Source organism: Notechis scutatus, chromosome 15, assembly GCF_049901735.1.
Source record: "Notechis scutatus isolate UNSWTSFEM ecotype Mainland chromosome 15, rNotScu1.2, whole genome shotgun sequence".
NCBI lineage: Eukaryota > Metazoa > Chordata > Lepidosauria > Squamata > Elapidae > Notechis > Notechis scutatus.
In genome coordinates, this window is record NC_142023.1 from 8,512,880 (window position 1) to 8,657,058 (window position 144,179).

Below are 144,179 nucleotides of genomic sequence, written 5' to 3' on the forward strand. Positions count from 1 at the left end.
TAATTCAGGTATATTCATGTCTCAGAGTTAAGGGCTTGGTTGCTTCTGAACAAAAACCAGGCATTGTCCTGCCTCCCCATGGCTTTGTAATTGACACAATTGCAGAGGAATTGACAGAAAAGTGAGCAAGAAGTTCCCAATATTACACATTCAGCCAAGAGTCAAAATCAAAGTGTTTTCCCCCCACACTTTTCTGTTAACTTTGTAATCCAGTAGATCTCTGCTTTGCTTTCCTTAGGTCCAGACTGAAGAACAGATTGGCAGCTGGGTTCAAGGGTTCCAGATTAAGATTAGAAGAGATAGATGGAATTACACGTCCAGCTTTAAGCTGTTCTCTACTTCTCCCAAGCGGCCTGCCTGTTGCATTCTGAAGAAAACCTGATCAAACTTGATCTAGCAGATTATTACAGGTTCTGACCAGCTTTTATTCTCTGCTGTTTTAGATCTAGATGCTTCTCAACTCTGCTTGAAAGCTTCAGAGCTTAAACTTCTTCAGATGGGGCCTCCAAGATATCTTTGGACAGAAGATAGCTTCCGTTTCTGAGCTTTAGGTTCTCCTTCCAAGACAGGCGGGATTCCGTTTCTTGAGGTTTAAAACCAAAGCTTCCAAAAAGCTTCAAGAACTTAGGAAACGACTCTAGGGACAGTGGGGTCCTGGAGCCATTTTTGTTGCTGTCTACCATTCTGTTGAAAGGTGTGTAGCTGTGGCCCTTGAGATGCTCCCTGCTTCGAGTTGTGAGTCCTTTTTGGCAGCTACAAAGCCAACTCATGAGTTCTGAGTCATCATGAGAAAAGCGAGCGCCGTTCTTTTAGCACTGAGCTAGTTCCAGGGAAGGGGGTGAGAAGAGGAGATATTGGGGAGGGGGGAGGATATGCTTGATATTTTCTATTGCCAAAGACTGAATGAATGCCATCCGGTTGAGCAAAAAGGAAGAAGAGAGAAAAGAAATAAGGTCATCCGCCATGGCAGACAAAAGCCCTTTCTTTGTCCTTTTATAGCCAGCGACAAAAGACCGCTTGGAAAGCTACAGCTGGGATCAGGCCCTGAGGCTGTTCCCCCCTCCCAATCTTTCCCCCTCCCCTCCTGATACCCCGTCCCTTCTCCCTTCAGCTCAGCTGGGCTTGTGTGTCCCGAACAATAGAAGAACAAGCTACGGTCACAATAGAGGTTGATTTTGGTTGACCTTCTTGGTTGGGGTGTCACTCCTGGATATCAATGAAGAGAATGGGGAGGTGGATCTCTTAAGGGTTTCATGCTCCCACCCTTGCAAAGCTATAAGGGGCACGTGTGTGTGTGTGTGTGTGTGTGTGTGTGTGTGTGTGTGTGTGTGTGTGATGCCTGGGCCCATTGACAAGAGGGGCCTGCAACCAGACCTTAAATCCTCACCCTCAAAACCGCCATCAAAATGGACCCAATTTGTACGGCAAAGCCAACAGAAAGCCATCGATTTGTGTGATGTTTTGTCTTTGGTCTGCATAAAGTGGACCTTCGAAGGACCTTCTAGAGCTCAGGACGAAATGCTTATTCCTCCACGGCATCTGGTGTCAACTCTTTTGGTTGCAGGAACCTACTTTGGGTGGGAAGCCAAAGGGGCTTTCTCCAAAGGCAACCAGACTTGTATGTTTTAGTTTTTTTTCCGCCTTGAAGACGTTGTGCTTCTCACCCAAGAACCTTCTTCAGTCCATGAAGTAGACTTGGATGAGACGTGACAACCTTTGGACAACCATGACCTGGAGAATCTCCACAGACATCTACTTTGGGTGGGAGGAGGAAGAATTTGGGGTTACCCGAAGAATGCAAGATCATCTTCATCAACAACATCACTCGGCCAGTTATTGTGGTTCAGTAAAATGCCTTCACTGTCCCCTGATATTCTCCTAGTATACCTGGGGTGAAAGTATCTATCCACGGAACGCTTATATTTCCTTACTTTAACTCTGCATTTTCACGAGGCTGTAACTTTGAATGGTCACTCCACACAAGCAAAGTACCAGCAAAGGAGGGGAAAAAACTCCAGAGATGTTCCTGAAATAGGAAGTCTAGTCCTGCCAAGAATGTAATAAGGGTTAACGGAGAGGCAGTTTCTGTAAGCAACACCAGAATGTTTCCTTCCTGCCTTCCTTACAGGATTAGACCACTAATTTCTTCTAACAACCGGTTCTCCGAACTGCTTAGAATGTTAACAACCAGTTCTAGCGAATAGGTGCGAACTGGTAGAAACCCACCCCTACTTTAAACCCTTCAATTACATGTTTTCCATGCCTATAACATGCCGAGAATTTTGAGTGTGGACAAGAATTAACGGATGGAAACTTACCAAAGAGAGATCCAACCTAGAAGTAAGGAGAAATTTCCTGACCGTGAGAATAATAATTCTGTAATGTATGTGCAGAGAGCAAAGAGAGTTTCCTGCTTGAGTAGGGGGTTGGACTAGGTGACCTACAAGGTCCCTTCCAACTCTATCTGTTAATCTAATCTATTCAACCAGGAGTTTGCTGCTGCTGCTGCTCATGATTTTTTTTCAAATGACAAAGGGAGCCTTTGAGACCAATTTTCTCTCCCTTCTCCCCCACCCCCACTACACAGAAGAGTTTGAACAAATACCCTTCTGGCCTGTGGAAATTTAAGAAGAAAGAAAAATATTTTTGCCACAGGAGTGAAAATTTGTCTCAGGGGTTGGAGTTCCTAGTGACCTCACTTACGTACCACCTAGGAGAAAGTTTTCCTTTGGCCTATTAAAGCAAACATTATAGTTGCAGAGGCCCTGGGCTGGCATTGTCTTGGCCAGTTCCTAGTCTCTCCACGTGGTTTCCATTTGAAGCATGGATCCTGAGCTCTTTTTGCTCCAGAAATGAATACTTTGGTGGCAAACCTCATCTCGAAAACAAGTCTGGGAAGATTATTTTGGAAAGCCAAGCTTCCAGGACTAAAGCAATCGCAAGTACCACCCATGCTTTCGCTCGTCGTTTCTAAGTGTTGTTTTAAATTCAACTCTCGTCTTTTTTTTCTCCAGAAGTGCTAAGCGGATTAGTGGGAGAATTCCGTAAACGTGCAGGAACCACAGGTCAAAGGGGTTGGGAAGCATTAACTGACAAGTTCACCTAGTTTGGCAGGTTTCAGATCCAAATGTTGCCAGTTGGGCAGTGACCTGGCATGACTGTTGGTTTGCTTATTAATTAAATTAAATTTATATCCCACCTATCTCATCATTTGAGAAAAACCCTGAGTGCTTAAGAGGAAGACATGGAAAAGAAGCAGAAATCAGAGACCAGACTAGCCCTGGAGATGTTGTCTAGTATGGTAATGAAACGTTTGCAAGAAAGAAACCAAGCTCAGAGAGTACCAAAGACCACACAGTTGTCCTCCTCCTCCTCCTCTTCCACTCCACCCCCTTCTAGTACTGACAATGCGACCTAGTTTGGTAACACAATGTCTGCAATTAAAGCATCCTCGGCCTTTTTTTTTTTTTTTTAAGCCATTTGTCTCTTATTTCAGCATTTTACTGGAAAACAAACAAATCCACAAACAAGCAATTGGAAGATCTCGTCTGGCTTCAAAACCGCCTTTCCATGCCAACCATTTAGTACAATGATACTCCTGGAGACCAACGTGATCTTCGGCGTATTGACTGACGAGCGTTTTCGAGGAGGACTCCCATAACTTCATCTTTTTAATCCCTTTCGTCGTGGTATGATGATTATTCTGTCATTTCTCCAAAACGTGCGCCGGATGTGCCGATTTCTGCCAGGCGGCCCAGCCATATGGAACTGGCTCGACACCTCCCCCATTATCTTCTCAAAGAAAGGGAAAACAAGCATCCAGTTTCTTTCTTTCTTTCTTGTTGTTGTCTCGGTGACAAAAGCCTTGCCTGTAATTACACAACCTCCAGGCTCAAATCTTCTCGGGGTGTGTGTGTGTGTGTGTGTGTGGAGTGGCATCCCCTGTCACGGGGGAGGAGTGGGTTGGTGAAGACGCTTTCTTAAAAAAAGGTGTTCTCGCCGTGTTCTCGGGATGTCTTGCAGCGAGTCAATCAAGGGTGATTAAATGCAGAGACACAAGACCACAAGATGTGGTGATAAGACAGAGAGGGAGAGAGAGAGAGAAAGAAAAGGAAGATTGAGCACATGACGAAGGAGCTAAAATGCTTAGCGTTGTGGAAAAAGCATGTTCAACTGGAGCCTTTTGAGTTATAATCAGCAGTCCACGTTGACAAGAACGTACCGGCTGACGCCTTAGGAACTTTTCAGCTTTGGGCCAAAATGGCTCCCAGGGTGTGGCCTTGTCAAGAAGCCAGATCTCACTCAGCAAAGGGGGTCAGGTCATTTGCTAAGGGTATGTAGCCTGCACTCCTTTTATTGAACTGGGTTGAACTAGAACTGCATATATCTAATCTAATGAAGAGAAGGACCAGGGGTGACAAGATGCCAGTCTTCCAATATTTGAGGGGTGCTGCCACAAAGAAGAGGAAGGGGTCCACTTATTCTGCAAAGCCCCTGAAGGCAGGACAAGGAGCAATGGGTGGAAGATCATTAAGGAGAGACCCAACCTGGAACTAAGAAGGAATTTCCTGACAGTGAGAAACAAATAAACCAGCCCTTTGACCAGGATGGGATAAAGTCTCCTGGAACAGTGGGTTGGACTAGAAGACCTCCAAGGTCCCTTCCAGCCGCAGGATTCTATATTTTCTACAAATGGACATTTTGGGAGGGAATAGTCCCGCGGACAGGCAGGAATTCCTTCTACCGAAGAGAGGGCGTTGCAACCCGACCCAACCTGGGTTTGAATTCTCCCTTCGTTGCTCCCCTGTAGATCCCTTGGGTAGAAAAGGGAGATCCTGAACCACGATCGACGGATGAGCAAGTGGCTTGGGCTTTGCTTGCTTCCGAACAACCCCACCTGGGCATTATTCCTGCCAGCCTCTGCAAACACCTGCCAGGACTCCCGTTGGGGAAGGACGGAGCGAATCTGGCTTCTCCACAGCCATCCGGCCTCTTCTTCCTTCTCGATCCGAAACCTTCAAGATCGCGCTGGGTGCTTCTCTCCCCTCCCTTCCTCAATATATATAGTGCAAATCCTCCTTCTGTGCTCTGTAAAGATATTGCTGACAGATGAGGATTAAGGAGAAACTTCCCTCCTGGGTGTATTTATTTATCATTATCCCCGTAATTGTCAATTACAGGGTTTTCTTAAAAACCGCCTTTGCTGAACCAGGTGTGGAGCTTCGGTGTGGATACCAGGTGCTCGATGCTCTGGAGTGCAGAATCTTTTTAGAGGCGGGAAAGGAAAGGAGCAGGGCACCCCTGAAGTCACCCATTTCTGCCTTCTTCTCAGCTTCTCCCACTTGCTACAATGAGTATCGAGAGGTGCCCGTGGCCTGTTCCTTCCTCGCTTTTGCAGCAAAGAGAAATCCTGGCCACCCTTTTCAGCGTTCCCTCTGATCCATTAGCATGGAAGTCTTTAGCTCGCACTCACAACAAATATCAGCGATTTGCTTTTGACCCTTAGTAATCCAGATTCTTTTTAGTATATGTTTTATTTTTATTCACACACGTTTTGAACACAGTGCATTGTCAGGGCACATCATTTACGAAAAAAAACAAAGGAAAAACGAACAGAAGTGTCAATATATATATTAACTAGCTGGATACCCGTGCTTCACTACAAAACTATGTGGTCAGTCTTAGTTTTTGGGGAGGAAAATAAGGGGAATTTTTCTTTCTTTTTTGCCTCTGCCTACCAGCATCCATCGTTATTCATCTTGTGAGCGTCCTGTCAGGGTGTGAGAGAGTTGAGGGCTGTTTGGGAACTGAAACTGTATTTGCTGTGTGAGCAAGAAGGAGACAGCAAGGAGCCTGGGCGGGGCTTAGCTCAACTGTTCTGTACTAAAACTGCTTGGTGCTCTAAAACTGAAACTAAAACTGAAACTCCTCTGCTTGTGTTTTGCCTTTGGAACAGATTTCTTTCCAGGTGGGGAGGGGGAGCAGAACTCCTTAGCATCAGATAATAATAATAATAATAATAATAATAATAATAATAATAATAATAATAATAATAATAATAATAATTAACCAGTGAAACTTCTTGCCACCAGAAGTTGGGTCTGCTCCATCACTGAAGGTTTTCGAGAAGAGATTGGACATCCATTTGTCTGGAATGCTATAGGCTCTCCTGCTTGAACAGGGGTTGGACTAGAAGACCTCCAAGACCCCTTCCAACTCTGTTATTCTGGTATCTATGTGAGGATGAGCCGTTTTCTGTAATGGTGCATGGGAATAGGAGAAAGAGGGAAGCGCTGAAAGCAAGAGAACAGTTGGATAAGAGGCACCTCTGTCCAGAAAAGCAAAGTAGTGCAGGAAGTATTTCAGAACTTTGACTTGCCCTGTCAAAGTAACATAAACCTACACAGTTTGTCGACCCCCAAATTTTGATCAAACGATTGTGGGGATGCTGTAACAATTGTAAATGCAAAGGCTGCCAGATGTCCCCTTTGTCAGTGCCCTGGTAGCTTTGAACCACACAGCAAATCACTGTAAGTCAAGGAGGATCTGTACTGTCAAGAAATGTGCAAAAAGGCTGTTTGAAAACTGACGTAGATCTGCCACGTTCAAATCCTCAGTCAGGCTGCGCCAGAATGGATTTGGTTCCTCTGAATGCACTTGGGGAAAAACAAGAAGCCAAGGAAGCAGATTTGAATAGATTTTCAGGATATAGAAATTTAGATCTCCTCTCTCCGCCCCCCTCGCCCCCTCTGAAGCAGATGTTATGACTGACTTGCTCGCTCTCTTGCTTCTCTTTTATCAAAAGGAGGCTGACGGTTTCAAAACAGCAGCTCTGGTAGCAAGCTTTGCTTAAGACGAGATGTCAAACAAAAATGGGAACAGGCAAAGATCATTAAACAAGTTTTCAGAATTTGACAGCCGGCTCTTGAAAGCTCCCCCAAAATTTCCTGAATGCCAGTACCCAGATCCAGACCTCACACAACCACCACTGGACTAGCTGTCAAAAAGGAGTGTTTACACCACTGTTCCCATGGGCTAAGATCATGTACCTCCTTGGAATATTTTCCATCCATGCGGCTTGCAAGTCTCCACTTACCAGCTTTATAAAGGGAAGATCTCCAGATGGATCTAAGACAATTCCTCATGGCCAACTCAGCATGGCTAACTCGCCATGGCCAACTTGCCACAAACAAGTCGCCGCAGCTCCAGAGTTACACTAATATGAAAGAAATGGTGGAGCAGAGTAATTAAAGACCAGGTGCAAAAGGAGGGACAAAAATTAGTTTACTTTACTTTAGTGTCACTGCACCTTGTACAACAAAATTAAATACCATCTTCAGTGTCCATTATGACCCTGAAAATAAACACAAACCCACATCCTTCACATTCTATGCAATTGAATTGAAAACCCCTGATACTGCATTATTACACTATATAGTAGAATTCAATATAGTTACTGAATTAGTAAATGAAATGCAAATGACAAAAACAAAAGTCATTTTTAAAATTTATTTTAAGTAATTAAATTGAATGGTTAAATTGTCCTGCCCTGAGTTGCCCTGCAGCGAGTTGGCCATGGCGAATTGAACCGCAGTGAATTGGTCCTGGGGAGTTGGCCATGGCTAGTTGGCCATTCCACTCAAGATGGCATTATGTCAAATGGTTAGTAAGAGTAATCAGCACCCTGGACAGATCAGGGGGGGGGGAGGAAGGCCTTCTGTGGAGGGTGTTTGAGTCTTGCTATAGTTTAAGTACCTCTTTGGTCTCTACCTGGACAATGGAGCTCTTTAAGATGCATAGTTAGGCCTCCATCGCTTCTTCATATCAGCCAAGAAACAGGTAGTTTGTATAATTCAGCTTGCAGTATGCAACCGCCATAAGTCACACCTTCCCTATCTTATGAAATAACCATACGATCTACCATTGTCAAAGAAGAAAGTTGAATAAACTAGTTGACTTTATTCACGAGGGGCTTCTCTGGAGAATCAGGTGCTAATTTTCCTCTGCTAGAGATATCAGACTCCCATAAAGGAGAATATTTACAGCTCAGGGATGAAATGAAGGGTCCTCGGTGCTCTCTGAGCTCGGTGGTTTTCTTGCAGACGTTTCATGACCCAACTAGGGAACATCATCAGTGCTACAAGGGAGCAGAGTTTGTGGAGAGGAGGAGGAGGACCGTGGGATCCTTGGTGGTTTTCTTGCAGACGTTTCATGACCCAAGCTAGGGAACATCATCGGTGCCACTGCTATCACCCCTTTCCATGGAACTACATCTCCCAGCACCCCTTGTGAAGAGAACTCATCTTGTGTAAGCCAGTTAATGTGCCTGATGGATCAGTCCTCAACATTCCACCAGCTGGTTTTCCCAAAACATGCATGTTGGCTAATCCTAACTGGAGCCATTCCAAAGATGCATATTGAGATAGCTATTCCATGCCAAGTCTTTCTCACATGTCGGCTTCCCAACGTGGGTGCCAACGCTCTTTCAAACCTGCCATGTATAGCGTTGTCTTCTTTTAGACGGGTGGTTTATCTGAGCATATTTCAGAGTCTTTGTCTAACTCAGCCAAGGAAACAGTAGAAAGGGGAGCTGTGCCAGAAGGTCGCGGTGTTCCTTTGAGAAACATGGAGGAAGGAACAAGGGCCTGCCTGGGATGTTTCAAACAAACACTTGGAAAGCCTCGCAAGAACCGGGTGTGGAGGATTGGCCTGGAACAGTTTTGCTTCTGCAGGCGGTTGCCAAACGTTTCATTTGGCAACGTAACAAAAAGTTTGTTTTCTGGAGGAAGGGATGCGCACATTTGGAGTCTTAATTGAGAGCTCTTTTCTCGCTCGCCCAATTCAAAGGGCACCTGAGATGGAAGTTGGAGCACAGAAATGATTTTTAAAAAACAACAACTATTGAATCATTCTTTGGAAAGGAAAGTGAGAGGTTTCTTCTGGAACGTGGTGGGCCTCTTCCAAAGGAAATGCTGTAGTTGGAAGAGGTTGGAAGAAATTAGGCTTGATTTCCACACACACACACACACACACACACACACACACACACACAATGGGGCATTGAAAATAGTCAGATCCAGCAAGGTCCTTCATATGTTGACCAGGTCTATAATTTTATTTTCACTCTTTCATTTGAATTCCAACAATGCAAATTTTGTCATGGATTTTATTTGCCCAGAATTAATTTATTTTCTTTCTTTCTTTCTTTCTTTCTTTCTTTCTTTCTTTCTTTCTTTCTTTCTTTCTTTCTTTCTTTCTTTCTTTCTTTCTTTCTTTCTTTCTTTCTTTCTTTCTTTCTTCTTTCTTTCTTTCTTTCTTTTTTCTTTCTTTCTTTTTTCTTCCTTCCTTCTTCCTTCCTTCCCCATCTTCTCTTTCCCATCTCCCTTCTTCCTTTCCCCTTCCTTCCCTTCCCTTCCTTCCTTCCTTCCTTTCCTTTCCTTTCCTTTCCTTTCCTTTCCTTCCTTCCCTTCCTTCCTTCCTTCCTTCCTTCCTTCCTTCCTTCCTTCCTTCCTTCCTTCCTTCCTTCCTTCCTTCCTTCCTTCCTTCCTTCCTTCCTTCCTTCCCTTCCCTTCCCTTCCCTTCCCTTCTTCCTTCCTTCCTTTCCTTTCCTTTCCTTTCCTTTCCTTTCCTTTCCTTTCCTTTCCTTTCCTTTCCTTTCCTTTCCTTTCCTGTTCTTCACTTCCCTTCCCTTCCCTTCTCTTCCTTCCTCTTCCTTCCCTTCCCTTTCCTGCAAATGCAAAGATACATTTAGAGTTGCTATAAATTTATCAATTGAACAAGCCACCCGGAACACCGATTTATTCTTCCTGAGTAATTAGAATGTTCATCAAATTTACAAATGGGCCTAAGCCTGAGAACTCCGACTAAAATCTAATAAAAATGGTGTTGCTGAATTAAATTACCAACCAAAGCTGAAGCAGTGGGAGGAAAGAAGAACACTGGAAACCTATAAGGACTTATATTCAACCCTGTACCTTTGGTTCAGTGTTTCAAGATCAATATCCAGAAGAAATCTATGCATGTTGCAGGATTTGGGTTTGGCTAGTCTAGAGAAAAGAAGGACTCGGGGTGACATGATAGCAGTCTTCCAGTATCTGAGAGGCTGCCCCAAAGAAGAGGCAGTCAAGCTATTCTCCAAAGCAACAGAAGGAGAGACTTCCTAACAGTGAGGCCAATTAACCAGTGGAACAGCTTGCCACCAGAAGTTGTGGGCGCTCCATCACTGGAGGTCTTCAAGAGGAGTGGACAGTCACTTGTCTGAAATGGCATAGGGTCTCTGGCTTGAGCAGGGGGGCTGGGCTAGAAGACCTCCAAGGTTCCTTCCAGCTCTATTCTAATTAAAAGATTTACATTCCAAAAGCTTTTTTTTTTTTTAAAAAAAGGCTCTGCAACTGTTTTCAAAAGTCTGGCAAATGGATTAACTTCAGAGAGGGGTTGTGTACTCTTAATTTTTGTAGAACACGAAGAATTTCTCGTGGACGGGTAATAATGCAAAGAATATTTCCTCCTGGCAATTTGTAAACAAGCACTTTCATGCTGCCTAACGAGTTATTTAAAACAAAAAAACAAAACACAAATCAACAACCCTGTTAATTGTACACTCCAAATTTCACGGGTATTCTAGATACCCCTGAAAACGTTTTTTAGGGCCTCGGGATGGCTTGGAGCGTCTTCTACTGTGGGAGACTCCCTACAACTATTTACCCATTAGGAATTTTTGCATGTGAAATGTAGGGAAGGCAGGTTCTTGGCCTAATTACTTATGAGAGACTCTACTTGCTCCAATATCAAGAAGAAATCTGTGTATTTCCAACGTAAGGAAGAGGCTGTGGCATTGCCAAGAGGAGACCGACACACGACACCAAAGCTGAAGAAGCTTCTTGGAGGAGAAGTGAAATGCCTTCAAAGAAAAACCAGGAAGTCTCTGGAAAAGGGCATCTTGGGGACAACATCAAAGAGAAAACCAGGACTTGCCACCCCCCACCCCCCAGTGAAGCAAAGTAGATCCATGCATGCCTCAGAAGTGGTGGGAGATTCATCCCTGGAGGGATGAGACTGGACCGCCATTTGTCAGAAATGGCGAAGGGTCTCCTGCTTGGGTGGGGGGTTGGACTAGATGACCCGCAAGGTCCCTTCCAACTCTGTGAATCTGTATCTGTATGCTGAGACAGACAGGAGCATCTCCTGAACCAGCTATGCAAATGGAAAGACTTTGCTGAGTTTTGAAGCAGTGGGTGGAAGCTAATCAAGGAGAGAAGCAACTTGGAGCTAAAGGAGAAATTTCTTGACAAGTGAGAACAATTAACCAGTGGAACAACTTGCCTCCAGAGGTCGTGGATGCTCCAACACCGAAAGTTATTAAGAAGAGACTGGACAGCCATTTGTATGGAATGGTATAGGGTCTCCTGCTTGAACCAGGGGGTTGGACTAGAAGACCTCCAAGATCCCTTCCAACTCTGTTATTCTGTACAAATGTCTTCACATTCTCAAGCATCTCTTTACAAGCCTTTTGCGCTAGTGGGCAAACAAAGGTCTACGGTTTGTTGCCGGTGCACACAGCTATTTGAAAGAGAGTGTGCCTGCCCAAACAACCTGTGTCCTTCCATACGGGGTGGGTTCTCACAGCAACCTACATCTGAGTTCAGATAACACCGTTGCTGCAATGTCAGGTTTCCCAGAAGAGCATGGATCGCGCAAAACGTGAAGGTCACGGCTGGGTTCACGCAATCTGTTTGTGCGATGGGTCTTGCAAACCTTGCCGTGCAGAGAGGAGGAGTAAAGAATTGTACAAAACGATCCCTGGTGCACAGCTCAGATTGAAGAAACAGCACACCAAAGGAGACCCCACCACGGAACAGCTGGGCCAGGACATCACACCAGGGTACATGGAAAGGCTGTCCACCACCAGCACGAGAACTTCCCAGAGACGTGCCAGAAAAAGGAGAACAGCACTGATTGGTCAATACTGATAATTGATCCCAAAGGGTAACTGGAAGCCCACGGGGCCCTTGGTGCTTTCTTGAGTTTGGTGGTTCTATTGAAGAACTATCATTACACTGATGACGTTACCTACTTTGGTCATGAAACATCTGGAAGAAAACCATCCAGCTCAGAGAGCACCAAGACCTCACCTCACTTCCATCTGTTCACTAAAGACGTTACCTAGTTGGGTCATGAAATATCCGCAAGAAAATAACCAAACCCAGACAGCACCAAGGACCCATTTCAGCCATGAGCTAGGAATATCTCCTTTTATTGGAAATGTATATAATTTTATGGTCGCCTCTGCCTATATGAGTCAGCCTTTATTTGCACTCTTCACCTATCGAGGAAGAGGTTTTCTTGGTGCTGGAAATGGCTGAAAAGATCTTGAGAAATCCCCATGCCTTTTCCGGATTCCAAGATGCAATTCTGGAGTCCGAGATGCAATTCCACCTCCATCTATTTCACTTCTAGGCCAAAGACCAACCCTCTGCCTTCCCTGGGCGCAATGTCCGAGGAGAATGCATCATTCTATGATTTTTAAACAGTGCGAAGAGCCTATCCAAGGAAGCAACTGGAGAAAGCTCCTTCAGGGTGAATCCAGGGCAGAATGTGAAAATCACAAGACGGGGCCGGAGGTTTCTTAGATGCGGATTGTCTCAAGGGCGGGAAGTTAGAACAGGTGGGAGACAACAGGAACCCATCCTTTCTGTAATTAGTGAAAAGAGTAGTCATTAGCCTTTGCACCCAATTATAGGTTTTTCCATCTCTGTTGCCTTTTCAAGGAGGGGGGAGGGGAGAGAAGGGGGGGGGGAGACACTTGGCCAATCTAATTGTCCCTGGTAATTGAGCAAAATAATTCCTAGGCAAATAGAGGAAAATGAAGAGGTGGGTTGCCAGGCAGGACAGGCAGCAACTACTTCATTATGAGAAAATAGGTCTAAACGTATCATTTTTCGACTGCTTGTAACCTAGCATTCTTCAGTGGGTTGGGACTGCAATTCCCAGAATACCTTTGGCTGCATGGACAGGAAATTCTGGGTGTTCAGGTCCCGGTGGACTGCAGAACACCAGGTTGGAAGAAGGTGGAGGAAACGAAAGGGCATCCTTGACGCAGACAAGAATCACCCATGTGAAACATTCAACTCCATGGGTTTCTTTGCAATACAGAATGGGTCCCATTGGCAGCAGATAGATTTGGCTTGGCCTCCCTGTAAAGTGATGAAGGAAAGGATGGAGCTATTTCCAGCTTCGGGGACAAGCTACTACCCAGCATTGTCGTAAGGATAAATGAGGGGGAAATCTTTACTCAATGACCCTATTCAAGTGAGATTTAAATCCCCCTCCCCCATTAGTCAAGAAGGCACCCATTTAGAAAAGAATATTTGTGGCTCGGGGGGTCCTTGGTGCTCTCTGAGCTGGGTGGTTTTCTTGCAGATGCTTCATTACCAAACTAGGTAACATCATCAGTGCTAGGAGGTTTGCAGGGAGGAGGAGGAGGAGGAGGAGGAGGAGGAGGAGGAGGAGGAGGAGGAGGAGGAGGAGGAGGAGGAGGAGGAGGAGGAGAACTATGGGGTCCTTGGTGCTTTCTGAGCTTGGTGGTTTTCTTGGAGACATTGCATTACCAAACTAGGTAACATCATCAGTGCTAGGAGGTTTGCAGGGAGGAGGAGGAGGAGGGAGGAGGAGGAGGAGGAGGAGGAGGGAGGAGGAGGAGGAGGAGGAGGAGGAGGAGGAGGAGGAGGAGGAGGAGGAGGAGAACTATGGGGTCCTTGGTGCTTTCTGAGCTTGGTGGTTTTCTTGGAGACATTGCATTACCAAACTAGGTAACATCATCAGTGCTAGGAGGAGAGAGTGGGGTTTGAAGGAGGAGGAGGACTATGGGTTTCTTGGTGCTCTCCAAGCTTTGGTGGAAAGGCAAGAGTGTTCTATGCACTTTGGTGGAGAGTCATGCCAGCCACAGGACCATGGAAACATCTTCGGACAACGCTGTTGGTCGGGAAATGGAAATGAGCACTGCCCCCCCTGGACTCGAACACAACTGGACAGGGGAATCCTTTGCCTTTCACTATTCATGGAATCTACCAAGAGACTTTTGGCTTTTGGGCAACGTGGAAATCCTTCACTATAAAATTAACCAATGCATAAAAGCTGGAGATCTTGTGCAAGAAACTCAGCCTTTGCAATTCAGCCGTCAGCCTCTTCAGAGCTCTCCGCCTCCTCTGTCCTTCCCATGATTGTTAGGTTGGCTTATATGATTACAGTGTGTAATATCTTGATTTAAGCTGGGGAGGGGTCCGCCGGCAGGGCAACTGGGAGTGGGGTCCAATTCCCTGCTGTTGCCGAACGCCTGCGTTTCAGTTTAGAACAAGGGGAGATGTTGTCCTCGTGGGGAATGATTCATGACCTGCAGTCTGCGAGGCCTTGATTGCTGCCTTTGCAGATAGAGATCTCTCAGGGCAGGTGAGAAGAAATGTGCACATGCGGCATGTCTCAAAAAGGCTAATCAGATCAGCCATAACTCATTCCGGGGTGACAGGTTGGACAGTTCCTTCGGTGGCGGCGAAAGAAGCCCGGCTAATTGAGCTCCTCGCTGGTGGAATGCCGTAGACGTGCGTGGAGAGGCAACCAGATTTTGGCTGGTCTGCAGTGTGTGTGGGAAGAATAATCATTATCTGGCATGTTCAGGCGCATCTTTTGCAGGAATAGGAGGGGGGGAGGAAGGCAGCACAGAGGGTGGATGCAAAAGGAGAATGCTTTTGATGCTCATGTTCTCGCACTCCTGGTGGTAATTATCCAGAGCTGGGAACCTCTTGCTATGGAAAACAACCCTCTTGGACAAGACCATGGGCCAGGTGTGCCTCTGCCTCGGAGCAGGATGAAAACCAGGTCAGGGGCTGGTGCACTGGTGGGAGCATGTAGCAACAGTGCGCTGCAGCTTCTGGCAGGTTTGTTATCCTGGCAAGGCTGCCCGCATGGAGGAGAAACGATGGGAGGGTGGAAATGAAATTCTTGGCGTGCCACCGGAACTGAGACCAGTGGGGTCCAAGCAGCTTTCTCCTTTTAGCGTTGGGCATGAAGGTTTCCCCTGCACTTCATGCTACTAGTTCACATTGACTTTGATGAAGGAAAGGCTAACAACTTATGGCCAGGGAGAGAAGAACTTCCAAGAAATGGGTAGAGCATGCCATTCCATCCTATGCCCAATTTCACCTGATCCGAAAAGCGGACCCTGCACCTGTGGGAATACGCTAGGAAGAAGAAGAAAGAAGAAAGGAAGAAGGAAGAAGAAAGAAAAAAAAAGAGGAGGAAGAGGAGGAGGAGGAGGAGACTTGGTTAGAAGAGACCTGCAGTTGCTCTCTTCCTTAGGCCCAACCAGTGTCTACTAGGCAGGGAGGGAGGGCAACCAGCTAATGTGTCTCCAATGAGACGCTTCTTGGCAACAAGGTGTTGCCACTGTCTTCTTCCAAGGTGCTTTTTCAAAATTTCTCAAACAGTGGGGGATTTCCTGATCTCCTTTCATCAAACTCCAACCCTTAATCTTTGTCAAAATCAGCAAACTTTCGCTTGAGTTGACGACTGGGCATTTGTAGACCTCATGGACACCTTCACGCCATTTGGAAGAAATGGTTGAAGGGGAAGGGAGAGCCATCATACTGAGTTGGTCTTGATGGGTCTCCCGTATGCTTGTGTTATGTCAGATGTTGTGCCAGGATATGTTCTGGAGGGCAATACTTGTGTACATAGAACCCCCAGCTTCTCTCCCTTTCAATGCGATGAAGAACCGAAACAGGCCACTTTCTGCAGAATTCTTAATTCACCTTCTGGTCCAACCAGGTGGATTTTTTTCACAGTTCTTTAAAACAATGGCCGTTTCCCTTTAGCTCTCCCCCTTGACATCAGTGGCTCAATTGATCAGAATCACAGCATAACAGAATAACAAAGTTGGAAGGGACTTCCGAGGTCTTCTTGAACCCTATGACTATTATTAAGTGTTGGACCTGATGATACTTGACTCTTGATGGATGTATCTTTTCTTTTTATGTACACTGAGAGCATTTGCACCAAAGGCAAATTCCTTGGGTGTCCAACCACTCTTGGCCAACAAAGAATTCAATTCTATTCTATTCTAGTTCAGCCTCCTGCTTAAGCCGGAGATCCTATACCATTCTGGCCAAATGTCTATTTTTGAAAACTTGCAGTGATGGAGCACCCACAACTTCTGGAGCCCAGCCGTTCCACTGGTTAATTGTTTTAGCAATCAGAAACCAAAGTGATGGCAAATAGGGGAAGAATCTCCTCGGAATTTAGATTTATGCCCTAGACCGATTAAGAAATCTGAATGATTAAACTATCCGTCCTCACTGACAATCTGATTTATAGTTGCTCAGAGGTGTGTGTTTGTGTGTAGGATGGAAGAACAATGCTTCAGGTGCCTTCAGGAATTCTTTTTTCACCACCACCCCGATCGCCATTATATTTGTTTTTCCCCCTTCTGCATTTTATGTTCATTTGCCTTCTGTTTAGTACAGCTATAAGGCGTAAATCAGTCTTGATTTGCTACTCGGTGACACCAGAAACAGAAGCCAGAAGAGAACAACATGAAATAAGGTACAAGATGCTCCTGATTAATCATCCTTGGGCTTGGTTTGGTGTCTTGGCGGTAAGGATGACAAGTTCTTTTGTCTCTATCATTAGTGGTGTCTCCTAACCTGAACAAAATCCACCCGGTTTGTTGTTGTGCTTAGCAAAGCTATTCCCAGCTGGGAAATTAACCACTTAGGATCCTGAGCAAAAGATTTTTTTCCCCCTACCTGTTCTTACAGAATAACAGGTCTTCTAGTCCAAGCTGGAGACTCTGTACCATCCTGGACTAATGGCGATCCAGTCTCTTCTTGAAAACCTCCATTGTTGGAGCAGCTAGTGAAAAAGAACTACTTAGAACCTAGACTCATGGGTTGGAAGGAATCACAGCCAGTCAATGATATTTGTGATGAATTTTTGAATGTTCAATTGACTGAGTTTCATGTTTAATGAATAAAGATAATAAAGATAATAATAATAATAATAATAATAATAATAATAATAATAATAATAATAATAATAATAATAATAATAATAATAATAATAATAATAATAATAATATATTAAGACCTAGGCAAGCACTTAAAAACAATTGGCGCTGACAAGATCACCATTGGTCAGCTGCAGAAGGCCACCTTACTGGGATCTGCTTGCATACTCCGCCAATACATCACGCAGTCCTAAACACTTGGGAAGGGTTCGACTAGTGATTTGTGATATGAAACCCAGCATGGTTATCTCGTTTGCCGTGTATACTGTCATAATAATAATATATAGATACTTGGTTGATACCTAGGATGATGGCAGCAACTCATATCAACCATCGGTGCCAGTCAATGATTATTTGTGATACATTTCTAAATGTTCGGTTGACTGAGTTTCATGTTTAATGAATAAAATAATAATAATAATAATCCATTTCATTTACAGGTTGCTTTTATTTACAAATATACTGAAGTATAACCTTCCACTCATTCAGTCCCGTGTGCACGCCCACACACTCCCACGTAAGGAAAAACAAATACGTGAAGTTTGAGAATCACATTGCTTGAGCTGTCCGAGAAGAAACCAAAACGGGTCCAACACCATCAGCTGTGGCCACGTGGACATGAAAAGAACAAAACCCCAACAACACAACTAATAAATAATTTAAGAAATGGCAAGTCATTAAATTAAGAAGGCAGAAAAACAAGGCTAGGGGCCGGTGGCAAAAAACCCCCAACAAATAAAAATTTAAAAAAAAGGCCAGGGAGCGTCAGAATGAGATATTAAGGATGATTTTTATCGTCATCATTGTCATCGGTATTTTTACAAGTTAAACAAACCAGGAACAGCTACAAAATACTACATTTTGCTAACATAAATATAGAATATATAAATATACAGAGGATACAACTGGATGTGGTGAAACAGAAACAGGGGAAGGGAAGGGAGGAAAGTGACTTGGGGAGGAACATAAAATAAAAAATAAAAATAAAGAATACCCAATAGGGAATCTTTTGGGGAGTGAGCCACTTGGACAGAAATCCAACGGAAGCATTCACTGAGGATGAGATCGGGCGGGGCAGTTTAGCAAAGGGTTTGATTTCTCCTTGCTTCTCTTGCAGCTTAAAATTTGGGGCGGGGGCCCCTGAAGTTGAAAACCTGGAAGTGACCTATCTTGCTGGCCAGCTGGTGGAAGAATCAAGAAAGCGAAGGAGAATCAACAAATGGAGCGTTTTGTCAGCACTCCCTGGTGCCTTGTAGCCACACAGATCAACGTCGGGTGGTGCCCCCAGGAACCAAATCTCTCCCCCCCCACAACTACCACCTCGTTCCCTAATCTAGTCCCCTGGGGTAACTACTCCTGGTTGAACAAAGCTAATTCTAGAATTTCTGGTGCGATTTTCTGCCAGTGCTGGTTTTCCCCTTCCTTGAACGCCCAAGAGACAAATTCAACCTGGTGGAAAAGACGACGGTGGAAGAGAACAGTCGCTAAAGAGGAAGATCGCCAAGAAAAGGGGGTTCGGTATAGAAATGAATCAAAATCGATTCAAGAGGACATGAAAAACACCCCAAGGGGCATTTCGAAAGGGAGTGCTCCAATACTGTATAACTGCTTGTTGGGTGAAGTAAAAAAAACACAACACATTTGTGTAGGCAATCATACACACACAACACTCCCCCCCAACACACCATAAATCAAATGACTTTTGTGCAGTGTCTCATCCACTTGCCCTGGGTCACCATGGTAAGGAATACAGGTAGTCCTCAAGTTATGACCGCAACTAAGCCCCAAATTTTCATTGTTAAGTGAGAGATCGGTTAGGTGCGTTTTGCCCGGTTTTACGACCTTTATTCCCCAGTTGTTAAGCGAATCACCACCGTTGTTAAGCTAATCACACGGTTGTTAAGTGAATCTGGCTTCCCCATTGAGTTTGCTGGTCAGACGGGGACACTGCAACTGTCATAAGTACATGCCGGTTGCCAAGCTTCTGAATTTTGATCACGTGACTCCAGGGATGCTTCAAAGGTCGCAACTGTGAAATATGGTCCTAAGTCGCTTTTTTTCCGGTGCCGTTGTAACTCTGAATGGTCACTAAATGAACTATTGCAAGTGGAGGACTACCTGTACAAGGAGAGGCTGAGTAAATCAGATATAAAAAGAGAAAACATTTTGATCAGAGTGGATCAAAATGGGTTTCCTGGAACGATTTATTGAAGGGGTCGCACTCAGTTGAGATCACTTTGCGGGCCAATTAACTCTCCCATTATTGTAGTGTTTTTATCAACGTAGGCAATATATCAATAACTTCTTGGCGGTGGTTATTTTTCGTTCAGCTGAAATTTGGTGGGATGCAAGATAGCTCCGGTCTCCAAGTGGGAGAAAAATGGCTTATCCATCTTTTAAGATTTTGGCAAGTTTTCCCCCCCCAAGATTTGTTGAATGCAGACTTCTGAGGTGTCTACTAGCAATCTCCTAAGTAGGTAGATCTGTGAGGTATACAGGCAACCCTCAGCTAACAACCACCATCAAGCCCAAGCTCAAGAATTGATGTTGCTAAGTGAGACATGTACTGAGTTTTGTCCCGTTTTATGACTTTTCTTGCCACGGTTGTTAAGTGAATCTGGCTTCCCTACTGACTTTGCAGTGGCCACGGAGAATATCCAAGTGGCGTAAATATTACATTAATACCGTGTTTCCCTGAAAATACGACCTACCCTGAAAGTAAGTCCCCAAAATAAGCCCTAATTAAGATCCTGCCCACTCCAGGGTGCACGGGTAAAAATTAAGCTAGGGTGGGGATGGTGGGGGGTGGAGCTGCCCTACTACTTACCTTTGGGCAGGTGTAGCCGGGCCTCGCACACCCCAAAACCTCCCTTGCTGGGCCATTTTATTCCGGATCGATCTGGAGCTCTGTTATCAGAAGGCAGAAGCCTTCAGGAAAACCTTGCCGGCCACAGAAGAAGAAGTTCCTGAAGGTCTCTAAACGTGACAAGGAGGCTGGGTGGTGGTGGGGCGACACGTGCAAGTGAGGTGAGTCAGAGGATGACATTCCTTGAAAATAAGACCCGGTGCAGGGTCTTATTTTCAGGGAAGCACGGCAGCGTTACTGAATAGATTAACCACGTCTTTGGAAATAGCAAAATTCCTCATCGTCTCAACATCCCCTCTGAAATAAGCGAGGTACGTTCATTTTAGAAGATGTTCTAAGGACAATTCCTTCCTTCCACCTCCCTTTATCAACTCCACTATAGGCACAGCAGCCTAATAAATCATACTTTTTTCATATTATTGTAAATACGCCTCATTACCATTTTCAGCTCGTTCTTTGCTTATTGGATCTAACGCGATTTAAATACGGGAAAGATGTGGATCTGTGTGCCTGTGTTTTGTAGGGAGAGAAAAGCAGTGCACAAACAAATGGCTTGCAATGGCCACCTGACATCCCACACAGGTTGTCATTCCACGTACTTCAACCCAAATTTGTCCACGAAGGTTTTATGCAGACATGCCCACCTGTTTGGCTCTCTTGTCTGCTTGACTTATCCAATGGCATTCTCTCCCGAGAATGCAAGAGTAAGCCTCAAGTCAAGAGGAGGTCAAGAGCCTGATTTCAACCCTTTGACCCTGAAGTCCCAGGTTAAAACCACACAACCAGCAGATTCCTGAGAGCAATCATCCATGCCACAAATAAGAGTGACATTTATCTCAGCCAGGGTACCAGGGGAAAGGAAAAACAAGTTTGAATAGCTTTGCTAGTGTCAACTTGGCCTTTGAATCTGCTGTTATTCTTGGAGGAATGGGACAAGTTACCATGACCAACTCACTTCAGGACAATTTAACAATCCAATTTAATTGTTTAAAATAAATTTAAAAACATATTTCAATTTTTGTCATTTGTATTTCATTTCATCCCTCCTTTTTCATCCTTTCTTGAGTGAGTCTATTCCACCATTTCTTTCGTATTAGTGTAACTCTTGTCCTGCAGTGAGTTGGCCGCACCAAGTTGGCCATGGTTGAGTTGGCCATGGCAGATTTTACTGATGTTGGATGGGAAGGATTACTGTTGGTCACAATTTGGAGGACAACTATCTCTATGGAAAAGCCAGAAGGTCTTTCCTAAGTTCTCCACCTTCTCACATTTGTGGAGGTCCAGAAGATGGAACTTGGAACATCTGCAACAAGGGGAATGGCATCCATGTGAGATCAAGACATTCATGCCATGAAGGTGGTCGAACAACTAGTGTGTTGCAAGCTAAGGTGGGCAAGTTATGTAACCACTCAGCTGCCAGGGGATTTGGTTTCAAAAGGATGTGGTATTTCTTTTGTCAAAGAGGGTCTTGCTTTGGGATTTTATTTCATTTTTAAAAACAACAACAGCCGCCAATCTCTTACCTGAAGTCATTTAAGAAGGCAGTTGATGTAGGCAGCAATTTCAAGACACTGGAAAAAGATGTACATTTTCACACATTGTTAACTTCTGGAATGCATTAATACGATCGTGGGGGGGGCGAGAGACTAATTTAGATGCTTATAGGGAGAGGTGCCTGTGGGTGACAGCCTTACCATGGATCACTGGATCTGACAGGCGATAATAAGGATCCGATCAGATCTAATAGGAGTTGGAATCCAGTAGGGACAACTGGTCCTTCTACCCAAAGTTGCTTTGTGCTTGGCCTTCAAATTATGAGAAATAAATATTGAAAAGACCTAAAGGAACTTAACTCAGATAGTCTTCAACTTCTGACCAAAATTGGGACAGGAGCTTCCCTTGTTAAGTGAGGCGATCGATAAGTGAGTCAGGCCCAATTTTACCATCTATTTTGTCGTGGCCGTTAAGCAAATTGTCTGGTTGTTCAGCTAATCTGGCTTCCGCCACTCATTTTGCTTTCTGGAAGCTGCCTGGGAAAGTCACAAATGACAATCACGTGAGTCCAGGACACCGCAACAGTCATAAGTATATGCCAGTTGCCAGCACCCAAATTTTGCTCATGGGATTGTCAGGATGCTGGGATGGTCGTAAGTGCAAGGGCCTGTTGTCACTTTCCCCAGCCCTGTTATAGCTTTGAACAGTCATTAAACAAAAGGTGGTTAAGTCAAGAACTACCTGTAAATCTTATTCCTGGAATTCTTCTGCTTTCAAAAACGTGTGGCTAGCATCAATCTAACATGACCCTAAAAGAAGAGACAATCAGTAAGAGGATCATGGCTTATATAGATCTCCTCTAACTTGAGCACTGAACTTGCCAACAAATACTCAACCTAAGTCTCTAAGTCAGTTTTCCCCAACTTTGAGATTTCCGGGTCTTGATTCCCAAAATTTTCAGCAATGGCTATGAAATTTCAGCAATAAAACTCAGTTTTACCTTAATTCAGCCTTTCTCAAATCTGGATACTATTAAGGTTTCTGGAATCCAACACTCAACAATGGCTGCTCTAATTGGAGTATCCTAAGGAATTAAACTCCACACATCTCGACAGCCTCCAGATTGACAAAGTCTGATCAACTCGAGAGGTGTGTACCTTGGTGAAGCGAACCCTTACTTTGACAACTTGTTTTATGAACATAGAAAACATTTTATCAAAGTTCTGCAGAACTTGGGGGCCATCTAGTCTACCCCCAATACATTCCCAGGGTAGCTCAGCAGATGCTTCTAGAAGTCCGTAAGCAGGAGATGAGGTCAAGAGTTGTCTCCAATATATGTTTCCCCAAAATGGATAATGAAAAATGTAATAAAAACCAACCATGAAATTTGAGGGCAATCATACCTGATGGGAGCTTGGCTGAACTACCTGAGGTTGATGGGATATGTAGACCAAAACATCTGGAACTCAGTAACGGAAAGAAAGGACTCAGAGCAGGAGTCCAACATCCTTCTCAAGGGCCCCATGTTGGCTTACCCTCTGACCTAACTAGTCACCAAACGTGGAATCCCCGTGGCATTTCTGAGTGGCAAGCATCATAAAAAAAGTGTTTCACATCTTTGCATCTGCCAAGGTTTAATTTCGACTAGCAGCTGGGGAATAACAGCGCTGCTTTGGAATAAGTGCCCATCATGAGTAAAGCTAGACAGAATGCCATCACGGCTTGCCTTTTGCAATTACACGATGGATAAGTGGAGGTGGGGGAGGAAAGGGGTTTCTTCTAACCCCATCGAGGGGGGAAAAGATCCAAACCATAGTCGGCTCTAATTAACGTGTCCCGAAGCAAGGATCTGTAGGGTATCGCTGTCAAATCGGCATAAACAAATGGGAATCACCAACAGATGACTGCCAATCAAAGCTAAGAGAGCTAGAGGTTATGTGGAGACATGAAATTTGGCACTGAATTCCTTCACCATTTTTTTTTTAAGTTTTAATACACTCAGAATGGCGAACAACCTGAAATAAAATTGGGTGCTCCAGAATATCTCTGGCCCTACCTTTTATAAAAAATTGCTTTTCCAGGTAAAGGTTGTCATTACAGCCCATCTAACTTTGCCTCCCCGTTCAGCATCTTTTTTTGACTCTTTCTCTTCCCCTCCAAGAAATGTCATAATTATGACGACGTGGCTCGATTTCTCTTATTATTTTCCGGGTTGTTGTTTTTTCCCCACCTCCTCTCTCCTCCATTCCCACTCCCCTTATTTCCAGGCAGTGCAGCGACTATAACTTAATGGCCCCAGAGGCGGCCATATTTTTTTTTTTTTGGCGGGGTGAAGAGGGGTTCCCATTTGGTTTGATGGAGAGTAAAAGAAAGGAAAAGAAAACCCGAGGGGAAATAAGGAATGTCGCTTTAGGAATCGCAGCTCTGTCTAAAGCATTTCCGTGGCCCCGAGGGTTTTCAGTCTGTTGTAGAAGAGGAAACATGCAGAACAAAATTGGGACAGTCCTCTCCAATTTTTTTTCTTCAGCTTGGACCAACTTTGCATCGGGGGCAGCCTGCAGAAAACACTGTTGAAAGGGACCCCCAAAGCAAGGCAGGTGGGAAGGGTCTGCCTCCATCATGATGGGGTTCGAGAAGAAACTAACCACAGGAGCATCGGCATTTCCTTGGTCCAACCCTTGGCAACCTCGGTTTCTTTTTGAGAGCGATGCGTGGTCCTTTTTAGTCGTTCTGACTGAGGATTCCTTTGCCTGTCTGTTTCTCGGGGCCTTAATGCTCCTTGTCATCCCAGGTGACCAATATCAGAGTGGAGGAAAAGAAGAAAAATATGGCTGTGTGAGGTTTATTTTCTTGTTTTCAGCTGGAAAACGGGAAGGAGCTCCTCACGACATCGGTCCAGGAGAAGAAGTTCGGAAGAGCGGGGCTGGTTTCCCACCCCTGCCCAGTTCCTTTTCATGAGGCAAAGTAGGAACTCTGCATAGAATACAGCCTATCAATGGGGTTTCCTATCCTGGCTTGCATGGAGTTTACTTCCGAGGAAGCCAAGAAACAGTCACTCAAGCTCGTTAAAGACGTGTCGCTGTCGATGTCATGAAAAATGGAGTCATTTCCTGATGGAGAGAGAGAGAGAAAAAAAAAAAACAGAATATAGACCTGTTAATAGGCTGGGTTGACTGACACAGGGTGCTATAAACGTCTGAGACGATGATCCATGTATATCCCAACACTGCTTTTTCTTTTCCAAAGGCAAACAGACTTTGCTTTTTCCTTTGTGCTTCTCACCCAAGAAGTTCTGAAGAAGCTTCTTGGAGGAGGAGAAGCGAAAAGCAACTTTGGGAAAACCATGACCTGGACGACCAAGAATCTCCATAGAAATCACTCCTTATCACCCATCCCCTCCCACTTATGACAGTATGACTGAAACTTTGTCACTTGTATCCTTAAGATTTATATTGACTGTTTTCTAGTATGATTCGCTCGCCTATTTGTATCCTATGACTATTATTAAGTGTTGGACTTGATGATTCTTGACTCTTGACGGATGTATCTTTTCTTTTATGGACACTGAGAGCATTTGCACCAAAGACAAATTCCTTGTGTGTCCAATTGCACTTGGCCAATAAAGAATATTTTATTCTATATGATCCACATATGATTTCACCCATGCAAGGAATTCACACAAGCACACCCATTTCCATCAGCTTTAAACCCTTCCTGTGCAACAGAGATCTATCATGATATGGTTCTCTTTAGAAGGTTGAAGATGTCCACCATGTAAAACTTGGAATTGTGCCACCCAAGAAATGTTGGCCTTGAAGGGCAGTACAGGAGAACCCTTTCGCAATGCGCAGCAGTCTGATTGCTCGTGGGGAAACAGGCTACCAAGAATATGTCTTGAAGTCTCCTGTTCTCAGATGGACAGGAATGTGTCCTGTTTAATGAAAAGAAGGGCTAGATGTCCCAATTATGTTGGAGGTACCATTTTTTTAAAGGCTCTTCCAGGTTGAAAGGGTAGCAGTGTTCCAATGCTTGAAGGCCTACCACAAGAAGACAGGGTCAACCTACTCTCCAAAGCACCTGGAAGCAGAACAAGACGCAACGGATGGAAACTAATCAAGGAGTGAATCAACCCAGGACCTAAGGAAGGATTTCTGCGGGAGCAATCAATCAATGGAACAGCAAAAATTATGGGCACTCCATCATTGAGGGTTTTAAGAAGAGATTGGACGAGCGTTTGTCTGAAATGGTATAGAATCTCCTGCTTGTGCAGCGGGTGGACTAGAAGATCTCCAAGGTCCCTTCCAACACTGATATTCTGTTACATCTGGGAGAAGGCTGATGAGACCAATTCTTCTTGTTGTACTAACTTTACTGCTTCTCTGTCTCCATCTCTGAATTTGCATCTACACTAAACTTGAAAATGACATACTCTAGGCAAACTCAATTCATGGGATTTTGGTAACGTCAGAAATCTAGCAATATCTGGGGAGCTGGAAATACCCCTGCTTCAATTTTTGCATCACTGCAAACCTGGATTGACGTGGCCAACTTTTGGTTAAGGCCTTTACTAGCTGCAATGTAGAATTGTGGACCCAGGAGGAATTTCTGCACATGATTCCCACATCTGGATATACTTCTCTTCCAAAAAATGACCGCGAATAGCAAACTAAAGCATTGGAGAATTTTTTTTAAGAAGCCTATCTTAAATCTCCAGGGTGTTTGGTTTCTGGGAATAATAAGGACAACAATAACAATAATACTACTCAGATGCCCTGGGTGCATTTTGAGCTGTCATAATCTTTTGGAAGGCTGTGCTGTATTGATTTTCTCTGCTGAAAAAAAAAATCAGAATAATTTGCACTTGAAGAATCAGATGAAGAGGAAAAAAACAGGCCTGGCTCTTTGGTGGAGATTTTAATGGTACTAAAATAGCATCATTGGGCGGGATGTAAAAAATGGTTGGGCTCTCTGCCAGTAAATTGTTTGCTTTGCAGTCTATAACATTTCAAAACAGTTTGAAATGAGGGGGGGAGAGAGAGAGAGAAACAGAAAGAGAAAGAGAGAAAGAAAAAGAGAAGGAAAGAGACAGAAAGAGAGTGGGGGGAAAGAGAAACAGGGAGAAAGAGGGAGAACAGAGGAAGAGAAGAAGAGAGAGAAAAAGAGAGAAGAAGAGAGAGAAAGAGAAAGAGAGGAAAGAAAAAGAAAGAGAAAAAGAGAAAGAAACAGGGAGAAACAGAGGGAGAGAGAGAGAGAAAGAGAGAGAGAGGAGGAGGACCAGGAAAGATCCTTTTTTTAATCTGACACAAGCAAATAATCTGTGACAAGCCAGCTGGCAAAAGAGAAATGATCTTGCATTCCATCAGAGGAAACTGTGGCTTTGAGGAATGCCAGGATCAAAACTTGTCAGTGCCAATAAAAGTTGCCACTGGAAGGAAAATGGGGAGGGGTTGCAAGAGGGGAAACCCCCGTGTTGAGAGAGAGAGAGAGAGAGAGAGAGAGAGAAGGCCCCCCCTCCATTTTTCACCCCTTCCCCCAACGCAAACTTGGCTAGAATGCCAGGAGCGTGGCATTCTGTTGATCACCAAGGAAGAGGGTGATCTAAAACAGGCGAGGAAGTTTCCCAAAGCGAAAGAGACACAGTTGATGTCTCTCTGCCACTTGAGACAAGAGTGTCCATGGAATGAGGTGGACTACAAGTCCCATCAGCCCTAGCCGCAGCCAGGCAAGGGGCACGACTGAAAGGAGCTGATGGAGTGAATTGGGTGGAAATGGACTCCAGCAAATCCGCCTGGGTCTTTGAGGGCTGTTCCCCATCTGCAGCCTTTCCCATCGCTTGAAAAGGAAGCGGAGGAGAGAAAAGCAGAAATATTCCGCCAGCTCAGCTGAGAACTGGACGAGTTCTTTCTTTCAGCCCCGTCTACCGTCTTTTCCTTCTTTATATTGGCTACAAAGAGCTGGATGCTGAAGGACGATTCCTTGCCTCTGCTTTCCTCCCCGCTCTTCTCATTACCGCTGCTTTTTCCTCCTGGGTTGTTTCTTCGAGGTGCGTTTCGGCCGTTGTTTGTAACCTGCTCCACAAACTCATTTGTCCCCTATGTTGAAATCAGGGCGGCATGAAACATCATGCCGAGTTTGAAGCAGCAAGGAAGTTTTTTTCCCCATTCTTAGAAAACGCTGCCTAGAAGTCTGATGTGAAGCGATAAATCACGAGGACTAGATCCCTGGGTGACTCTGTTGCAACAGGGCCCACGGATTGCTTCTGGAAACTGCAGCGGTTGCAAAAGTGCAGAAGAAACCTTGCTCCATACAGCCTTTTCATTATTATTATTATCATCATCATCATCGTTGTTGTTGTTGTTGTTGTTGTTGTTGTTGTTGTTGTTGTTGGAATCTGATCTTTTATTCAAAGAAAATGCAGAAAGATTCCAGTGGTTGAGCGGCTTTAAAATGCGGGACCTCTTTGGAGATGGGAATGGCGCCGTGAGGATAGTTGACATTAAAATGAGCCATTATATCTGGATCTAGGACTCCAAACACCATCCTGCTGAAGAGAAGGACCTAGTGCTTTGATCTGTTCCAGGGACGTTAAGACCTGATGGACAAAGCTGAGCTGAACATGAAGACCTCTGAATTATTCAACGCAGCCACGCAGCCGGATCTCATGCGAGACACGACTTGATGGGTGAAGGGCAAAATAGGAATAGCAAATCCTTGCCCAGCCACAGAGGTGAACCGGGGTGTTTTTTTTTCCTATTGCCATGCCACCCATCTGGCACCCCCTCCCACCCCACCCCCTCCCACCCCCAGTTTGGGAATCTCGACATTCTACCCCCACATACCATTGTTGTGAGTGCGATAAGAGCTGTTATCAATTTGCATGCTAAAAAGCTCTGGATGCAAGCGGGTAAACCAGCTTTCTGCCAAACCACATCTGATGCCGCCTCCTCACTGATGTGGTTGTGAAAAGAGAAGCCTTTGGGATTGCTGGTCCCTACTGACCCACCCCGACTTTCTCCAGTTTCAGGCCTCCTTAAAATAAGAAGCGCATAACTAGAATAATGTGGCTGTTTAACTCTTTGTGGCTCTTTCGTACTCTGGCTTCATAATGGATGCAGAGATAAATGGAATAATAGAGTTGGAAGGGACCTTAGAGGCCTTCTAGTCCGACCCCCTTCTTGAGCAGGAGACCCTATACCATTCCAGACGAGCAGCCATCCAATCTCTTCTTAGAAGCGCCTAGTGATGGAGCGCCCACAATTTCTGAAGGCGAGGAATTCCACTGGTTAATTGTCCTCACTTCTCCTTGGTTCTAGGTGGCTTCTCTCCTTGATCGGTGTCCATCCGTTGCTTCTTGTCCTGTATGCAGGTGCTTTGGGGAATAGCTTGACTCCCTCTTCTTTGGGGGCAGCCCCTCAAATATTGGAAGACTGCCCTTGTGTCATCTCCCGATCCTTCTTTTCATTAAACTAGACACACCCAATTCCTGAAACCGTTCTTCATATATATTTTAAGCTCAAAAACAAAGCAATGGGTTTTCTCTGAGGGCAGCTGATCAACTATGGAACCCATCTGAGATCTGGTAGACCAAAGTCAACATCTAACCCTGCACAAATGTCCTTCAAAAGGTCAATTGCTGCCATCAGTAGCCCAAGGTGGAGAAGTAACTCTTCCCCACGCCCTTTGGGCTCCACTGATTCATTTATTTACGTCTCCTCTTCTTGTCTTTCTTGGCATGGGAGTTGAGAACGATGGCAATCCAAGGGAAAACAGCCTTAGGAAATGCCATTTGCCCTGAAGGCAACGGCAGGGCTCAAAACCTCTGACAGCCATCGCTGCTTCAGGAAATGAGAAAGAAGCTGATTTAATCCCCACATTTGCCAATGGGGTGTGGAGGAACAAGTGGAGGGGAGGAAGGAAGGAAGAGCAGAAGAAGCTTTCAGATCCTGTAATGCTCTCACTACCATGGACTACTCTCTAATGTGTGTTCGGATCCTTTTGGGAGAATGAAGTGGGGGGATTAAAATGAAGTCACCGATGGACACATACGTAGGATGAGTTTGATCTGTCTATTCCTAGGAGCTCTGCATTGTCACCTCGAAGCAAGGAAGCAAGACGGAAAAAATACTCTAATCGATAGGATATCTGAATTTAGATATCTCTCTTGCTTTGCTTTAGGAGATAAAAGCAGCAATTTTTCCTCTACAACCTTCCTTGCAAAAAGAAATCAACCAGTCTGAAACCATCCAGTGAGTTTCACAAGCCAAGAATGGACAAACACGGGTGCTTCTTGAGTCCACCCTTAACCACTGCACTCTATGGGTTCTCTGAACACTTCTGCGCCCTTCCAGATGTTAACAGGAGATCTCAGAGTCTCCACAGATGTTCTGAAGGTCTTACTTGCACATGACAATGGCAGCTGATTCCCAGGGAGTCTTACCATAAGGATTCATGTGGTCACCTGGCATTTGTGGCGGGGTGAGACCTTGCTGGAAAGGATCAGTGGCGTAGGTACTCTGGTCCATTGCTACAATCTGTTGTTGCGGTGGTGCAAGGGGCGTGTAAGACGTCATTATCCCTTCCATCCGGTTGGACATTACTTCTGTAAAAGAAACAAAAACAACTCCAACTAATGCTTGGCCCCCAGTCAACCTACCAGAAGTATCTATTGTTATTGTTCCTCACACGGTCAGCCAGGTGTTCAGATTGGGTCTGGCATTTTTGTCCAGCTGTCAAGTCCTTCACAAGGAACTGGGATAGGCAGATGTGGTGATTTCATGGGGTTAAAAAAAAGGACTGTGTCAAGATGAAACGTGGTCCTAGTAAAGCTGCCTTTTTGCAATTGACTGATGGGGATTGAGTCAATGCCAGTGGTGGTTATTGTTGTTGGTTGCAAAGCCAGCCAGATGTTTAGACTGGATTTGGCCTTTTTGGCCTTCTATTGAGTCCTTCTCAAGGCCCTGTGATAGGCAGATGTGGATGTTTTAAAGGTATTTAGCACAGGATGAATAAACAGCTTCTGCAATTGACTGATAGAAATTTTGTCAATGCCAATGTTTTTTTATTAATATTAACAGTCAGCTGAACATTTATCTGATATTATTATTATTATTATTATTATTATTATTATTATTATTATTATTATTATTATTATTATTATTATTATTATTATTATTATTAATCGCACAGTCAGCCAGATGTTCAGACTGGGTTTGGCATTTTTGCCTATCTATCGAGTCCTTACCAAGGACCTAGGATAGGTAAATGTTGGATAGACAGATATTGCCGCAGGATGGAAGCTGTTCCAAGTAAAGCTGCCTTCTGCAATTGACTGATGGCAAATTTGTCCATTTGTCTATTATTATTATTATTATTTAAAATTTATAGGCAGAGATTCTGGGCAGCGAATGGCACTGTGTTCAACCTTAAAAGAATAACCATATTTGTTAGGACTCAACAGCCTGTTCATATCCAACTTCTTTCAAACCATGGGAAACCCAAGAACGGAAATGATTCACATTTTTAGGAAACCAGCCCCATGTCATCCAGATGGGATTATGGAGCCTACTTATGAAAAACTGAAGAACCTATGTAGGAAGTGATGTCATCCCCCCACTTCATATCGTGTCAATTCTGTGATTCCCCGATTAGCTCACGGTGCCCTCAAAAAGAGGAACAGAGGTGTAAATAACTTATGGGAGGAGGGTTGGTTGCAAACCAGGCAGAGGAAGCAAATGATCGTGAAAAAGAAGAGGAAGTGAAAAACTATTTGTTGGGTTATTACTTCTTGTTTTTGTTTTTTCCTAGAGAACAACTTTCCATCTACCACGGAAGATGGTGAAGCAAAGAGGACAATGCTGAATAAGGAAGAGCAGTGAGGTTGCAGACTGGAGAGAGAAGTCTGCACACAGTAGCCAATGGAAGAGAATGTTTGCAGTTTAGGGTTAAATTGTGGGCTCCTTGGTGGTCTCTCTGAGCTTGGTTGTTTTCTTGTAGATGTTTCATGACCCAACTAGGGGTCAGTGCTAGAAGAAAGTGGGGTCTGCAGAGAGAAGGAGGAGGAGGAGGAGGAAGACTGTGGGGTCCTTGGTGGTCTCTGAGCTTGGTTGTTTTCTTGTAGATGTTTCATGACCCAAATGGAAATATCATCAGTACTTAAAGAGAGTGGAGTCTGCAGAGTGGAGGAGGAGGAGGAGGAGGAGGAGGAGGAGGAGGAGGAGGAGGAGGAGGAGGAGGAAGAGCGGTTCTGTGTGATCCTTGGTGCTGTCTGAACTTGGTTGTTTTCTTGCAGACATTTCACTACTCAACTAGGAAACATCATCCGTGTGAGGGAGTGTAGGGTTAGCTCCCTGCTTATATTCAGTAGCTTGCCCATCAACCAATAACCAGATAAACAGGGGTTAACACCACACAAACAAATCAAGCAAAAAACAATACTCCAAGGAGAAAACCACACCTTCATCAACCCTGGCAGGACAAACTACTGTGTATAAACAAAGAGCAAACCCCACTCCCTTCTAGCACTGATGAGGTTACCTAGTTGGGTAATGAAACATCTGCAAGAAAACAACCCAGCTCAAGGAGTATCAAGGATCCCACCATGTACACAATGCTTGCACAGGGACCACTTGTCCCTAAATAAAGGCCAGGCAACCCACTCCGTTCCTGTGACTATGGCAAAATCCTTTTTGTCCTGAAGAAAGGAAGTCTCTAAGTGAATGTTCTTTCCTTAACTTGGGCAAAGCGCTCAAATTTGGAATCTGGATTTGATTTGACCCTGCGGAGTATTTTTCCTAACTTCCCCCTTCCCCACCCGCTCCATATCTTTCAGCCCCCTCCAAGGGTTATTTGAAAGCAGTGACTCATTCGTCCTAGGATGGAAAGAGAAGTCGCCCGATCTTTCTTTCGACTCCACTCCCAAGAGGCCCTGGCACCAGCCGACTCCCTCTGACGTTGGGCAATGCCTGTCTGACGAGAGCTCCTGCTTCTCTCATGCCTGTGCCAAGGTTGGCGTTGCATCCTCGCTCCAAGGATTTTGCAAGGTGGGCAGGGCAGGGGCCCTGGGTTTGTCCAGTCTCTGCTGTGGCACTTTGCCAGCCCTGGCTGACTGGCGCCTGATGGTGCCAGCATGGCCCAAAGCAGACAGGATGAGCCGAATGCCAATTATTTATCAGGGCGCAAGAGCTGAAAATGTGCCAAGGCATATTACGCTTATTCTGGTGGAACGTACAGAATGTGGGCAATTAGGCTGCTTTGAACACAGGGGTGACCAACTGGTAACCCCTGGACATTTGCAGCCCTGATGTCCATATTTTCCCCTCTGTGGGGGTGTCTTAATTTCCCCAACCACACTGCCAAATTGAATACACAGTTGCCAAAAACTGGCAGCACAGCTTCCTATTATTTTAAAACAGGAAATGCACAGAACCCTAAAATGGGTTAACTTTCTGTAATGGGATGCACGAACAACCTTGGGGGACAGGAGGAAAAACTGCTTATCATGGATTGCTGGTTGCTGGCTGTAGGGCAAGCTACAAGGTGCAAACTCTGCACTCCCTACTAGCACTGATGATGTTACCTGGTTGGGACATGTAACGTCTACAGGGAAACAACCAAGCTCAGAGAGCATCAAGGACCTTACAGTCCTCCTCCTCCTCCTCCTCCTCCTCCTCCCTCTTCTTCTTCCTCCTCCTCCTCCTCCTCCTCCTCCTCCTCTCCATAAACCCGCTCAACTCCACAGTTCCATTTCCTTCTGGCACTGATGATGTTCCCGAATTGGGTCATGAAATGCCTGCAAGAAAACCACCAGGCTCAAGAGAGCCCCAAGGACTCCACATTTCAACCCGGACCTACCAATAGTCCCTTTTATTAATAAATGACCAATCTTAAGCTTTCTGAGCCAGTTACCTTGGCCAAGTCGCTGTGAGTTTTGCTGCTCCTGCTGCTGCTGATGTCGCCGTGCCAGTTTTTTCATCTGCGAAAAGAAAGAGAGTCAAAAATCAGCCCGGGCTTCCTCCGGTTCTTCCCCTGTTGATGCGGGGCTGCTTGGGTAGCCTTCCCTGAGGTCTCACCTTTGCTCTTTGATTCTGAAACCAGACTTGGACAACTCGAACGCTGAGACCGGTTTCAGCCGCCAGAGTCTCCCTCACCTGCAAGAAAGGCCAAATACAGAAAACTAAGCTTGCCAAGACCCTCCAAAAATCCCGCTTTTTAATCCACCTGGCAAGGGTTGGTCCTGTTGTAGTTCACTGGCAGCAGTGACGAAGAGGACCCCCGGGGTGCCTGTGTTCAGTGTGCGTGCACGCAGGGCGGCTTGAAGGAAAGAGCAGCTGAAGCAGCACCGGCGAGTCAGGAATAAGGCTGCAAGGTGATGGCTCCTCCCATAAGGGATAAAAGCCAGCCTTTGGGGTTGGCTTCTTTGCAGGAAGCAAAGAAGTTCTTTCAACCCCAAGTTCTTGTGGAAGCCTTGTCTGTTCTGCTTCGTGTTTGGAGATTTTTGTTTTAGAATATTTATCTGCAATTAATCTTGTGTTCTTGGCAGCCTTTCGCAACCTTGAAAGGGCTTGCTCTTATCTGGGACAATTAGTTTTGAATTACTCTTTGCTGTGAATGAACAGAATTCACAGAGATACATTAAAAAGGTTTGCTTTATATATATACTTTGTGTTTGTTTGATTTGAACAAGGCTTGGGTCAGAACAGATTCCGATTTCCAAGAAATGATAATGGCAGGCAAAGAATCAACCCTAAGTGTGACAGCAAGCTGAGATAGGGGTTATATTTCTTTATCTTCCACTAACAAACTGGGTATCTCGAGATCCAGAAATTCAAGGGAAAAAGCTGTCAACTACAGTTGGACGCATGCCAATTTTTAACCACCCTACTGAAGGAAAATAGAAGACACGGCAATTGCATGACAAGAGGGGTTTTCAGAGACAATCAAGCTGGACCCATAAGCCATAAGTCTAGGTTACCCCAATCATGCCTGGGATGGAGTTGAGAATCTTCTGTGCTGACAGAGTAACTGCACCAATGATTCATAGCAAAGATCGGTGAATCAGTGGTGGGATTCAACTTTTTTTACTACCAGTTCTGTGGGCGTGGCTTGGTGGGCATGGCATGGCTTGGTGGACGTGGCAGAGGAAGGATACTGCAAAATCACCATTCCCTCCGCACCCCACTAACCTGCTTTCCAGCTCTGTTCTCCCATGCGGGGCAACCAAAGAAGACCCAGCCAATCAGCTGGGACTCCATGGGAGGAGGAGAAGAGGTGGGGTTGGCGGGGCCTCTCAGAGGTGGGTTTGGCCGGTTCTCCAAACTACTCAAAATCTCTGCTACCGGTTCTTGAAAACCGGTCCGAACCGTCTGAATCCCACCACTGGTTGGCGTGATGAAGGAGAAACTTACCTTCCTACAAGGCTTGGAAGACACTTCAAAGGAGGCTTTGAACGCTCTTCTCTGCTGTGTGGTGAGGATCGTCCGTGGCCTTTTAGGTCTTCTTGGATCTTTTCCGTCATCGCCTCCCTTCCCAGGGGTCATTTGTCCTTTAGCCGGTTTGATGTCCCCGTCCTCATCGTCGCTTTTCACTGTTGATATATATATCGTGCAAATACGGCAGAGCTAAGAGGCCGGCTTCACACACTTGAGTGAAGCTATGCTTTGCTTGGCTAAATGACATCACCTGGTTTACACCTCACAACTGGGCCAGGTTTATAAACTAGAGTGGATGGATTTACCTCTTCTGTTATTATTATTTTTAATTAGGAAATAGCAAAAAAGGGAGAGGAAATAGCTGTTAACTCTATAGTAAGGATGCACATCAATTTTCCTGCCCTACTGAGCCAAGATTGATTAATCAATCTTCAACGGTGGACTTCACATTTCTATCCTGAGCTACAGATGGAGGGTTGAACCGGAGGACCTCTAGAGTCCCTTCCAATTCTATTATTCTGTTCCTTTCTATGATCATGTACATCCACCCCATCAAACTCAAAGAAAGTCCGGAATGGTAGAAGATCTCCTGCCGTGGGCAGAAGGTTGGGCTAGAAGACCTCCAAAGTCCCTTCCAAATTATTCTAAGTTTTGTTGAAAACTTTGATGATTAGAAATGATAATCAGAAGAGCCCTGAACTCAGATTTAGACAATGGTCCAGCATTCTGCACCACACAATGGCCATCGAGATGCATTTTGGAAGCCCAACCAAGCAAGGCCGGGCCTCACCTGAATCGGAGTCGTCGGGACTGATGGAGCTGAGCAGGTCTTTCTCCTTCTCATAGTCACTTTTGCAAAGGAGCTGGCCTTCCTTCAGGACGAACTCGTCCCCTTTTCTCAGCTTCCGCTCGCAGACGCAGCAACAAAAGCAACTCAAGTGGTAAACGCACTCCAGCGCCCGCATGACGAACTCCGTGGGGGCGATTTTTTCCATGCACCCACTGCATTTGGCAGCAAACAACCTGTGGGAGAGAAGAAGAATCCAACCAAAGATAGATAGATAGATAGATAGATAGATAGAGAGAGAGATAGAGAGAGAGAGAGAGGTGTCAGGTAGGTCTGCACCAGGGAAGGAAGGACAAGGCGCACCCCATTCTTGAGGGTCTAAGACAGGGGTGTCAAACTCAAGGCCCGGGGGCTGGATCCAGGGCAGGCTGGTGGGCCAGATCTAAGCACCCCGTGGGCCTGCCCTGGAAAGACCGAAGGACCGGCCCACGGTGCCTCCGCCAGCAAAAATGGAGCTTGGGAGGGACATGTGCAGCCCTCCAGGCTTCCATTTTGGGGCACAACAGCCTCCTGCAACCCACAGCCCTTCTGGGCTCCATTTTTGCTGGCAGAGGGCTGCAGGAGGCCATCACAGCCGAAAATGGAGCCCAGGCGGGCCACGTGTGGCCCTCCCAAGCTCCGTTTCGCTGGCAGAGGCTGCAGGAGGCCACAGTGGCTCAAAACGGAGCCTGGGAAAGGGAGCCTCAATGAGTGACATCAAGCTGTCCCCCCCAGGTCAAAGTCAACCCTGATGCAGCCTTCAATGAAATCGAGTTTGACACCCCTAGTCTAAAGCAACTTGCGGGGAGACAATTCAACGGTGTATTAATCGTTGCGTTCAGTTGCTTTTATTATGGGTGACTGCGTTTTCATCGAAATGATTGTGACTCTCGTATTTCCGGATTGACTTTCTTTCTGTTATTATTAATTATTATTATTGGCCACGGTTCCATTGAAATTAATTTAATTTTTGCATTTGTTGAACTCTCCCGTGGCGGGTCGGCCCTGTTCCGGTTCCTGCCATTTTTAGAGCTGAGCTCAACTGATGGGTAATGCTTGCTAGCAAATCTTCTGGGCACGAGCTGCAATTCTAGGTTTGCCACCGGCTGATATTGTAAATATTTATTAATTTTATAGGCTGTGAAGTTGGGCAGCCTCTTCACTGCGCAATAAACAAAACAAGCAACTTATGTCACTGAAAAGAAAACAATCTAAAACCGGTCGGGAATAAAAGAAGAAACAGTGATGAAGAGACTGGGCAGCCATCTGTCAGAAATGGTATAAGGTCCCCTTGGGGGTTGGACTAAAAGACCTCCAAAGTCCCTTCCAGCTGTAGGATTCCAGGTTCTAAGTTTTGGGGGAAATCTAGCTTGTCTCTCCGTGTTTCCATAGGGCCCATGTGCCGGGAATGCCCCCAGCAGCACAAGAGGGCCCTTGGCATTGTTGCCAGTGGTTTGCAGTGCCAGGATTCAAGCCATCTGGCCACGTTATATCATGCCCCTGATTTATTGCCTTCTGGTTCCTTATCTGGCTTTGAAATCCATCCTGCCCTGCCTACCTCCCAATTCCTCTTCTGCGCTGTTTGCTCTTATAATCGAGCCCTAACAACTAACCTTTACCGTTTCAATTGCCTCGCCCCAGGTTCTTTAATTTCCTCCTGTTTGTGGGGCAAATAAGATTGTTAACGGTTGTGCTGTAGCCCTCCCGGGCGAGATAAGCCCAGCGCCTCATCAGGTTTGTCGTCCGCATTAAGCAAGGTTCAAGAGACTGGCTAAACAGGACAAAGTTATAAAGGCAGGACAACCTGGCTTGCTGGATGCATCCGTATCACAGGACGTATTAATCAATCGGGGATGTTAATTGATTGAGGCCTCTTGGGAAATTAAACCACGTTTTCTCTTCTTCATCACTCGTCCCCAGGTCTTATTTTCCAGGCACAGAGCGAAAACTTAGGATTAAGTCGATAGGAAAACATATCCCAAAACCACAGCTGCATGTTTCCCACTAAACAACCACAATCCTCTTTAGTCACAATCGATTTGTGACCAGAAATTCCATCCTAAGACTGTGCTGTCATAAACGGCCAGACCCCAGTTTTATAACCATTTTTATGGCAGTCGTGAAGTGAATCATGTGGCCAATTAAGCCAATTGTTGCTAAGTGAGTCCAGGTTGCAAATGGTGATTAGATGACCACAAGACACTGCAACATGTTGTAAAGGCAAGTAGGTTGCCAAGCTCTTGAGTTGTGATCATGTGACTGTGGGGGTTGGAGTGAGGACCATCATTGAAACTACAGGTTGTAAAGCATTTTTTTCTGTTGGTCTTAAGTTGAGGACGACCTGTATAATCTTACTGCCTCATCTTTCTGCTGACCCTCCTCCTTCCAATAATATTCCCTCCCATTTAAAATCCTCTTCAATTCTATATCTATACTCATAGCAGATATAGATTGTCGAAGGAATGGGCAGTGGGGCCTTTTCCTATCTATTCTGCTCCATCCATCTCGCGTTTGATTTGCCTGCATTTCCACCAGCCATGAGGACTAGTAACACGCGCTTACGAACTTCAAAGGAAACAGGGAGCCTGAAATTCTCCAACGTAATTTTAATTGAAGCAACTAACATGCCTCCAAAATCCAAGCAACAGTGAAACTAACCATGAAATTAAGGGTGGGAAGTTTGTCTGAAATGGAATAGGGTCAAGGTTCCTTCCAACTCTGCAAACATATTGCAGAACAGGCTCTATGTATGTTCAGAGTCCTGTCCTGCCCGACGATAAGAGCGATCAACCACATGACTTTCGGAGATGGTTCCCCACACGCAAATGAGAATTTTCTCCAAATGGGTTGTCCCATGCTTGCAACACAGTCAATCTCAAATTCTGGCCAATGATCAGTCTCCAGTTGAGGTGGGCAGTGAGCACGTTACGTCTCCTTGGCAACTACTCCATCTCCACCAGAGGTGGTATTCAGCTGGTTTGGACCGGTTCCGAAGACCTGGTAATGGACATTTTGAGTAGTTGGGAGATCCGGCCAATCCCGCCTCTGACTGGCCCCGCCAACCTCATCTGTTCTCTGCCTCTCATTGAGTCCCAGCTGATCGGCTGGGTCTCCTTCGGTTGGCCCTGCGTGGGAGAACGGAGCTGGAAAGCAGGTTAGTGGGGTGGGGGGTGGGAATGGGGATTTTGCAGTATATCCTTCCCCAGCCATGCCCCCCCCAAGCCACGCCCACAGAACCGGTAGTAAAAAGTTTTGAATCCTACCACTGATTCCCCACCCCACCAGCTGGCAGGAGGAAAATCGTCCAGAAAACTGTCATTCACGCAGGGAATGGTGACGGCATGAAACTCAGCTGCCAGAGTTCACGAACTACGGTTGCTATTTTTGCTTTCAACGCCATTCCAGTGGCATTCTCAATGCCTGATTGCTGGTTGTTTGTTTGGTTGTGTGTTGTTTTTTTTAATGTATGTTGTATCTTGAAAGTTGGTGTGGAGGGTGGGCTGGCAAGGATGACTTAGAGGATGCAAGGATAATGGCCCTTTTCTTCCCCAAAGGGACACATTAAGAAAAGGGGAGGGGGCTGCAGATCCAGCCAGAGGCTGGCATAAAACAAGACAATAACTTGCTACGTGGCCTTGCCGAGAAGCGACACGTGCCCGGGAGTCCATCAAGGAAGCCGTTTAGTTGCTGATTTGCAAGGGAGAGATTTCACCGTCCTGCGGTGTTAATGTTTTTTTGTCCCCTTCCTTCCGGCGGGGGGTCTATTGCCAAATTCCGAACTCATCAACACAATCTTTTATTAATAACCCTCCGAAAGGCTTCTGCCAGGGTGTTATTACGGAAGACACGCAAGGCTCGGTGGTGACATCCATTATCGAGACTGCAGTGGGGTTGGGGGGGTGGAGGAAGAGGGTGTCCTGGGGAGGGAGGAGGAGAAGAAGGCGAGATAAAACAAACACACAGGCGTTTTATAAACAAAATGTTTCGTGTGTTACAGCTTCCCCCCTTTGCCGTGAAACAGTGGGGTGCAGGTTAAAGAACGACAACAACAACAACAACAACAACAACAACAAAAACCAACAACAGCCCACTGGGAGATTCTTCAAGATCCGTCTTTGGATTTGCTGTTGGGGGAGAAAGGGCCATTTCCTCCCTCCCCAGCACTCCCACCCTATTTCCTAGGTCTCCAACTGGTTTTAGCGTTCACTTATCCATCTGGGCTCACGCTGGGTTTGTTTCAGAGGGTGGAACAGGCCATTTTGGACGGTGAGGGTGAGAATGTAGGTTGGCGGGGCGCTTGGTGCTCTCTGAGCTTGGTGGTTTTCTGGCAGACGTTTCATTACCAAGCTAAGTACCAGTCATCCGTGCTAGAAGAGAGTGGGGTTTGCAGCGTGGAGGAGGAAGAGGGGAACTATGGGTTCCTTGGTGCTCTCTGGGATTGGTGGTTTCCTTGCAGACGTCTCACTACCAGACTAGGTAACATAATCAGAGAGCACCAAGGATCCCAGTCTTCCCCCTCCACCATAAATTCCATGTCTGCAAGAAATAAAGCTCAGAGGACACCAATGAGCCCACAATCTTCCTCCTCCCTTTCCTCTTCCTCCTCCCCCCCCTCCTCCTCCTCCTCTTCACATACCCCACTCCCTTCTAGCACTGATGATGTTACCTAGTTGGGTAACGAAAACTCTGCACAGGAACCACCAAGCTGAGAAAGAACCAAGAAGCCCACAGGTCAATATTCTCCTGTATCGAAATATAAATTTGAATCATGGTGACAAGGGTTGACCTGGGGCTTGTGAACTAGATTTGAGTATCTTGGGTACAAACACCTTAACACTCAGATTGATTTCTTCTCGATACTGCCCTGCTGCTGAAGTTACTGATTATGTTGTGCTTCCTATAACAACATGTTATATCCACCCCTTCCTTGGGAAGGAGCCCATCAATTCTGCCACCCAGATCACAGATCAGAGATTCCTACGATCCCTCCCCAATGTTATGCCAGATTTTGGATGATATGCCCTGTTTTAAAGAGGATAATCATCTCTTGGAAATAATTTCCTGTCTGGCCTAAATCTAGCTTGAAAAATAGAGATACCACGGGACCCAGAAACCTTAAATGCTCACCTGCTCCCACCTGTTAGGGTGTGAAGAGTATTGTTGTGGGCAGTTTTTTTTTTTTATTAATTTAATTCAGGTTGTAAATGAAATGTTGATCTACATTTGCATTTAATTAAATCAGATGATGTTTTTCTCCTGGCCCCACCCAGCTTGCGCTCAAAGCCCATCCCTTCTTCTAAAAATAGTTGGGCACCCATCGCTTAGATCTGTACATGTTTAAGTCACCCGTGCCCCTCTTGCTCCTAATGAGTTGCCCAGGAACATTTTCCAATGTCAACATTGCCTGAAGACCCTTGCAGTGGTATACCTGTGGGGTCCTTGATGCTCTCTCTTCCTTACCCAACTAGGTAAGATAATCAGAGTTTGAGTAGTTGGCTCATGAAATGTTTGCAAGAAAACCACCAAGCTCAGAGAGAGAGTTCTCTCCCTCCTCCTCCTCTTCCTCCTCTCCTGCCCCCACAAACCCCACTCCCTTCTAGCACTGATGATGCTACCTAGCTGGGCCTTGAAACGTCTTCAAGAAAACCACCAAGCTCAGAGAGCACCAAGGACCCCACATTCACATGGATACTCATTAGATCCGAGATGCGGTTAGTCTGTCTCCTCCCCCTTTGTAGAGATTTGGGGTGAGAGTGGAGCAAACTGTAAGCAGCTGAGAACGGCCGCTTGTTCTGTTTGAATAATGCACTCCCAGGAAAACCAAAAGAAAAGAAACATGGTGGGGGACAAGAATGCCCACCACCTCTTGCAAAGGAAAGTTCGAGCAGATCGCAACTGAGTATTATCCTCGCACTAATCAACACTCAAGGACCAAGAACTACCAGGCATTTTTCATCCTCTCAACATCTGTGTTTGCTCTGGAGATTTAGCGAATTGGACACTCCGCACCTGTATTTGCAGATTTACTGATAAGCCAGAAGACTGTAAAGTCAGCCAGCGCACCTTTCACGCAAAACATCAATATTGGCTTTAAACACCCCTTCTCTCGCTTGATCGCACTCTTAAGAACAAGCCGCGGAATACGGATCAAACCAAAACCCAAAGCTTGTGCAGTTGCTTCACAACCAATGTTCAAAATGGATCTGCCTTTCTTTTTTACTCCAAAGCAGAACTGCTTGAAAATCACCCACTTCTATAAAAGCAAATTAGCTTTGTTGCCTCTCCCAGCAAATTAGAGTGCCTAAAAATACTGCGTTTGACTAGGAATTTTCCCTTTGGCAAAACCATTTACAATAGCCGGGATTTTCCATCACATAGTCTACTGTCGTTGTCCCAACATTGCTGGGAAGGAAGCTACATTTAATAAACTCAAATCTGTTCCTGGTGGAATTTGCTCCTTATTAGCAGTGGTGCCATTAATGACAAACTGATACATCATGTCCTAGTATCTCTTGATGCGTGCTGTGTTAGCTTGGGTAAGAACATAAAACTGGCTTTGTTGGACTTGTCTAAAAATCCTTATAAGTTCCCCACTCTCCGGCTGTGGTTGATCAGCTGCATTCCAGAAGCTCCACAAACACAGATAAGAGATCTTTCCTTACAGCTAGTAAAGAAGAGATGGTACTCAGGATTCAGAAAATAGCAACAGGATTTAAAACTAATATACCAATATTGGAACGGCTTGCCTTCAGACGTTATGGCTGCTCCGTCACTGGAGATTTTTAAGAAGAGATTCCCCTTTCCTTTCCTTTCCTTTCTTTCCTTTCCTTTCCTTTCCTTTCCTTTCCTTTCCTTTCCTTTCCTTTCCTTTCCTTTCCTTTCCTTTCCTTTCCCTTTCCTCCTTCCCTTCCTTCCTTCCTTCCTTCCTTCCTTCCCTTCCTTCCTTCCCTTCCTTCCTTCCTCCTTCCTTCCTTCCTTCCTTCCTTCCTTCCTTCCTTTCCTTTCCTTTCTTCCTTCCCTTCCTTCCTTCCCTGTTGGGCCAAATTCCATGCAACAAGACTCCCATCTTGTTATTTTGGGTTTCCTACCTCCTCTTCCCCCCCACAAACAAAAATTTCCTGGAGACCTTCTTTGAAGAGCTCCACGGCCTTAGTCAAGTGTGACAAACGTCTTAAGCTTTTCTCCACATGCCCTCACAGGTGCCCTGGCCAAAGCTCTTCCTTCCCGTCTCCGAACTGCCCTACAAGATCCAGAATCCCCCCGGCCAAGAGAAAGGAACAAAGGCCTTGCATCAGGATCGCGCCCCATCTTCCTTCTCGCTAAGCTGTGACGGCGGACAATCAACCTTGCTTTGACAAACTCCACCTCTAAATCCTTATCATTAAAGGCTTAAGCAGCTCCCCCCCCCCCAATCTCCTCCTTTTGGAGACAAAAAAAATACTGTTTATGGGGCATCCTATGAACCAAACCATCTGTAAACAGTCACTTTGATGAAGGGTGGGGTGGGGGGCGAATGGAGGGCGCCTTGGGGCACACATACCCGCTGCGTTGGTCATGAAAGCAAAAATGTAAGGTGTACGCTGGGTCAGGAGGCAGCTGAGAAGCAGCTGACCAAGAGCTTCCCACTTACAACCATCAAACAATCGTCCATTTTTGGGAAAAAAAACATTCTCCGTGATGTGAGATTACAGCCCCCCAGGGGGAGACTTTTGTTCAAGCCCCTTTTGGGGGGCTTAGCAGCAACACGTTCCATTTTCCACAGCTGCTGTTCTACGGTGAGCAGCTCTTCGTGTCGGGGAAAAAAAATTCTTCTGCTGTCTAGGAAAAAAATAAATAAATCTGGTTTTTCTGGCCCCCACCCCCCACCCCCACTGCTGCTTCTCGCTACTGGTCCTGTCCTTCCAGGGATCCATTTGTAACCAAGACAAGTTTCATCCCATCCAGCCACTTTGTCATGGGTGCACGACAAAAAACACCGTTGGAAGAAGGGGGTGTGCGTGAAAGAGAGTTGCATCTTGAAGAAGAGAAACGAACAGAGGCATGTTTGAAATATGAGACGTCACATTTCTTCTTTCAAAAATGGAGACAAGACCAACCCCACCACCAAAAAAAAAAAAAAAAAAAACAGTTTAATGAAAGAATCAGAGTAAAATTAGCCATCCTCTTACTACATATTCCCATCCAAAATTCTCAGGAATGGTATAGGACAGTGATGGCTAACCTTTTCAGCACCAAGTGCCCAAAGCGTGTGTGCAAACCCCCAAAATGCAATGTGTGTGCATCCTCCGTGAATGCACTCCACCCTCTGCATGCCTGGCAGGGACCTGAAGACTAGCTGGCTGGCAGGGGGTGTGTGCTTTTTAGAGGGGAGGCTGGACAGTCAAGAGAGGACTGATGGGAGCTACCTGAATTCCTCTTCATTTCGAAAAGACGAACCAACTTTGGACTGGGATTGTGTAGGTGAGCCTCACTTATCCCAGAGACATGGAATCTTCATCTCGATGTATACCACTCTGTAAAGCCTTAGTAAGGCCACACCTAGAGTACTGCATCCACTTTTGGTCATCAGAAAGATGTTGAGACTTTGGAAAGAGTGTGGAGAAGAGCACCAAGATGATTAGCAGACTGGAGGCTAAAACATGCGATGAACGGTTGCAGGAACTGGGCCTGGCTAGTCTAGGGAACAGAAGGACCAGGGGAGACATGGGAGCAGTCTTCCAATATTTGAGGGGCTGCCACAGAGAGGAGGAAGGGGTCAAGCTATTTTCTAAAGCACCTTTAAAAGACCAGACAAGGAATAATGGATGGAAACTGAACAAGGAGAAATTCATCCTGGAAATAAGTAGGAATTTCCTGACCGTGATAACAGTTCTGTGAAGGGACATCAGCAGATGGTTCTCTCTCTTGGTTGGTTGCCCAACCTGTCAACTGACAGGCTGAAGAATCCTAATAAAGGAAGCAACTTTGGGAGTTTTCTATCCACCCCTTAAGCAAACAGCTTTCCTTATCAATCTTCTCCAACATGCCGAGGTGCATTTGACCGCTGTTTCGATCATGGCCACTCCTTCCTCTTAGCCTTCTAAACAAGCGCATGGAAACTTGACTTGGCTCCACCATCTTCCTTGCCATCTAGGTCACCTACATTTGCCTGAAGATCAACAAGGAAAGGTTGCCCAGGCTTAGTACACACGATGTTGAAAGTAGGGTAGGTCACTTTTGTCTACAAGAGGAGGAAGAACTGGGTATCGGTAGAATGAGATTGAGCAGAGGAATGACTTCATGAGATGTCCCAAAGATGCTTTTCCAAAAACCAACTGGTCTTTCTTGGATTATTCCTTGAAAATAGGATAACAGAATTGGAAGGGACCTTGGAGGTCTTCTAGTCCAACCCACTGCTTAGGCAGGAAACCCTACACCACTTCAGACAAAGGTTATCTAATCTCTTCTTAAAGACTTCCAATGTTGGAGCATTTACAGCTTCTGGAGGCAAGTTGTTCCACTGATTAACTGTTCAAACTGTCAGGAAATTTCTCCTTAGTTTTAAGTTGCTTCTCCCCATGATCAGTTTCCATTCAGTGCTTCCTGTCCTGCCCTCAGGTGCTTTGGAGAATAACTTCACTCCCTTTTCTTTGGGGCAGCCCCTGAGATACTGGAAGACTGCTATCATACCTCCCCATGTCCTTCTTTTCATCAGACTAGATACACCCTGCTCCAGCAACCGTTCTTCATATGTCTTAGCCTCCAATCCCCTAATCATCTTGGTTGCTCTTCTCTGCACTCTTGCCAGAGTCTCAACATGTCAGAATGGCTCACTTCTCATCCAAGAAGCTTCTTCAGTTCTGCTTCTGGATGAGAAGTGAAATGTTTTCAAGGAAAACAACCCAAGAAAGTCCAGTTGCCTTTTAGAAAAGCCCTTTGGGACAACCATGACCTGGATGGTTGAGAATCTCCATGGAGACTTCATGAGACGCTTCCTGCTTTCCTGCCAGGCGTCAACCATCTCCCCAATACTTCGTGCTTTTGCCATGGCTTCCCCGTTTTATTTCTTACTCATGATTCCTGCCCTTCACGGAGTTTAAGACAACATCAATGTCCCCAGTGATTCCTTTCGTGTTCGCAACGATGCATCGACGGGGCTCTGAAGCAATTGAACTCAGGGATTTGAATTTGCCCTGTTTGGACCCTCCAACCATTAAACCACAGGAGCTCTCCAAGAATGAGTCGAGATCTGCTCCTTCAGGTGCCTTTCTGAGCAATTCGGATGAATTCCCAGCTCAGCTAGGATTGCAAGCTTGCCTCTTCCACGCTCCAGTCCCAGATTCCCAGGGGTCTAAACCACGCCTCTGAGATAATTTATTCCCATTTAAAGAGACTGCCTTGCCTCTCCTCTCATAAAAATCACTTCTCCAACAACGTGAGGTTCATCTGGGTTGTCACCGTGATGACTTTATAAACTTATTCACGTGATCTATCGGGGGAACGCAGAAGGGACGGGACTCAATTTATGGGCCTATATAAAAGCCATCTTATATTTAACAACTGCATTTAGCTGTGTTAACTGCAAGTCATAGTAATAAAGTCCCGGCACGTTTCAGTGCTAAATTAAAAAACGAGAGAGCAAAAAGGGGGAGGGAGGGAGGGAGAGAGAGAGGAGAAAACTTCCCTTGCTCAATAATACATAGACACTCGTGTTTTTTATTACTCTTTAATATCATGATTTCCATTTAGTTTATAAATAATTGTAGCTAACTAATGAAACGGAATCAAAAACCGGCCTCCAACCTATTCCCCCAGGGCAAACTAAATTCCCCCTTTTAAAGCTGCTTAATCGCAGCCCAGTTCCTACAAAATTAGCATAGTAATCAGCTTTAAATTGAGCCTCTTTGTTTTTTAATTAAGCTCCCAGCAGGTAAAAATAAAACAGATTATTGAAGAATCTGCCAACCCTAATAGCCCAGAGCGCTTTTGACAATTAAAAAGATCGCACACAGTTAACCCTTTGAAGAAGAGAAGGTACCCACCATCCTTAGCCATTTCCCTGGGCAGGGGTCTCCTGTGAAACTCAGGAGGGTTGGTGGGGGTCACCAATATACTGACCATCTAGGCCATCCCACCCATTTGTCCTCCAGAAATTTCCTCTGATCCCGAAAGGCCCAGAACCTGCGAATGATTGGCTTCGCTTCTAGCCACGTTGGCAAGCAAGGCAACATGGATCGCTATTGACGTTGGGTTCTTAAGTGCGTCAGACAAGACGAAAGAGTGGGATTGGGTCTGACCATCCTTTTCAACCATCTTGGAAGCCCACAGATGGGGACTCCCTTCTTCCCGTTTTATTTTGAAGCTCCCTTATTTATACTGATGTATTTATTGCATCCAACGGGATAGAGGGAAACCCCAAATGTTGAATCAGATGTTTTGGTTGAAGTTACTGTCCTGGAGTTGACTCGTGACCAACCACCTGCTTATTTCAAACATGGCAACAGAGTCTGGATGGATTTCCTCTGAGTTTTGGGCAATTAACCCTCCCTCTTCAAAAAAAAAAGTAAAAGAAAGAAAGAAAGAAAGAAAGAAAGAAAGAAAGAAAGAAAGAAAGAAAGAAAGAAAGAAAGAGAGAGAGAGAGAGAGAGAGAGAAAGAAAGAAAGAAAGAAAGAAAGAAAGAAAGAAAGAAAGAAAGAAAGAAAGAAAGAAAGAAAGAAAGAAAGAAAGAAAGAAAGAAAGAAAGAAAGGCCCACTTTGGCTGTGAAACTGATGTCATGAATCCTAGAGCTTTGAGCTCAAAAGAAGGCAGACCTTTGTCACCAGAAACTGACATTGCCAGCAGCCAGAGACAACCTAGTATCAGTCTGGATTTCACTGACAGCAGACTTATTTCCACACATGGTTCATGCCTACATGATAAGGGGAAGGGGAAGGGAAGAGAAGGGAAGTGATTTTACTGAGTGCCTTCCTCTCTAATTGTGTCAAGTAAAACCATGATTAGGAGGGAAGGGAAGGGAAGGGAAGGAAAAGGAGAGAGAAAGGAAGGAGAGAGAAGGAAAGGAAAATAAGAGGGAAAGGAAGGAGAGAGAAAGAAAGGGAAGAGAAGGAAAGGAAAAGGATTTTATTGAGTGCCTTCCTCTCTAATTATATCAAGTCAAACCATGATTAGGAGGAAAGGAAAAGGAAAAAGAAAAGGAAAAGGGATTTTACTGAATGCCGTCTTCTCTCATTATATCCATTCAAACCACATCTTCATGCATTTTCAAGTAAGATTTTCCTTTCTCTCGACAGACAAATGCTGTCCAGAAAGCTCTCCCAAGTTTTGAGAGGGGGGGGGTCTTCCTTAAGCCCACTTAGTCATCCACAAGATTTACCTTTGCCTTGGAGGTCAGCCTGAGGTTGCTAGGGAAAAAAGCTAACTAGCCTTCAGCTATGTTTGGGACTCTCCAAACTGCATTCAAGCTGGCTTGGCAGATACTTCAAATTAAGTGTCTCGGGGCCGAGATGTCCCTTTCAGTTTGCTGACTCTTGGCATTCCACCGTTGTCCGGCGAAGGGATTGTACAAAATGCTGCTGAGATTCCAAACAGCTTTTGCCAAACAGAGGAAGTGTGAAAGAGGCGGGGTGTGGGGTGCGAAGAAAGGGAATACATCTTCGTTGTCTGGACCACTGTTTGCTAAACCAAGCCCCCTTCCCACTTTCTCTCCACAAAGCCAAGCCCCAGAAGATCTCGTTAGACTAGACTACAACATCCATCAGCTCCTGCCAGCCGTGCTATTGGGTAGATTAATTTAGAATTGTGGGTGCCGTCATCCAACCTACCTGGAAAGGAATTAGTCTGTGGGATGGTCAACCTGTGCTCTTGCAGAGGTTGTTGAAGGGTAATTGCGAGGATCTCACAATAGTTGAGAAACATCTGAAGGGATGTGAGTCCTTGCAGGATCCAATCTGGGTCTGTCCATGGGACCAGGTTTAGCCTTCCAAGCTTTCGGATTTGTGCTGCAGCCCATCTTGAGGGAACTTCTGTCTACCAGAAGGAAGGCTAGACTCCCTGGTAGACAGAAGAAGTAGTGTAGTATTTTTGTGGTGTCGAATAGCCCCAAACATGTATTCTGGTGAGAAAGAAGTTTCTGAGAATGGTCTGGTCCAGAGTTTAGCAATCTAAGTCATTTTTTTGGGGGTGGGGGGAGGCATTATAGCATCCATGATTTCTCAGTGTTGGCCACAGATGGGCACGGATCAGCACTAGGCAGAGAGATGTGACACAACATAGCAGCCGTACTAAGTTTCATATAGAAGGAAATGCTAGAGGGGAAAACCTGTGATGGTTTTCCAAAGAATTTGCTCAACTCTTTAGATTCAAGAGAGGCAAAATTGGATCCATCCCAGTCGTCTATGACATCAATGTTTTCCAAGCCATGTTTCAGAGAACCATGGAATTCATTGGAAGCTGCTCAAGGATTTCTCCACGAGAAGATTAATCAAGACAGTCCAATATTTTTTTTTTTATCGCAGCCAGACACATTTTTGGGAGAGAAAGGGAGGTTACAGCTCAATACAGAAGCTGTGTCTTATTCAAATCCCATCTGTGCATAAGGGGATGAAGTACTCCTATTCAAAAATTTTAAAATATCTGACTTTGGGCCACTCCTCCTCATTCTGGGCCTGAGAAGAAGAAGGCAAGGGCAAAACCCATCCCGAAAATCTTGCCGAGAAGAATACATGGTCTATGTAGTCTCAGGATGAACTCAATAAGACACATTCCTGAGAGTCTGAAATTAGAATCAACCAATCACATGGAGCCACAAGAGGACTGTTAAATGCGGTATGAACATCGCCCTTGTGTTGATTTCATACAGGTTTAAGGAAGTCTAGGAGTGACATGGTAGCAGCCTTCCAATATCTGAGGGGCTGCCCCAAAGAAGAATGGGTCAACCTATTTTCCAAAGCACCAGGAGTCAGGACGCAATGGACGGAAACTAACCAAGGAGTGAGAAGCAACCTGGAATTGAGGAGAAATCAGAGGTCCTTGGTGCTCCCTTAGCTTGCTTGTTTTCTTGCAGCTTTCATTACCCAAACTAGGTAACATCATCAGTGCTAGAGGTTATGTAGCACTGATGATTTTACCCAGCTTGGGTAATGAAAGGTCTGCAAAGAAAACCAGCCAAGCTCAGAGAGCACCAAGGACCCCACATCCCAACCCCGAGCTACAAATATTCCCCTTGAAGGAGAAATGTCTGTTGTTCTGTTTCACAGCCATCTAGGGGCTGCTTCCCTGTCTTTCCGCTCAGAGCTAAGTTGGTTTTTTTCTCTGTCTGGATGTAGAGGCCTCGAGAGGCGCGCATTCGGCTGAGCATTTTGCCATCTCTATGGCAACGCCCACAAGCCTTGTAACTAGCCCACAGGCTGCCAAGGGATGGCATCCTTCAAAATGGACACTGCAGCTGTCCAAACAGTATCTGTGTACCTGAGGTGGGAGAGGCCTCCTTGTTTACTCCAATCTAACAGAAGATACAATGGCAACTCTTCCTGATTTCATCGCCTGTGCTGGCGCATTCAAGCCCCTGTGAAAATCCCAAGGCAGCTGTGAAAAAGCATTGTTCCCCAAAACCCCTCAGCTGTCAACTCGCCGTCAAAGACAGGTTCCACCTGAAATCTCTGTCTCTGAGCTTCTGTCACTGTCATGGCCATATCCTATATCTCTTTGGGACTCTGAGTTGCAATGGTCACAAAATAGCTTTGAGAAACTAATCTGGAGTGGATGGAATTATTCTGGCAGGTCAGAAGAGCAGAGTTGGAAGGGACCTTGGAGGTCTTCTAGTCCAACCCCTTGCTGAAGCAGGAAACCCTGTAACACTTCAGACAAATGGCTGTCCAGTCTCTTCTTAAATGCCTGAAACGCCATCAGGACGTTTCTCCTTAGTTCTAAGTTGCTTCTCCTCCTGGTCTTGTCTCACGTCTCAGAATGTGCAGACGTGTTGCAAGCTTCCTTGCCTAACCCATGGAGAGGGGTTGAACAAGTCAGCTCAATGGTTCTCCAATCGATGTGAACGAAGCCGCAGGGATGTTGTAAGGCAGAGGTTTGGTCAACTTTCAGGATTCTCAACCACCACAATGTTGGGAATCCCACAAGATTTGGGAAAGCTTTTCTACGTGACAAGAAAGGATTCAGAATTGGATCCGTTTTTTAATCTAAAATCAGCCTTGCACGTGAGGGAAGATGTATACATTCGCACTTTGGTACTCGGCTGCTTTTAAACTCATCGAATTTGGTACTTGACACATTTTAACGAGAAGATTTTGTCCTGATATTCATTGTTTGTTCAGTACACAACACACAAGCTAGAACTTGACAGTGTAGGTTGCCTTGTGACTCGCTACCCTTTCCAACAAAGGTATTTCTTGCCCTGCGGCCATCCCATTCTGGACTCATCTTACCTTCTGTGGTCATTTTGTGTATTTTTTCCGCATTAAATTCATTTACATTATTCCATATGCAAAAAATTTGTTTGGCGCTCATCCGTTTTGGTACTCGCCATGCCTCCCAGAACCAATTAACGGTAAGTACCGAAGTGCCCCTGTGTATGGTTTTGCACAAACGCAAAAAGAAAAAGGAAAAAATCTTAATTTTTAAAAAAAGATCTTAGCAATAGCCTTTCCTCCTAGACGGAGCACACTCAGTGGGGCCAGCAATCTATCGGTGGAAGAGTGTGAACAAGAGAATCAGGTGATGCTTTGTTACTGAACCATTTGTCTTAGGTAAGAACCATCAAGCATCAGGGCAGGTGGGTAGGAGAAAGAGAAGAGCTTTGGGACAGAATAATCAAATTAAGTTCCGCTGCTGATTTTTTGGGGATCACATCAAAATAGAAATAGCAAAACAAAAACAAAAAAAACAAACCATTCAGAGTCGTCTGACTAGAGAAATCTTTCTAGCATCATTCTGGATGCGAGATAACCAATTTGGCAGCCTCGCTGATGAATGTGCCAGCATGGTTCATGCCATTATTCTCGGCAATGTAATAAAATATATCATGTGTCAATGGAAGTCTAACAGCCTTCCTTTTGGAGAAGATGCCTATTAATCTACACGCATCGCTCAAAGCCACACGGGGCCCTCCTATTCACCAAGATCAGCCTCCAGAACTGCTGGTCAGGTCAGAGCAAGAATTTTGCAGAAACTGAGGGCAAGAAACGCGAGCGTTGAGTTTCTCCTCCCAACTCAGTGAAGTTAAGGAAACGTAGGTAGAACAGAGAATAATAGATCTTGGAAGGGACCTTGGAGGTCTTCTAGTCCAACCCCCTGCTAGAGAAGTAGATTCTGTATCATTGGGAATGGTATCTATCAATCTCCAAATGATTCTGGACCTACCTGGAGATGCTGGACATTACTCCTGCCTCCTATTGTCATGCCAGCCCTATAGTAAACCAAGTCATCTTGGATAGTATATTCCAAAGCACAGCAATAGGAGACTCCTTCTTGTATACGTCCTACAGCTTCCTCCTAGCCCTCTTAGCTTACCTGTTTTATCAGTTATAGTTAGGGCAATGCCCCATTTGTCTTCCTTAAGACTCAACAGCTAACACCATCACCTCTTATACATTTTTGTTTTGGGAAAGGACCCTGTTGACTTCTTTGCTTCTGGGTGCCCAAGTTCTTGGACTCGTCTTGGATCATTTCCCATACTAGGGACAGCCTATGGGACTCAGTTTAAAATCTACAATGATCTCCAAAGAATCACATCAAATTCGGCTACAATTTGGCTCAAGGTCTACAAGATTGTCCCAGATTCACCTTTATAGGACTGTGAAACAACTAACGGCACAAGACCAGGATGTTCATTCAGAAATTACATGCAATACACACACACAGATTTTGCTTCTACGGCTCAGATTAAGATTAAGATGTCAACAAACTCTCTACGCACTCATAACAATACTTTTTTTTTTTTTTAAAGCTACAACTTTGTACTGCGGACAAGTCTGGTGATTTCTGAGTGGAGAACCTCACTTCCTGGCCATAAAATAATGACCAGGAATGGTCATTATTCAGAAGTTCCCAGAATTGATTGTAAATTCCAGTCCTGTCTTAGCTGTGAAAGTCGGCTGGGTGATTTTGAGCTAGTTGAGTCAGCTCACCTCACCTCACAGGGTTGTTGTTATGGGGAAAATTGGAGGCTGAAAGTTTGTTGGATAAGTTATTTGTAAATATAGTAAAGGCAAGACACAAATAAATAAATAACCTACAGACTCATCCCAACACCAACACCACCAACACAAAAAAGAACCTGATTGACCATTGATAATTCTCTGCTAAATAAATATACATTTCCTCAACACACATAAAAACTATTAAACATGCAGCTAACGTAGCCATTCCAGCTACATGAATCTTTGGGTTGCCTCTATTCCCCCCTCCCCTGGCTAACTATCTGCATTAAAGGCATGATAGCTTTAATGTGAAACATATTGACAAAGGTCTTTAAATGGGTAGAATACGAGAGATATTTCTTTTCCCCTTCCCCACCAATTTTTCTTTCTTCTTCTTAGTCTGCTCATCAGCTCATCAAAATAATTTTCTGAAGGTCTTTTATTTCTTGTCAAAAAAAAATTTTTTTTTTCCCCAGCCAGTTTTCAAACTGTAGGTTGCGGGAGGTTTTTTCCATATATTATTTTATCCACGCAACTTCGTTCTTCCCAGTTTTATTTGGCTGGCAGTTCTATCAGCTGTAAGTCTTTGATGAATTCAAGACCTAGCTTGTTAATATAGAAGAATAGAAAGGAAGAAAAAACTCTGAACTGGAAGCTGTCCATTTTGTCCAAGTGTCCATTTTGGGCTTCCTGAAGAGCCTAACGTTGTGCTGATGTGGGGCAGAATATAAAGGAAAAAGCTTAGATATTATCATGTTTATCTAATAATGCTCATAATTATTAGATTTAGCTGTGGTTGAAAAGAAGAAAGTACAGATAATTGATGTGGTAGTATCAGGAGATAGTAGTATAGAACACAAAGAATTGGAGAAGATTAGAAAGTATCAAGATCTGAAAAATCAAAGTTGAAAGATTAAGGTATAAATTAGTTATTGGCACTGGGGGTCATACCAAAAAGTCTTGGATGGTACTTAGAAAATCTGCGCATTGACAAAATTTTCATCCGTTAGTTGCAAAAGGCCTCACTGCTTGGATCTGTGCATAGACTACAACATGACATTGTAACATACAATTCTTGGGAAGAGCTTGACACGTATGAAACCTAATGTCAGCTAAAGAACTTGTCATTGTGATTTCACACTGTTGTGTCAATAGAAGATAATATTTGTAGCTCAAGGTTGAAGTGTGTGGTCTCTTTGGTGCTCTCTGAGCTTGATTGTTTTCTTGCAGACGTTTCATGACCCAACTAAGCAACATCATGAGTGCTAGGTGAGAGTGGAGTTTGCTCTCAGTTTATTTGTATTTGCCACTTGTATATAAACAGAGAGCAAACCCCTCCCCCCTTTCTAGCACTGATGACGCTACCTAGTTGGGTCATGAAATGTCTGCATCAAGCACAGAGAGAACCAAGGACCCCACAGTCTTCCTCCTCCTTCTCATTCTGCAAACTCATTCTCATTCCCATTCTGCAAACCCCACTCCCTTCTAGCACTGATGATGTGCCTAATTGTATCATGAAACAAGAAAACCACCAAGCTCAAAACGCACCAAGGACCCCACACACTGTTGTGTATGTACTGATAATTTATTATATTTTTATACCATCCCAGTGACCCAGGACACTTATTTATATTTATCATAATTGCTTGTTGCCTTGGGTACCAAGTACCTTTATTGATCACCCTTGGCCATTGTTGCGTGTTGGGTAGTCACAGTCATTTATTGAAAGTAATAAATAAACAAATAAAACTAATCTTGTTAGTGTCTTTATTCGGGGGCACAAATGGAGCCCTAGGTTTTCTAGCCTTCTTTCATAATCTTGAAAATTCCCATCGCCATTCCATTAATAGTTTAAAACCAGAATGTCCAAACCCAACCCTTCTAAATTTGCTTCTGTTACAAAAAAACATCATCTTTCTGGTATATAACCCATGGATGCAAGAAAACCTGGAAGGAATTGGAGGAGGGAAGGAGCTGAGATGCAGAGATACCTCCCACATATAACTGATTGTAAATCCCTGTGACCAGGTAATAACCTACTGATTTGACGTAGGACACTCGCTCCATCCAACTCAATTTAAAATGAGAAAGAGCAGAGACAGGGCGATCAATTGCTACATATTTGTGGAAATATTTTTTAAAACTATTGCTTCCTTTAGGAAAGGGGGAAAAAAATCTACAAGCTTGCTTCGTTTAATCGCTGTCAGATGGGTTCAGATGTCAGACGAAGCTAAACTGCTTTAAACCAGGAATCTCACGTCCGTATCTCCACCACTCACTTTATTATTACGGCCTGTTGCACAGTCAGCCAGATGTTCAACTGGATTTGGCATTTTTGTCAACCTATTGAGTCCTTTCCAAAGACCTGGCACAGGCAGAGAGGTTCTTGTTTGATAAAGTTAAAGTTCTCCTTGCAGAATGTAAGCTGCTTCAAGTCAAGCTGCCTTCTGAAATTGACTGATGGAGACGTTGTCGATGTCAGTGGGTATTCTCAAAAGGTGGTCCCTATGCTTTGGGATTGCACCCAAGGTATCTATCGCTACCAGCATTGCTTTCTTTTTCCCACAGTCGTTCTATTTCTATTTAAGAAATTTAATAGACTTCAGAAAGAAGGCAGAACAGGAAAAATAAAGAAGGTAAGGGGACTCTAGGCTAAAACATAACAGTATGAAGGATTGGAGTGACTTGACAGCAGATTTCCAATGTTTGAGGGCCTGCCATAAAGAAGAGGGGGTCAACCTATTCTCCAAACACATGAAGTCAGGACAAGAAGCAACGGGTGGAAACTAATCAAGGAGAGAAGCAACTTAGAACTAGGGAGATATTTCCTGACGGTCAGGACGATTAAGTAGTGGAACAGCTTGCCTCCAGAAGTTGTAAATGCTCCATCACTGGAGGTTTTTAAGAGGAGACTGGACAGCCACTTATCTGGAATGGTATACAGTCTCCTGCTTGAGGAGGGGGTTGGACTAGAAGACCTCCAAGGTCCCTTCTTACTCTGCTATTCTGTTATTTGCAGATCTTTGTATTTGATGATTTCCCTTCAGTTCTTTCTCTTCTCTCTTCTGCTGTCTCCAGACACTGCCACGTCCACTATTCCCCCCACCCAAAAAAAATTGTTGTGGTTTTCTTATGGTTATTATTATTACAAGTTGGTATTTGAGGGAGGTTAACAAAAATGTACGGACAGCAATAAAAACAAAACGAGGGAGGAATTGGGATTTCTCTCTCTGACTCTCTCCAAGATGAATAAAAAATTAGCTTCCCAATTTTCTTCATTTTCGTCCCGCTCCCTCCTGCCATAAATAAATATCTCGCATCTGTTTCCTTCTCAAGGAGGGAAGAAGGCTCCCCCAGCTGGGCTGAGAATACCGATCTGGAGCTTAAGAGCATCAATCCAACGCGGATATTAACTGGGGAGCGCCCGTTGCTCTGCCCACCCGAGACCTCTTTATCTCAATGAAAGGTCCAGCCTCCCAGCCTGTTATTTGACTTAACTGGGCCTCTAAAGAGGAATCAAAGCCTTCTCCCCCCCCGCCAACCCTCCCCGTTGCTCCTTCCCTCTGAGGTGTAATTAGACAGAAGCAGCGGATAATCCCACCTCCGAAAAGCTGGAGAAAAGCTGGGCTCAGCCCCGCGGCTGAAGTGGACGCCGCTTAATCAAAAAAAGGACCGTCCATTCTTTTGCGACATTCTTGGACACCTCTTTGGCCCTTCCTCCTCCCTCCCTCCCCTTTCTCTTTTGGGGTCTCTGTCCTTCCAGTGGCTGCTGCTTCTTGTTCTTCAAACACCTCTGGAAGGACAAGAGTGTAGCCAAGATGCTGGTTAAAGGAAGAATTCTACTTTGGGGAGGAAAACAGGAAAAATAGTTTGACGCACCTCTCCTTTGTTTAAGCAAAGCTGTTTTTCCACAAGAAGATGCAGAATTCAAGAGCTGCTTGCTTTTCTAAATCTGGCTTCACCAGCCTCATGTCCAATCCAAGCCATTTCTTCTTCTTCTTCTTCTTCTTCTTCTTCTTCTTCTTCTTCTTCTTCTTCTTCTTCTTCTTCTTCTTCTTCTTCTTCTTCTTCTTCTTCTTCTTCTTCTTCTTCTTCTTCTTCTTCTTCTTCTTCTTCTTCTTCTTCTTCTTCCTTCTTTCTTCTTCTCTTCTTCTTCTTCTTCTTCTTTCTTCTTTCTTCCTCCTCCTCCTCCTCCTCCTCCTCCTCCTCCTTCCTCTCCTCCTCCTTCTTCTCCCTCCTCCTTCTTCCTCCTCCTCCTCCTTCCTCCTCCTCCTCTTTCCCCTTCTCCTCCTCCTCTTCTTTCTTCTTCTTCCTTTGCTTGTCTTTGCTGTTATTGGGCCAGAAAGGATGTTTTGACAGGATTTAATTAGCTGGATTCAAGCACAGGATTACTATCTGAGTTATTTACCCAGCAAAGCTCTGTGTCTGAGTCAGGGGTTTGCTCACAACAAGGCCGAATAAGACAATGAAGGAAGGATCTAGCTTTGTTCTTAAGAAGGGCCCTTGGGAGGCCGGTCTCATGGAAGGTGCCTCCAAATCTGACGGGAAATTCCTGGATTTGAAGTTGTTAAGGGAGGGGGAAATGACTTTGTTTATGGGAGATGTGGAATGAATGGGGTGGAGGGAGTAAACTTCGTCTCAAGTCCCAGTGAGTTTGAAGAACAGAATAACAGAGTTGGAAGGGACCTTGGAGGTCTTCTAGTCCAACCCCCCCGCCCAAGCAGCAGACCCTACACCATTTCTGACCGATAGCAGTCCAGTCTCTTCTTGAAAGCCTCCAGGGATGAAGCTCCCACAACGCCAGAAGGCAAGCTATTGGATTGATTCATTGTCCTCACTGTCAGGGAATGGTTGCTAAGGTTTGCTTCTCTCCATGGTTAGTTTCCATCCATCGTTTCTTGTCCTGCCTTCAGATGCGTTGGGGAATAGCTTGACCCCTTCTTCTTTTTGGCAGCCCTCCAAATATGGGACACTGCTATCATGTCACCCCAAGTCCTTCTTTTCATTGAACTAGACATAACCAATTCCTGCAGCTGTTCCTTTAGCCTCCAGTCTCCTAATCATCTTCGTTGCTCTTCTTTGCACTCTTTCTAAAGACTCAACATCTTTTTTTTTTTATATGGTGGCAACCCAAACTGGGCGCAATATTTCAGGTGTGGAACTGCTGGTGTCAGGTGTCATAAAGTGGTACTAACACCTTACATGATCTTGATTCTATCCTTCTGTTAATGCGGTCTAGAATTGCACTGGGCTATTAAAAAAAAGAAGCAAAGCAAAGCAAAAACAGAGCGCCAAAGGATGCACCTTTCTCCAGGTCATGCATGCTGCAGGTGAAGCCGAACGAACATAAGAGCAATGCATCCAACCTGTCACTAGCAGATTGCCCAACTGAGGTTTTTCCTGGTCGGTATTATTGTTTTTACGAACGTTACTGTGTACAGAATGAGCTGTTTTTGCTGAACTACAGGTAGGAAGGTTCCTGGAGACGCCGGTTGCTAGGGGATTGCTGTCAAACTATCAGTTGCGTAAGCGCTACTTGGCGGACTATCAAAGGGAATAAACAGGTAAGACCATGTTGAACACATGCATACTGTATCTCCTCCTTCCTTCTTCCCACGGCTGGGGAAGTAAATGCTCAGCTTGTTTTATTTTAGAGACAAACAAGCCATTGCAAGGTTTTCAGCATAGAGTGCTTTCAATATATTTTACACACAAACACACACACAGTGCAAATAAAATTGCTTTCAAAGGAGAAGTTTGTTCTCCACAAATTAGGCATTTGATTAACTTGAGTGGAAATCTGGAAATTCTTTTGGAAATTGGGAGAGTGACATAAGAGAATAGACTTGAATAGTGTACAGTTTTGTCTTTCTTTTTTCACAGTGGTCAGGGATGTGAAGATGGTAGATCAATTTCTGGGTTTTACTTGGGGATAAGATGCTTGATGGACCACTTCTTCTGCTCAACATAAAATAGTTCCATAACATAACATAAAATAATTCCAAGCAAGCCTTTGTACACTATAATGATTTACTAAATAGGTTTTGCCTTCAGAATTCTTGATGGCTTTCTTGGAATCATTTCAGTGCCTGGCATGTTATCCATTTCTGGATCTTTTTTTTCAATACGAAGAACTTATGTGGCTTCACCAGCTGCTTTTAAACTGGGGTTTTATTTTGCGTGGCTCTCGTGTTTCACTTTTTCATTTATGCTAATTCTACTTCCCAGCTTTTCATCAGTTGCCTTGGGAAATCAAGAAAAGCACCTTAGTGCTTTCCGACAGATTGCTCCTTGGGTCAGTGGACAGACAACTCTTTGTCATGCCCCTGTCGGAATCTGATTCAGAGAGAGAGGCCAAGCAGCTGACAGGGAGTGGGAGTGTGGCTCCATTGGTTGTGGAAGAAACTGGGGAAGGACACAGTCCGGCTGGGCAGAGCAGGAGAGAGGTAGAACAAGGGAGAGGGAATTCAGAGGAAGACCCAGGCCCACCCCCTCTTCATCCTAGGACAAGCAGGGAGGAATGGAGAAGGGAGCAACGTGGGTTGCATGGCTTATGGGGGAGGAAAGGGCCCTGATTCCCTTCATTAGCTGCAGCTGGGAACACAGTATTTAAAAAGGGAAGCTGTGCAAAGTTGTTGGGAGCAAATCGTGAGTTATCTGGTATTGTTCAGGTTTATCTGGGTTCCTAGCGTCTTCCCAACTGTGTGTGTTTTGTTGGCCTTTCAAGTTTGCAATTCCTTATCCTGCCCTGTCCAATTAATTGCTGCAGCGTGGTTTGTGTGGATTTTTATTTACAGTTCGTATGTACTTTGTTTTCAGACTGAATTTCTTCCACTTAAAGGCTGTTCTTGGGAGAGCCGAAGGTAACTGGACATTAGGGGCAAAGTTGGAGGTATTAAAGGGACTCTTCTTACTTATGTGACTGTGTTGCCTTTGTACCACGCCTCGAGTCATCACACTCTTCCATCTTTTAAAAGAGCTGGGTGGAAAGTAAATTGTGGTAATATGGTCCACCCAGTTTTTGAATAGAATGTGAAATGAAAACCAAGTACGATTCTAACAAGGCTTTTTTTTTAAAAAAAAATAAATTCTCTGCCTGGAATGCTCCATTAAAAATGTGCTTCACCTTTACCTAGTTGGGCAATGAAACATCTTCAAGGAAACAACCAAGGTTGGACAACACTATGGAGCCCATAGGTTTTGTCCTGCATAATCCTAGTTCACTAACCAAGCATTTGAACTTACTTCCTCATAACCAAAGACCAATACTCTTCACAAAGACTTCTATCCTTCTCCGGTGAGAACACAAACGTACGCAAACGACCCACCAAGTGATGGTTAGCTTTCCCAAGCTAAATCATTCCGTTTCTCCTTCCTGCCTTCTGGGTACCATGAAACATAGGACAGAGAGGTGGGTGGCGGATAGATTTAATAAATAAACAAAAAAAAAACATCACAACAAGTGCAGGGAGGCAGTGTAAGGGGGACAGAAAAGGGCGATTGGTTGAATCTCCCCTTGGCTTCACGGAGAAAGAAAAAAAAAACCCTATTTAACCCGAGAGTATGAAATACCCATCATTCTCCAGATTGTAATGGGGATTAGTGAAAGGGGGGGATATATTTGAATTTCTGATCAGCAGGAGATTTGGAAAGGGACAAAGTAGAGATCGGCAGGTGTTAGCAACTCTGACTTCCTTGTTCTCCACCTTCCATCGCCTCAAAAAGAGAGGAGAGAGAAAAGAGAGAGAGGGAGAGAGAGATGATGGGAGAGAAGGACCAACAGAGCTTTTGTGGCCTTAAAATTGTGCCAGAGAAACCAATATGTCTTTTGCTTTGAAGAAGTTGGAAAGAATTTGTCACCATTGCTATGGCAACCCACTAGACCTCATCCCTCCAGAGCATACCTCCGTTGAAGACTAAAAAGGGCTTAGTGCTTGTTTCTGGTCTTCTCCTTTGCATGAACAACATTGAGTGCATATCTCTCTCTCTCTCTCTCTCTCCCTCCCTCCCTCCCTCCCTCCCTCCCTCTCTCTCTCTCTCCACACCTTTGAGCAAACTGCTTCAAACCAAAAAGAAAAAGAAGTCCAGTTGCCATGGCTCAACTACCACACAACTCTACCAGGGCCACCAAGCTCAAAGAGCATCAAGCACTTCACAGATCAACCCTTGAGCTGCAAATATCTCTTCTATCAACTCATTATTTGATTCCTAAGTGATACCCCAAAGAGGCGCGTCCCCATTACTACCAAGTCCTTTGATTTCAAACCAAACCTCTGAATGACCCCAACCCCAAAATTATTCACCACACAGAACAAGGGCACCCGATTAAAAAGATTGTTTCGCGTCGTAGATCCTGTTTTGTGCAACAGAAAACTTAAGAGTTTCAGATTCAGGGAGTTAGCACTGATCCAGGTCTTTGTTGGCCAAGATAACTGAGTTATTATGGTTTAGCATTTTCTGTGGGACACAGAATCAGGTCTCTGATCTCTTCCTCAGATCTTCCCAGGCCTACATTGCCACAGATGGCCCTACTAGCTCTAAGATAAGGAATGCTGGGTTGCCAAAGGATCCTTAGAGGATCCTTAGATCCATACTTTCAAACCCATTCATTCGGGCAGCTAAAATCATGGCTGGTTTCTGTGAGTGCACAGGCAGTCCTTGACTTATGGCCACAATTGACCCCCGAATTTCTGTTGCTAAGCGAGGTGGTTGTTAAGGGAGTTTTGCCCCATTTTATGACTTTCCCTGCCACTGTTGTTAAGTGAGTAACAGGGTCATTCAGTGAATCTGGCTTCCCCATTGACTTTGCTTGTCAGACGGTCTGAAAAAGGAATCACGTCACACACACACATACACCCAGGACACTGCGCCCGTCATAAATGTGAGTCAATGGCCAAAATAATTTTGATCAGGTGATTGTGGGGAATGCTACCACGGTCGTAAATGTGAAAAACGGCCCTAAGTCACTTTTCTCAGGGACATTGTAATTTTGAACAGTCACTAAATGGACTGTTTTAAGGGGACGACTACCTGTATTGAGCAGGGAACCAAGAGTATTGTTAATGCTCTGAGAAAAGAACCACCACCGAGGAACAAATGAGGAGATGGAATGAAAATGGCCTGCCTGCTCCAACATGCTAGTTTTGCCTTAGATCTCAGCTTTGCTTCCCATCGCCTAAGAAGACAAACTTCCTACTTGTCATGTTCTGCTCCCTGAGAAATTTGAATCAAAGTATGCATTTTGCCCCCGAGAAATCTGGCAAAAAAAGACTCTACGCTTTCTCCCCACCTCTTCTTCTTCTCCCCCCTTTCTTTCTTTCTTTCTTTCTTTCTTTCTTTCTTTCTTTCTTTCTTTCTTTCTTTCTTTCTTTCTTTCTTTCTGTCTGTCTGTCTGTCTGTCTGTCTTTCTGTCTTTCTGTCTTTCTTTCTTTGGAAGGACTTATTAGGGATGGTTATGAAAAGGCGCATCTGATTCAGCCTTAAGAAACTGGTTCCACGATATTTGATGAAGACAGGAAAAAGCGTAAGCCGCCTTCAGCGAAAACAATGAGTGGATTTAACTTTCCCTCTCGCCGAGGTGAAACAACCTGGAACCATCCGTGTCAAAAGGAAGAAAAGGAAGAAAAGAAAGTGTGGGGGGGGAGGAGAGGGAGGGAGGAAGGAAGGAAAGAAAAAAGGAAGGAAGGAGAGATACAAGAGAGGGAGGGAGGGAGGAAAGAAGGAAGGAAGGGGTAGAAAGGGAGGGAGGAAGATATGGAGAATATAGGAAGGAAGGAAGGAAGGAAGGAAGGAAGGAAGGAAGGAAGGAAGGAAGGAAGGAAGGAAGGAAGGAAGGAAGGAAGGGAGAAAGGGAGGATAGAAGGCAAGAAAGGAAGAAATAAAAGTAAGAAAGAAAGATTAATCGACCTCTAATTATCTCATGCCTTCTTTTTCAAAATAATCAGAAATGTTACGGCAGAAAAAATGCAAACAAAACGCTTGTTTTGGGAAGCAGGCTCCACATGAGCCAAGAAGGCATTCTTCAAGACAGAAAGCATATCCAGATAATTTGGAGGAGGTGGGGGAAGCAAGGCTTGGATTATCTTCACATCAATTCTGAGAAAAAGACCCCTCGTACCCCCAGCGTCTGGGTGAGACCGACAGCTCCAGCCAGCTGAAACGAAGAGGGCAGCAATTGAGACGAAGGCGCCAATAAAGAGCAAAGAAGAAACCAGCCAGGAGCCCCTCCTTCCATCCCCCCAATGCTCCCAAGCCCCCCACCCTGTTTACATTCCCTCCCCCCCCCCACATGTTTGAAACTCAAATCTACTCTGGATTGAAGGATAAATTGGACCTAACAAAGAGGTCGAACGCAAGGAAGGAAAGGAATCCATCCTTCCCATCGCCTTCCTTGGCCGACATCTCCTGCAAGGTGGATGAAACAGGCCGAATCACATCAAACGAGGCTGGCAAAGAAACGAAGGGACAATTGGGAAGAAAGAAGAGAGAGACAGAGACAGAGACAGAGACAGAGACAGAGAGAGTGAGGGAGAGAGAGGGGGAGAGGGAGGGAGAGGAGAGAGAGAGGGAGGGGGACAGAGACAGACCCAGAGAGGGAGAGAGAGAGGGAGAGAGAGAAAGATTTTGGGGAGGGAGGCTTGGTGATCATCTTGGTTCCCCCTGCCCACCCCCCATCCTTGGCTCTTCTTCATCCGTGCAAAGCAGCAGCTGAAGACCCTGGAACACGCAAGGGTGGCCCGTCTCTCTCCGAGCCCTGAATTTATTATCAGCGATGTCACGCCTTCACAAATGGCTTTATTTTTTGATTCATTAGGTAATTTCCCTTGAAGACCAGCTGTTTGCGAGCGGCCCCTCCCCCCCCATGAATAATGGAGATGATATTCAATGCTGAGGAGGCCGGCAAGTGAGGGAGAGGGGGGGGCATGGCCCTCACACCCCCCCAACCCGCATCCCACCGCCTAAGGCACCAGCTCCACATCAAGGGGGCAGGAGGGTCTCTCCCAGCTCCCTTTCCTAACCCAGAGCTGCCCAGGTGTCAAACGGGCTATGGGAGGGGGGGGTGTTCCTGGCTAATACCTACAATAGAAATCCGAAGTGTGTGTGTGTGTGTGTGTGTGTGTGTGTGTCACCCCCACCACCCCCCATCTGCCTAGGGCAAGTTGTCATCTTTTATTTCCCTGATGAGCTGCCCAATGCCCCTCCCAGGCAACTGAATCCCCAGGTGTTTTGTTCCGCCTGGCCTGGCCCCCTCCTCAAACACAGGACCCCCAAAATTTGAGAGACAAAAAGGAAGACATCCCCGGCAGTTGTGCTCTGGGCCACTTTTTTTTTTGGGGGGGGGGGGAGGGGATCCTATATTCCAGAAGGGTCATCTTCTTTCTTTAAACCCAGCTCAATGGAGAGAGAGAGAGAGAGAGAGGGAGGGAGAAAGAGAAGGAGAAGGAGAGAGGGGAGGGCAGGAAAAATCATTATTAAGCCTGTAATTTAGTACAGGCAGAGTTGGCTTTCTTTTCTTCCCAGAGACATCGTTCCTCATTCAAATAATCCCTCTGAGAGTAACATTTCCATCACATAAGTAACGCTGCAATTAAAGCATGTTTGAAGGAAAAAAGAAAGGGGAAGGAGAGAAACAATCACCCAATAAAAGAGACAAGCGCTGTGTGGTTTTGGACTGACATTCATTAAGTTCTGGAGATGAATGCTAACCATTTGTCAGAGTTATGCATCTAGAAAGGAGGAGGAGGAGGAGGAGGAAGAAGAGTTAACAACAAGGGAGAAAGGACAGCATTGGGTTGGACTACAAGGACCAACTGAAGAGTGGAATGAGAAAGTTTTCAATGATATCTTCCTTTTGTCCTTCTTTAGCTTGGAGAGGGAGCTGGGGGCAGGAGGACGAAGGAGATAATTTATGATATCAGCTCCAGGGAAGAGGGTCAAAGGGACAAACGGATCATTAGAGAACTGGTACCCACCTGCTGATAGATGGAATTTTTAATTTGACATCGAAAAATGATGGATGGATGGATGGATGGATGGATGGAAGGAAGGAAGGAAGGAAGGAAGGAAGGGGGAGAGATACAAGGAATGAAGGGAGGGAGGGAGAGAGGAAGGAAAGAAAGAAGAGAGGGAGGGAGGGAGGGAGGGAGGGAGGAAGGAAGGAGAGAAAGAAGGGAGGAAGGAAATAATTATTTCTGGCAAACAACATGTGTGTTCCCAGCCTTTCTCAACATGATGTCTTCTTCATGTGTGGGACAACAATGACTCCTACAACTGTGCTTGTTGAGGATTATTCAGAAGGCTCTAAGTTGGGGAAGGCTAATATGGCAGTCCATATCTTTCTTTAGAACAGCAGAAGCAAAGAACTTGGAGGCATCCATCATCTCCTCACCAACAAGAATGGGCTCTACTTAATTGGATGTGCAAATGTTCCACCTTCTCAGGTGGCAGCTTCCAAGTTTCCACTTAGCCCTCTAAGTCAAAACCAAGCAAACCACATCCTGGTTTGTGCCTTGGCTAAACCAAGCAACTTCAACCATTGGGTTCCATCTACCTGTCCTCAACTGTCAACACTCCCTGGCAGCAGAGGGCCTTCAGGATTTCAGGCAGGGCTTTTACCTACTAAGGACTGAACGTGCAACTTACTTCACAGAAAGCACAGGTTGGGCCCTTGAAGATACCTGCAAACCATCCTTATGCTCACAATTCCATGATGAAACTTGGCATCATTTCCAACCCTTCTACAACGAGCTGTAAGACTTCATGCAGAAGAGAGAGAATTGTGTTCGTGTAAGAAGCAAGTTTTCGTGTGAGCATGGAATTATGTCGTCCTACACACACAGTTAGCAAAATCTTCTGCCACAACCAAAAGTGGGAACAAAAAGTCCATGCTCGTTTGTCCCTCAAGTGCATATAGACCCCTCAATTCCTTTTATTTTTTCTCCAAGACGCCTAGTGGAAAGAATGTCTATGGACATTCTCAGTCCTCCAGGTCATGGTTGTCACAAAGGTGCTTTTTTCAAGAGGCAACTGGACTTTCTTTGTTTTTCCTTGAAGAAGTTTCACTTCTCATCCAAGAGCTGAAGAAGCTTCTTGGATGAGAAATGAAACAATTTCAAGGAAAAAAACCAAGAAAGCCCAGTTGCCTCTTGAAAAAACACCTTTGAGACTAGTAGAAGGAAGGAGAAGCATTGGTGAATCCAGAAGTCCAATAACTCAGATCAATGTTCAAAGTGACCTACGCAAAAGAGAAGTAATCTTTTACCCCTTTCAAGGACAGAATATACAAGAATGCAGCAAGGGCCATTCAATTAATACACAAATGGGGATAGCCAAAGCTAGCTGGTAAAGCAACAGGAAATAAAAACAGCAGTCTGTTCATTTCAAAGGGGAAAGGATAACCTGAGGCCAAGCCCACACTTTTCTTCCTTCGTCTTAAGTTCTAGCTAAAAAGTCCATCTCAAAAGCCTGAAGAATCACCATCAACAGCAAGAATACAGGCTGATGTGCATCCTTAATTCCCAGTTCTCAATTGCCTCCAGAAAGAGGCTTTCCAATAAGAGAGTGGACAACCATTTATCTGAAACGGTCATGCTTAAACAGGATGGATCTCCAAGGTCTCTTCCAGCTCCATTATTATTATTTTATGTTTCTATCTTCTTTCCAGATTAAGTGGGGAGAAAGACTATCTTGAGGTACCAGAACTTTCATCTGGGAGATGCTCCTAAGCTGGCCTGGATTTAAGCAGCTCCACTGGCTTTTGCAAAGCTAAAAATCCCACAACACTTTCAGAATAACGGTCTCCATGCCTTCCAAGCATTTCAAGAGCACCCAGGCATGGAAAATGTTCTCTCCCTTTGCCCCAAACAGCAATTAAGGCCCTCCACCAACCCCTGTTTTTTCTACATCCCAGCTTCATAATTTGATTATTTGCCCTGCATTCATCTTAAGCAAAGGGGCTGACAGATAACTGTAAAGTAATGTGATAAAAACCATTTATAACGCCAGCTCTTTCCAGCTCCTTCTCCCTAACTAGTTATGACAAGGCAATAATGCCAGTTATGCATTTGTCTGCCTTTAAATTGGTTACTTAAAACAATGATGGATGAGCAGGGCCGTCCCCTTTGTATCCTGAAGAGCCGCTCTTGATTTCTGATCTCATTTTCACCACTAATGAATTATATCTAATTAGCAGATCCCAAATCTAATTGAGAGGTTGAAATGGTGACCTGTGGGAAGGATGAGTCCCATTCGTGGAATGGGGTTCACCTTTTTTTCTTCTTTTGTTTGGTTTAACCAAAGAGAGAGAGAGAGTGAGAGTAAGAGAGAGACAGACAGAGAGAGAGAGACAGTGTGTGTGTGTGTGTGAGAAAGAAAGAGAGAGAGAAAGACAGATACAGAGAAAGACAGAGAAACTTTGCGATGTCCTCCTCCAAAGAGAGCCCCCAGCGAGCTGTCTGAAGATGGAATCAATTTGACAATTCGCCCGCCTGTTTCAGTTAAAATTTTAATGAAACTCATCTTAACAGATGTATCTTTTCCGTTGGGAATGTAAACTCTCTACTCGCCATTATGCTGTATTATTATTTTTCTTGCAAAAACACGGGGCCCGCCATCATTATGCTCTTGCTGGAATCAAATCAGACTGCAGGCAAATACTGTGGGCCCCTTGACCCAAAACAATGAAAATGCAGCCCAGAAAGATCTTTTCTATCCTAAAAACTTCTCTCTCTCTCTCTGAGCTTGGTTGTTTTCTTGCAGACATTTCATTACCCAAGTAGGGAACTTCATCAGTGCTAAGGATGGTAGCACTGAAGATGTTACCTAGGTTGGTAAAATAACATCTGCAAGAAAGCAACCAACCCCGGAGAGCACCAAGGATCCCACACTTCTACCCCATTCTGATACCACAAATATAATTTTATACACTTCCCAAGGTTTGTCCCAAAGATCTTAGCAGCTAAAACTATCTCCAGCCTTTCATTAAGATTTTTAACCAATAAGACAGAGGGTCTCTTTCATCAAATTCACCCAGGAGAAAATAAGGAAGAAAACTTAACACTTTTCAGGTAGAAGTATTTTGAGACTCCCAAACTCTTTAGAGACTTTCCATGATGCTAAACTTTGTGGAAAAACCAAATGGGATCCTTGATGCTCCCTCAACCACCAAGCTAAGAGAGCATCAAGGACCCTATTGGTCAACCTGAACTACAAATATTCTCTTCTACTGCTAAAAATCAAATGGTTTTGCTTTTTTAGTGGATCTCAAAGAAAAGGGGAAAGATATTTCCTGGTTAGCTATGGAAAACAAGAGGGCAGCTGTGTGACTGTTTTACAGCAAAGCAAAGCCCAAATATAATAGTGGAGGAGAAGTTTTGACATAATCTGCTTCAAGTTGGCAGGACTTCCCGCGGGGATCACTCAACCTTTTAAATTAAAGGAACCTTTTTTAAAAAATAATAATAATAATAACAAAGTCAGGTGCAACGGGATCATCAACTGGTGCCAAGAGAATTTTAAGGGTCAGGTGATGACTGTAGTGGTATATAGTCTCTCTATCTCAGGTTAGTCCAAATCAGTGCCAGCTGGAAATATTTCAAAGATGAAAATGTTTCTGGGAGGAGTCAAACTTTTCTATGGAAAATTTCCCACTCCAGTCACATTTGGTGGTTTCAAATTTCTAGGATGTTTGCTTTTCAGGCGACTGTTGTAAAAGACGAAGAAGCGAAAAGTTCATTACACAAGGCTGTTTCCAGCATTCCAGTTAAGAAAAAAAGTCACTTTATATATCAAAGCTTTAACTTTCCTGGGATAGGATGTTCAAACTTATTTATTTATTTATTTTATTTATTTGATTTGTCAATCGCTTACAAGATAATAAGTATAAGTATAAACATGAGTAAGAATACATGAAATAGGTACAAATAAATGGGGACAATCAGACAGGGACAGTAGGCACAATGGTGCGCTTATGCACGCCCCCTTACAGACCTCTTAGGAATGAGGTGAGGTCAATAGTGGTTAGTTTGAGGTTAAAGGAGTGGGGGGTTAGAGGATGTAACAACAGAGTCAGGTAGTGCATTCCAGGCATTGACCACTCTGTTGCTGAAGTCGTACTTTCTGCAATCAAGTTTGGAGCAGTCTACTTCACAAAAGAGGCTAAATCTCTTTTCCCCCCCTCCCTGTAGCAAATAATGTAGCCCAAACTCTGTGTGCAACCTATGGGTAGATATTGAGTTGAGTAGGCTAACTCAAATTCCTAATGAGTTGCCCAGGAACATTTTCCAATGTAAACAATGCCCAAAGACCCTTATCTCCTTGCAGTGGCATACTTGTGGGGTCCTTGATGCTCTCTCTTCCTTACCCAACTAGGTAAGAACTTCAGTGCTTCTGTAGTTGGGTCATGAAATGTTTGCAAGGAAACAGTCAAGCTCAGAGAGCTCCAAAGACTCCAACCCTGAGCTACAAATACTATCTTCTATTGGAACATCGCCAGTGCAAGAGACTGGGGCTTATATAGCAGCTACCCGAAATTCCTGATGATGTCCCCTGGTTGGGTCATGAAACATCTCCAAGAAAACCACCGAGAGGGCATCAAGGACCCCACAGTTGTCCTTCTCCTTCACTCCAGACACCCCACTCATTTCTAGCATTGGTGGTGTTCCCTAGTTGGGTCATGAAACGTCTGCAAGAAAACCACCAAGCTCAGAGAGCACCAAGGAACCCCACAGTTCAACCCTGAGCTCCAAATATTCTCTTCAATTGGAACAGTAGATCTTTGACTCTGCAACAAGCAAGTTTGGAAGGTCACCTTCAGCTGAAGACACCACAGCAATTATTTCCTCTTGCAACCTTTCCTCCTCCTCCTCCTCCTCCTCCTCCTCCTCCTCCTCCTCCTCACTTGGGGGGAAGAGTTTGTTCTCCACCCGGGGAGTGGATCTCAAAGCCAGGCCCTTTTGAGTAGGGGTGATGGTAGAGGTGGAAAGCATGTCTGAATAGCTCCTTCTTTCACTTGCCTTCTATGATTCTCCGTCTCCCTTCTCAAAAGGTTTTCTACTCACAGGCCTAAGCCTGAAAATAGACATTTCCTGATGCTGCTCATTCCCTGGGGATCAGTAGTTCCCCTTCACTACCCTCTAAACGAAGATCAGTGCTATATAAAAAAAATCATGCTCCTCACTCTTATTATTTTCAGCGACATGCAACCAGCCAACCTATTACCATAAACAGGCTAAATGACAACCGATTCTTAGTCAAGCTGTAACTAAACACTGCTCTTTTTTTTCCCCCTTCCAAAGCTGCTTCTCTCTTTCTCTTCTTTTCCTACAATGGATCAGTGCCTTGGGCAATGCTAGAGAAAAACAACCACCACCACCCTTTCATCAAGTCTATCCACTGGATCTAACATTACCACAGCTCATCCATCACGGGCTTCTATTTGTTACAAATCACTCAAGCCCATCCAAGCTTCTTTAAGCTCAAATTGCCTCTGGCTCTGGATACTGAATGAGGCAAGTGATCCTAACTTTTATACAACAACGTCCCAGAGAAGCAGCTTGCATTCTGGCACCGAGAGAGGTTTTATTCCCTAGAAAGTTTGGCACCAAAACATTGCAAAGGTCCATTTTATCGGTGGTTTCAGCCCCACCGACCAAAGAATACACTCTGTTGTTGTAACGTCCCTCCCACAAATTAATTTGCAGGCTTCTAGGTTTTACCAGGCTGAGGGAGCAATTGATGGAAGGAGACTTCGAAAACGTCGGGGTGAAGCCAGATCCAGTTATGTCAGAATGGATTTTGTCTCCGAATAGTAAATAGAAAGACAACTCTCGCCTTTACGTGTATGAAGATTTTCTTCGCTGGGAAATGTTTTCTGACCTTTGTGATGCAGATATCTCAGGCTTGGTCATTTTTACATCATTTATCTCGTTGGCCAGGTGTTACTACAGTTAAAGCTACTTTAAGAAAACACTCAACAGGCGGCGAAGGAAAAACAAATGCTTATAATATTTTTATAGCTGCTGCCTAGCAGTTGTGACGTTGCAGAAATCAAGAGAGTAGGTGGGATGCAGAGAATTCCAGCGACTAAGGGTGGTTTTCACTCTTGGTTGTGATGCTTTTGCTTTATGCATCTGATGTGTCCCATCCGCCGCCCTCTTGTGCAAATAAATGGGCCTTGTGTTTTTTTTAAATTCTAACCTGAAATCCAATCCAATCTCAAAACCAGAATATATCTAATAATGCTGTTATGGAAAATCTATTGACTGAATATACTATTTGCTTGTATTCACTTGAAGTTGTAGGTGCTCCAACAATGCAGGTTTTTCAGAGGAGGCTGGACAACCAATTGTCTGGAATGGTACAGTGCTTCCTGCCTGAACACGGGGTTGGACTAGAAGACCTCCAAGGTCCCTTCCAGCTCTATTCTGATTGAATGTTTTATGTTTTATCTACATAACAGTTCAATAAATGCTACACTGCTTCACAAATTCTACCAAAGTTACCAAAGGTTGCTTGCTCAAAGATGTTGTTAAAAAAACCAACAACTTCTACTTGTTATGAGGTGAGGCTTCATTGCCCAAGACAAATGCCCCAGAATGACATGGATTTTCATTGCTTCCTCGGAGAATTTTATTGCCTGGGTGCCTTATTGCTCCCGTACACAAATGAACAAGCAAACTCACATACAACTATGAAAGAATTCAATTTGGTTTTCTTTATGCAGAAAAAAAAAGGAACCAGTCTTGGATATTGTGGTGTTTTGTCACCACAAACCACCAGCCCACACAAAGAAACAAAACACAAAAAGGATTTCAAGTTGGAGAGAAACAACAAGTGACTTAAACCCCACCCGGTTTCCTTTTGATTCCACCTGATCCTTTGGCTGCCACACTGGAGCAACTCTGTCATTAGTTTAACCACATGGACACATCACCCTTTCAACAAACACCTCAAGTTTTAGGTCAAAACCTTTCATGTATGTAGCAATACCGTCTGGCTCAGACCAGCTCAGTCAAGCAGTAGCAGTTAGGGGATAATAAGGGTTATCCCTTGGTGATTGATGGAGAGGTGACAGAAGACAACAGAAACTTGTCATAGGCTAATAGTTAGACAAGGTGCCCCACTCAAAAATGAAGGATTGCATCTTATCTGGAGAGAGATAAGAACTTGAGAGGGTCAGGATTTCCCAGTGGCAAACACGCTTTCCTCTTGCTTTCTTTGGTAGGAAAAGACAAGGAGAAAATGGTGTCCGCCTCTCCCCCACCCTGATTTTATATTCAGAGTAGATTATTTCCGTAAAATCAACTGGAGGAGAGGAGAGAAGAAAGGCGAAGAGAAAAGAGAGGAGAGGAAAAAGTGAGCACGGGGAAAGGATGTGAGGAACAGAAGTGAAGACAGAAGAGAAGAGAGGAGAGGAGAGGAGAGGAGAAAGTGAGGATGAAGGGGAGGAGAGAAGAGAAAAGAAAAAAGAGAAGATAAGAGAAGGGAAGGGAAGATGAAGGGAATGGGAATGAAGGGAAGAGAAGAGAAAGTGAGAATGAAGGGGAGGAGAGGGGGGAGGGGAAGAAAGGGAAGAGAAGAGAAAAAAGAAAAGAGAAGAGAAAGTGAGAATGAAGGGAAGGGAAGGGAAGGGAAGGGAAGGGAAGGGAAGGGAAGAGAAGAGAAGAGAAGAGAAGAGAAGAGAAGAGAAGAGAAGAGAAGAGAAGAGAAGAGAAGAGAAGAGAAGAAGAGGTGTCTCTTCAGTATCAGAAGTTGTGTAGATGAAGCTTTCAACCAGCAAAGGGTTGGGTTAAGTCTATGTGGTATCACTGACCTTGGATAAATTTTCCAGTATGGAGACATCACTCCAGCTGGAACCACAATTAAAAAAAAAAGGGAGGGAGAGAAAAGAGATACAAGGAACACGGGTTCCAAAATACATTTTTCCCAGTTAATGAAATCGAGCTACCCTTCCAATAATTTGTCTAATGTTTGAAAGGGGATAGGGTGGGGGAAGCCCAGAAAGATCTCTCTGTGCTCTTGCATCCCAGGGTCCATGTTCGTCCCAATTACTTATAATAAACAATTCCGTTTATCTTTATCAGAATCATTACCTAAATTGGCTACATGACACATACGGTTTCCTTAACGGCGCCCTTGGGAGAAAGCCCGCGATAAAAAATCTGCGATTCTGTATTTTGTAATTATCCCTCCATGGGCCATAAACCATTACACTTGTGTTTAAAATAGGTGGATGCTCATGGCTTCTGCCACACAGAAACCCAGAAAAGAGGAAATGATGGGGGAAGGGAGGAATGAAAAGATAGTTGAGACGTGAATGTTTGCGTGTTCCTTTCTCAAGGCAGTTGATTGGAAAGGGAACACAAAAGGAACTGTCTTGTTTCATAAATATCTTTTTCTCCTCCTCCTCCTCCTCCTCCTCACCTATCTTCTCCTTTTATTTTTCCATCTTCTTTTTCCTTCTCCTTAACCGTCTCCCCCTCTCCCTCCTCCTTCTCCTCCTCCTTTCCTCCCTTCTCCATCTCATTTTCTTTCTCCTTGTCTTCCTTCTCTTCTTCCTTCTCTTACACAACTATCTTCCTTTGCAAGTAAAATGAGCTGGGAAATTTCCTTAGCTACCTTGAGAAATTATTATTATTATTTTTCCTCCTTTATAGCTTTGATCCCTCAACATTTCAAAAGTAGAGCAGTAGAAGACTAAGATAAAAGCGAAGACGGCCTTATACACCGCACCCAGCCCTTGCGTTAGCTAGGTTTAACTCGTGAAACAATACTGACTAGGGTGCTCACAACAGGCTAAAAGCCTGCACCACAACTTACAAAAACTCAACTGGTTGATATAACTAGGTCATAATTAAACCACAAAAAAGTCTTGGGCTGTGCGGTGAGTTAAAGTACCAGAGTTTTTTAAGAGTGAAAGGTCATTTGTAGGACTGTTTCTTGCCAATCTTGAAAAAAACCCAAAACCAAAATGGCACCCAACCACGGCCATCTCCATTCAAAGAGTTAATATAATCCTTGAGGCTCAGAGGGAAGAATGTTCTGGCAACTCAGCCAAGCAGCTGGCCAGGTTTTGACCTGCTGCCCTGCATAAAGGAGGGAGAGGACAGTAACAAAGAGGCTGGCATCCATAACGCTGAGCTAAGAAGGTCAACTTCCTACAGGCGTCACGTTCCCAAACAACGTTGTTTGCGGAGAGCCCAAACGGCTAAAGGTCCATCCACTCCCGATTCAGTTAATTTGGCTCTTCTTGGGATCCTCCATGTTTGCTGTTATCGAAGCCCTCAAAAACTTGCTGGCCTGGTTCTCTTCCTTTGCTGACTCCTGTTTTTCCAAGCTGTTTTGAGAAAGTCCTCCTTGCAAAGCTCGGCTCACGCAGGGCCGTGCCAGCCCTGCTCCCTGTGATTAAAACAAAACACTTGGCTTTCTCAGAAGAGAGCAAATGAGGCCCAGGCTGAGCTCCCATCTTGCATGTGTTGCAAGATGTTCAGCCTCTCCCCCCTTTTTCTCGCCCACTTTTCTCTTTTGAGCTGACTTGACGCTCTCTCAGAAGACCCCCTTAACGGGGAGCTGGAGGGGTGGGTGGGTGGGTGGCTCGGCCACTTTTCATGCCTGACATGTTTTCCTACTGTCCAGTTCCTTGGCTGGGGAGGGGTCACCAGGGCTGGTGGAGAGAATGGGAGGGGGGAGGGTAAGAGAGAGACAAGGGGATTGGGTTACATGAAGAACAAGGAGAGAGGAAAAAGGAATACCCAGGGGAGAGGGGGAGAAGTAGGGTTTCGGTTACCCAAATGTATATTATCCGTGACTATCAGGCCTTGCAGAACTGTATTGAGTTCACAGCCCGCCCGCTTGCTCCTTGGAGGAGCTTTGATGCTGCCCGCAAGCGAGGAGGCGGCTTCGGGTTTTGGTCCTAAGGAGCAGGGGGAGAAGTTTGGCATTTTGTCCACAGGTTCTGGAAGGATGCTAGCTTCTTCTCGCCCAGTTCATATTTTTTTTACTCCAATCTTCCTTTTAAGTGCAGCCAACCGACTAAGTTGGACTTCAACTCCCCTCTAACCTGCTCTTGAATCAGGTCAAAGGTCCTCTTGGTGCTCTCTGAGCTTGGTGGTTTTCATTACCCAACTAGGTAACGCCATCAGGAATTTCATTCCCTACTAGTACTGTCGTCTGCGAGGAAACCACCCAGCTCAGAGAGCACAAGGACCCCACAGTTCAACCCTGAGCTACAAATATTCTCTTCTACCAAAGTTCATCTCCCTCCAGAAGTCAATGAGATGCCTTGGAGATGCTGACAAGCAGGAGATGGAGACACGGCTTGAAGGTATCGCTGCTCTCGCCAACTCAGAGGTAGCATGGAGTCGACATGACTAATCGTTTTTGACAGAGTCATCCTTCATGAATTCCCCCTCCCCCAGCAAGCCCCAGCCAACACACTGTAACGTTCAAGAAAATGATGGGAGCAACTCTTCAAATTTTAGATAGCAATGCTAGATAGAGAGCTCTCCCCACCCTTTCTGTATGTCTTATTCCGCACTAACCACAACTGCCAAATATTGGTGAAGAGGTTCTTGCCATGTTGAGGCAGGAAATCCCAAATAAATTTAATGTAATATTAAGAAAGAAAAAAAGTATCCCATCAAGCTATGAAAAGCAGAAATCTCTGCCCGCCGACTTTCCTTCCTTCTTTCCTTCTTCCCTCTCTTTTATTTTCCTTCCTTCACTTCCTTCCTTCCTCTTCCTTCTCTGCAGTATCTTACAGTCCTCCCTTCTCTCCCTCCCTCCTTCCAAGCCTAAAATTCTCTTCCAGATTGTTTGGAATCTAGCCCCTTTGACTAATCCCATCCAGGGAAGAAAACGCACGCCGAACAGGAATCTGCCAGATATTTCCACGATCAGTTCTGACATGTGTTGAAATAGCCATTTGGGGCCTTTCGGGGCTAAGCATCGATCCCAATTAAAACCAAATTCCAACCCACCCCTTTGATATAACCCTATTCCTGCCTCCCTCCCGCCTTCCTCTCCGTAGGACATTCTTTCTCCCTGGATGTGGCCCAGAAGCGTCACCTAAGAGAGCTGAACGCCATTTTTCAAGGAGCTCCGGGGTTATTGCATTAGCAATTTTCTCCTGCGTTAGGCAGTTACAAGCTACTCTGTCTTCAGCCGCCTGTTAAGAACAGCAGGGATTGGGAGGGTTGGAGGCATTAAAGACGGGTGGGGGGAAAAAAAGAGGTTTTGTTTTCACATTAGCAAAAAAAGAGTATGTTAATAAAATAAACAACTGTGATCTCAAGGTCAGATTACTTGTCTAGGAAAGAGTAGGAGTTCTGTTTTTTTTTTCCCCTTTCTTTTTGCTCAAAGTGTTATTTCATTATCTTCTGCAAATGTGAAGTGAAAAGCAGAAAGCAAAAACTGAATGAATGTGTACACACACACACACACACACACACACACACACACTGTAGTCCAAATATTTTTATGGGAATTATAACCAAAAAACTTTCCCATTTTTCCCTAGAATCTGCATTCAATTTGGTGCCAGGATAGTTTTATTCTAGCTTTAGTTCCAAGTGTCTTTTTAAATTATAGTATCTTCAGCCGGGTTGGAATTGGAAAGATAGCGGATTTTGTTTTATAATGTATCTTTCCTTGTATAATCTTTTAGGTGTATGAATCCTTAACAAACAATTAAATACCCTATATAAAACAACACATGTGAAATGGGTACAAAACTCGGAAATTTTATAGAAAGTTTAACAAAACAGAAGTAGCTCTTTTGAGACATCACTAGGAAAGACATCAAATCACTTATGAGAAAGCTCTATACAGCCAGTTTGATTTAGTGATTAAGGTACCAGGTCAAAGATCTGGAGACGATGAGTTCTAGTCCCACCTTAGGCATAAAATCCTCTTGATTACTTTGGGTCAATCACTGAGAAATGGTCTCTAGTCTCACGTTAGGCACCAAAGCCAGCTGCATGACTTTGGGTTAGTTCCTCCCTCTCAGTCCAACTCACCTTACAGGATTGTCATTGTAAAAATAGGAGGAGGAAGGAACACTCGGCATGTTTGTCATCTCGAGTTATTTTTTTATAAAAAATAATAAAGGCAAGATTAAAAAAAATTAAATTAAATTAATTACAATTAATATTTCCTCAGGAAGGGAATTCTGAAGGTGTGCATGACTGAAGCCAGTAGAACAACGACCCCAAACCCTACTTGTGAACCGGGTAATGAATCCATTTATTTAAGGTCGCTCATAAATACATCAGCTTTCTTAAAATGTGGTGCGAAATAGTCCACGGATTCCTCTCTGCGGTTGTTTTGAAGACCAAGGAGGGCCGAGCTTAGCCAATAACGTGGGTCAATTCCTTCTTAAGCTTCATTGCACCTATTTTAGGCTCCGAAGGGAGCTGAGATGGCCAAGATTAGCTTCTCAAGTTTGCAACCACTCAGCAACCTTAGCTGGATATTTATTTGTGTCACAAATCAAGCCAGCCTGACGGAAGTTACGGTTTTGCAGGAGGGGGAAACCGCCGCCTCCGAACTCTGAAAATTGTCTCCCTCTAAGAGCATAGTCTCCATTCTAGCAACTGCCCTTCCCACATGGAAAAAAAAATGGCATACTCTGGGCCTCCAGATTTGAATTGCCCCGTCTCCCAGCTCCAGTTGCTTCCTAAACTTTTCACCCACGTGGCTCTTTTCTCTCTCTGTCCCACCAGCTTCATCCCTGGCGTGTTTGCATCAATCCTCTTTTCGTTCCAAGTTACACAAAAACAAAACTCTCAGCTGCTGGCAACGGCCAGCACCACGGTTGCACTGTGGTTCACATCTGTTTTGAGTTTGGTGGCTGCCAAAGTGCTCCGGTTAGGAAGAAGGGGTGTGTGTGTGTGTGTGTGTGTGTGTTTCCGTGCGTAAGGTCATGTGTGTTCTGCTCTGCTTCAAAGTCTCTGTTCTTGGATTCCTCTTGTCACCTTCCCTCTTAGGAAGGGAATTAGCCTGACCCTTTTTGCACAAGGTCAAGAAAACAGAGGTCTTCTTCGGGAATGGTAGAGTCCCAAAGAAAGACTCCACGGACTTGTTGAATTCACGAAAAGAAAGAATCTTACAGCCTTGTTGAATTCATGGAAGTATTGATGGACCTGGATCAAGGGTCCACAGTACGCAACCCTTTGCTTTTCCACAAGGCATAACAAGATAACAAGAGGCCACCAAGAAGCTGATAACCGAAGGAAGCTTCCTATGACCACCAATGGTTCAACCGTGGCTGAAGTTCACAGCATGCCCTTTCTGAACTCCACCATGACTCTATCAATTCTCTGCCTTTTTCAAAGCCATCGGAGTTAATGGCCATGGTATTTTCTGCCCAGGGTTCCATCAGCCTGGACTTGTGAAATATACAATGTTCAATATATTTCTCCCTAAAATAGTCTGTCTGTCTGTCTGTCTGTCTGTCTGTCTGTCTGTCTGTCTGTCTATCTATCTATCTATCTATCTATCTATCTATCTATCTATCTATCTATCTATCTATCTATCTATCTATCTATCTATCATCTATCATCTATCTATTATTGGTATCTATCAGTATCTATCTATCATCTATCTATCTGTCTGTCTGTCTGTCTGTCTGTCTATGGTATATATCTACAGCATCTACCTATCTACCTATCTATCTATCTATCTATCTATCTATCTATCTATCTATCCATCCATCCATCCATCCATCTATCATCTATCGGTATCTATCACTATCTATCTATCTATGTATCTATCTATCTATCTATCTATCTATCTATCTATCTATCTATCTATCCATCCATCCATCCATCTATCTATCTATCTATCTATCTATCTATCTATCTATCTATCTATCTATCTATCTATCTATGTATCTATGTATCTATCTATCTATCTATCTATCTATCTATCTATCTATCTATCTATCTATCTATCTATCTATCTATCTATCTATCTATCTATCTATCTATCTATCTATCTATTATCAGTATCTATCAGTATCTATCAGTATCTATCTACATCCATCCATCCATCCATCCATCCATCCATCCATCCATCCGTGATATCTCTGTAATATGTGTTGCCATGGTGGATCTTTGAAAAGAAGGAAAAAGATGCAGCTGAAATGACAATCCAATCCACGAGGACCTTCCACGGATCTTAAAAACATTTCTAGCCTCCATCTTTACTTTTGTGCTTTTTTCCCCCCTAATAAAAAGAAAATAGCTGGGTTTCAAAGTTATGGTAAATCCCAGTTTGTTTCATCAGGTTTATTAAACAAGTCACAATTAGCAGGGGATGCACAACAGGCTAAGGCATGCACTACAGTTTGCACACTACCTTATATACTTTCATATTTATAATCAGAATTTTAGGAGAAGCAGGCAGAGCTGGGAGGAGAGTTAAATGCATCATCAGTTGGGAATCCTCATGTTGGCACAAGAGATTCGAGTCCACCCCTCTTCAAATTCCTCATCTAGGGCCAATTTAGTGCTGACTAGATTCGAGTGCAGAGGATTGAATAAATCGTCTATGTTTCAAACTTTACGAATGATCCAGATTTTTTTGTGCCTGACAGACTCTCAACACCCAAGGTGGATGACAAGATCAGAAAGGGAGGGGAAAAGGCTAGAAGGCTGCTTTCCAAAGGGGAAGAGGAAAAGGGTGAAGAGCGGGCGACAAAGCAGAACTTGGACGAACAGCTCACATTAACAAAAGAATGGAAATTATGCCTGCATGGAAATTGTAGTCTGCTGCGTATAATTAAATTACACAGATCAAACTAAATTTGATTCTCCCCTTTCGCTTCACTTTCCCCTGCCAGTTGGCCAAGATGAATAGAAAATAAGGAGCATAAAATGGCAAGCATTAAATATATAGGGAGAGAGAAAAAATCGCTGGATCAAATCCATTTGACCTCCCAGATAAACCTAGTTCCTTCCACATGTAGGTCTTGCAGGAAGATGACTGCATAGAGCAGGGGTGCGTAGAACACATACACAACAGAAGCTCAGTCTAGTCCTCTCTTTGGATGTGTTGGACAAAGCTGGACGAGAATTTGAGGGACTTCCATCTCATGACATCTGAAGGGCACCAAATGGCAAATCTGTCTAACGGTCTTGGCAGCAGAGGGGAGGTGGTTTGTCACTGATTTCTTCTAGGGGTTGTTCAATTTCACAGCCTAGCCTTCAGTCTAGGATTTCTGGTTGTGTCTCGCCCAAGAATGAACCATCCCTGAGCTAATTCAGAAGTGGGTTGAGAAACATTGCTCTAGATGCTGTTGATTTAAGAGTGTCTATTTTGTTCTGTTCTATTCTGTTCTATTCTCTATTAATTCTATTCTATTCTCCTTCCTTCTTTCTCTATGCTATTTTCTATTCTATTCTATTTTCTATTCTATTCCTATTCTATTGTATTCTGTTCTATTTTATTCTTCTGTTCCATATTCTATTCCATATTCTGTATTTATGTATATATTCTCTTCTCTTCCTTTCCTTTCCCTTCCCTTCCATTTCATTCTATTTTCTGTTCTATTTTTTATTATATTTTCTCTCCTCTCCTCTCCTCTCCTCGTCCCAGAGATATCTGGATGGCTACCAAGGAAAGAATCACTGAAGGTGGAGGGAGGTGTTTTCTCTCCGAAGTGGAACATCAGATTACACAAGTCTTATTTCCCTGCAAACGGACGCCACCCACTTAACATCTTGACAGATATTTCACACAAATGTTGCCAGCCAAGTGGCATCGCTGAGTGAGAAGCCAGATTCATCCATCATCCGCTAACAGATCCCTGGAAGGGTGACAGAGCCACCTCCCTGTCAGAAGGGGATCAGTTTCCTAACTCTGACATAGGACCCTCGACCCGAGAGGGGAGCTTGAAAGAAAAAAAAGGTTGTTGTTTACACAATCCAGCCACAGCACAAAGAACACTAAAGTCAGATCCCCAGGAGGGAGCGTCCACTTACGCCTTGCAGAAAGGAGCGAATAAAACCCCAAACAGATTCCCCCTCACTCCCAAAAGCAGAAGACGACCTAGTTCTACCACATACCTGCAAAGACCAATTTAAAATTTTGGAAGCAACCGAGTGATCCTAAACAACCGTTTAGTGGCCGTTCGAAGTTGTGATGGCACAGGCAAAGGTGTCTTATGACCCCTTTTTCACCCTTGACCCGTGGCCCCGTGGATCAAAATTTTGGATGATGAGCAATGGGGTTCATATTTATGATGGTTGCAGGGCGGATCCTACGGTCCTGTGATCTCCCTTTTGCAACCAGTGGTGAGATTCAAAACTTTTTACTACTGGTTCTGTGGGTGTGGCTTGGTGGTTGTGGTGTGGGCTTGGTGGGCGTGGCAGGGGAAGGATACTGCAAAATCCCCATTCCCTCCCCCACCCCACTAACCTGCTTTCCAGCTCTGTTCTCCCATGCAGGGCAACCAAAGAAGACCCAGCCGATCAGCTGGGACTCCATGGGAGGGAGAGGAGAGATGGGGTTGGCGGGGCCAGTCAGAGGTGGGATTGGCCGGTTCTCTGAACTACTCAAAATTTCTGCTACCAGCTCTCCAGAACTGCTCAGAACTGGCTGAATCCCACCTCTGTTTGCGACCTTCGGACAAGCAAAGCCAAGAGGGAATCAGGCAAAAACTCATTTAGATTATGTTGGAGTGCCAGGAAATGGCTCTCAATTTCTAGATATAGAGATCAGCTCCAGAGGGTGCTAAAGAAGGACCCCAGAAGCCTCTGGTAGCTGCTGATTTAAACCGAAATGCAATTTTGCAAATATGTTTGGTTGTGCACATTACACAGTTCCTCAGAGTCACCGCCAACAACCGCCTTGTGGGAAGAACACTAGAACTTTTTCAAAAAACAAAACAAAACGTAATGACTATTTATTGGTATTTTCTATTTGCAATTGTTCATGTTGCTTCCGAGTCATGGTGGAAAGCTTCGCTCCCAAAAGTGGAACAGAAAGAACTGCAGTCAATAAATGCATGAATATTTAGGCTTGCTTCTTCATCTAGGTTCACCCTGTATTTATTATTATGTCTGATCTAATAAATTTAGGTAGGTAGGTAGATAAACTACAGGTGATGGATGGATAGGTAGACGGGTAAGTAGAAGAGATAGATGATAGATAGATAGATAGATAGATAGATAGATAGATGATAGATGATAGATGATAGATAGATAGATAGCTGGATAGATAGATAGATAGATAGATAGATAGATAGATAGATAGATAGATAGATAGATAGATAGATAGATAGATAGATAGATAGATATAAATGAGATAGACTGGATGAATGAATGAATGAATGAATGAATGAATGAATTGAATGAATGAATGAATAGATGATAGATGAGATAGATGGAATGGATAGCTGGATAATAAATAGATAGAATACATGATAGATAGATAGATAGATAGATAGATAGATAGATAGATAGATAGATAGATAGATAGATACTGTATATAGATAACATGGGGAGGAGGAGAGGGGGAGAGAGGGAGGGAAGATGGGAAGATGGATATATATTTGGTTTCGATAGAACCTGTCCTCCTTCCTTGATTTTGAAAAGGAACACGTGGGGTGCTGGTGTTATTTTCCTTCAATTCCATAATTGTCTTGTTGCCCGCCAGTCTCCTAATTATTCCCACTTTCCAACCCTGTCTCAACTTCACACAAAGTCTACATCAAACACTAGAGGATCGGAGCCATTTCAAAACCTTTGTTTCTTTTCCCCACTTTCGAAAAACGACCGCGCTTTGTTAAAAAATCAGATTTCCTCTTCCCCCCTCCCCTCCCTCTTCCACCTCTTTGTCTTAATTTTGGTTTCAAAGAATTCTGACGTGTGTACGGCTCCTCTTAAGAATCCACGCGGCTTCACGATTCGCATTAATGTGGCTGGGGCCAGGGGAGGAAAAAGGGAAAAATTATCCCAAGAAATCAAATTTCCCCGTAGCATCCTGACGCCATTAAAATGCCAGACAATAAACGACCAGCCTGCAAATTAGATCAGCGAGAAAATATCCAACGCATTGCGGGGGGTCCTCCAAAATCCATAATTGCGTTTAACACCGAGGTCTCCCCAAGGAAGCAGCTGCTAAAGATCATCGCGTTCTGGATGAGAGGCTATTGATGGAACAATAAAAATGGACACGCTGGCCAAACACACACCGCAGGATCAGGCCTTCGTTAAATATTCAGGATGTGAAAATTGAGGGGGAGGTTCGAGGGGAGGGAGACACACCTTCCATCAATGCCTCCCTTCTCAAGACAACCACACACACACACCATGCTGCAACACCATTTTGGCATAGACATCACCAGCAATGCTTTCCTCCAGAGTGGCCTATCCAGTTCGTAGGGACCGAAGAAAGAGAAGGAAAGCAAGTGAACGGTGCTTTGGAAGAAATGATGAATGCCTGTAATGGAATGTGCGAAGGACCTTGGGAAGGAGAGGTGGACAGGAAGCCACCAGAGAAAGGAGGCAGAAGCCTGAGTCACTTAACGGTTGGAGGAAGAAACTTAGGAAGGACTTGCCCTAAAGGATCGAGCGGTTAAAAGGGGGAGTGTGTAGTGATAAACTTATGGGAGACCTGCCCCATTTCATTAGATGGCCATAGCCGTAATTGTTCTCCTACATCAACATGTAGCAATTTAGGTCTGTCAAGGTCAAGGATTCACCTTTTGTTGAAGAAGTACAGGTTACAGACTCCCAACACCCACCCTATTGTCTCTCTTCCTTCCTTCCTTCCTTCCTTCCTTCCTTCCTTCCTTCCTTCCTTCCTTCCTTCCTTCCTTCCTTCCTTCCCTGCCTGTCTCTCCTTCCTTATTTCCTTGCTTCCTCCCTCCCTCTGTCTCTTTCTCCTTCCTTCCTCCCTCCTTCCCTGCCTGTCTCTCCTTCCTTCCTCCCTCCCTCCCTCTTTCTCCTCCCTCCCTCCCTCCCTTGCATCCTCCCTACTGCTCTTTTTAGAGATACTAGAAAGGCAGCAAACAAAACCAGCAAGGGAAAGAAGGGGGGAAAAAACTCCCATTGGGCCCCAAAACAGCCGCCCATGTGTGTGCTTTGCACGCGCATACACACACACACACACACACACACAACAGATGCACACATCCACATGGCTGTGTCTCAGGCATTGGGGGGGGGGAAACAAAGTTTATGCAAATGACCGATGACAGCGTTATTGTACGAGGAATATCAATGGAGTAATTACAGTAACATCGCTCCTGCCGCAGCCGATCCATTGCTGAGCCGGTGTTAATTTTTCACACCGGCTCCCCCGGGAAAGATCCGAGTGTGCTCCTAAGAGCAGAGCTAATAACTGGTGCCCCCCCAGAGCCCCCCGCTGCGGAAAATCGCCCAAGGTGTTCTGAGCAGACTGCTAAACGCTGGCTGTCTCCCCAGAGAGGAAAAAGAAAAAAAAAAACAAAGATAAAATGATTAAAAACTGCCAGATTGCCTGGGCAATCACTCGACTTGACTGTCAGCCAAAAGACAAGATAAATCTCAGCGACTCCGCGTGTCCCCATTCCTCTCCTTCATGCCCCCCTCCATGACGTGCTGGTGAGATGACACACAACAAGCCCACCTTGGATAGACAGATGAAGCATCCTAGCTGAGCACAGACATCCCCAAATTTTTTTGCCTATCAGCCACCAGAAGGTTGGCTGCATGCATTATCTATCTGGGAGCTGATTGCTAATCCAAAACTGAATTATTCCTGATATTCCAGCTTCTTAATTGTAAATTGAGGGGTCCTTGGTGGTGACAGAAGACAGTGGGAATGGGAGGAGGAGGAGGAGGAGGAGGGAAGAAGAAGAAGGAGGAGGAGGAGGAGGAGGAGGAGGAGGAGGAGGAGGAGGAGGAGGAGGAGGAGGAGGAGGAGAGAGGAGGAGGAGGAGGAGAAGGAGAAGGAGAAGGAGAAGGAGAAGGAGAAGATGAGGAGGAGAGGGGGAAAGAAGAAGAAGAAGACTAGGACTGTAAGGTCCTACGAGTAAGCTTGGTTCACTTGTAGGGAGGGCAGAGTTTGCTCCTTGTAGAAGAAGAGGAGGAAGAGGGGGAGGAGGAGGAGGACGACGACCGTGAGGTCCTTGATGCTCTCTGAGGTTGGCAGTTTCCTTGTAGATGTTTCATTACCCAACCAGGTAATATCATCAGTGCTAGGAGGGAATGGAGAATACAGAGAAGAGGAGAAGGATGACCTTGGGTGTTCTCGGAGTTTCTTTGCAGACCTTCCATGATGAAGGCAGGTCACCTCTTCAAACTTCAGATATCTGAAGACATTCAAACTTCAAACAGCCAAGCTCAGAGAGCGCCAAGGAATTCCCAGAACACAACCTCGGTCTAAAACTCTATTTCATCCCTGTATCTTAGAAGCAAAAATGACCTTGAATCTAGAGAGCTGAGTTTGCCCAGGAACTAATAACTGCAGATGATTGGAGAAGTTCCAAAACATCTGGAATATGGTGAGAAAATGCTCTCACTCCTGTGGCATTGCATGCCTCTCACCCCACCAAGGCCGTTGTCCTAAAGAACACAGCCACACCTTCCATTGTTGCCGAGAGAAAAACTCACACCCAGGACAATATACAGCTTTCTGCAAAGTCACACTTTTTGACCCAAACCCAACTTTCAAATTTCAAACTTGAGTTCACCCAGGTTCAATAGCCATGATGGAAAAATGCAGGGAAACTCTCTTTCTTCTGAGCTGGCTTAACCCAGTTGTGTCAGGGATATTAGCATTTGAGGTGCCATGTCAAATATTGAGTGAATTGAGTTATGACAGCTTCTGCAGAGTCAGGCTTCAAATAGTGGAAAAGCCCACTTGTAAATTTGATTTCCAGGAGGGTTATGAGTATAATCAGGTCTGTTTATATCTCTTAACGCTCCCAAAGAAATGTTGCCGGGAAGAAGGAAAAAAAGGAAGGAAGGAAGGAAGGAAGGAAGGAAGGAAGGAAGGAAGGAAGGAAGGAAGGAAGGAAGGAAGGATTCTACTTTATTGCTGCTTTGTTTTTCAAAATTGTACTATCTTTTTAATGAATATATTTCATGCAATTTAACAATAGCTGTAATTTTTCTCTCTGCTGGACTTCGCTATGTATTCATTGAGATACTGACCAAGTATTTACCATTCAGGAAAGTAAGCCAAAAATTGAGACTCTGCAAAAAGAGCATTCTAATTGACCCATTTAGAGGAATTATTTCCCTTTCTCGCTTATTAAAAAGTTGTTAAGAATGTCTGATAGAAACCAGGTGCTTCATTTGGAGTCGTTTTATTCAATTATTTCATAGACCTGGAAGGCCTTTTAGACGGCTTTAGCCTGTTTGGTGACATTCAATAAAGCCAAAGTGGCCTAAATGAGGAGCTTGCACTGGGACCAGAATATAATCTTTATTTTGATAAGTTCTGAGTCATATTTGCAAGTATACTGAGAAGGCAAATAAGAAACAAACAAAAAAAACAACCACAAAGTGGTGCAAATCAAGCAGGATTCATTCAAATCATGGTTGCAATTCAGAAAATCATAGGCTCCATTCGGAAAAAACTGTCTGGATGTGATATGGATGCCACCTACGGAAGATCTGGATTGAGCTTGAATTGCTTTGACAAACGGAATCGACTTCCTAGTTCAATTGATTCAGCCTTTCAGATCAAACTGTAGGGAGTGGACAACCCTGCTCAGCCAGTCAATATGTTTTATTGGGGTCACGGACCAAAGTCTGTGATTCATTGCTTTGCTTTAGACAACCCAGTAAAAGATAAATGAACCCCATCACATTTCAAGCAATCAATACCAAATAATATGCAATAATAAAGACCACGGTATGTTTTCCTTCTCCATGGCACACACAAAAAATCTACCTTTCCAAGCAGCCATTCTAAAAGATGAGTTTTATTTATTTGTATCCTGAGCTTGTTATTTTTACAAATAATTCAAGGAAGCAAGCATATCCAACACAACTTCCTCTTTTTCTTTTTCCGGCAACAACAATCCTGCAAGGTGGCTAAGCTAAGAGAAAAGAACTGGCTCAAGCCCAATTAGGTGGCTTTGATGGCAAAGGTGGGACTAGAACTCACCATCTCCTGGTGATTGGCCCAAAGACACCCAGCCAGTTTTATAGTTAAGCTGGGTCTTGAAATCACAATCTCCTGCTTTCTAGCTTGGTGCCTTAACTGCTAGATCAAATTGTTACCATGTCTATAGCACGCTAAACCAATTCATACTGTTTTAAAAAGCACTTTTTCCAAAACTTGGCTGGTATTGTCTGTGCTTGGAGTGTTATTAATCAATTTGTTTGTGACCAATTTGCTTGTGTGTGTTTTTAAAAAAATATTATTTACATCCTTTGCTTCAACTGCCTCCCAACTTCCCAAAAACATCTTCCCAGGGAGCTGCACAATATGATAATAATAAATTAAACACAGGGATAAATTAAAGCAAGGCAGGCCATTTAAAAGCATCAAAGCCACGCATGAAAATTAACCCAGCAAACCAAGAAAAGGAATGAAGGAGCAAGTGAAGATCTTGCAGCCTTTCAATGTCCAAAGAAATCAAGATATTCCTCCACGAAGCACATATAAACCTCGTTTTCTCTTAGGAGAGGAACCAGCAGTGGAAAAATTATCACTTTTCAGAGGACTCAAGCAATATAGCTAGCCCTTGACTTACAACAGTTCGTTGGGGGGCCTTTCATGTTAAAACAGCACTGAAAAAGTGACTTATGACCATTTTCCACACCTATGACCACGGCAGTCATCCTCATGGTCCCGTGATCAAAATTCAGACCCTGGGCAGCTGACTCGTATTTACGACTGCGGCAGTTTCTGCGACCTTCTGACAAACAAAATCAACGGGAAGCGAGATTCACTTAATGGCCACAGTGTTATTAACTTAACGGCCGCAATGATTCATGTTAACCAGTGCAAAACGGGGCAAAGTTCACTTAACAAATGTCTCGTCGAGCAACAGAAATTTTGGGCTCGATTGTGGTCCCAAGTCAAGGACTAGCTTTATTTCATTTCATAGAAGGATTTATATTCTTTGCAGCCACCTGGTTGATAACACAAATAATATAAATCCTTCCATTCCCGACCAGTCGGTTAGGACTGAAGAAGCTTTTTGGATGAGAGGAGTTTTCAAGGAAAAACCTCTTGAAATCTTCTTGAAAAGTCACTTTGGGACAACCTGGAGGAAGGAGACTCTCCATAAAAAACCCAAAACTGCCTCAGAGAAGAAGGAGGAAGGGGGTCAAGCTATTCTCCAAAGCACCCAAAGGCCAGACAAGGAACAATGGATGGAAACTGACCAAGGAGAGATTCAACCAGGAAATAAGGAGAAACTTTCTGACAGTGAGAACAATCAACCCATGGAACAGAAGTTGCCTTCGGAAGTTGTGGGAGCTTCATCCCTTGAGACTTCCAAGAAGAGACTGGACGGCCATTGGTCAGAAATGGTGTAGGGTCTCCTGCTTGGGCAGGGGTTGGGCTAGATGACCTACAAGGTCCCTTCCAACTCTTGAAACCATTTTTGGAACTGATGCCTCCATCTAACCCTACTTAGTGGTTGTTCCAGCTGCTGCCGAACATAATGTCCATCTTGCCTAGACAGTTAGTCTTGGATGATGCGTTCATAGCTGACAATCTTTGGAAGAATTCCTAGTGTCAGCTGCTCTCCATCCAGCACCATGGCTCCGTCTATTTAGCAGCCCTCCTGGGCCCTTTTCTGCATGCGGCTGCATCACCCAACTCTTCCTACCAGATGCCACCATGCTCTCCATTGTTTGCGAGCACAGCTGCAGCCCGGAAAGGACAGGCTGTTGTTGCTCCTTCCAGGACCCCAAGGGTGCCAGCTGGCATGAGGAGGGCAGTAGATGCAGGCGATGAAAAGGCAGCTTTGGCACCAGAGAGCTGGTGTTATGCCACCGAGGGTGAAAGTCAGGGTACAAATCTGTGGGGAATAATCAAGGCTCCTGCACGTGTTGGGGAGGGTCAAACACGCCAGGTTCAAACACACTTTTTTTTTCCTTTTCGGAGGTGAGTTAAAGAGAGTTTTATTTATTTCTAGGTTATGAAGAACTTCACTAGAAAAAGGAAGGGAGGGAAGAAGGGAAGGAGAAAGAGAGAGGAAGAAGGAAGAGAGAGGAGAGAAAAAGCAAAGAAGGAAGGAGAAAGAGAGGAATAAGAAAGAGAGGAAGGAAGGGGAAAGAAAGAAGGAGAAAGAGAGGAGAGAAGGCAGACAGGAAGGGATGGAGGGATGGAGGAAGGAAGTGAAGCAGAGAGAGAAAGAGCAGAGAGAAGGCAGGCAGGCAGGAAGCAGAAAGAGAGAAGGAGAAGAGAGGAGAGAAGGAAGGAAGGAAGGAAGGAAGGAAGGAAGGAAGGAAGGAAGGAAGGAAGGAAGGAAGGAAGGAAGGAAGGAAGGAAGTAGAAGAGACATATCTAAGTGACCAATTCTGAATGACTGTGCATATATGCATATCTACACATAGATGGAGGAATACGATAAAGCTGAATCTCCTGTGAAAGTTCTTCTGATTGGTTCTTCTTCAGGGAACAGAAAAAATTAAGATTGGGGCACAATTCAAGTCTCTACAACACTGATGCCAGGGTTCAGTCACAGGGCAAGCAAAGCGGGTGCCCAAACATGCATGTGCCAATTGCTCAAGGACTTGAAGCAGAGAATTGCTTGCAAAAAAAAAATCTGAATGGACTCGTTTGCTGTCTGGTTCTCCTATCCCTGCAACTTTCCACCTTGGGAGGTTGTCTCTCTAGAACGGGCCTCTGCAAGTCTTCTTGGGAAGGGAACGTGTGGTTTGGGGGTCCTCCAAGAGCTTGGCAGACAAGAAAAACCAACCCTGTGGTCTTTTTGCGATGTTGTCTTTCGGAAAGGTTGACTTGGCCTCTCCTGCAATGCAAGGAAAGGCCTGTTGCTACGAAGGGCTGAACAGGAATGGGGGAAGGTGCTTTTCTTTTTTCAAACATTAGAAAGTTTGAGAAGGAACCAGTAGCAGTTACAGAATTACTGGATTCCCTTGAGAAGGTTCCACAACACCAAGGAGGGAATCATCATCCATATGGCAGCAGCGTTCCACCTAAGATCTCAACCTCCATTCGAAGTTGATGGGTTGTCTTTGATCCGCCACATGACTCTGCTTTTGTAGAGTCGTGGTTAGAAGGAAACAAACACAGTGTGGGCTTTTATTAGCCTATTATATTGTGGTTGGTCGCATAGCCAGCCAGAGGTTTAGCCTGGATTTGGCTTTTTTTTTTTAATCCACCAATGTATAACTGTGAAAGTTGGACCATAAGGAAGGCCAAACAATAGAGGCCTTTGAACTCTAGTGCTGGAGGAGACTCCTGAGAGGCCCTTGGACAGCAAGGCCATCCAACCGGTCAGTCCTAGAGGAGATCAACCTTGGCTGCTCTTTAGAAGGCCAGGTCCTGAAGAGGAAACTCAAAGACTTTGGCCACCTCATGAGAAGGAAGAAAGGACTTACTGGAGAAGAGCTAAATGCTGGGAACGGTTGAGGGCAGAAGAAGAAGAAGAAGGGGATGGCAGAGAAGGAGGGTGGCTGGATGGAGTCCCTGAAGCAGTTGGCATGAGCTTCAATGGACTCCAGAAGATGGTGGAGGACAGGAAGGCCTGGAGGAACATTGCCCAGGGGGTCACAATGGGTCAGACTTCACGACTTTGCAACTAACAACAAAATCAAGTCCTTCCCAAGGACCTGGGATAGGCAGAGGATAACGATGATAACTGTCAGTGGAATTTAACACCAGAACTTGGAGTGATGCCCCCAACCCCCAGTCCCAGAAGAACCCCAAAAACTCCGCAACACCACAAACCCATTGTCAGACTCCTTTCTCCCCAGCCAGGTTCAAGGTTAGCTTTCCCTGCTCAGAGGTACAAGCCAAATCCTTTAAGAAGCTTCCTTTGCAGACAAACGCAGGACTGGAAGGGTCAGCAGGTTGCCCACCGAAAGTATTTAGGAACATCACCTCGAGCTCGGAGGAGAAACGGGTTAGCCCAGCCAAGAACAAAACAACATCTTCTGCAAAGAATCGGGCCGAGAATGGAACGACACCCTAATGACAAGCAGAAAGCCCATCTCTGCGTCTCAAGAATCATACACAAAGCTTGTTTATCAAAAGAGCTGGACCTTGTCCAAGAAAACAGCAAAACTTTGCGCTGTTTAAGCAAGACTTGACTGGAAACAGGTTTTTACGGTAAATGTTGTGGTTGTAAGAGCTATTTCCCTCCCCAAGCCTTTCCCTGGTTTCAGAAAGAGCATATTTTGTACCAGAGACCATTTTTTTCCCCTATTTAATTGAAGACACGATCAAGAAGAAATACCCTTAAAAATCAGAAGAAATAAATCCAGCATGTGGTAAAGCTAAATAGCCAGGTGCAATTTGCACCCATAAGCTAAGATAATGTCTCTCCCCCTTCTCTTTTTCACCCATCCCAAATTGCTGCCTCCCCCCCCACAAAACCCTTTGCAGTGGATCTCTTTGGCAGCTTTTCCAACCTATCTACCAACGCGGAACACAGTCAGAACCGAAGATAGCTTGAAAAAGACACCGGGAAACAGAAAACATCTGGTCTGGAGCGTAGTATCAAAGTCATATTTTATGCATGACTTTGGAGAATGCTAATAAAGATTGCAACCACGCTTCTCCTGGGTTACAATCCGTTGGAGCCGTGCAATTAATTTTTCTTCTTTAGACCTCAGGTCGGTTTGATTTGGGGGCAAGGAAGGAGAAGAGGACAGGGAGAGGTCAGGCCAGAATTTTCCCCCAAAAGAGGAAGGGAAATATATATATATATTTTTCACCCTCTGTTATATTGCTAGAACCCACAAGGTTACCTAGGGAAGGGAGATTGACAGGACAGGTCAAACATCTTCAAGAGGCGGGTAAAACAGTTTTCAGGATTCGGCGAGCCCAAAGATGCTCAGATAAAAGGATCTGGAGAATGGACGCATCTCACGCCGTAGCTTGGAAGGAGTTCAGCCTGATTTCAGATTATGCTTGTTCAAATCCATGGAGATTCTCAGTCCTCCGATCAGGTCCTGGTTGTCCCCAAGGTCCTATTTCAAGAGGCAACTGGACTTTGTTGTTTTTCTTTGAAGACGTTTCACTTCTCATCCTTCTTTAGCTCTGAAGAAGCTTCTTGGATGAGAGGCGAAATGTCTTCCCCCCCAAAAAAATACACCCCAGAAAGTCCAGTTGCCACTTGAAAAAGCACCTTTGGGCTTGTTCAATTCTATAGCTGCAACATTTGTAAATTAAATTTAGGGAACCTTTCCTTGTAATGTCCATAAATATTCGGCATGCTCTGGCATAAAACCTTCTTTACCAAAGGAGGAACTCTTAGCAAGCTTGAAGAACCAGAGGTAGAACATTTCTCCACAGTGTGTTTTTCAGTCAAGAGAGGACTCAATCTAGAATCCTTACAAGTCCACAAACGCTCCAAGTCCTGAATCCCATTAACTCTTATTTAGCGCCAATTTAATGCTGTTAGGTGACTAGATTCTTGTGTACAGGAGCAAGCAATAAATCTTGTGAACTGGAACTTATGGGTGATCCCGATTCGCCATGCCTGACGGGAAGTCAAATTAGCATCCAGTACAAATCTGCCTTGTATCATCTGCAGAAGGCCATCAAATAGGATTAAGTGTTCATTCATAATTACAATTGGGTTGAGGGTTTCATCATGTGAACGAGATGCTTGCCGTGTGGGCCGCCCTCCAGCCAATGGGGAACGTGAGGCACAGGGCACTCTCTCACACACACACATATGCACACACGTGTGCAGATAGGGAAGAACGCACAAGCAATGTCTGCACTAGGCCTTGGGGCTAAAACTCCTCCTGTCTTCAATAAAGATGAAGGTAAAGCAAAATTTCGGAAGGCAGATGGGAAGCAGATGGGGACTTCTGCCTTAGAGATGACCAAGCCAGGTCAGCCGATACTCAGAAATGCCTTGTGAGCCCAGAAATGTGCAGGCGTGCAGGGCTAGCACAGTGCAAACCCGGTGACAGAAGGAGCACTCCCTGTTTTTTTTTGTTTTTTTTTAAAAAAGCTTAAGCACGCTCGCTTGTCAACATCAGGACTTTCAAAAGCTGTGGAGAGCGGCAGAGAGCAGGAATTTCAAATACATCAAAGTCCTCCATGCACAGGATGGAAATATTTGGGACTTCTCTCTCTCTCTCTCTCTCTCTTCCCTATTCATTTCTGGAAAGCCTGCTGTGTTTAAAAATGTCAATAACCGACTGTTTAAAAGTTCGTTTCGGCTTTCCAGGTCTCATTTTACAGCCCTTGGCTAGTTATGTCTCATAAACTCCCTTTTGTATCATCCAGGTTAGTTTCATTTTATCTGACGGGGGAAATCAGAGGATTTAAAACAAAAACAAGCGGACAATTGAAAATACACAAGTAGGTGTAATAACAAGATATAGCAGCATGGCATGCCCAAAGGTCAATATTACAGCCATTTGTGTCCTCCCCTATTCTCTTCAACCACCCCGACTGCTATCCACTTCCTTCTCCCACACTTAATTGCCCTCTTTACAATTTTTTAATGTTCTTTTTTTTTAAAAAAAAAACTTCTGTAAAAATCTGAATCTCTTGATTCATCATTGCAGTTCTGTTTTTTTTCCTCCCTTTGCATGAAGACCAGCAGTCTGAGGCTGCTATTGGGCATATGAGCAAGAACAGTTCCAAAATGGCTCAGGACGAGGTTCAATTGGACGTAATTCCAGCCTGCCTGCCACAGTTCCCTTCCTATGGAAGAGAATGTTTGCGGCTCAGGATTGAACTGTGGGGTCTTTGGTGCTCTCTGAGCTTGGTGGCTTTCTTTGCAGACATTTCATTACCGTGCTAGGTAACACCATTGTTGCACAACAGGACCTCCAAAAGCATTTGTGCGTAAGTACCCAAACCTTTGTAACTCACTTTTGGAAATCTAGGCTAGTTCGCGGTCAACTCCTGTGGCTTTGCTCCGCATATGGAAAGCTTCTCACTGGGTGGTCGAATGCATCAAGAAAGACACCAACGCAAGTTCTATCTTGGGTGAGCTGCCCCGATCAGAGTTAGGGGAACTCTTTTTATTAAGAACATACAAAAGAGGTGAGCTCCATCCAATCATTATGTTACATGCGTAGGAATGTTAGTGGATGTATGGCATCTCCCAATCACAATGCCATGGTAAATTTAAACCAGCAAACCAACCTGCATTTCAGTTAACTGCCCTTGTGACGTGTTTTATGGCCTTGTTCCTGGTATCTGCTTTCAGCCTACGTGAGACCTGGCATGTACTGGAACTATTGAGGTCGCTCACGTGAGGCTTGGCACACAATGGAATTGGCCCATTACAGCAAACTCCATCTAGCTGAATTCCCCCTTGAGATGTTGAGCTCAACGTGGCTTCTAGGAACCAAGCGCGCATCGGGTGCCTCTTGAGTCCAGTGACAAAGCTCAAATAGGCAACATCTCAAGGCTCAGTGCTGAAGACGTTGGATCATGTTTTCTAAACCCCAGTTCCCAAGGAACGTAAGCTAGCTCTGGTTGCAATGCACCTGGCTGCCAAGTCCAAGCCAAAGGGCCATCAGCAGTTTTCTGTCACCACTCGTAGGGGCTCCTGGTTTGAACCATGTACATTGCCTTTCAATTGGTCCTCTCCATCCACCAGCACTCCTGGTGCTTCTTTGCCGAGCTCTCCCTAAGCTTCTCAAGGTCAGAGACTTTGAGTAGAAATCATTTTGATTTGGAGATGAGGGGGGGGCAGGGATGGCGTTTGGGAGGCTCTGAAACTGAATCTCCAGAGACCCCTACAGCTCGTATCTTTCTATCTTTCTCAGCGAGGGTGGGAAGTTCTCTTTTGGGGGGAAAAAGAAAGGACTTTCGGAGTTCGTGAGCTGAGGTGATAGACATTCCCTCCCAACGCAAATACTTTCTTTTCCTTACTCCTATCCATTTCAGGATGGGGAAATGCTACAAGAAAAGACCTATAAACTTTGCCCTTCCAATTTAAACAAAAATATTGCTAATTGCTACATCCCAGATACCAAACCTTTCACATACCTGGAAACTTCTGGGAATGATTAACACCACCATAAAAACCAGGATAAAAGTACCAAAAAGGAGGAGAAAGAAGCAGTAGTGAAACATTATGAAAAGCAGGAAACCCTACACTATTCCAGGCAAATGGCTAGCCATCCTCTCACTCTCCCACCCTAAATATAGACACACACACACACACACACACACTGTATATATATATATACACACACATATATAGTATAATATAACATAGCCAAGTGGACATCACAGGTTGCTTCATACGAACTATCTATCTCAACGCCCTAAGAAAGAGTAGCATGATATATAAGGTTAATGAATAAAGTTGGCAGGTGAAAACAATATTGGCTAGAGAAAATTAATACTTGGCAAACTCACCAAGCCCATTGATTGGATCCTGGGAAAATTTACTGGCCTAGCTAAATAAGGAGTTCGAATTCAGTTAAGTATGCACAGGTAATCACAATAAAAAGATATTCAGTTCTGACATGGACTTTTTTGAAGGGAATATTTGCAGCTCAGGGCTGAACGGTGGGGTTTTCTCACAGACCCTTCATTATCAAACTAGGAAACATTATCAGTGGTAGAACAGATTGCATTACTTAGTTTGCCAATGAAACGTTTGCAAGAAAACAGCCAAGCTCAGAGAGCACCAAGGACCCCAAAATGGATTTAAGAAAAGAAAAAAAAAAACACATTGTAAGGATTGAAGTTTCCTGCTTGCCCATTTTGGAAATTTTATAAGGTGGTTGAGTGGCCTCTCTTAAGGACAGTCCTCTTTTGGTCATATCTCAGAGGCATGTTTTCAGGGCCTCCTCCGTTCTAAGAGTTTTCCAACAGATTTCAATGCAAGGGTTCCTCCAAATGCAGAAGAGAAACATATTTCTTTGTATTTCCACTTAAGCTAGCAAGCACACTAGCACAATAGCCCATGCAAGTTTTATGCAGTTTCCACTTAAAACATTTACGTGCTCGGTGAACACAGCCAAAGCCACCCGAGGCCTCGTTTGCTGGGGGCTCGGCGGGGGCCGCCTGAACCAGGCCAATGGCAGTTTAATCACCCAACCCCAGATGAACGAGACACGTGAAGCCACTCCGGCTTTCAAAACTCAGTCTAGAAAAACTCCGATGCTCTTTTTTCATTAGCCCACATGGTCCACTCCCTGTTTGAGTCCTGCGGGGAAAACTCAGCCTTGGAAGTAAAACATCAGTTGGTCGGGTGCAAAATGGAGGAATTCAAAAGAAAGGGTCTTGTGGGATGGGGGGAGGAAGGAAGAGGAGAGAGAGAGAGAGAGAGAGAGAGAGAGAGAGAGAGAGAGAGAGAGAGAGAGAGAGAGAGAGAGAGAGAAGGGTTGAAGTAATTAAATGTAACTTTCCCCCGATGAAAGGGATTTTGCGGGTTTATCTTCTAATAAGATTATGTCACGGGCACAAGTGTTGCAGAACCCCTTTGAGTGACAAGCTCCTATACTTTTATCGGGCAGGGTGACACTAAAACCTTCACGTCTTTTGTCTGGGAGAGTGAACGAGCGGAAATTTGCCGATTTTAATCCCCTGATTCATGTCCGGTACAAAAAGGAGGCCAGCTTAAGATTATTGTCCTGGTTGACAATATCACCCCTTCCGTCCTCTCAACCAACATGGTGAGCTTTGTATTTGGTTGCTGTGCCGCCCCTCCCTCCACAAGAGTAGGCCTCTAAGAAGGAAAGTAGGGGGGGGGGTAAATTCCATTGGCATTTACACACACACACACACACACACACACACCAAATCCACCCCAACACTCCTCCTCTATCTATTCAAGCTGGGGATTTGTCTATGGAGATTCCCAGTCATCTAGGTCATGGGTGCCCAAAGGTGCTTTTTAAAATAAAAATAAAAAAAAATTAGGGAAGGGTGTGAAATGATTGTCGCCACTTTAGATGCACTTTCATCACACGGGGTCCCTCCAATGAGATGATGTGAAAAAGAGGAAAGAAAGCAGTCATCGGAAGGGCACTACATGCTAAAATTAATCTGAATTATACGTCTATGGAGACGCTCCATATCCAGGTCATAGTTGCCCCCAATTGGATTTCTGGCTTGGTTCCCCCTCCCGCTTTTGAAAACATTTTGCTTCTCATCAAAGACTGAACTGAACTGAAGAAACTTCTTGGAGAACAAGTAAAATGTTGTTGTTTTTTTCTTTGAAGAGATTTCACTTCTTCTCCAAGAGGTTTCTTCGGACAGGAAAGTCCAGTGGCCTTTGGGGCCAGTCTGAATTACATGATCTAATGTAGAATTCATCCAAGTTCTGGCAGTCTATCTTTGGATCACGCCTACAAAAATTATTGGGAAGAAGATGAAGTTTTCTTCCTTTTGGTTTATATTCCTTATTAAAAAAAAAACTTCTTGGAGGAGAAGTTTTCAAACCAAACCAAACCAAGGGAGTCAGTCCAGCTGGTTTTTGGAAGAAGCCGATTTGGGACAACCATGACCTGGATAATGGACAATCAGACATATAATTCAGACTAATTTCAGCATCCAGGGCCATTCCAGTTGTGGCTTTATTTCCTCCCTTTCAAATCCCCTCATTGGAGGAACCCAGTGTGATGAAAGCACGTCTAAAGTGGTGACCATCATTTCACGCCATTTCCCAATTTGAAAAACAAAAACAAAAAACCTTAATCGAGGAGCTTTAAGGCAAACCTTAGAGTTGCATCAAAAAGTCCTGAAATTTTCTCTGCCAAAGATTGAATATGTGCTGAATTGGCAAAAAAAAACAAAAGCAAACAAACCCCTCTTATGTGGGAGAATCACTTATGTGAGTTGAGCAGCTGTAGAAATAAAAACAAGGGAGTGTTGTGGTTAGCCGGCAGCAGGTGAGGACGGCTGAGGAGAGCGAGGACTCAGATAAGGAGTCAGGACCATCAGGGAGTGGACTGCTGCCTTCAGAGATTGTGGGGGCTGGCAGCAGCGACGAGGAGGTTCCTGAGGAGCCTGTGCCAAGTGCGCCTGCACGAGGGATTGCTTGGAGGAAAGAACAATTACAGCAGCACAGGCGACTCGGGAGTAAGGTTGCAAGGTAATGGCCCCTCCCTCAAGAGGATAAAAACCAAATTTAGAAAAGTGTTCTTTGCAGATAGCAAAGAAGCTCTGAAACTCAACTGGTGGACATCTTAGTTCATGTTTGGAGAATCTTGTAAGTTAGTTCTTATCTCTGGGTTTTTGGCAGCCTTGACAAACAACTTGGCAAGGCTCTTTCTTGTTGGAGCTAATTGTTCGAAAGCAGCTTTTATCTGCAAAGGAACAGAATTGCGATTAAACCTTGAAAGGTGGGAAATGCTGCCTTTATCTGTGTTTGTTCTCTGGGAACCCAGTTGGGTCAGAACAGGGAGTAAATTCTAATTGGCAATAAAAAAAACATATTTCTTTGCTCTGCCAATTACCTTTGAAACACTTGACAAAATCTTATGGTGGAGAGTCCCTTATGTAAGACGAACGGCTTTAGAAGTAAAATAATACGAATAATAAGTAAATATATTTTAAGCAGGCAGTGAATTTTTTCTCTCCTAGTTCTATTGATTATCCTTGGAAAATTACATCAACTTGATCTGGCTTTTCCTTCTTTCCCTGTGCAGGGAAGACAGGAGATAAATTCTCGTGTAGACTGGCCCTCCTTTTATTTTTATTTTATATTTCAAGACTGGCCCTCCTTTTATTTTTATTTTATAGGGGTCTATGATTAACAAATAAACATTGAAAGCAACAAAGAAGGAAATTCAATCAGCCTTCTGAGCTCTTGGGATTGTTATTTTTGGCATCAAATGACACTCATCTTACAAGACGAGGCCCTTCTCGCCACCAGACTGATGCTGTGGCAATTGAGCCCTGCTCAACATCCGGAATAAATCTTCCTCTTCTTAGATTCTTTCGTCCCCTTCCTTGGCTACAACACCAGGAACAAAAAACGCCATTTATCCCATTCAACCCCTCCATATTTTGTGGGTGTGCAAATAATCTATAAATGCAGAGCACTGAAAGGTACTTCCATTCAGAAAAAAGTCCCCGAAGACAGAAGAAAGGAGGCAGAGGGGAGGGGGTGTTGAAAATTGGTGTTAAAAAGTTGGGAAGTTGTTCCAGTTGGTGTTTCTTTTCCGCTTGGCCAAGAACACAGAATGGATTGTTAAACGGATTGATAGGGAGGGAAATTCCAGGGTTAGCTGCAACCCCCTAAGAAACTGGAAGTCAGGACTTGCATGGTTGGATGCAGCTGTGCTGGGCTGGGGCAAACAAGACTTTTTTTCTTCCAAATATGACGCCTTGTGAGAGATACACAGAAACCCCAAATTCAGGTGCTTTGGATTGAAATCCAAAACAGGCCACTTCAAACTAAGTCTTCAGAAGCCGATGCGACTCCTCTCCGCCACTCTTTAAAGCACCTGTGTCTTTTCTCAGGCTCATGTGGCGGAGAAAGGATGCCCATGTTCTAAAAAGTTGCCCACAAATACTATAAGGTAAAGGTTCCCCTCGCACATACATACTAGTCGTTTCCGGCTCTAGGGGGTGCTGCTCATCTCCGTTACAAAGCCAAAGAGCTAGCGCTGTCCGAAGATGTCTCCGTGGTCATGTGGCTGGCAGGACTAAACGCCAAAGGCGCACAGAATGCTGTTCCCTTCCCACCAAAGGGGTCCCTATTTTCCTACTTGCATTTTTACGTGCTTTCGAACGGCTAGGTTGGCAGAAGCTGGGACAAGTAGCGGGAGCTCACTCTGTTACGCGGCGCTAGGGATTCGAACCGTCAAACTGCCGACCTTTCTGACCGACAAGCTCGGCGTCTTAGCCCCTGAGCCACCGCAAATACTATATTCATGCCCATATCTGATTTAAAGGCCTTTGAAGAATCCAATCCAAAGTACCATGCTCCCCACCACCACCATATATTTGCCACCACTTACCGAGACTGGACAGAGTTTAAACGAAACTCACTTTGCAGCAATTCTCACATATTCCTCTACCTGAATTTGTCTAGGAGTGCCAGCTTGATTGGTTTCAAGATTGCAGAGTGCTAAAAAAAAATTGGAATGGGGTTTCATATGCTTGCAGACTTCGTCCTTCTTATTTTAACCCAAGGGGCGTGTCACTTTTGAATAAGGTCAGAGGGAATCTCTTTCTACTTCTCTTACCTATCTTCTCCTTCTCCCTCTCTTCCTTTTCCTTCTCTTTCTCATACAGACACATTACATGCAGAATTACAGAGTTGGAAGAAACCTTGGAGACCTTCAACCCTCAGTTCAAACAGGAGACCTTATATCACTCTGGACAAAAGGCTGCCCAGTCTGGTCTCTAAAATCTCCAGTCTTGGACCACCTACAGCTCCTGGAAGCGAACTGTGGGGTTCCCTTAATTTTTAAGAATTCTCAACTTGCAGACACAAAGGAGCTATACTGGACCAGATGAGTGGACCTTCTCCTTCCCCTTCTCCATCTCCATTCTTCTTCCTTCCCCTTCTCCTTTTCTGTCTCCATCCCTCTTCCTTCTCCTTCTCCATCCCGCTTCCTTCTCTTTCTCCTTCTCCTCCAGTAAAAAAAACTGCCCGTCCTCTGGATCTTTGTCCAGCCTTGGCTCTCATCCCATCCAAAGACACAGCCCCTCAGAAGTGTGGGATGGCCGCAGCCTAACACAAATGCACGCTGCTTCCTCGCCATAAGAACCGTGAGGCTGCCTGTCCCCTTGACAAGCCGTACAGAAGCATTAAATAACACGAGGAGGGGTTTACATAATGAAACACCAAAATATCTAACGCTATGAATCACCCAGACTCAAACAGATGCTTAGTGTTACAACATGTCAGCAGGAGCAGTAATTGCAACTGTAAGAAAAGTTTCAGCCCGAAACCGCTTTATTGAAAAAGAAAAGTTCAACAACTCCAGAGAATTGTACTATATATATATATAAAAAAAAAGCCTTCGTGTTTTCACAACCCTTCCAGAATTGTTACTGTTTGAAAGAACCTGCTCTGAGCAGTGTCACCCACAAATCCACACATCCTGTTTGCTTCTTCCCACTCACTGATGCGTGTAGGAAACTGTCTCCGTTTGCAAAGAGAGAGATCCAACTTTGCTTCAGGGAACAAGCCAACGTTTTTCTGGATAAGGTGATGAAAAGAGCAGAGATGAGAGAGAGAGAGAGAGAGAGAGAAAGCTTCCTTGAAAAAGGCACGCCAACTTTTCAAAGCCGCTTTTTGCGTTAAATGTGTAGCAACAGGAAAACCCTCGGTGTATCCTTGTGGGTGGCAAGCATGTTCTCCTCCCCCCCACCCCCAAAAAAAGAAAAGAAAAACTTGCACCCTTAAAAGAGACAACCGAAGAGGAGAAATATAGCGTAATAGTTGAAGATCCTTCCATATCTCCACGGAAGTGTGGTGAGAAATAAATCAATTAAATTTCGCTTGGATTGCACGAGTTGTTTTTGTGGGAAGGGGTTACTGCTTTCTGCCAATGTTTCCCCCCACCCCACTTTTTTTCTTTTTAAACCTCGCAAATTAGCGTCGGGCTCCTCTGTTGCTTTCCCATCCAAGCATCAATCTGGCCCACTGTGGTTAGCATCCAAGGTCAGCCAAGCTAGTCCCAAGCCATCTTGTCTGATTTTGGTAAGGATTATTTTAATTTGAAAAGAACTATTTTTAAAAAAAAAAAAAAAAACCGGAAAGGCGAGCTGCATAGCTAATTCTGCAGTTTAGGAATGGATAGGGAGGGCAAATTCAAAGACCCCTGATGATGCCACCTGCTTTTGAAGCTCCATCAAGCGATCATCTACTGTATCTTTGGCCTAATTGTCGGACTTTCTTCTACAAAGGATAATTCCATGAAGGCTTCCTGAGTGTTGTCCGAGAAAAAGAAAAGATCTCAACGACCGAATTGGGAGCCCTACTGACAGCTGACTCTGTGCTCCATGTCCTGCTTCCTTCAGCTCCATTTATCAAATAGATTTAGCAGATAAAGGCTGAATAACAGCTCTTCCCCCACCCACCTGTAAACCTGCAACTGTTTTCCCCAAGTACACAAGCTGCTAAACATGAGTCAAGAAATGTTCTTCTCGGCTTGAGTAAACCTCCTATGCACACCTTCCATATTTTGGGGGGTCACTTTTGGTGCATCAAACCATGTTGTTTGAAGGGGGACAAAACTGGGACCTCATTTTTGCATCAGCGGGAGAAGAGCAGGCAGAGCTGGAAGGTGGAGCTAAGCATGTCATCAGCTTAGAGTTGTTATGTTGCCACAAATGATCCAAGTCCAGTCCCTCTTGAATCTATTGACTCTTTTCTGACGTCAGTTTAGTATTGAATTTTAATTGACTAGATTATTGTCAGGCACAGGAGATCAAAACCATACACTGAGTTGCGGTTCAGGAATGTTTTTGCTAGAATCTAGAAGCCAGTCAACTAAAGTTAAACTGAAAACTCTTTGTTGCTCTACGCACATCAGGTAAGCTTCATAATCGGCAATATAGTATATACGATGCCTCTGGAATCTACCACTTGCTTTGTGTTCCAGGGGAGGCCACACATTGGAATGATCCTTCCCTATATAAAAAATACACCCTCACTGCTGCACCACAACGGGATTTTGAAGTCAAGTCCCCCTTAGATTCGAAAATCCCAAAGCAAGATTTGTCAGCTGAGAACCAAGCTCAGACAACCCCCTGAGGCTTGGACATAAAAAGGAGTCGCAGAAAGATTCCCAGCAGCTCCTAGGTTGTTAAACAAGTCGAGGCAAACCATGCCTTTTTTTCTTTTTTTTTGGAATGCTCAGAATCTCAAGCAAGGGATCCGAGTGCTACCCGTCATATTTTCCTCCAGTAAAAACTGTTCTTCACAGCATGATCCATGCCTACCTAGAGTCGAACAGTGAGAGGACAAGCTTTAAAATAGCCAGGGAACAGATATAGAAGATAGAATAAATAACAGGTTGGAAGGGACCTTGGAGGTCTTCTAGTCCAACCCCTTGCTCAAGGCAAGTGACCTTATACCATCCTGGTCAAATGGTTGTCCGGTCTAATCAAGCACCCAGATTTTGATCCACGTGACTGTGGGGATGGTATGACGGTTGTACGTGTGAGGACTGGTTGTAAATCACATTTTTCAGTGCCATTCCAACTTTGGATGGTCACTAAACAAATCATTGTCAATCGAGGAGTACCTGTAGCCATGATGGGCCCTCCCTGCTCACTAAGGCAAGCTCATTTTCCGATATTTATTTGTGCTAAATGTCCTTTCTAATGAAAGCACCTGATAAATGTTTCTTTCTACTCCAGTTTTGATGGCGAGAGGGTGGCAAAAGAAGCCGCGTTAGAGAAGATCTTACCATGTATCTCTTTTATTTTCCCTCTCCTATATTTTGAGTTTTGAGCAGCGACACTCATTGCACATGCATGGTTTTTATTTAAGAAAAGAAAAGAAAAGAAACCCAGGAAAAAAAAAGGCAATCCTCTTCACTGCTTCTTTTATTTGGGCTCTTGGCCAAAGAATACATTTGGGGGGGGGGATATTCCCCATCAAGCAAAGGGTGGGGAGAGAAAGGAATTTGATGTCAGCCTTTGGAAATAAGGCCAATGCATTGATCTATTTGGTAGATTTATAAACTGCCAAGTGGAACCAACTCTCGGCGTTTTACAGCACCAACAAAAGCCACCGCTGCTTTAAACACCAATTCGGACATAAATTCCATAAAAATAGTGAGTAATAATACTAAAAAGGGTAATAAAATATTGGTAACATCACCATGGCACTGACACGAATCCACATCTCAGGCAATCTTCACAGAGAAGCAGCTGAGATTAGATAGATAGATAGATAGATAGATAGATAGATAGATAGATAGATAGATAGATAGATAGATATAGAGATATATGCCTATTTATGAGCATCACAACAACCCTGAAAAGCAGGTCAGAATGAGAGAGGCTGGTTCCAAGTCACCTATAAGACTATAAGGATGGACTCTCCTTAATTCCAGTTTAACGTCTTCAAAAATTGCACCCCACTGAAGCCTTTTTCTCTCCCTGCTTCCGAAATGAAATCCTTGGATACACCAGTTGTTGTGTTTTTATCTCTCCCATCACATTATTCCAAGAAACAGCACACTTTTCTGATTGCAAAACCACATACCAAATATTTGCAAATATTTGAGGGGGAAAATTGAAAGGGGGGGGTGATTAAAAAAAACCTCATCATATATAACCTGAACCTTTTGCAATCACTCCAAGAAAAAGGAAAGAACAGATGCAATCAGAATCTCTGATGGCATCACAGCTTTTTCCACCTACCCAAAGATGAGACGCAATGGATGAAAACTAACCAAGGAGAGAAGCAACCTAGAACGAAGGAGGAATTTCCTGACAGTGAGATCAATTAAATCAATGGAACAACTTGCCACCAGAAGTTGTGGATGCTTCATCACTGGAGGCTTTCAAAAAGACACTGGACAATAATTTGTCTGAAGTGGTGTAGGGTCTTCTGCATGAGCAGGTAGACAGTGGACTACAAGACCTCCATGGTCCCTTACTTACAACTTTGTTATTCTATTTTCTGTGTATCAAACATTTATTACCTACTTCCTATCAGGACAGTCTCTCCTTAAAGTATTTTCTACTGGATGCTCATTGAGGTTTTGTGATTAAGATGCAACTGCTGGATCATCAGGAGGACCACTGCTTCCTATTCTGTTGGCTTTTTAGTCTACAATAATCATCTTGATTAGAGCATGTCCTGGCTTGATGCAGCATGCCAGATGCCCTGGGACTGGGACTCTCCAACCTTCCAGGCTAGAAGATGTCAACACGGAGACGATGCCGAAGATCATAGCAGAGGCAATGCTCCAAAGCGCCATCAACTGCCTTCTGGTAAAACCTAGCTTGAAGACTTGTGTTTAAGTGAAAAAGATAAGGAGAGAGGAACAATCTAAGAACAACCCTCCTTTCTTCTGCAAAAGCTCTTTAAGAAAAAAAAAATGAAAATGTCCTGTTTCTGGTCTCAAGAGCTGCCCTTTCCAAGAGCACTCATCTGCCTGCCTGCCTGCTTGACTTTTTGTCTATCATCTAATTCTACTCTGTCTGTCTGTCTCTGTCTCTGTCTCTGTCTCTGTCTCTGTCTCTCTCTCTCTCTCTCTCTCTCTCTGTCTCTCTCTCTCTATCTGGAATTAAGGGATCCCCTTCACCTTTCCAAAACTTTAAGCTTCCCATCAGATCATCAAAATATGAGATTACTTCTTTTGTTGGGATGGAGAACCTATCTCCTCGCTTCCCTCTAACATCCTGGCAGGGCTTCCTTGGACCACCTCAAAGGCAGCCTAGAAAATAGCCTTGTCTTTGAGTCAAACCATGGCAGAAATAAACGGCCACCAGAAAAAAGTCTCATGCCTTTCATTAGCATTCAGACTTCCTCAGTTGTGCTCCTTCTTCCAAACACCCTAGAGTAGACGATGCACGACGGTGTTCCAGTAGAAGAAAATATTTGCAGCTCAAGGTTGAACTTTGGAGTCCTTGGTGCTCTCTGAGCTTGGCTGTTTTCTTGCCGACGTTTCATTACCCAACTAGGGAACATCATCAGCGCACGCTAGTGTCTAAAAAAGTTAAGCTGCCAAGCCCTTGTAACTTCGTTTTGGGGATGTAGGTTATTCTGAGGTCAACTCCAGCTACTGAATTCCCCCTTGAGATGTTCGGCTCAACGTGGCTTCCAGGAACCAAGTGCACATCTGGTATCTCAGTCCAGTGGCAAAACTCAAATATGCGACGTCTGAAGGCACATTCAGCTCAGGGCGCATTGCAGCTGCTTTAACTGGGACAAACATAAGACATTTCATCATCGACAGAAAGCATCCAAGTTGTTGACTGCTGGCTTTTGCCCCTGGAACATATTGCATCATGCAAGAAGCTCTTGATCTTCGCTCGATACTGTCAAAGAATCTCATATATACGTGTATATATAGGAATGAAATTTTGGCAATAAATTCTGTTTCTGATATCCCTTTGAATTCAGGGCACGCGTTCTGTTCACTGTAATGACCAAAATAAAGTTTCTTCTGTCTTCCTCCGTTTACCAAGGCAGGCCATCTCTGACATATATGACCACAATGGAGCCCTAAAATTTCTGTTACTAAGTGAGATGGTTGTTATGTGAGATTGGCCTCCTTTTATGGCCTTACTTGCCTCAGTTGTGTAATGAATCACTGTGGTTGGGAAGTTAGCAACACGGTGGTTAAGGGAAATGGACTGTGCTCGTCGGAAGGTCGCAAAAGGGGATCGATCACATGATCCCAGGGACACGGCAACCGTCATAAATACGAGCCAAGGTTGCCAGGCGTCTGAATTTGGATCATGGGGGACACTGCAGTGCTTGTAAGTGTGAAAAAATGGGTCACAAGTCGCTTTTTTTTCTGTGCCATTTTAACGATCACTAAGTAAATGGTCATAAAGGCCGCTTGTATACCAAAAAGCTCCCACAGATCTTTTTAAAATTATTTGGTAAAAAGAATGCCATTCTTGGAAGTTACTTGCATGCCACTCCCTTAAAAAGAAAAAAAGAAAGAAACTCTCTTCAACTCTCACTTCTCCTAAAATTATCCCAGTGGGGGAGTCTGAGAGAAAATGTTTTGGATTCCAGCAATTGAAGCTAATACGTTTCCCCTCGCTGAAAAACATCTTAACACATTTAATGTGGTCCTACGCACTTTTCTTGCTGCATTTCCAAGTCATCGAGCAAAGGGTTGCATTTTGTAATTACCACCCAGATATTTGAGGCAGTCTATTATCTCCTTGCTTTACTTTAACAGGAAAATTAGGGAGAGAAAAAAACCACATTATCTTGCTTTTATTAAAAAGTGTGAGAGGAAGACAAAAGGAGGGAAGGAAAAACAATGTCTTTCCCTCTTGGCTTAAATGCAAATCAGATCGGAAGACAACCGGAGCACCTAACTTATTTAATGCTATCAACGTAACATTTGTAATGTGACTCTGTCAACTGAGCGTTTCTTGTTTCTTTTTCGTGCAATTTGCTGCAAATGTATCGTAGACCACGTATTTACTTTATCACCCTTAGATGAAATGAGACTGAAGCCTCCGTTTGTATATTGTGTAATCTTGAAGTTTGTTGAGGTGGATTGCTTCGACAATCCTAAATGCACCACAAGAGGGGGAGAAAAATCCCCTTAATTTCGGCAGAAACTTGTTTTTACCACTTCAGACCAGTCTTCATAATCAATGAACCGGCTCCATGCTTTGTCTTGAACCACTCCACTAAAACCTGCAGTCATGGTGTTAATCCTACAATGTTGTCCCCTCTGCATCATGGGGGGAACACACAAAAGGCCAGAATGTTAACCCAAGAGATCACAAACTTAGATAGATCTGAAGTGGTCAGATCTGATTTCCAAAGCAGGTTGTCCCAGCTTGGATCTGACTTCCGGATTTAGTATTATAAAAACATCTGGGTGCTGTGGAAAGATCAGGGTCTAGTGGCTAAGCCACCTGGATAAAAACTAGGAGACGGTGAGTTCTTGTCTTGCCTTAAGGCACAAGAAAGCCAGCTGGGTGATTTTGGGCCAATCACCTAGGAGATTGGGAGTTCTAGTCCTGCCTTAGGTGTGAAAGCCATCCCATTCTTTGAGCCAAACCCACCTCGCGAATTGTCGAAAAACAGGAGGAAGAAAGAGTATTAGACAACAATTGCCACCTCGAGCTGTTTATTAAAGAAAAGAAGAAGAAAAAAGGTGGGATGTAAATTAAATAAATTGCGCCAAGCAGGAAACGCATAAGATCAGGGAAGGTACAGAGGACACTTAGAACACGTATTCTCTAATGTCCTTGGCCACAACAGAACCCAAATTTCTAGGCCTGTCGTAAAGGGAAAGAGGAAGCAAAACCCCATCTCTGGATGAGTAGAAATAAAACAAATAACCAAACCATCCCTATTCCCAAGGTGCTGGAGGGAAACATGAGAGGAGGGCGAGACAAGGGGGATTTTAGGAGACCCTTCGTGTAATCTGTCCCCAGCTACATTTTTTCAAAGGAGCAACTTTGGAGGGAGAGTTGATTTACGGCCAGGCCAGCGCTCTTTCTCCCCTCCCTTTTCTTCGCTCTTTCTCCCCTCCCTTTTCTTCGCCTGCTCTCCCGCTGCTCCTCCAGCCTTGTCCAAGGGAAGAAACCCGGCGCAGCAGGTGTGCTTGTCCTGTCAGGCAAGGCGCTGCGATCTAACAAAAGGCCAAAACAAGTTGATATCTTTTTATTTTGGCTCAACCCGGAAATACCATTCCACCAATTAGAAAGGCTTTAAGGAGAGCTGAACAGCCCGGAGAGCTTTGCTCTTGCGTAGACTTCTCTCTTTGCATTAGAAAAATGGCTGTTTCTAAATAAAAAAAAAAAATTTTTTTTACAGGCCCAGTAATTTTAAATAGAACTTAGAAACCTAGAGCTGGAAGGGACCCTGGAGATCTTCTAGTCCAACCTCTGCTCAAAGCAGGAGAACTTATACCATCCTGGTCAAATGGTTGTCCAGTCATTTTTTTAAAAATCTCCACTGATCGACAAGCGATTCCAATGATTGAGGTAGTTATTGTTGTTTTTTGATGCCCTGGCATTTTCTAGCTCCTATTGAATGTCTGGTGGCCTAAATTATTCCTACAAATATCCAGGATGTGGATAAGCCTTCTAAAAGACACTCAGTACTCAGAATCTAATGAGATTGGTAAACACTCATGCTGTCACCCTCTTTTTATATGTATGTGTATATATATATATATATATAATATATATATATATATATATATATATATATATATATATATATATATATATATATATATATATATATATATATACACACACACACACACACACACACACACACATACATACATACATACATATATATAATGTTTATGTATATATGTATGTATATGTATATAAAAAATATTATATATATATATATACATACACACACAAACACACACACATACATCACACACATATATATAATGCATTCAACCAGGGAAAAATAACCAATTCTAGACCTAGGTTCATTTAACTAGGGAAATTTCGCCATGTATAAATCTAGGCTGCATTTAAAAAAAAACACACAGAGGGAGAAAATCTTTTTAATGCTTCTGGGATAGCACTGTTTGCCTGTCTAGTTTTTTATATGCGTGTCTGCTGATATGTTTTCAACTGTCACACATATTTGTTTACACGTGTTAATGCAAATAATTGCAAGTTCATAAATATTTAGCCAGTCAGTTGAACATGCTAAAGCTGCCATTAAAACATTTGTACTTGTGGTTTTTTTTTTTTTTTAAACACACCTCATTTGTTCTTTCAGTGTTGGCTTCCTCGCTGTCGTTGTAACGACCTATAAGATATGGAGTTCATTATCACATCACTTTCCCTGCTGCCTTTCAGTAGTGAATTGCCTATGGCTAATCTAGAAACCGAATGTATCTAAACCATACAGATAAATTTGCATTTTCTTGACTTCGGTACACAATAACTCTGCGGTAGTTAATAGGATGTCTCTTTACAGTAATTAAAGATATTTGTTCCAAAGCTCAAGAAAACCAGCGCAGGTTAGAACAAAGGACGAAGCTGTGATCTTTGCTTTGTTCCTGCCTCTTTACAGTCATGCCGCAAAATCAAAACAGTGATTGCAAAATCCCACACATCATTGTACGTTTAAGCCAAGCAAGAGCAGTCACCGGCTCCTCCTAACACCTACACAACCAATTGCTTCAAAGTTATAGATTATTACATGGGAGATCAAAGGACATACAGCAACTTGCAGTCATTTTGCCCTGCAGAAATGCCGATCTTCATCGCTGTTTTCTGCCTTTCGTTTCTAGCTTCCAACAATACTTCTTTCTTTCTTTCCCTCCCTCCCATCCATCCATCCCCACTGTTAAAGCAACTTTTAAGTCTAATATTTTAATTTTGTAGCAGGCCAAACCCGCAGAAATTAAAACTTTCCTCTGATGATTTTACCTAGCTGGGGTAATGAAGCATTTGCAAGTTCAAAGAGCACCAAGCGCCCCTCATTTCAATCCTGAAATTAGGATTGAAATAAGATCTTCTCCTTTATTGGTAAAATTTTCCCTTTGCATCCTGACATTCAAAGCAAAGCCTTTGAATGAAATATTCAGGGCTTGTTAACAATCTACAAATATCTTCCAGTAGAACAAGCATGTGATGCCACAGAAGGGGGGCAACAGAAAAGTAAAAATAAACAACCAGGAGAAAAAATTGTTAAGAAAACTAATTGGCCATAAAGATTTGGTGTAGATACGCAGCAGTGTCATTTCAGTTCAGAAATGGCAGATTTCCAGAAAAAAATGTCAAAATTTGCTCCAAATGTGTTTTTTTTTTCTTCAAAAGGCAATTGGACTTTCTTTGTTTTTCCTTGAAGAAGTTTCATTTCTCATCCAGAAGTGAAGAAGCTTCTTGGGTGAGAAGCGAAACGTCTTCAAGGTAAAACCAAGAAAGTCCAATTGCCTTTTGAAGAAAAAAAAAACCCACCTTTGGGGCAACCATGAGCTGGATGATTGAGCATCTCTCCATAAACTGGGTCACAGTTTGAGATTTTTGTATACTTGTCGTAACTAAAATTGTTAAAACAAGTCTGGGACAATATTAAAAAGAAAAACCAGCCAGATCCTTTCCAAAAACTCTGTAAAAGGGGTGATTTTTGTAGCTCATAATGCTTTGAAGACTAGATCAGTTTTGATTCTAGAAATGTTGTGTGTTATTTACATGTTTTACTTTTATTTCTGTTTAAACCTAGAGGAAGAAGCTATTTTATTATGTATCTGAACTCAGCAAAGTTGGAGGTTACTTTCCCCCCCTTATTTTATCTTTCTTTTCTTTTCTTGTAATTCTGCTTTTTCTTGCTTTGTTTCTTTTTCTAACTTTTTACTATGATTCTGTATTTTATTCCTTTTAAAATTCAATAACAATATTAACTACACATGATGCAACGTATTACGATTGTGGGTAGAGTTTAGGTCCAATAAGTATTTGCAGCTTTAGGAAAGCTCCCAAGAAAACAGAGAATCAAATGGGCAGAATCATTTGATTATTAGAAACACACCGTGAGAAAACAACTTGCACAAGCTTCTTCGCAGCCACATGGAAATATCCTGCCTGCTTAATATCAAAAGGTATTTATTTCTCTATTTAGAAAATGTATATGACCTCCCAGTCACTTTGAGTGACTCTGGACAGCTTACAAAAAAAAATTTATATTGTCAATTGAGTCTCAATTCGCTTGGTTGATTCAGAGATATTGCAAATGGCACGTGTGCCTCTTCTAAATTCGAACAAGGGTAGATCCTCAACCCTTAGCCTTAGAGTTTGGCTATGCTCTGGATTAAATGTCTTTTTAAAGGCCCATCTTTCAACCATGGCATAAGCTTTCCTAAATGGACATGTTGAAGACAGAAGCCCCCTTTGGACAGACGGTATTTGCAAGAGAGAAAGGGAGCGGGGGGAAAGGCACCCGTGGCTCCATCTATTCAGCTAGGATTTTCAGAAAGATGCAATATTTATACCCTGCATCGACTCCTTACCAATTACACTCACCCATTCCCCGGTTTCCATAGCAGAGGATTTTGGAGTAGCTGCTATGAAATGCACATAGTTTCTCTCTAACTGCCCACCCCTCCCAAACCTTTTGGGGGGGGGTGTCTTTGAGTGGGTGGGGGGTGAGGGAGAACCCTCCTGAATGTTAGACAAAAGCTAATGTACAACCAGAAATGTCGTCTTTTGTCTGCTGGCAGGCCACTTGCAAAGTCATATTATGTCGCGCCGATTGAAGTGACCATGTTTTAACCCTCTCTGGGCACAAAGACGGCCCTAAATTTTAGTGACAAGCGTGAAGTGGGAAAAGAAAGGCCAGGGAGAAAAGAAGAGGGGCCGAGATTAGAAGCAGCCCAAAAGTCAAAAAGGCAGAGGAGAAGATTTAAAACAACAACAAAACAAAAAACAAACGATTAAATCGATTAAAAAAAAACAACAACAACAATCTCCGGGCACCCTACATTTAGATTGATTGTAGAGACAATATGGAATTGGGACTGTCACTGTGTACATTTGAGAATGTGTTATCGCTTTGCACACTTTTGTTGCGATCACAACAAAAACACTGCCCTACAAAGCTTACAGGGCCATGTATTGTGTGCGTGCGTGTGTTGTTGTTGTTGTTGTGTGTGGCGATGGGAGGGGGACACAGAAAAGGAGATGAGTTGAGGAAGGTAGCATATGTGGAAAAACTATGGAAGTCCAAGAACTGAAATGAACTATTTATTTTAAAAGGATATTTTTTAATGCTAAGAAAAAGGAAGGGGAGGAAATCCCATTTCCTAGTTAGAATTCAGGATTACACCGAACTCAAATTCTGGTTTGTCAGAGTTGAGTTATAAATTCTTTCACACCAGAAAAAAGTAGCCCATTTCTGAGTGTGTTGTTAATGTACTTTGTGGGGGGTGGGGGGACATGACAATCGAATGGCTCTTCATTTCCTTCTCCCCATTTTAATCTGCATCAATTTTATGCTTTAGATCTAGGAAATGTCCTGCCCTGCCCAGCAATAACAATAAATAAATAAAAAAGGACATCCTCGCATGATCTTGGGGAAGGAAGGAAAGAAGGAAGGAAGGAGACTAAAATGGAGCTTTCTCAAATTTGTTCTTCCTAGTTGCGACATCCCTGAGGACTGGCGACTTCATAATCACGACTGTCCTTGGAGAACCGCATCCCTGAGGTTGCAAAGAAGGCCCAAGCAACCTAATTCAGGTTGGTTTTGTTTGCTTTCCAAATGAAGGCGACTTCACTGGGTCTCAGCAAAGGCTGGCAATGAATCATGGCTCCGCTTTGAAGGACTGGTGGATATTGGATATAATGCCCGTTTGGACAGACACCAGCTGCTTCTCAGCCGCCCTACTAGAGGCAGATTGAGGGAGGACCTCTAGGGACAAGAGCGGTTCCAGTGGGAACCGCGAAGGGCGCATTGGATCCTAATGCTGAGGGCAGCTCCTATTATTGTTTTAAACGACCACGAAACAGCCATTCAGGGGTCCCTGCTTGCCCTCTGCCTTTCTTGGTTCCCATCCTAAGGGACCCTCCAGCTATGCAAGCCGCCTCCGCTCAGCCTAAGACGGCGCGCACCAATGCGAAGGAAGCGTGGGAGGCCGCGGCGTCGCGGCGCCTGGCCTTCGCTCTGGGCTCTCCCGAGGAAGCAGACCTGGGCCAGCTTCTGGGCTGAGGCCCACCTTCTTTCTCCCTGGGGGGAAAAAGGCCCAGAAGCTCGCTTGGGGCTTACGGAGGCCCCTTGAACCCGGCTCTCCTTCGGTATGTCTGCAACTCGGGGGGAAAGCGCGCCCGTGGCGCAGCGCCCTAGCCAGGTGATTCGCACCAAGAGCGCACGGGCTCTCCCGCAACAGGAGGGACTTCGGGCGCCAAGGCGCTCTTCGGCTCTTAGGCCGGGCGGTGGGGATGACCGAAGCCGGGTCTGGCTGGCTCCGCCACGTCCACCTAAGCGGCGAGGTTGTCGTCCCTTCTGTCCTGCGGCAGGTGCGTAATGGCGATCCCACCCAGCCTCGCGAACATCTTCAGGATCGCTCGCCGACTCCTAGTTTAAGCTCAGATTAAGACGGCGGGGAGTAGAACGACGCCCCTCTCCCCAAGGAGGGGGGACGCGCGAACAGATTCATAAAGGTGGGGAAATAAAGGGCGATTTCTTTAAAAGGGATGAAGAGGAAGAGAAAAGAAAAGCGGGTGCGGAGGGAGGAAGGAAGGAAGGAAGGAATAGAGAAGGGAAACAACAGGGAGAAGGAAAAAAGGGAAATGAAATAGAGGGGGAAACGAAAAGGGAAGGAAGAAAAGAAAGGGAAGAAGGGAAGAAGGAGAGAAAAGGAAAAAACGGGAAAAGGGAATTAAGGAAAGCAAAAAGACAAGGAGGGGGAGGAAGGGAGAAAGGAGAGAAAGGGAAGATGAGGAGCTGAAAAATGGGCCAACAGGATGAGAAGAAGGAAGGGGGAAAAAGAAGGAAAGAAAGAAAGAGGAAAGGGAGGAGGGGGAGGAAGAAGAAGAAGAAGAAGAAGAAAAGAAGAAGAAGAAGAAGAAGAAGAAGAAGAAGAAGAAGAAGAAGAAGAAGAAGAAGAAAAGAAGAAGAAAGAAAGAAAGAAAGAAAGAAAGAAAGAAAGAAAGAAAGAAAGAAAGAAAGCTGGGGGGATTTCTTCAGCGGGAACACATAGGCCAGCTCCTTCTTTCCCCTCCCCATAAAAAAAAAATCCCACAGGTCCGGTGAAGGGGCGGCTTCACTTGGCTGGGAAGCGCCGACTTTTATCTTCCCCTCGAGCGAGCGAGCGAAGAAGCCACCGCGTCGCCTCTCCAATCCCGACGCGCTCACCGGGCAGCCAGAAACCGACGGCCGGGCCGAGCAGCCCCTCCGGCCGAAGCGGCGGGGGTTGCAAAGCCGGAATTTTGCGTGCGTTTGTGCGTGTGTGTGGGATCCTCCTCGCTCTCTGAGCTGGGTTTGTTTTCTTGCAAACGTTGCCTGGACAAACCCAGGGTTCCTTCCAGCCCCGTAAACACGTCGCCAGTTTTACCCGAGGGTGGTGGTGGTGGGGTGGGGGGGAGACTGTCCCACCCCACCTACTACCCCTTTGGAGTAGTCTTACTCCAAAGAGTTTTGGAGTATCGAAATGAATTCCCGAAAGTCGCGAAAACCGGATCGGTCTGGAAAGCCAGCTTCGAACCCTCGCCGAATCCGAATTAAGGGACGCGCCTTCCGCGATCTCGTTCGTTTAAAAAAAAGGGGGGGCAGTCTTTAATCCCTGCCAGGCTGAGTCCAGATTAGGTTGGCAGGAAAAAGAGGCGCCGTTTCAACACACCAGGAAGATGGAAAACGAAAGAACCTTTTTAAAAATATAAATCTAACTTACCCGCGAACACCACAATGAAACAGGGATGCGTGATTTAAAGACGGGGGAGGGGGGGGAGGCGGTTTTCGGTTTTATTTGCCCATCGATCTTGGGGAGATGGATTCCAAAGAATCTATGCCCCCCCCCCCTTCTATCTTGACTGCCAATCTTTTTAGTTTGGAGGTTGGGGGGAAAATCCAGCTCCAATAACTTTAGTTATAAGCAGTTTGCATTTATTTTGGAGAAGGCCGTCTTCCCACCCACCCATTCCTAAAAAATAATAATGAAACTCTTCCTTTAGACACCCCGTGCTCTATTTTTTTTTCTTTGCAGCACTATATTCAGAAAGGATTTTTTAAATTTAAATTTTAAAAAAAAATATATCCTTGAAACCTTTCTTCTATTGCACAACTTTCCTTGGGAATATGCAACGCCTCTTTTCCCTTCCAAATGCATTTGCATGCGAGTTAAAATGATGATGATTAATGGCACCTTCGAGAGGAAGGCTTTTGCTGGTTTCTCCCCAGACAGTTTAGGATCAAAATACCAACCTAAAAACAGGCTGGGGGAAAAAAAATAAAGACCCTTCCTTTGCAGTGTCACCTATTTAAAAAATAATAATAATAGAAGGGCCATAACAATATTTGGATAGGGGTTTCAATTGCTGTTATAAAATTCCTCACAGATGGACTGTGTCTATAAATACACATCTTGCTTTCAACAATAAAATATCTTTTTAAAAAAGGGAATATTTTTATTTATTTATTTTCCCTATTTCTAAACCACTTCCCTCCTTCAGAGATTTGAATCGCTTCACGGAAGGAAGGAGAGATCGATTTTAAGACATGCCCACCTAAAAGAAAATTGAGAAGAGGAGGTTTCAGAAAGAGAAAACAGAAAGGAAAAGGTAGGGAAGGGGAAGGCTATAAATTGTTTCCTTGAAATAAAAAAAAATGACAATGACATCTCTTGGGAAAAACACACACACACACACAAATAAGCCGAGGGGAAGGCAAGCAGCTCAGGGACGATTTGAGTAGGAAGTGGCCCAAATCTTCCAAAAATGCAACACAAAAAACGATCCAAGTTGGATCGGAGACCCCCACAAGGAAAGGACGAAGACACCCGGCCTTTACTCACTCAAAGCATAACTTCACAAGCTTGGGAATAAGCTTAATAAATGAGACGTAGAGTGAGCCATCTGCCCCCACCCTAAATCCACTTGTGGTGAAGTCAACCCATTTTCGCGGGTCCAACCTCCCCAAATACACTGTGTAGCCTTTTTTTCTTTTTCTTTTTTGAATTGCACACAACAAGCCTGCAGAGTAGCTCTAAGAAGAAGGGAGGATAAAGGAAAGAGAGATCGGAGGGAAACCCCTTCAAGGCAGGGATGGGGAGAAAGATTTAAGAGAATGGAGTCCCTTTCAAGAAACAATGGAACATTTCGCTGGATGTCACAACAATGGGTTTTAAAGCAAAGGGGTGGAGCTATGGCCCTTTGATCCGAAAAGTTGGGCTTATTCTCTTGGGAATCCTCTTAAATTTTCGCCTTCACTGCTTTATGCCTCTCCCACTACTACCCGGATGCAGTTGTAAATGAGATCAAACCAGGGAAAGCAGCAGTGAAGAATTCCAGTGGCTAAAAAGGAAAGGTTAATAACAATAACAACAATAACAACAGCAATAATAACAATAAGGGTAAAGGTCTTACTGTTGGTAGTCTTGCTTGCAGTAAAGCTTCCGGTCTCGGAAGTAGCAGCTAGTGGTTAGCGCCTGTTGGCAGACGGCGCATTGCAAGCACTCTTCGTGCCACGAGGATTCATTGACGCGCATCAGGAAACGGTCGGAGATGGGACGCTGGCACCCCTCACAAACCGACTGGTGTTGGCAATCGGACCCTGAAGCGGGAAGGGAAGCAAGTGAAGAGAGGAAGAGGGAGGGAGTGGGGGGGGGAAATATGTGTGAAAAAAAGAGAGAAAGCAAGACAAGGCAGAATCACACACACACACACACACACCTCCGAAAAAGCACAAATCCACAGGGCTGTTTTAAGGATTGGTTCACCCAGGGGCCAAACGCTGGCTTTGAAAGGCCTGGAGGGACCAATTTATTTTTATTTTTTATTTTTATATTTTTTATATTTTGTTATCTTAAGGCTTCCTTTTCTGCCAGGAAAAGAGAAGCCAGGTTAAGGGAGACAGGGGTGAGGTTCCCAAATATTTGCAACTCCTGTTCTGGATGATTAATGCCTCTCCTGCCATTGCTGGTTTACTCAGAAGGAAGCAGCCAAGGCTCACTTCCAAGAAAACACACCTGGAATTCTGGCCAAGGCAAAAGTCATCCATCTTTAGCTCCTTCTGTCCCTGATCTCCCATCACTTGGAATCATCCCCCAAACACATTGATTGCACCACAGCAGTTACCATCATCCTTATATTTTATACAAGCAATAGCACTACTGTAGCAGACAGTTGTCATCATTATTATTATCTCATTCGGCCTGGCTCAAAAACAAAAAAAAACCTAAGAAGATACAGGCCAAGGAGAACAAAATAATAATTGCACTATATAAACACACCAAGAAGTTTGTCTCAATGCTCACCAAGTTAAAAACACAGAGTCCCCCTCCACGCCATTCAGCCCTGGACTAAATGGTTCACCTTCCTCTAATTCAATAGCGAATAAATTTAATATTTTTTTTTTTAAAAAAAACCAAACAATTCAGTACATCATTAGGACAAATGGTGGCCTAATATCAGGGCTTATTAACTGCATGATGATGAACCCTCTACTAATGCCAACTCCAGGTGGAAAGGTGGCAGTGCAGCAGGAGTGTGAGGCAGAGAGAAAGCCTGCCTTTGTAAATCAGAAGAGCCGAGGGAGTTGGCTGGATTGACAGCCTACAAATCTCCTTTTTGGAAGAAGTTTTCTCGGAATTTGGCACGCGGTTGTTACTGGCTGGAAAAGGCGCAGAATTTTCAGGGAAAGTTGTCTTAAAGAGCAACTGTGTTCGCTGACAGCAGCTGGGAGATTTAAACTCGGCCGGCTTCGGATCCACACGGGGATGGGAGCAATTGGGAAGTGGGGGGGAGGAAAGAGCGGAGTTGCCGTGGGGATTGAGGCCCGGTTGAAACGGGAAGAAGCAGGGTTCTTAGTTGTGAGGTTTGCAAAGAGGGAGGGAGGGGAGAGAAAAAAAACCAAACCCGAGCGCATCTGGCCTTCCGGAAGAGAGGCGAAAGGGAAGCGGTGGGTCGGATTTTCTCCGCTTCGTCAGAGAACAAGAAGTTCAACATTAAATCCGTTCGCCGCGAGAAGTAGCGGGGAGGCGCGCAACACCCAGAGACAACCACACCAACACACCGTCCCTTCCAATTCAGGGGCTCCCCTTCGAGATACGCCGGAGCTGAGCGCTTCGGCCCGCCTGGCAGGCGTCGCTCCTGTGGGTCGTTTTAGCCAGAGTTTAACAAGCGTGCCAAACAACCGAACTCTCTTGGAATCCGGGGAGCGTCAACGCGGGTGCCCCTTCTGACGTGCAAAGCAGCCCGGGAGGAAAGCGAGACCAGCGGCCTATTTTTGTTTTCTTTCTTTCTTTTCTTTTATCGGCCTCGCCAAGGAAGGTAAAGCGCAGCGATTCAGGTTCAGAAGTTGGACCGCGCGAAACGCAGCCTGGCGATCAAGCGCCAGTTTCTTAAAGCAGCTGGTTTTAAAGGGGGGCGCGTACCCCCTCCAAAACGAGGGAGGTTTGAAGGGCGGGGGTGGACCCGTAATGGATTGGAAACTGGCAAAGGGATAAAATAAATTGCAAGGGCTCCGGTTGGAGTTTTGGATAAACACGGGAAGGGGAACACACACACACACACACACTTGTGTATCACTCAGTCCGGGGTGTAAATCAAGGCCGGGCGCGCAAGTGGCGTGAAAGTGGTTCCTACCAGACTGCTCTGCCCTTTACGGGTGGATTCTCGGCCGGGATAACTCGCCTCTCTCCCTCCACAAGTTGCCGAGTATCTCTAGCCGCAATTGGTCGGCGCTGGAAACCGGAGGGGAAAGGAGGAGGGGGCGCGCGGCTGCTCCACCGCGCCAGGATCGGGGTCAAGGAAGGCGAGTTTTATACATGTACATCTGGGGGGGAGGAGAAAACTTACGGGAAAAGTTGGGAGGCGAGCAAAGAGGAAGCGAGGAAGAGCCAAACTCACCCAGCAGGACTCCCAAAGTCGCGGGCCCAGAGCGCAGCGGTCGATCCTCCATTTTAATCCCGTCCAGCATCTTGGCGCAATTGACCGAGCCGCGAGTCAAGCAGTTTTCCAGCGCCTCCGGTCCCGCGGCTACGTCCATGGGGCGGAAGGCGGGCTACGGAAGGGGGGAAAGCAGCGGCGATTTAGTGGCCGCCCCGGCTGGGATCCGGGCCGCGGAGCAGCGGGACGGCGCCGAGGGCAAAGGCGAGCTGAGCGCAGCCTAGAGGCCGAAGGAGCCGGCCGTCCATCGGCGGGGCGGCCGGGCAGGTCACCTGCTGGCTGAAAGGCGCCTCCGGGGCCCCTCTCGGGGTGGAGGGGGCGGCCAGGCCCTCCCCGAAGCAGGGAGACGCCCGGCACGGCATGCACCTGCGAGCGCAAAAGCTGTCTCCTCTGGAGCTCTCCTCGGCCCAAATGCCATCCAAAACTCCCGAGCCGGGAGGCGCTCAGTTTACAAGCGGCGGAAAGCTGCTGCGGAGGAATACATCCGCCCCGCCGCCGCCACCACCTCCCCTCCCCTCCGCCTCCCCTCCTTTTCCCAAAAAGGCGGGGGTGGGGAAGAGAGTGAGAGTGAGAGAGACCGAGAGAGAAGAAGAGGAGGAGGGGAAAGGAAAAAAAAAACTTGCTGACATTTGAACTCCCAATCGGTGTGCCTAATATCCCTACGCCGCAGTGAGGCGGTCCCTCGCCTGTCAAATAGTGCGTCCGCTTACGCTCCCCCCCCCAAAAGGGGGGCAGCCCCCTAAAAAGTGAACCGAGGAAGGCAAGAAAAACGGAGCGACAGGGATCGAGAAATAAAGCAGGGAGGAGAGAAAGGGGGCAGAGACGAGGCAAGCCCCTCCCTCGAGGGGCAGTCGGCCGTGACAAAAGGAGCCGTCAGTCAGGTAGAGAACGGGGAGAATTTCGGCAGGTAAGCCGTCCGGAGACGGAAAAAGAAGAGTTTTCGCTGCGAGTAGAAAGGGAGGGAGTTCGGAAGCAGAGAAATGGTGGGGAGGAAAGCTTGAAGAAAGAGAGAAAGAGACTTTACAGTTGGGCTGTTTAAAATGAATACTTGGGTAAGAAAAGGTGGAAGACTTGCAAAAGGGAGGGGTACTTAGGGACTATCCAGCTCCAGTCCTCTGAACAGGGCGGGGAGGTGGGGGGATGCAGAGAAGGAAGGGAGGAAGAAAAAGGCTGCGGGGATCCCTGCCCCCTCCCTTCTCCTGTCAAAGAGACCCCGCGCTCAAGTAAGCCGCCTAAATTCACAAGGAACAGCCGGCTCACCTCGCCCGGCAGGTAAGCGCCTTTGCTTCCCTTACCTTCTAGGGGATATGCGCCCTTCCTTCTACCTGGACGCCGCCCGCTACCTGAAGGTTATGTTTGGGAAGGGAACAAATGGGGGACGGGGAGGGTTCTCTGCTGGGTTGGGGGAACCGGCGGCGAGAAAGCATCTGGAGTGTTACCAAATGGGCAGCCGGACTGGAGGTCCCTCCATCCGGGATCCGGAGTCAGGAAAACCTGGTTGGTGGTGGAGCGGTAACTAGTCCCTTCTCTTCCCCCTGCCCTCCAGCAAGCCTCTTGCGTGGTGAGGGGAGTGGGGGACAGAAGGGAGGGTGTGTGGCTTGGCACCTGGCGAAGGGGGGGAACCCTTAGAAACGCGCGCAGATGCCCCAACCACGGCCACGCTCCGATTCGGGCGACTTCAGCCTTTCCCAAAAACGCCAAACCAAATTCCGCCAAGGATTTGGATGGGGGGTCGTCTTAAATCTCCCCCCCAAAAAAAGTTTAAACCCGCCTGGCGGATCACCACCTCTGATTTTCAACCCCTGGAACGAGCGGTCCAGGCTTCCCGGCCATCCAAAAAGCGACAAACCCCTCCGCGCACAAGCGCCCACCCCTCTCGCTTGCAGACACCTCGCCCGCAGTCTCGTGCCAAGTTCTCTGCGTGTCCCCCCCCCCGCTTCGGCGTGTACCCTTCTTCGGTGGCGGTGGGGCGGGGCGAGATAAGAATGGGTGCCTGAAATTTTGAGTGGGGCTGGGGGGGAGAAAAAGAAGGCCTATCCGGACGCGATTGCCCCGAACTTTTTCAATTCCAATCTCGCTCCCTGGCGCGCGTAAAAACGCAAGCCGCTTTGGACCGGGGTTTGGCGAATGATACACCCCCCCCCCATTTTTTTTTTTAAATAGAGACGCCTATAGGATTGCACTCTTTTCTTTCTCCTTCTGGGCCTGGTTTGTGAACGCGAGTGCGCTCCGCTTCTGAACTGCAGGTAGAGGCAGGCCTCAAAAACAGGAGTGGGATCCCCCTTTCCCGCAACGTTAGCTCGGCTTGGCGTTTAGTTTTATTTCCATCCCGAAAAAAACAAAGTTGTCTAAACTGCCGGTGGAATCTTAGATATTTCGTCTCTTTTAATTCTCAACGAGACAAGACATTTCAATTGTTGGCTCTCTCTTTTGGGCGGGGCGAGCTGGGGGAGGATTAAGAAATGACAAGGTCCTAGTTTGTGCTGCCCGCCAGGATGAGACTGGATCCAAATTCACCCCCACCTTCGAGTAGACCCATTGGGAATTGGTGGAAAGAAGCAGGCTTTGAGCCTGCTTGGCTGCTGTAGATTAAATGCTGGGTTCAAGATAAAAGTTATTTACAATCTTACACTGAGTCTATAAACTGTGTTACGGAGCGTTCCCTACAGTTGTTAACTCTGACAGCTTCTGAGTACATCTTTTGTTTCGTTTCCAAAGCAGAAGATTTATTAACTTTCACAAGAATATCAAGGTGCAATGGGAAGGGAATGATCAGCATTTAACTTCTCAGCCCAGCTCTTCTCACGGGGATTGTTGTGGGGGAAATAGGATGAGGAAAGAGTACTGTATGTGTTTCCTGGCCTTGAGTTACTTACAAAATAAAAATGATGGGATAGGAGAAAAAAAAACCCTTATAAAATAACTTATAAAAGATGGAATAAAATCACCACCACCCCTCCCCGTTGTTATGGTTCCTTAAGCTTGGTTCCTTACATTTTTAATTATGTTTTGGAACAGAGACGTAGACATTTTCGTTTTCCCAAAATGCGAAGTGCAAAACGCCAGAGGAAGGAAAAATATCTCAGTTATAGACATTATTTGCCTTTATCAAAGCAGACCACATAAACGCGCAGGGGCCCCTCTCCTTGGATACTCCCCCCAATCTCCTTGTCGCTCCCAACTTGCATTGCAGGGTATCCAGAAATCTGCCAAACTTGGATAACTTTCCTTTGATATTCCTCTTTCTTTCTTTCCCAGTTTAGAGATCTCTATCTGAGTGTTTTTTTTCCCCTCGGCCAGTAAAAATGCGATTTCTGCAGTCTGCCAGGGAAGAAAATCAGCCACCACTTATAATAAAGTGCTTTAAATTTTGAGCTCGGAACTAAAAACCAACATTTCAAGACCCTGAAAGCTGAGTGGATTGGGCGGAAAAAAAAGTGGTTCAGCCGAAAGTAAAATCCAAGATCTCTCTTTATCTAACCAAATTCAGTTTCCCCCGAAACAGAGTTTTCTTTCTCCAGCTTATCCCTCGCTCTTACCCGCCAGAAGAGAATTCCTGACCAAGAATTGAATGATTCGGAAAAACTGAAAAGTGCCTAGGAACTGAACCAATCATTTGCGCTGGAGTCCAGAAAAAATTGCCATTAGGCCTTGTTGCCAGTTTATCTAGTCCAGATATTTTACGACCCCTGGGCCACATCCAACCTTTTGGCTGTCTTGCCTTGGCTCGCATGGATTTTTATTTTGGTTTTATTTGGAAAATGACTTTAAAAAAAAACAAAAAACAATGTAGATGCGTGAATATGAAACCCATTTCACAGTCCTCTTGGCTTGGCTCTCCGCCACAGTCCCAGTTTCTCGCCTCTTGGGGAAATGAATTGCCCACCTCTGATCTAGTTTAATAAAGGAGCTCAACCCCCGCGGATGGCTAAACCAGGTTAGGTTCCATTTCTCCATTCTGGCAATCTGCCTCCCGTCTGGAGTCGCTAAGGAGCGACTCTGGAAAGGACCCCCCATTCTTGAACGGGATGGGCATAAATAGAATAAAACAAAACAAAACGCTGAGGCAAGGAGATTACGTGGAGAAAGTAGATTCGGACAAGAGTCGCTCCGGTTTGAAACAGACTTCCCCGGGATCTCTTTTCTATTTCAACCGGCGTTAAATGGAATACCTTCCTGAACCCAGTAGTTGCGTTCCCACGAAATGCTACTGCCCTGGATTCCTGGCTAACCTACCAAACCTAACCAAGCAGCCTTTTTGTCCTAACCAGAAATTTAGCCACGATTAATGCTGAGGGACAAACAAAGTGACCTGGTTTAAAGAAGTCGCGTGAAAGAAACCAAAGTGCGCGCAAGTTTGAAGGACGGGGATTATTTCAGGGCAAGAGATGTAAACCCCCCCCCCAAAAAAAAAAAAAGAACTCAGGAGAAAAAATATCTATATAGGGGAAACAAAAATTAATCCCAGATGCCACTTACCTTGTCTTCGTTCCTCACTGGGGCCAACCACTTTCACCCAACGGTAACCGACTTCTGTCCAGTATCAAGACCGAATCGAAGGCCTGGGAGCATCCCCCGATTTTCCCATTTGAGGGATGGCGGGGAGGAAGCAAGTTTCATTCTTTGGGGGCGGTGCGCCTGAAGCCCAAAACTACAGATCCCTGTAGAGCTGTAATGTGCGAATCGGCTTGCTCTCCTTTCCAAGGACAGCGGGTGGGAACGAAATCGCCCTTGAGTTTCAAGGAAGCTTACTTTCGAGGAGACTGAAAGAGAAAGCAGACAGGAACACAGGTTAGCCTACAGTCCCACTGAGCAAGGCACTGAGCAAGGCTAGAAACTGTAGCTGTGGTAGGTGGTTGATTTGACTCCATTCATCCTGGGTGAATCGAAGTTTGGACATTGCTTGGCTCTAACCTGCATTTTGATCCCCCCCTTTTCTCCCTTCTCTCCCTACTTGCGCGCCCATGGACTCCCCCCACCGCAATAGGGTCTGGATTCTCCAATTCGAATCCAAGCTGGATTTCCTAGTGGTCTCCCATTCAAGCTAAAACTTCTGGTTCACCCACGGGGAAAACCGGAAGAGCTGCCCTATTTTTGCTTAGCTCAATCTCTCTTCCCTCTGCTGTCCCAATTCAGAACAACAGAATAATTCATACCACCTCAGAAGGATTTCTCCCCCAATCCAGGAATGATCCTAAATTGGCCGTTTTGACTGAGATTGGGATTATATTTCACCCCCCATAATTCTTTCATTGAATAAACTATACGACGAGGGTGCGAGACGTTTCATCCAAGCCAAATAGTAGCTGAGATCCTGGGATAATCCCAGCCTGTGGAAAGGCAGAGGCAGACTCAAAAATCCATCTGAGTTAGGCTAAATGGAGATTATATGCTATCTTTAAAGCAGTAAAAGTTTCAAACTATTCTGAGATATTTTTTAAAGCATCTTGCTTTAACTTTAGCTTAATTTAAAAAAAAAAAAAAACCCGATCGGTCTCTCTCTCTCAATTTCAAGAGGAAGGTACTTGCTTAGAACGGGACTTTTTAAGGCTTTGCATTAAGCCATAGTTTGCTTAAACAAAGTTAGCTGGCTGGGTCAAGTGAAACTTGTATGGGGTAGCAGAATTTGAGAGAATGAGAGAGTGGAGCTTAGCTTTGCAACTCTAATCAGATGTGGTTTATTTAAAAACCAGGTAAACTATGGTTCAGACTTCATCAACCAGGTTAAACCATCTTTAAAGAAGTCGGGGAAACAGCTAATAAATCTGAAGGTGTCCTATTACACTATAAATATAGTCTATTATGATATCTCTCTCTATATATCTACATATCTAGATAGGTAGGTAGGTAGGTGGATGGATGGATGGATAGATGGATAGATGAGAGAAAGAGCTTGCCACACACACACACACACAGAGAGAGAGAGAGAGAGAGAGAGAGAGAGAAAGCTTGCTTTCACATGACTGTTTAGAAATCACTGTTGTATCCCAACAGGGGGGGGGGTGGAAACCTGATAAACAAAGGGCATCCACCTCCAATTAAATTTACCTAAACAAACAAACAAATAAAAAAACTAATCTCAGTGTTATGCCTCTAAATTCTGCAGGATAGTTTATATATATATATGGGGTAAAATGTGGGGTAGATGCTCAACCCCTTCAGTCTGTTGAGGCCTCGGTTTTTTGTTTTTTAAGCCAAGCAGGTTGGTCCAGTTCCACAGCATCCTAAATGGAAGGCACAACATGGCAGGCCAACGTGGGGTGGACTGGTGTGCGCGGCGGCCCAGGGTGTGGTGTGCAGGCTCAGAACCTGGGGTGATGCTGCTGCCCTTAAACCAGGGTTAGGAATGCGGGAGGTGCCCAACCCAGCTCCCAAAATCTCGGGTTAATAGTGGCCAGGCCAGGCCTTGCGCGCCCTCTGCCCCCTAGCGGTCCAACGTGCAGAACCGCCGCCCCCCCTCGCCCCCTCTTGGCCCCCTTTCTCGGCGGCCCCATCGAGGATGATGGGCCGATCGATCCCTTTTATAAGCGACTTGAAGGCTTCGTCTCGTCGATGGGGGAAGAGGGGAGTCTCAGTCGTTTTAGGGGGCGGGAGAGACCCTTCCAATTCTCCCCCTTTTTGACCGAGGTAAAGGGAGGGGAAACACGAGCGCAACAAGCGCGGCGGCTCCGGACCCCTTCAGATGAAAGCGAAACCTCGGATCGCCCATCTCGCCTTCCTCGGCTGGTTGTTTCCCAGGGCTTAGGAAAAACAAGGCGGTGAAGAAACGGCGGAAAGCAGGAATGCCGGGCCGAGCTGGGGGCGTCTGGAGGAGCGCAGCGCTTGTGGCTGAGTCAGCGAAGCCGAGATAAAAATAAACCCGCGGCTTTCTTCCGACGCGCGCTTAATCCGGGCGATGCTGAGCGGGCAAACCTGGTTATGGTGGAACAGACGAAGCAGGGAAAACACCAAGAGGGATTTCCCTCTCCGATCGTTCGCTCGGTCCGTCTGGGAGGAGGATCACAGCCGACGCGATCCTCTTCGTTGGGCGCAGGGAACTGGGATTTTACGGCACCCAAGTTTAGACCCAAACGGATCCACTCCGGGTGTCTTACGGGTTTAGAAGCCTCTTTGGATATCCGGGAACAAAACCCAAAATAAAACCTCGGGGTCCCAAAGAGCGGAGAGATTTTCAACTTGATCACACACCCCTTTGCCCTCCCCCCGCCCCCGCCGTGGCGGTGGGCACCATTCAGACGATGCGTTGAAAGGTAAAGCATCAGATCAGCGCCGCCCGAAGCTTCGCGGCTCAGTTCGAGGTAGGCGACGCGAGCAGACCAACTTTGCAAACAAACCAGGGTTAGACCAAGCCTAGCCCGTGAAGGCGGAAAACGAAAGCGGCTGGCCTAACCCGAACCCGAACCCTTCAATCCGCGAGCTTAAACCCACAGGGCGACTTTGCCACCTGTCGGGGTGGGGGGGGGGAGGGAGAATAAATTTCCTTTCCTTCCTTAAGTATATTTGCGATCAGCTTTCATTTTCCCCCAAGTTGGCACCCTGGTACCTGGGGAGAAGGGAGATGGGGCCGTAAATTTGGCAGCCGCATTTATGTTATTTATTTAGTTTTATAAATAAGTAAAATAAATAATAAATAAATGTCAGGATAAGGTGCTACGGTAGATATATTTCTAGAGAGGCGCTCGCTTGGCCGTTTTTCTATTTTGCTTCAGATGGCTCCTTTTTGTTGTGTGTGTGTGTGTGAGAGAGAGAGAGAGAGATTGAAACTCAAGAGGTGCATTCAATAAACTGGATCCAAAGTCCATGAAGTGACTTAATTGCACCAGCGACATATTTAATATTCATTTCTCAAAGGACGCCAACAGTAAATAGTTGTTTAAAAAAAAAACCTATATAACTTCAAAAGAACCCACCAACTTCTTCAATTGTCAAAAGTTAGAGAGGCAGGTTTAGGATGGCGCCCCGGCATTTCCTAGGTAGGCACTTCGGTGGTTCCCCTTCCCTAGCATATGTGAGGTGTGTGTGTGTGTGGGGTCATTTTGGGTCTAAATTAGGGAATCTGTTGCCTTGGAAGAAAGGGGGTCAGGCATGAAAGAAGGGCGCCTGGATTGCCAGTGCCTAATTGTCACCCTTCCCTGCTATTCAGACAACGGGCTGGCTGACACTTGGGGATTCTTCTTCTAGGAACTATTTTCTGAAAGAAAGAAAGAGAGAGGGGGGGGAAGGAAAGAAAGAAAGAAAAAGAAAGAAAGAAGAAAAGAAAGAGAAAGAAAGAAAGAAAGAAAGAAAGAAAGAAAGAAAGAAAGAAAGAAAGAAAGAAAGAAAGAAAAGAAAGAAAGAAAGAAAGAAAGAAAGAAAGAAAGAAAGAAAGAAAGAAAGAAAGAAAGAAAGAAAGAAAGAAAGAAAGAAAGAAAGAAAGAAAGAAAAACCCATTATGCGAGGTGTCTTAACTACTTGATCTTGGCTCAATTTGTACAGGGCTACTGGGAGGCAGGGATCGCGCGTGATGGTTTAGGACGATGGGACTTGTAGGACTGACCTCCGGGGACAAAAGTCAGCCACTGTCCGGCTAGGTAGGAGAAACGAGCTGGGGACTTTGGGAGCCCAAACATAGCAACTGTTACGCCAGGAGTTGGGGCAAAAAGGCCCCGGAGGAGCTGTCCTCTCTTCAGGAAGGGAGAGTCGGAGAAATTCTGGAAAATCTTTTCCCTGTTAATTGGGGAAGTCGGAGCAATTCTGTTTCCCAGTAAAGAAAAGGGAGGGATGGAGGGAAGGAGGGAGGGAGGGAGGGAGGGAAGGAAGGAAGGAAGGAAGGAAGGAAGGAAGGAAGGAAGGAAGGAAGGAAGGAAGGAAGGAAGATCACACTGATTATGTTACCTAGTTGGGTAATGGAACCTCTGCAAGAAAACCACCAAGCTCGGAGAGCACCAAGCACAACTGAAACGGCTCCCAAATATTTTCTCACTTTCGGTTTCTCAAGGTAAACCCGTGGATCCCTTCCTTCTCTCCCTATCTATCAACATGCCCTCTATTCCGCCCCACCTTTCAACTCACAAAAAGCTCCCTTCAACACCAATTCTCGCAGAATTGTTGAGCGGGCACTAAAAAAAAAAAATGCCAAAAATTTAAACAAAAAAGGAAATTTATTTCCATTTCAGAGCTCCATACCCTGGCCTGACATTCTTTTTGAAATTAAAAAAAAAAAAGATTGTGGTAAGATAGAAATATGAAAAACAAACAAACACATTAAAGCAAAGGAAAACAGGCCCAGCTGCAAAACTATGTGCCTCTGGCACCCACTTTGTCCTCCAGGCTATCTCTGGAGCCCATATCAAGCCCAAAAAAGGTGTTCTTCAGAAGGAAGGAATGGCAGATGGCCAGACTCCATGGTTGGTTTTGGGGTGGATATTCACCTGATTGGAGGGGGGTAGGGAGAGAGAATAAGACAGAGAAAGAGAGAGAGCGAGAAAGAACAAAGAGAAAGGGAGAAAGGCTGGGGAAGAGAGAGGGAGAAAGAAAGAGGGAGAGAGACTGGGAGAGAGAGAAAGAGAAGAGAAAGAGAAAAGGAGGGGGGGAAGAAAGGTGGGGGAGGGAGAGAAAGAGAGAGGACAGAGGAGAAAGTGAGCTACGGGGTGGCAAATAATATCCTTTGGGATTTGAAACTCTGCAACCACCCTTGCCTTGTTCTGCAGACAGAAGGGATCAGAGATGGTGGCAACTGACCATAGATGACCTTCATTTCCTGCTCTTTGGAATGAAGACACACAGAACTGGATCCAGGGATCTTGGTTAGTTTGCCCAGACCAATCCAGGAGTAAAACTCCTACAGATGTTTTGCACCCCTAAACCTTTTTTCCCACCTGTTGAGAGGCTTTCACATATTTTCTTTAAAGGCAGGTAAACTCCAGCAAGTCAGGATCAAATTTTATCCCTCCCTGCTACCGGTTTCAGGGTGCCATTTCTACTTCCTTATGCGCGGCGTTTTTGCCCCACGTTTTCCCACGGCTAGGGTTTCTGGGGTGGGGGGGTTCCACGTCAATTTGGGACTAGATCAGGCGGACTCCCCACCTCCTTCTAGAAACGCGAAAACAGTCCCTTTTCTTTGCGCGCAATCTCCAGTCTCCAGTCTTCTTATCGCTGGAGAATCAATTCCGCTAACCAGGTTCGCCACGAACTCTCCCAACTGGGAGCTGCTGAAGGGAGAAAGGGGGAGAGAGAACAGCCAATGTGGGCTAGCTGAGTTTCGCAGCCTCCCCTGGGCTTGCTGTGAATCGCGGTGCGGGTTTATCGGTGCCCTTAGAATGCGCGTCTCCCTGTCTTTTTGGAGAGCCGTGCGCCCTGGGCGCCAAGAGCCCTTTTTCTCCTTGCTCAGATGTTCCGATCTAAAATCGACAGGTTTTTTTTTCTGCGCCAGAATTGAGGGTTCCCGACAGGAGGGGATCCAGTTCAGCCTTTTAATTTGCGGAAGCTTTTTAGTTTCTCGTTCACCGCCTTCTCTCTCTCTCTCTCTCTCAAGCCGTTCGCCAACAGTTGTTAGTTGGTTATGTGCCATCAAATCGGTGCCGACTCTTAAGTGGCCATAGAGATAGATTTTTCTCTGGGGTGACCTGTCCCTAACTGGATCCTTTCAGTCTTCCAAAGGTGAATCTAAACTGCCACTATAACTGAGTCCTTCCCTTTTGCTGCTGGCTGTCCTCTTTTTTTCTCCTTCCACCTTCCCAGCATCAAAGGAGGCTTCTCTAGAAAGTTGAGGGAAATTCGCATAATATGTCCGAAGAAGGATGAATCTGAACTTTGTGGAATTGTTTCATTATCCCTTGAGTTTGTTTTCTCGGTTCTCCATAATATCCTTGTCTTTTGCAACATCAATATTCAAATGCCCTTCTTTTTCTCCTTCTTCAAGCTTTTGGAGAGCATAATTTCTAAATATTTCAGTCGTGAGAATCTCTTGACAAAATAAGACATTTTTCTTGTTGCTTGCTGCCATTAAGCACTTAGATTTTGAAACTGTCCAACTCCAACAAAATCTTTTTTTTTAAAAAAAAGAAATTTAGGGACTTGTTGACTGTCTTCTCTGACATCTCAAATTAGTCCATTGGAAAAAATATTTTAATGTATATTCCCTCTAGCCAAAATTTCTTCTCTCCAGCCAAGCCTAATTTCTGACGTTAGGCTTCAAGTTTTGTTGAAGTCTTCTTATATTGTAGAATAATTAAATCTTATCCTTGAACTACTTTCTCTGATGTAAAGCCCCTCTGCTGAAATTGTCAAAATCCAGAGAGGGGGGGAAAAGTCATTTTAAAGTCTCCAACTGTACAGCTACAGACCTGATCCCAGAATAATAACTGAGCGGAGAGGGAAGAAGAACATTGACCCGAAGCACTAAAAAGTAGATTAGATAAAGGTCTCACCACCTCCTCATTTTTGCATTGCTCCCTATTATTATTATTATTATTATTAATTATTATTATTATTAATTATTATTATTATTATTATTATTATTATTATTATTATTATTATTATTATTATTATTATTATTATTGTTGTTGTTGTTGTTGTTAATCTTAATGTTTTAATTTTCAATGCCCAACATTTTTGGAATGTTTCCTTAACCTTCTAACTCTTTATATTGTTGTTTATGTTTGACAGTGAGGTCCGTGACATATAAATCTAATAAATAAATAAGAATGGCCATGGTAATGTGGAGGAAGGAATCGAACCAGGCAACTTCCCTCGGAGCTTAACTGAGATTTACTTTTGAGTAGGCAGTGATTATCAGCTCCAGACCTGCCAGATAAGGATCAAAGCCCTGAAAAGTTACAAGGCATCCTAAAGATCAAGGCACCTGTTCAGCTGGTTTAAGTGGCTCCAAAAATAACGTGATTATCCCACAAATTTCCAGCTACCTGGAGCAATTTACAGGGAGTTTTCTCACTGCAAGTCTTGGTCCTCCCCTAATGTCTGACTCTCCTCACCTGGTCCTTTCCCTTCTAACTATTTAAGGTAACTTTAAAGAGGGTGGAGAAACATCACCTTTTCTTGTAGTTATTGTAAGGAAGACCAGAATTATTATTATAATTATTATTATTATTATTATTATTATTATTATTATTATTATTATTATTATTATTATTATTATTATTATTATTATTATTATTATTTCTTCTTCTTCTTCTTCTTCTTCTTCTTCTTCTTCTTCTTCTTCTTCTTCTTCTTCTTCTTCTTCTTCTTCTCCTTCTTCCTTCTTCCTTCTTCCTTCTTCCTCTTCTTCCTCCTCCTCTTCCTCCTGTTTACACACATTGAATGGCCAGATGCAATGCTCCTTCTTTCTTCTCTTTCTCCTTCTCCTTTTCTACTCATTATCTATCTTCTCCTCTTCAAATTCTTCTATGTTGGGGAAACAAACCCTATAAAATTTCTTTCATTGCATCATAGGCCAGCATACAACCCATCACATTATGGTTTTGATCGTGTGACTCCACTCCAAAATCGAGCGCTTAGAGATGGACAATTACGTCAGGCTGGATGAGTTGTCTACGGGTTCTTGCTAAGGTTTGGGTGTAGGTGAAGGAAGAGAGTGAATATGAAATGGGTGGAAGACCATTAAAGAAAAATCCAAGCTAAAACTAATGATCAGAACAATTAATCAGTAGGGCAGCTTCCCTCCAGAGGTTGTGGTTGCTCCATCACTGGAGGTTTTCAAGAAGAGACTGGACAACCAATTTACCAGGCTGGTACAATATAAGGTCTCCTGCTGAGGCAGGGGGTTGGACTAGAAGACCTTTGGGGTCTCTTTCAGTCTTATTATGTTCTTCATTCTAAACTCAAGGAGACTTGGGGCTCGTGTTTTTCTCCCCAACCTTTGTTTTTAATCCCCTGGACACTAAGAGATTTTGACCTCCTTCTTGTTTTCTGCAGCTGCAGCAAAGGCACCTGAGAACGGAAACTCTGCCTCTTTCTTGCCTGGAAGATACCAACTAGACAGGAAGGTGAACTAATCCCTTTAGACTGTCCCCTTCCATCTGCTTCAGATAACGGAGAGAAGGAAAGAGCAGCCTGGCCAGACTGCCACGAAGGAGCGTTACCGTTTGAAATGAACGCCGAAAAAGATAAGCAAGAGAAAACGCCCAGATTTTTGCTAGGTGAAAAAAACTGCATTTATCATGGATTTGGGCATTTGGAAGCACAGGTTGCATAGGCCCTTACATTCATCACCAGAAATGCAGTACGGTATTTTGGAACTAGGTTACTTTGAGGTGTGTTTCACGTGATTTTATAAATATTGGATGCTGCCTTTCTGTACATGAACACGTACTACTCCACGTAAGGAATTATACGGTGTGTGAAGGACTCCCTGAGGATTTTATTCCGCTAGCCATTGCCAGATATAGGGGGTGGTAATCATCGCGGGGGCTCAGGGGCTAAGACGCTGAGCTTGTCGATCGGAAAGGTCGGCAGTTCGAACCCCTAGCGCCGCGTGACGGAGTGAGCTCCCATTCCTTGTCCCAACAGCTTCTGCCAACCTACCAGTTCGAAAGTATAAAAAAGATGCAAGTAGAAAAATAGGGACCCCTTTGGTGGGAAGGGAACAGCGTTCCGTGAGCCTTCGAAGGCGTTCAGTCATGCTGGCCACATGACCACGGAGACGTAAGTCTTTTGGTCAGCGCTGGCTCTTTGGCTTTGTAATGGAGATGAGCAGCGCCCCCTAGAGCCGAAAACGACTAGCACAGATGTGCGAGGGAAACCTTTACCTTGATCATCTCTTTCAAGGCCATTGAGCCAGTGCTATCCAAACACATTTCCATGGTCATGTGGCCAGCATGACATCAAAGAACCCTGTAACCTTCCCACCAGAGTGGTACCTATTTATCTACCTGCATTGGCATGCTTTTGAACTGCTACGATGGCAGGAGCTGGGGCAAGGGCGGGAGCTTGCCCCGTCACGTGGAGCTCGGGTCACGAACCTGCACTGCCTGCTTTCCAGCCGACAAGCGTCTTAACATCTGAGCCCCTGTGCCGCCGTATACTATGTCTCTAATACCTATGAATTAGTCTCACCTTGTCTGTGAGCACCAGCTCTTCTTGTCTGTCCCTCAGAAGACGTTCCTTCTTCTCATTTTCACACTTCTAAAGTGCTATGGAGTTCATCCTGCCTTTATATTTGTGGGTGAGAGGCTGGGCAGGTCTGCTATGGAGCCACCTAGTCCAGATTCCTGAAGTAGCATCTCCATTGTCTAAGCTGAAACAATAAAGATAGTGGATGGGACAAGAATTAAGACCACGGTGGCCTGGAAAGCGTGGACAATGTCTTGTCCCTCCCACCCCTACCCCAACGATTGGTAAAAACGTTGTAGGTGAGATCCCATAACTTCGTTATGAGATGGTCTCAAGGTGTAGACCAATGCCCTTTCCCACAACAACCAAACCTCCACTGGTCTATCAGGAGAAGTGTCTACTTTTGAGCTTCCTACTTTGGCCTACAGAAAGCTGGTCTAGATATACAACCGGTCCAAAAGATATTTGCTTTATGGAATTGCAATAAACAGGTAGCTGAATAAGACTCATCCTGAGATCCGGAAGCTGGGTGGGTCTAGGGATTTCACCCAGGGGTTTAGAGGATGGACCAATGGAACAGAATATTTGTAGCTCAGGGTTGATCTGTGAGGTCCTTGGTGCTCTCTGAGCTTGGTTATTTTGCCTTATAGTTAGAATACCCACTTGTGTTTGGGCTGAAAGGGAGGAATGAGTTGTAAATGAATTATGACTGAATTAATATAATAAGACATGCAGACCATTGAAATAAACTCGAGACAATTAGAAAGATATTCTTGTGGGACATGGCTACAGGGAGTGCTCAATTGATGGCCATAATTGAGCCTCAAATTTAGGTCGCTAAGTAAGATGTTTGCTCAGTGAGTCCTGTCCCATTTTTAACCACCTTTCCTGCCACTGTGGTTTGTTAACATTGGTAACACAGTTGTTAGGTGAATCCAGCTTGTCAGAAGGTCGCAAAAAGGGGATCTTGTGTCACACACACACACACACACACACACCAGGGACATAAGTATGAGTCCATTGCCAAGGGGCTGAATGTTGACATGACCAAGGGGATGCATGGGTCGTAAGTATGAAAAACGGCCATAAGTTGCTTTTTTCCCCAGTGCCATCTTCACTTTGAACCGCCACTAAATGGACAGTTGTTAAGTCAAGGTTTATTTGTATAACTAAAACGATGCCTGGTTAATGCCTTGAATTCACGCTGCCACCTTCTGCTCACAGCTTCGTTGATCTTCAGGTTCTACTCCAAGAAATTAACAAATTCATTAACTTATTGCCTGGATTCCAAAGGGAGCCAACTCTGTCACATGACAGCCTTAATTTTCAGTTTACAAGCAGCTGTTTTTCTGGGCAAATAGCATCCAGACTTATGCCCCAAAACAAGTTTTAACTGAGTTTTGGAAGAAATTATACAGGTTCATCTTCCTTCTTGGAATATTGCTCTCTGAAATATAATCACCCCGGGAAAGGGAGGGAAAAAAAAAACTCTACGAAAAGAAAAATAAAATCACCTTGAATATGAAATACAGTTCATCTATGAAAGGCAGATGTGAACTGTTCAGGCTGTTTAGAACACGGCTTAACATTAGAAAAACACAGATTAATGAAGAAAAACGTCACCCGTTGGGCTTGATTGGCAGGTGAGAATAATTACCAGCCTTCCACTTCCCTCGCTGTTGTCTTAAGCTGGTCCAAAGTTAAGAATTGTTTGTGTGTATTAGAATAGTAGAAGAATCAATTACATTGGTCTGAAAGAGGAGGACGGGGCGGTGGGGGGAAACTCTTCAATTATTTCAGGACTGTTGTAAGACAAGGTCAAAGTTCTCCCTGATTTTTAATTGGAGGATAAAGGACAATCTTACAAAAGCGGAGGGTTGGCCAACTGATCTTGTCAGCTTGGACATTCCTACTCTCGGAGAGACCTAAATCGGAAAGAAAATACGAAATTGGGTGAGACATGACCATGTTCTTCATGGATGAAAAAGGAAACCCAGAGAGAGAGAGAGAGAGAGATGCTATCTTACACTTTCTCACAATAAACAATATTATTTTATGGAGAGGGAGAAAGGAGAAAGGAGAAAGGAGAAAGGAGAAAGGAGAAAGGAGAAAGGAAGAAGGAAGAAGAAGAAGAAGAAGAAGAAGAAGAAGAAGAAGAAGAAGAAGAAGAAGAAGAAGAAGAAGAAGAAGAAGAAGAAGAAGAAGAAGAAGAAGAAGAAGAGGAGAGGAAGAAGAAGAGGAGGAGGAGGAGGAGGAAGAGGAGGAGGAGAGGAGAGGAGGAAAGCAAGCTTTTGGCTCCAAGGGAGTTTAAGATGTCAATACAGGTAGTCCTCATTTAGCGACCATTTGAAGCTGCAGCAGCATTGAGTGGCTTGCAACTGGTTCCTCATGCTTATGACTATCGCAATATCCCCATTGGTCACGTGATCAAAATCCAGGCGCTTGGCAACCAGCTTATATTTATAAGCTTTGTGAATCCTGGGTTTTTTTTTAAAAAAGATCATCCATTGTGAAAAGTGCCGATTGAATTTTGCAAGACATTTTGGCTTCACCTCCGTGTGTAAAAACCCTTCCCTCGCGAGGCGAACCTGCAAATGGGGAGTAAATTCCGATGGTTTTGTAAAAGTGTGGTTTCTTCCCCCACTTCTGTCCACCGGCTCAATTTCCTTGTGACTTTAAAAAATAAAAAAATAAAAACCAAACCACCAAAATTCAGCAGGTGGCGGCAGCAGCAGAAAGAACCGGCTGGGAATCATTCACCGAGATGAGCTGACGGCTGAAACAACCGCGGATGGAAAAAAAAAACAGTGGGGAGAAAAAAAGAGGCTACGGATTGAGATTAGGGTGTGAAGCGGCAAAACGATAAGAATGACAGGGTTTGGAAAACACAAAATAGACATTGGAACTGGCATGTGGGGGGAGATCTAGATATTCTTTTAGTGGAGTCCTTTGTGCTCTCTCCGCTTGGTTGTTTTCTTGCAGACATTTCCTTACCCAACTAGGTAATGTTATCAGTGTTAGAAGGGATAGGGGTTTGTGCTAGTGACAAAGTCCCACAAGAGCAAATCTGACCCCTTTACTGGCACTGATGATGTTACCACTGATGATGTCTTGGTCTGCAACAAAACGACCATGATCACAGTTCTTCTCCCTCCCTCCCTCCCTCCTCTATCTATCTATCTATCTATCTATCTATCTATCTATCTATCTATCTATCTATCTATCTATCTATCTATCTATCTATCTATCTATCTATCTATCTATCTATCTATCTATCTATCTATCTATCTACCTATCTATCTGCCTGCCTGCCTGCCTGCCTCTATCTATCTACCTACCTACCTACCTACCTATCTATCTATCTATTATCTATCTATCTATCTATCTATCTATCTATCTATCTATCTATCTATCTATCTATCTATCATCTATCTATCTATATCTATCATCTATCTATCTATCTATAACTATATCATCTATCTATCACTATATCTATCTATCTATCTATCTATCTATCTATCTATCTATCTATCTATCTGGGTGTGGGTGGGTGGGTGGAAGAGAGAGGGGGAGGGAGAGAGGGAGAGAGAGAAATCCATTTACCATATGTATACATATTGAGCAATTCTCTCTTTTTGGGGGGGTTAAGGAGACTACAAGCAGCTAAGGTTATCCTGAGGTCTGGAATGAATCCATGCCAAATTAAATCCCACTTATTTGCTGTTCCTTTTTAAATGCAGACCTGGTATCATTTATTTCTCCCAAGGGGACCTGCCCTTTCCAAACACCCCAGCTCTTAGGAACTATCTTGGGAACCGAAGACAGGTGAATTACCCCTGATTTACTCCTATCTGCATATTCCCCCATAACATTCCCTCTCTCTCTCTCTCTCCCTTGCCCCTCTTCCGCCTTTTTAATTATTAACATTTGCACATCTGCACCCCCATTAATGCAGGGACTTATGGGTGGGATCGATCAGAGACTGAACCAGGAAAAAGGGATTCTTAATTATTCGTTTAATTGTTCCGGGGGATCTTGCTGAGGGGTGGATGAAGCTGTGGCACCCAGACATTCATTCTGGCAATTTTACTGGGGCTGCTCTATTCCAGCCACGGGAGACAACTAGAGAAGGTTTTTTTTTTTTCTCCTCCACAGATATTCCAGTCCTCTTCCTTGAACGTTCAGCTTTCGTTAAAAAGGGGGTGGAGAAATATGTTTTTGAACTGGATGGTGCCCTGTTCTCTTAAACGAAGGCTGCGCAGTTCAGAATGGAGCAAGGAGACGGTTTCAGGAAGAAATCCGTCCTGACGAACCTGGGATCAGAAAGGCAAACCGCCTGTATGGCTTTTGTAATAATGCAAAGGTGCTTGCGTTGATTGAAAATGACCCTAGTGGACTTCAGACTGAGCCACCGTCAGCCCTGATTCATTTACTTGGCTGGCTTAATCACAGTTTACAGAAACCCTATGGTCTGGAAGAGAAGAAGAGGAACCGAAGGAAGAGCATGGGGTGAACTAAATCACACTCTCCAGGACTGTCTTGCTTTCCCCCATGGTCAGCTGAATGACCAGTTGACCAAAGCAACTCAGCTTTGGGGTCCGTTCAACAGATTGACTCACTTCTTGGAGCCCTTGGGGCTTCAGACTTCTAGCACTGGAAGTGTTGCTGGAAGTGTTAACTAGTTGGGTCATGAAACATCTGCAAGAAAGCAACCAAGCTCAGAAAGCACCAGGACCCCATGTCATCTTCCTCCTTCTCTTCTCTTCCTCCCTTTCTCCTCCACTCCACAAACCCCACTCCATTCCAGCACTGATGATGCTACCTAGTTGGGTCATGAAACGTCTGCAAGGAAACAACCAAGCTCAGAGAGCACCAAGGGTGCCACGGCTCAAACTTGAGCTACAAATATTATTTTCTATTGATACATGGACTTAAACAGAACACATCAGCCGGGTTAGTGAAACACACCAGGCTAAAATGAGGTCAGGTAAATTGCTTTTGAGCATCTCGGAATGACATGGGAGACGTCTCTCATTCTCAGCCAGGTGCAGATTTTTCTCTTTTTACCAGCCCTACTGAAATGTCCTTCCTTCCATCCTATGATCCAGTTCATTCAAACATGGCCTTATGAACTCTTCCCACCATCCCACTCTCTCTCTCGCCCCTCCTTTCTCTCTGCTGTTTGTTTTCCTTGTGAATGTGGATTAAACATTGGTTTTGACTTCTCTCCCTCCTCCAAATTATTTAAACAGTGAAATAATATTTTCATTCTTTGGGAAAGAGGACAAGGTTTGAATGAGTCACTCTCCTGTAGTAAGCCAGTCTTCCTTGCTGCAGCTACTATTACTTTTTCCCATTGGTTGAGTCTTCTCCAATTCTTTCCCAAAAGATGGATCAGGTTAAGGGCGGACTCTCCAGAGGGGAAAAATCTATGTGGCCCTTAAGAATTGACACCAATCAGTTCATCAATCAATCCATCAATCTTTGTAGAGACAAGCTGTACAATCAATAGAGAAGCTCATAACCCTGGGAATGGTAGAAGGAAAGAGAAGGAAGAATGGCTAGAAGCAAGATGGATGGACTTAAGAGTAAAGATAACACTACCAATGGCAGTAGCACTTAAGACTTATATTCTGCTTCGCAATGCTTTGCAGCCTTTTCTAAGCAGTTTACAGAGTCAGCCTCTTGCCTGCAACAATCAGGGTCCCCATTTTACTGACCTCAAAAGGATGGAAAGTTGAGTCAACCTCGAGTCCGTCAGGATCCTGCAATACTTCAGTCTAACCACTGTGCTACCACACCAGAAGGGGGACACCCCCGGAAGACCCAAAAGACCATGGCTGCTAAGAGTTGATACCAACTTGATATAAATCGATGGACCCATCAATCTTTGTACAGACAAGCCGTACAAACAATGGAGGGGGTTCATAATCCTAGGAACGATGGAAAGAGAAGGACCAGCACAAAGATGGATGGATTTAGAAGACCCAGTTAGGGAGAGAGTCTTCTGAAGAAAAAGTATCTATGTGGCTTGCTAAGAGTTGACATCGACTTGATGGACCATCATCCAACCCAGCAAAAATAGAGGGAATGGGACAGGAAATGGTTTCAGAGTAACTATTACACAACAGTCTCTTCCCATATAGATAGTTGACTTGTACATCAGTATTCCAGCTAATCTAACGTCTTTCTGTGTACTTACCGATGGGATGGCTACTTTGTTTTGTTTTTTGGCTCTGTGGGTTTCTAAATAACAATAAAAAAAAAGAAGGCCAAAAATGGCAGCTTTGTTTTTCTTGAAAATAACTTCACTAGACAAAAAACAAAAAACCCAAGTCCTTTGCAGTAACTGAATCTGTTATTCATTTAAGCGCTCCTTTGAAATGTTATCTTTCCAGCTTGTTTGCTGTTTCCTCTTCTTAATTTTTTTTTTTTTAAAGAAGACCTCATCTGCTGGGCCAGTTTTCCTTGATCAGTTTTTTTTTTTTTTTGCCATATGTTCTCTATTAGCCAAAAGAAACATTTCACACATCATAAACAGCCCTGTTCACAGACACCACTTCTGAAAGAGCGTATGAGAAGATCCTGTGTTCTTTTGGCCTGGGGTGGAACTTCCCCCAGCATTAACACGAATGGAATGAAGCTCCTGGAAGCTTTGGAGCCATCTAAAATGTTCTTTCAGAGATTACCTTGATGCGGCAATCCCCAAGTCCTGAAAGGACTAAATGCATGTAAGATGAACTTCCTTTGTGGTCTACTGCTGTGTTACTCATTCAGAATAACAGCATTGGAAGGGGCCTTGGAGGTCCTCTAGTCCAGCCCCCTGCTCAAGCAGGAGACCCTATACCATTCCAGACAAGTGGCTGTCCGGTCTCTTCTTAAAAACCTCCAGTGATGGAGCAACCAAGGTTATTTTCCTGTATCTTCCAAATCTCATGAAACCAAGCCAAGGGATATCTTCTTGTTGCCAAGAATCCATGTTGTTGTTCAATTGCTGGCTCTTTGCGACCTCATGATTCTTGACAACAAGAAGATATCCCTTGGCTTGGTTTCATGTGATTTGGAAGGTAAGAGGGGAAAAAAACCTAGTTGCGACCACTTTGGACTGATAGTCAAGACAAAGGACATATGGTTGATTGTTACCTGGGGATGCTTCTGGGATGCTTCCGTGGCCCTCTGGTCCAGATGATGCTTGAATGACTTGGTTGTCTTTGGTCCAAAGATGAGACTTGGACACCACTTGGTCGTCTTCTTTACTCCTCTTTGGAAAAAAGTAGAGCCAGATGTTTTTGACATCAAAAATGGGGAAAGATGCCCTAGTTCCCTAATCATCATGGCACGATCAGGAGAGGGAGGGGCAAAAAAAGAGAGAACAAAGTAACCGGTGGCTACAGCTGGACCATATTGTGAGAACAGGGTTGGGTTCTGGACAGCGTCATTAGAAGAAAAGCAGACTTCGCCTGATGCTCCCAATGAGTGATTAGATGACTTATGGGCCATCCAGAAGTGGGTGGGGGGGAAGCAGCTTAAATCAAGTTAGGATGGCAGCCCACCTGTGCTCCCCCATCCAACTGGGCTGTTGAACTGGCCCATTAAGCCATGACTTTAAGCCAACTTTAAAAGTATCTATGAAGTTTTTGAAAGCTTTGTATAATTCAATTAGAGAGCCCCTCTCTTGGGACAAGAAACGCTAGTTTCTGCACTTTCTTCTCTTGTTGATGAAGCACAGACAGCCTCCCCCTCCTCCGCCTGTTAAGGACGGTGTGAGAGCAAAGGGAAGCATTTAGGGTGGCTTTCTGCCTCCCACCAGCCCTGCCAATCATCTCCAGGCCTGTGGACCAAAATGAAATTGACAAAGAGGGGAAGAAGGAACCTCTATTTTCCCTCCACCGATTCCACCACATTCCCCCCTTGCTCCACCCCAGAAAGATTAAGATAACCTGCTTCCCGATTTCTTCCCGAGTTATTGACTGATTTTATTTATTAAATTTATACACCGCCCCTCTCTCCCATGCAGCTTACAACCAGTAAAAAAACAACAATTAAAACTACACAGAGTAAAATATTATTTAAAAAAAACACTGCACCAAAACTGAATGTAAGGGAGCTAAGAGATGGATGGGACAGGGATGAGATCTTACCCCCATCAGCCACCTCCAGTTGTGAGCGCTCCCCTCGGATTAATTAATCTCATTTGAATGTATGAATTTCGTTTTAATGTGTGCCATTGGGTATACAGGAAAATGACAAGAAATCTTGTCTTGTCTTGCTGTCCTATCCCTATTTTCCTCTCCTTACCCAACCCTATCTTTTATCTCATCTATCTTAATCTGTTCATCACTGTGTTGTCATCCATTCAGCAATCGTTCAACATCGTTCAACCAGCTTAATAAATGATTTCAGTAATCTCATTAGGTTGCCAAGGACACTGTAGACCAACGTTTCTCCTAGGGTGCATCCTTCTGCACCCTCACAACACAATCACATTTATTCCTTTACAAGGACTTCATCCTCTAGAGAGGAAACATCTTAAGAACTTCTGTCTGTTCACTGAGAAGATCTTCTTGCCTCCTGGGGTGAACCAGGAGAATGGGTTCCTCCCCTTTTTAATAGCAGGCAGGGGGTTCATTTGTTGGTTTTTTCCTGGGTCAGGGGGAGATCATCAATGCTCCTTGTAAAGGAATGGGAGGGTCTTAAAAAAAGTGAGGGGAAAATGAGTTCACTTATTTGGTGGATGCATATATGCCAGGGTTATTTTCCAAGCTGGCAATCTTTTGCTTTGTGAAGATCCACCATTTAACTGAACTTTCAATCTTGATACATATTTCTGCTTTCCAATTACTCGTTTTATAACATGAAAATTAAGCTGTAGGTATATTAATTGAGTAATATTCCTTCCTTTTCTTCTTTCCCTCCCTCCCTCCCTCCTTCCCTCTCTCCTTCCCCTCCTCCAACCTATCTCTTCCTTCCTTCCTTTCTCCCTCCCCTTCCTTCCTCCAACCTATCTCTTCCTTCCTTCCTTCCCTTCCTTCCTCCAACCTATCTCTTCTTTCCTTCCTTCCTCCCTCTCTCCCACGCTGTCTCCCTCCCTCTCTCCCTCCCTCCCCAATAAATAAATATTAGGTCAGTTTTTATCCCCCCAAACATCAGTGACTGTCATCTTCTGTTCTTAAAAAAACCCAGTAAGACTAACTGTTCTTGGTTGTAGTTTAATGAATTACTGAATAATTAGCACCCTATTGAACCAGAAACTTCATGTACAACATTCCTGGTTGAAGGCTCCAGTGACTATTGGCTGTCCAAAAACACAATTTTAAACCAACAAGGAAAGCTTTCCATATCGCTGAAAGAATAATCAAATATGGAAAGAAAAGGAGGAGAAGGGTGAACAACTGGGGAGACCAACGTGCAAAAGAATGAAAAGGACGTGGAATTTTTTTTTTTAAAAAAATGCAATTTGAAGGAGAGAAAGGAGTGGAGGTGAATGACACATGGGGGCTTTGTAGAAAGGCAATGGCCATCCAGATAATGGAGGAGAACTGAGAAGGGGAGAGATAATTAGGACGCAAAGTCTGAAGCAATTTTGGAAAAGACCAGAAACCTTTGATCTTTATACAGAAGGGAGCCTTTTTCTACCCCTTAAGGTATTTGGGGAGGGGGAGAACCAACTCCATGAAAAGAAAGATGGCAGAGGTTATGGGGTGGAAGCGAGGGCTATCCCTCTCTTGAAAAATCAAGTCACACCTAATTCCACCTTAGCCTCATTATCTTAACTGGCTGCATATGACCACGAGGAATTGGCCAAAAGGGGAAGAGTAGACAGAATAATTAAATCTGCAATTTGCAAAGTTGGAGCCGTATGCCTTTTTTTTTTTTAAAAAAAATCACCTTTTGGAGGCATGTTCCCTCACACACACACACACACACACACACAGTATATTGTGCCTATCAGATTTGGAATTAAGCCTTTTTTGAGCAGGTTAATATAAAGCAGAGGAAACAATCAGCTTAAAAGCCGATATCCTGACCTGCTTTTCATTTGGCCAGAACTGGATTTCCTCTAGGTGTTTGGAGTGTCCTACAACATCATTTCGCAAAAAACAAAAACAAAAAAAAACCTAGTTGATAGAATCCCTCATTATTATTTGTTAAATTATGTAAATTCCACTCCCAATCAAACTTCCCAATTAGTCAAAAGAATCCGGCCCCAATTTGTTACAATCTGAGAAACTCCAGATCCTTTTAAAATGGTGTATGTATTCGAATCTGCCCTGGTTCTCTGTCGTGGAAGCAAATAAAACCAAATCTTTAATCTCGTGTGATTTATTTCAAATAGTTTCAGTCTATAGTCAGGAACCCTGAAAAAAGTTATTTTCCTCCAGGGTAGCACCTGCATTGACTTCCAATGTCGTAACAAGTTTGTGGGAATCCTGAGGTGGATAAAAATATTTTCTTCTTCCCAAACAAAACAAAACAAAACCAACCACCACCATATAAACATGAAACACACAAAGAGCTTGTTTCCCTTTCTCCTTGACCAGGATAACCATGACTTATTATATGGTGATAAATATAAATAAATATATTCACTTTGCTGAAATAAATCAGCTGCAGTTCCATGGCTGTGCTGGAAAACCTCAAACTGCCAAATGTTGGCCAAGAGCCTAGTAATATATCCCTTTTTTCTTTTCCTTTCTTTCTCTTTCTTTTCCTTTCTTTCTCCTTCCTTCCTTGCTTTTTCCTCTGTCTGTCTGACTGACACACACGCAGATTTCCCCAAAATTCAGACATGTTACTTCAAAAGAAAGTGCATGTAGATGTAGGCACCTACAGATTTGGCAATTCCTCTTTCTGTTTTGCAATGAAGCCGTGGCAAAACATTGCACCATTGGATCTCTCCAACCAGTGGTGGGATTCAAAATTTTTACTACTGGTTCTGTGGGCGTGGCTTGGTGGGCGTGGCAGGGGAAGGATACTGTAAAATCCCCATTCCCACCCCACTCCAAAGGGAAGGTTACCACCGGTTCTCCGAACTACTCAAAATTTCTGCT

The 144,179-nt window shown here is 44.6% G+C and overlaps 1 protein-coding gene across 5 annotated transcripts; it reads right to left on the reverse strand.

Annotated features, from left to right (window-relative positions):
- Positions 1-17,484: 17,484 nt before the first annotated feature.
- Positions 17,485-119,544, reverse strand: LMX1B (LIM homeobox transcription factor 1 beta). 5 transcript variants are annotated; one of them, XR_015745436.1, is made up of 10 exons: positions 119,038-119,544; positions 116,554-116,740; positions 35,634-35,866; positions 34,820-34,998; positions 33,485-33,562; positions 33,321-33,387; positions 29,854-30,015; positions 24,062-24,526; positions 22,158-22,225; positions 17,485-21,493 (listed from the first exon to the last, which is right to left on the reverse strand). XR_015745436.1 is itself a non-coding variant. In XM_026685739.2 (8 exons), the coding sequence occupies exons 1-8, from the start codon at positions 119,174-119,176 to the stop codon at positions 24,369-24,371; spliced, it is 1,182 nt and encodes a 393-aa protein (XP_026541524.1). In that variant the 5' UTR covers positions 119,177-119,544; the 3' UTR covers positions 17,485-24,368. The 5 variants fall into 5 exon arrangements, 2 of the variants coding, with proteins under 2 accessions (XP_026541524.1, XP_026541523.1); XR_015745435.1 differs by having other exon boundaries at positions 17,485-22,225; XR_015745434.1 differs by having other exon boundaries at positions 22,158-24,526.
- Positions 119,545-144,179: the final 24,635 nt, after the last annotated feature.

Excerpts from the sequence above, each read along its gene's own strand:
- LMX1B (XM_026685738.2), bottom strand. The coding sequence starts at position 119,176 with ATGGACGTAGCCGCGGGACCGGAGGCGCTGGAAAACTGCTTGACTCGC. Across the intron at positions 34,999-35,633 it reads TCCCGACGACTCCGATTCAG|TGAAAAGCGACGATGAGGAC; the intron begins GTGAGGCCCGGC and ends ATATATCAACAG. Across the intron at positions 30,016-33,320 it reads CTCACAGCGACTTGGCCAAG|AAGTAATGTCCAACCGGATG; the intron begins GTAACTGGCTCA and ends TTTCTTTTACAG.